At 41.1% G+C, this 121,896-nt stretch overlaps 3 protein-coding genes and 1 non-coding gene across 5 annotated transcripts; 3 read left to right on the top strand and 1 right to left on the bottom strand.

Moving 5' to 3' along the window:
• Positions 1-5,735: 5,735 nt before the first annotated feature.
• LOC118976950 (coiled-coil domain-containing protein 170-like) lies at positions 5,736-40,532 on the bottom strand. The gene is made up of 8 exons (XM_037031747.1): positions 40,457-40,532; positions 31,710-31,838; positions 24,400-24,656; positions 17,541-17,676; positions 15,766-16,080; positions 14,311-14,502; positions 7,995-8,213; positions 5,736-6,049 (listed from the first exon to the last, which is right to left on the bottom strand). The coding sequence occupies exons 2-8, from the start codon at positions 31,812-31,814 to the stop codon at positions 5,888-5,890; spliced, it is 1,386 nt and encodes a 461-aa protein (XP_036887642.1). The 5' UTR covers positions 31,815-31,838; positions 40,457-40,532; the 3' UTR covers positions 5,736-5,887.
• Positions 40,252-98,516, top strand: MTHFD1 (methylenetetrahydrofolate dehydrogenase, cyclohydrolase and formyltetrahydrofolate synthetase 1). Of its 2 annotated transcripts, XM_037031742.1 has the most exons (28): positions 40,252-40,718; positions 53,224-53,308; positions 62,292-62,351; positions 62,763-62,816; positions 63,670-63,806; positions 63,950-64,050; positions 65,874-66,010; positions 66,854-66,965; positions 71,846-71,973; positions 72,429-72,526; positions 72,700-72,873; positions 73,734-73,870; positions 75,403-75,449; positions 76,087-76,194; positions 76,336-76,410; positions 78,539-78,641; positions 80,398-80,474; positions 81,034-81,174; positions 82,871-82,939; positions 83,203-83,314; positions 83,413-83,552; positions 85,787-85,828; positions 88,586-88,686; positions 89,485-89,662; positions 91,908-92,015; positions 92,551-92,703; positions 96,245-96,338; positions 98,277-98,516. In XM_037031742.1, the coding sequence occupies exons 1-27, from the start codon at positions 40,678-40,680 to the stop codon at positions 96,332-96,334; spliced, it is 2,808 nt and encodes a 935-aa protein (XP_036887637.1). In that variant the 5' UTR covers positions 40,252-40,677; the 3' UTR covers positions 96,335-96,338; positions 98,277-98,516. The 2 variants fall into 2 exon arrangements, with proteins under 2 accessions (XP_036887637.1, XP_036887638.1); XM_037031743.1 differs by lacking the exon at positions 53,224-53,308 and having other exon boundaries at positions 40,430-40,718.
• On the top strand, positions 59,475-59,604 carry LOC118976988 (small nucleolar RNA SNORA65). The gene has a single exon (XR_005064400.1). It is a non-coding gene; the product is annotated as a small nucleolar RNA SNORA65 (small nucleolar RNA).
• A 5,100-nt stretch (positions 98,517-103,616) lies between the features above and the next one.
• AKAP5 (A-kinase anchoring protein 5) lies at positions 103,617-112,010 on the top strand. Its single transcript, XM_037031751.1, has 2 exons — positions 103,617-104,023; positions 106,716-112,010. Exon 2 carries the CDS (start codon positions 106,968-106,970, stop codon positions 108,252-108,254), a length of 1,287 nt encoding a protein of 428 aa, XP_036887646.1. The 5' UTR covers positions 103,617-104,023; positions 106,716-106,967; the 3' UTR covers positions 108,255-112,010.
• The last annotated feature ends 9,886 nt before the right edge of the window (positions 112,011-121,896 follow it).

Raw genomic sequence — 121,896 nt, 5'->3', positions numbered from 1 at the left:
TCATATGGTATTTGTCTTTCACTGCCTGGCTTATTTCACTCAGCATAATGCTTTCCAGTTCCATCCATGCTGTTGCAAAGGGTAGGAGCTCCTTCTTTCTTTCTGCTGCATAGAATTCCACTGTCAAGTCAGATTTCTATCTTGTTAAATCAGAAGACTTAGTATGGTTTATCTATATGATGTATGATATGTATAATATGTGTCAAAACGATATGTAGTGGCTTATTAAGGTAATTTCCAAGAGCAGCACACAAGTGTGCTTTTGCTTTTATTCCTTTAATATTTCATGCATTCAATTCTTACATTTACTTAACTGTGTTCCAGATGTTAAAGTATAAAGATATGGATAATACCATGCAATGACAAAAATGAATGTGAAAACTCACTTAATACTGAGATGGAAAGATTGACAAGATATACTAAGGGGGGAAAATCACAGTACAAAATGGTATAAATAACATTGTACCATTTGTTTATAAGGGGAGAAGAAAGAATACACGCACAAAACATTTCCAGAAAGACGCATACACAAATAGTTTGTTTTCTCCTAGAAGGGGAACAAATTATCTGGAAAACAGAGATAGGCAGGAGCTTTCACTGTATTTCTTTTATATATTTTGAATTTTGGAGATATTTCCTTATAAAAAAATGAATAGATGTTGAAAATTAGTAAGACAAAAGTGAAAGAGGCAGGTTCTGCATTTGGTTACCCTGAGGAAACACACACACACCCAGACAACACCGTGTGATCAGTGCTGGGATAGCACTGTGCGCAGCGTGTTAGCTGCTAGCAACACCAGGAGGAGGCTCCTACTGTAACCAGGGAGGGAGAGGGCGTGGGAGCAGGAAAGGTCATTAAGGCTGGGTCAGGGAGCACCTTCTATGCCTTTGTAAAGAGCTTTCACTTAATTCTGCAGGCAACAAGCCATTCAAAGACTTCAGCAGGAGAGTAACAAGCAGATTTGCCTCTAGTGAGGTATCACTCTGGCAACAGTGTTGGGGGAGGATTCGAGGAGGTCCAGACTAGAGTAAGGTAGAGTCAGGGCCCTTTTCTGTAATCTTCCTGTTTGGATGCCTTGTTTTCTAGGGTCAGAATGCCTCAGGCTAAGGCTGTTTGTCTTGTCCTTGCCAGGGCATTATAAGAAAATACCCTCCCTTTCAATATTAGTTCTTTCAATATGAATATATTTTACCTACTTTGCTTCTTTGTATGTAGTTTGCCTTGGGTTTATTGCACACAGTTTATTAGGTTTCCATGTATTATCAGGAGCATGTGAATTTTAATAAGAACATGTGAATAATCAGTGAGTCTTATAGCCAAAATGTACTAAACTATTTTCTAAAGTTAGTTGTGCACATTATAATTTTTTTCTATAGCTTTGACTTTTCTATGCTCTGAATTCCTAGCTGGGATTTGGCAAACAGTAGGTCTGTTGTCTTTGTTAAAACCTAAATTTGAAGAGAGAATAGCATAATTTAAAAATGGAAACACAACTGGAAAAAGAAAAGAACAGGAATAGGTTTGGCTGAGTCGAGGCTGAAGACGATTTATGGAGCCCTTATTCACAGATGATTCGTTCTTGGTCGGGGGAGGAGAGTAAATTATCCAAAACTGGAATTTACTTATAATGTGCTAGGCTCATTACCAAGACTTTGCGAATGACACCTCATTCATCCTCACAGTAATCCTATAAAATAGGTCATCTTATTCTGTTAATATTTACAGATGAGAAGACTGAGACTCAAGCAAGTTAATCAATTTGCCCAAGGTTGGATAGCTCAAAACTATCACATGGATTTGGGCCCATCTGTCTGATTCTGAAGCCCATCTTTAAATAGATTTTATTTATTTATTTTTAGACAGAGGGGAAGGGAAGGAGAAAGGGAGAGAAACATCAATGTGTGGTTGTCCCTCATGTGCCCCCTTACTAGGAACCTGGTCTGCAACCTAGGCATGTGCCCTAGACTGGGAATCGAACCAGCAACCCCTTGGTTTGTAGGCCAGGGCTCAATCCACTGAGCCACACTAGCCAGGGCTAAAGCCCATTTTTCAGGTTCAGCATACCCTCTAAATTGTCCAACAGAAACCTACCTCCTCCTAGGACTTCTGCCAAAACCTGCCTTCTAAAGTACTGCCCTTCCTTCCAACCACCTTAGTCAAAATAGCAAAAGGACGGGTGGACTTTCTCCTTATTATCTCCTCTCCCAAACCTATCCTGCTCCCCTCGGCTCCCTTTCTCCTCTCCTCGTCTCCATGTCATCTTCCTAATCTCCTTCCCAATTTCACTCATCTCTATTCCATTCCTTATGCTTTGTGGTTTTCTCCCCTGTTGCACTGAAGACCCAGGTCTTCTCGGTTTCCTTCCCTAAATCAAACCAATCTAGCCTCAGGAAGTACCAACACACCAAGATAAAGAAGGATTGAAACCATAAGATAAAGTTTTAAGGGTATAATTTTAGCAGTCTCTAAAAATGAGACTATGTCATAGTCCCCACCAGATAAGACAGTTGAAATGGTCAATGTCTATTTGGTATTAGAAGACAAGTTTCAATGCCTGCATCTTCTAAGGAAAATTTGCTTCAATTCTTTTAATTTCACCATCTCAGGTATACATTGTGAGTGTACATTTTCAGAGGCTCTTATGTCATGTCTTGAAAATGTCCATTTGCACAAACTTTGGGAATGTTAAAGGCAACCACCAGACAAAAATTTCTCCAAAGATTCTCCAATTCCTGTAAATAGGCTAAATCTCGTAAATTGAACATCTAAAACAGGTCAATTTATGGTATGTAAATTATGTGACAATAATACTTTTAATGGATCAAGTTCAACAGATGGGATTGGGGATCTGACAAAATCGAGTTTTGCAAAGCTGACGCCCCCCGCCCGGCCCTGCACCGGCCAATCCGGGATCAGTCCGGACACTGAAGAGTTCCAGCCCGGCCTAAAACAGCGGGCTGGGTTTCAACCGTGGCCAACCATCAGTCACCCTACATTTTAAAAGTTACGGGCGCCACCCAGACCCTCCGACTCAGAATTAGGGTGGGGATACCCCGACACCAATCTGACAGCCCGGTGGGCGAGAACGCCGAAAGCCGACCCCACTCCACAGGCTTCACTTCGGCGTGCAAGCCCGGTGCCGCACCAAGTTCTCCTGCGAGGGAGGCCGACCCGATCTCTACAGAGGAAGCCCCGTGCCCTAGGCCCACGGGAGGAACCCATCCCACGTCTGGGCCCTCCTAGACGGCGCCTGGCTCTCACGAAACTGCCCCCACCCCCAAACCGCCGGATATGCCGGAATCGAGGCCCGACCCCTCCTTCAGCGGGTTCTCCGCCCCACACAAAAGCAACTCCTTCCACCAGCCAATCGTTACCACTAGCCACTCCTCACCGAGTTACCTGCGTCATCTACGCCCTCCTCCTTCTGCAGGGTCGCAGAGCCACAGCCCTGCTTGAAACGCTCTCCAGTCACCTCCCGCGTAGGTTGCGCAGACGCAGCAGCGGGAGGAGCGCGCAGGCGCAGTAGCGTGTGCGAGCCTGCCTGTCGCAGCAGTGCAGAGTCGCATCTATGGTCTGGTCGTCCACGTGAAATCCTGAATGGGAGTCCAGCACGTGAGGTTGTCTCCATATAAGCAGCTGCACTTGTTATGCCACAAAGGTCCTATCTTGCTGAAGTGGACACCGCCAGAAATGGAGGAATATTTATTTTTTCAGCCACAAGATGTGTGATAGTTACAGAAGGAGCAGGAAACTTATACACCGCCAAACTGATCTCCAAAGTAATTTTTTATTAATTGATACACATATGGAGCTTCTAAAAAACATGCATACTTTAGCCCCACACCACGCTAACTGAACTGTGATCTCTGGACAGGCCCGGGGGTGGGGGGAATTAAGTTTGTTATGTGATTCTGACACATCTTAAACGTTGAGAACCGCTTTTTAAAATCTAAATCCAGTTCTCATCATTGAAGAACAGTGTGGCAGTGATTTGGTCACAGGACTGAAAGCAGTTCTAGTAAAGATTGTTCCGGATGTTGGAAGGGTGCCTCTCCCATCTCTGTTCAGAGTTAACATAACTTACCTTTTATACTGGTCCGTAGTTGAACAATCAGTTCCCTGTAACACAGTTCATAACGGAGCATTAAGACTAAACCTCTTTGTGCTTACAGAATGTTTTCCTTTAATGTGCTAATAAAGTAGCTCTTTCAGAAACTACAGCACCTTGGCACCTTGACCTTCATGGAGAGCTTCTAGGAGCTGGTTGTACTTGCAGTTCCTTAGAGAAGAGGAGCTCTGGAAAAGACGGGGTGGGGGAACAGCTGCCTGGCTCATGGGATAGTGCAGTCCTTGCAGCTCCTTGTGCTGAGGCTGCAGCAGGCAGCTGGCCCTGGTGAATCCTGAACAAGAAGGTGGTTGAGCAGGCTGGGCTACAGGTGGAGGCTCTGGGCAGGGTCTCCACTTTTGCCATCCAAGGATATTCTTGAAAGGAGCATAAGTGACCTTCTTTCATTGCAGCCAGAGGTCCTGGGATTCCCCTGTAGTGACACCACCATTTGTTGACACCTCCATTTGTCAACAAATCTACAAGTCCCGAGAAGCCCTGGGCAGTTTCAGTCCAGAAATATCATGAAAATGAATGAACAGCAACCCAATGTTCAAACCATAAACTACTTGGAGCTAATAGTGGAAGTATTCTGCAAACAAATGACAAGTATTGCTGTTTGACTTTAAAATTTGAAATACTGCACGGCATGCTGTAATCCCTACAGTATACCAGAGTACCTTGGCACTCAGTTTGAGAACCATACTGTGCTGACCAAGTAGCTCAGTTAGTTAGGGCACCATCCTGATATGCAAGGTTGCAAGTTCCACCCCTAGTCAAGGCACATACAAGGAGCAACCGATAAATGCATAAATAACTGGAACAACAAAATCAATGTTTCTCTCTTTCCCTCCCTTTTTTCTAAAATCAACAAACACATTCTCAGATGAAGATTAAAAAAACATGGCTATAATGATTTAAAAGTAAGTGATTCTCATTTTTTCCTTGAATGAGTACTCAAGATAATTTCTTCCTAAGTGCTACTACTGTAGGGTCCAATGTAACCTGACTCCTGCCACCCTGAAGACCCCCCTAAAACTAAGCCCCATAGGAGATCCTTTTAAATGGCCACAGCGCTGCACTGAGTCTCCACAGGCCTGTCCAGATTCTGACCTGTTCCTACAGAGGACATCTTGGATAAATCTAAAACTCCCTTGGAAGAAGAGCAGTTAACTATTTCAAATGAAATAAATTAGAAATTATACTATTTAAAAAGCAGCCCATTAACTTAGAAATTGGCCTCTTATTAGGCAAACAGCAGCAGACACTATTAAATACTAAGAAAATAAAAACCACAATACAATCTATTGCACCTTTATAAGAATTCTTGATGACTTTCCTACCCCTCTGTATTTCACACCTGATTTTCACACTCAGTTGTCAACGAGATAAAATAGATTGAAATTATACAACACAATTTTACCTGGATTTGTAAGTGGGTATACTCATATACTGTTTATTGTAGAAATAGGCTGTTAACTATAGATTTAAATATTCCAACTAAGAACACAAGTTCTGATTAATATCCTGCTTAAAATGCAGTTAATAATAAGTATAATTGGATATTATATATCACAAGTAACATTCTAGACTAGACCATCAGTAAATGTATAGAATATTTATGACTATGACAAAGAAAAGTTAAAAGCCAAAATCAAAGGAGGAAACGAAGTAAAAGTTTTCCGAAGCTTTTTATTCACCATGCAGTCATACTCGAGGTGCTGGTGGAAACGGCCATATCTGCTAAGTTCTTGCTGGCAGCAATGGGGAGGCAGAACTGTTTACGCATTATTCCGTCCAGTCTCACAGTTGGAAGCAACCTTCGATTTGTCAGATGCTTCGTAAGCTTGGATAATAAGCCTCAGGTGAGTGATTATCTTTTTGTCAGCTGTTTTCACATTAAATCCCAACATCCTCATTATCGTTTCTCGAAAGTCGACACGCTACAAAGGGCCACCACAAAAAACACGACGTGTCATTAGTTGTGGTCACCTACTTATTGTGTATAATGAAAGTGGGATGAGAAATTTAGTCTTGTTAGGCATTTATTTGTGAAATGTAGCATCCTGTATTTAAATATTTTAAGCTAGAAAAATGATCTCTTCTATTACAAGAAGTCTTCATTTACATTTTTCTTATTTTTACACTTTATAAACTAAACCTAATTTATTGCTGCTTGTTCTTCATCTATAAGGTAATTTCTTTGTTAAACTTCTGATTTGCTATGTGATAATAGTCTCCTAAATACATATCTCTTCACCCATCCTTCTAAAACCATAGTGATCAGCAAGGAAAGCAGACAAAAACATCCATAAATCATGCCTCAAACATAACTAGAAAATACCAGACTTCAGTACGCATGTAAGTGGAGAAATAAACACCCTACGCCAGCAGAGGTAGCCCCAGAGCGCATGCTGAGGGATGCAGCTGGTTTCCGCTGGTGGCCCAGAAATGGGACAATGCCTAAAGGGGGAGACACAGCAGGAAGAACAAGCCTGAGACCTGGTAGATCAGTACACTGGAAAATGGGGAAGGAAAAGAAAGGGGCATAGAAGAAAACAGAAATGCAGTATCACCCAAAGTGTTTCAGTGATGAAAATACACTCCCCAAACCACAGCCATGCACAGGGGAAACATGTTTGACATAACTCCTGATGTGAATTAAATATCCATTGGACAAGGGTTTGCAGACATGGGGCAAAAAAACCCCACCTTTCTAAATGTAGTATTTCAGAATAGAAACGGACAAAAAAAAAAAGATGTCTAAGATGCCTCATGGATAAGGAGGATGTGATGATTCAACTCAAAAAAGAATTAGACAAAACCTTCTCAGAAATGAAGACTAAACCACAGAGTGCCCAAAGGAGAAGAGATCTAACTAAAAACATAAGGGGCACTAAGAAGAATAAAAACAATCAGGAATGTGAATATGCAGAAGTTAAAAAAGAGAAAGAGTGATATCATGACCTGATTTTTTAAGACTCACGATAATTGGTTAAAGTTACATATTTCTCCCTCTCTGGTGTGGCCCAGTGGATTGAGTGCCAGCCTGCAAACCAAAGGGTTGCTGGTTCCATCCCCAGTCAGGGCACATGCCTGGGTTGCGGGCCAGGTTCCCAGCAGAGGGCATGTGAGAGGCAATCACACATTGATGTATTTCTTTTTCTCCCTTTCCCTTCCTCTAAAAATAAATAAATAAAATCTTTTAAAAATGTTACATATTTCTTAAGCAACTAATATATGGAGGTATGACATATAACCCCACAATAGCACAAAATTATCAGGCCTTTAAGAATTCTCTTAAAAATACCTGCTTTATGAATACAGTGAAAAATCTAAGCAAGTTTAGAAGCACTACCCCACAGAAAGCGACCCAGCCCTATACACATGGTTTCTTTTGAACTTCCATTCTCTCAGATCCTTGCCTTCCCTGTCTTTGGTTAGTCAGAGGACGTGTACACAAACCTAAGCTAAGGTAATCAGAGGATGTGTACACAAACCTGTGCTAAGATAACCATGCATCCCATCCCTCATTGCTGTGAACCAAGGATAGGCATTTGATCTAAGCTGAGCTTATATGGACCCTTTCTTGGGATCCTCTCTCTTGTCACAGAAGCAGTGACTATAAAACACTGTGGTTTTCTGTCAGAGAGACAGGCTGTCACACCAAGAGGTGCCAAGAAGAGATGGTGAGAAAGGCCTTACAAGTTCCATCTGCGCAACCTAGGGCTCAGGTGCATCCCTACCCACCCCGAGCTCCGGCTGTTTAACTCCCTTTGACTCCATAAGCCAATAAATCCCCTTTTGCCTAAGTTGCAGTCTTTATCACTTCAACTTAAAGAATTTTAATATAGTAATGATAATGGTAGTAATAATGTGTTTAAAAACCTCTTGTGGTCGTCCTGATACATCTTCAAGTGTGCTCTTCGCTGTGCAGAGCCCGGGAGTCACAGCACCTACCATCTGATGGGCCCTATCTTTGTCCCAGCTTGCCTCTTGCTCGGCCGAGTCCAGCGGAGTTTTCAAGTTACCCATTTTCACAACTGCCTTCCCTCTCATTGCTTCAACTTTTATTAAAGATTGCCTGAGCTTCTGGATTGTTTTGTCCTGGGAGGGTAGAAGGTTAAGGTTGGGAGAGAGAAAGATGACTGATTAGGTCTCTTAATAACAGACAGACATGATGAGTGATAACTCATGCTTCTATTTTTTTAAAGAGGTAGATACATGGAAAAGAAAGAAAATTCCAATTTACGAATTGAGGTCATTTCTCCACCGCCATATTCATCAATAACCAACAGTCATCAGACTCTTTTATAAACTAGGCACTTGTGTTTACAGAGGTTTAACAAGTGTTCCGCACCCTTGAAAGGCTTACAATCTGTGCTAATTAAATTCAGAAATAGAGGGAAAAAGTGGTTCTTCAATAAGAGAAATATTGCTGATAAAAAAATTGATCGATAAATAGTTAGTGCACCTGTGGTTTAAGACAAAAAAAATGTATGTCTGAAATATTACAACTGAAGCTTGAAATAGTGAAGGTCAAAGAGGAGCCTGGCAAAATCACTAAACCATTTAACTCTTACCCCAATAAGCAAAACGAAAACAAGACTAAAACAAAAAGCAAGGGATCTAGAAGTTACCTTCGAGGAGTGGCAGGGGCATCCATGGGGTTGATAATAGTCTCTTTTTTAAGATTAATGGTAGATTTGCGGGCATCAAATTTTATCATTATATATGTTTTAATGGTATATATATTCTTTTGTATGTATGTAAAATAATTTTAATGTTATTTTTTTAAGGTTCAATGAGAAACATGTAGCTAAAACAATAACAAACTAAACCTTAAACAAATTTTTGAAAGCCTAACTTCTTTTACTTACTTTAAGGATATTTACTCTCGTTAGCTGGGTTTTCATATTTTTATTTGACCATTTCAAATCACTGAGCTGTTTCTGAAGTTCCTGAATTTCTCCCTCTAGTCTTTTAGTGGTTGCAATCTGCAAATTCTGCTTAATATTCAATAACGTTTGTTGCTTGTTGTCTTTCTCTGGCTGTTTAAACATCTTGCTGTTACCACTTATAGGCCTGGAGTTTTCCTTTGAAGAAATCAACAGTATTGAACCGAAGAAGTTGTGTTTTATGATGGTGTTCTACATTAGCATACCAAATCTACCCTCATCTGATAAATTGCAGACTTAACAATGCTTACGTAGGTAAAATATTTTTTCAACATAAATATGCAGCATTAAAATTATCTGGAAAATAAAATATGATGACAAAAGTGCTAGCTCAGGGCTAGCAAGGGTACAGTTAAGTAGACAACTTAATTAACACCGGGTGGTAGCATAGACTAACTTAACTTTTCTAGGAATGAATTAGAAAGAAATAACCCAATATTTAGATAAAGATTCATGCATCGAGATATTTACATTACTCATAACATGAAAAAATAATGCAAACATCAAAAAAGAATAATTAAATAAATGACATAATTTCTTATAGATTCCCTAGAAATCAAGTTTTCAAAAATTTCTAAGAGAAAATATTAATGATATGGTGAAATGGAAGAAGATAAAAAAACTGTCTATAAGAATTATATTAAAATACATATGGAAAATAATCAGAAGGAAATATACCTATATGCTAAGAGTAGTTATCTCAAAGTGGTAGAATTACTGGTAATTTAAGTTGTATTCTTTCTACCCTTCATAATTTATAAAGTCACTACCAGAAAAAAATAGAAGAGGAAGGGGTGTGGATTTTTAAGAGATATCATATATTTTCATTATATATAAATAAAAACTAGTAAAATGTATATTTTTAAAAACCACTGTTTTTACAGAAAGATAAAATAGATGCCCCAGGAAAGCCTCATTAAAGAGGAAAGACAGAAAGTGAAAAAATGATATTAGGAAGGAAAAAACATACAGAATGCATGGATATAGAAAATACATAAAAAGTTCTAAAAGAATATTTTTAACTCAGTGACAATAGAGAATCTAAAAGAAATACATTTTTCTTAAGAAACAACATAATAATATACAATCCTGTCCAGAAACCCAAAAAGTTTACTGAAGAAAACTGTTGGACTTAAGTGACTTCAGTAAGGTAGTAAATATTTAATACAAATACAAGCATATCAAAGGCTTTCATCTATGTTAGTAAGAATGATTTCAAATAGAAATGGGAAAATACATTGTTCGCAATGAGCAGAAAACCTATAAGAGAACTAGGAACAAATTTTTCCACAAAGACGTATGAGGGACTTAAAGGACACATATGAAGAACATATAAAATCCTTCTGGAGGACATAAAATAATAGGTCATGTACCAAATTATCAAAAATCATCAGACTAAAACTATAAATACGTAAATTATAGATATCTGAAAAAGTTATATATAGGTAAATTAATAAACTCAATTTAAGCAGATATTTTGAAATAGAGAATCAAAAATATATTTTTAATTTGCCCAAAATCATACCATTACAAAGCCCAGTAAAATGCGAACAGTACTTACAAATTGTCACTTTGGCAAGTATCAAGTTTACATTGAATAGTTCAACACATAGTGTAATTATTGGTTTTATTTTTGACCTCTGTTGTTCCTTTAAATGTATTCTGTTGTAATAATTCTTTGTTTGCCACTAAATCAAATTTAGGGCAAGGCCATCTGTTTCCTGATCACTTTTAGTTAATGTAAAAATTATAACCTTACTTTTACTCAAAGTTATGGCTACTCAGGAGATTAGGAATGACATTAACAGATTAAGACATTATGAAGACAACTAAGTTGAAATACTGGATATGACAAAAATAATAATTGAAATAAACAACACAGATGAGATAAATAGAATGGCTAAAAACTCAACAAATTGAGTTGGAGCTCAAGTTAAGGAACTCTCAGAGAAGGCAGCAGGAAAGAGTAAAGATATATAAACTATTTTTTTTTAAAAAGCAAAGTGTATGTGGGTTCTCCAGATAGGCAGTACTAACAGGATGGTGTGTGTGTGTACATGCATGTGTTCATATGTGCATGTGTTGATATGTGTGTGACAGGGAGAGATTTGGCTGACAATCATGACACCTGGCAAGTGCAGAATTGGCAGGGCAGGCCCAGGGAACAGTTGATATTGTGGCTCAAACCCAACGGTAGTTTGTAGGTAGAACTTCTCTCTTCCTCAGGGATCCTTGGTCTTTTTAAAGCCTTCAACTGATTGGAGGAGGTCCACCCGCATTATGGAAGGTAATAAGCCTTACTCAGATCCTTCCTCAGGTGATAAGCCTTCCTCTGATGGAAATGTTAGTCTGATCTAAAATGCAACATCTAGACCGGTGTTTGAACAAATAGCTGGGCACCAAACCTGGCCAATTGGACACATGAAATTAACTGTTACATAAAAAAATAAAGGATAGAATTAGAATTCAACCTTCAGATATTAGTCATAGGAGTAAGAATAGAAAAGAAGAGTGGGGGGAAATAAATCAAAAGGAAATAAATGGATGGGAAAAACACTGAAATAAATGATGAAACTGACAGATGAAAGACTTAGATTAAAAACTTCATTAAGTGCCAAACAATAGAGTGCCATACATCTAAGCACATTATAACAAAATTTAAGAACATCGAAGCAAATGAGAAAACTCTAATAACTTCCCAAAAGACCATCTTGTAAATATATATATATATATATATATATATATATATATATATACACACACACACACACACACACACACACACACATACATACATAAAAGCTTCCTGAAAGAGTAGATCATCTACAAAGGAGTAAGAATCACATTGATTCAGACATCACAACAATAACACAGGATGCAAGGAGATAGTTTTGAAGAATTTAATGAGGGAACTTTGAGCCAAGAAGTTTATTTATGTCCAGCCAAACTGCCATTAAAATATGGGGGTATAATAAAAATGTCATCTGGCACATATGGTGTCTGACAAAGACCCAACTGTTAAAAAGTCTCGTAGAAATGCTCAAATAAGGAGAAATGTCCAGGAGGATGCTTCAAAAGTTATGCAACTGATGGTGATCAAACACCTTGTTCAAGTTCAGTGGCTATCTCAAAATAACTAGAATCAAGTAAAAGGAAACAGAGAGATATATTCAAACAACCCAGAAATTAAAAATTCAGAGAATAACAATATAATTGGGGGCTGAGGTCAGAGACCAAACAGGAATGACGTTCTTGTAAATATTAAGTAAATAAGAGTATTGTTCTTAATTAAAGAATGCTAGCATCATTGTGCTTGCTTCGGCAGCCCATATACTAAAAAACAAACAAACAAACAAAAAACGCCAGCATCAGAATAAAAATAGATTACATAACTTTAAAACCAGCAGGAAAAAATGAATCTGTATAAAAGAAACCTGGAAAATAGAGCCCCTCAAAAAACAGCAAAGTAAAGTATATGGAAATTATTAAGTAAGTTAACAAAAATATGTGCTAATATAATAATAATTGCAATTAGTGTGCATGCATTAAATTCACTAACTGTATATCCTCCAACTGGATTTTTAAAAAATACAACAGCCCTGGCTGGTGTGGCTCAGTGGACTGAGCACAGACCTGTGAACCAAAGGGTCACTGGTTTGGTTCCCGGTCAGGGCACATGCCTGGATTGCAGGCCTGGTCCCCAGTGAGAGTCTCATGAGAGGCAATCACACATTGATGTTTCTCTCCTTTTCTCTCTCCCTTCCTCTCTGTCTAAAAATAAATAAATAAAATCTTAAAAAAAATACAACCATTTACTGTGTTTTATCACAGAGAAAGAGAGAAAAATACAAAGATAAAAAGATATACCACATTCGGGCAAACATAAACCAAAATAAAATTGTGTTAGTAACCACAACTTCTGAAAATGGAGAATTTAAAGCAATATTTTATGAAAGACAAAAATGTTTTATAGTGCTATAAAAAGAACAAGGCAGCAAAGATCCCCATAAGTGCATATGCTCCAGTAGGACATGAAGCGGAAATGGACAGAACTGTAGGGACTAACGGATGGATCAAAAATTACCCTTGGAGAATGAAGCATACCTTTTCCAGAATCAAGGAAACAAAAATGATCAGAGATACCGACAATCTAAACCACATGGATAATATGCTTGAGCATTAGCTAACTATGGAAATTTATGCCCAGTAAACAGAGAACGCATTTTTAAACGGGCACACATGGAACAGTTACAAAAGTATACAGATGTTGAATTATAATGTTGTATACCTGGAAATTATATAATGTTATTAACCAGTTTTACCCAACAAAGTAATGTAAAAATATATTTAATATACACATAATGCTGAGTACAATGAGATTTTTAACACAATACCATTTACACAAATTTAAAATATATGAACAAAAACCACACTTAAAAGAACATCTATAAACAAAAAGATACATGTTAAATACATAAGATTGATTTTCCTTGGGGGGGGCATGGGGCAGAAACTAGCAGCAGTAGATGAATTCATGGTTGGTCTACGTGGAGGACACTGTTGATACCACTTCATTAAGTGTTGGAAGTTTTTTAAACTGAGCATTTAATGCATACTGAATAAATGGATGAATGAACAAATGAAATGAAAGACTAAATGAGTAAGCAGTGAGTGATTGAGATTACATTTTGGGCCATAGCAATTACAGAAATAATATAACATAGGTATGAGTATGACGAGCAATTCTGAGAAGTAGTGAAATAGAATAAAAATCTCCTGAAAATAAATTATATTGCATCCTACCTATTTTCATGCCAGGTTTAGGACTGGTTTCTTCCTTTCAGGTTTAAAGAAGCAGAAGGTAATGGCCTATAACATAATTACTGAGGATGTCACCAATGGCTCCTTTTAATATCCATCTTATCTAACTGACACGGTGCCTGCAATTCCACCTTTGGAGAGTCATTCCTTTGAGCTCATTTTCCTCTAACCCACCTTTTAAAAGTACATTAAGGAATACATTAATAAATGCCCTAACAATAACTCAAATATGTATAAAATGAGAAATGAAAGATATGACGTGAGGATAGGATTTTTGATCAACTCACAAGGGTTTTGAGCAAAGTTTCCTCTCTTTCCCAATATTAAAAGCTTTAAACATTAACAGCTTTAAACATTAGATAATATAACAAAACATGATCATTTTCATTGTCAAAGAGATGCCTTATACTTCACGAAATTCTTACTTTATTCCTGCCCAAGTCTAATCTCTCTTGAAAAAAGTCATTAATAGCAATTTTTCCTTCCAGACGTTTCAAGGGTCTTTTTCGTTCCCCACACTTCTCTTCAGTTTGGGACGATTCCTCACAATGATGAGGATGCACCTGCTCCAGCCGCTTAGTGAGCATCTGAATTTCCTGCTGAAGGCCTTCGGTTCTCTGTACAGGAAAAAACGAGGTGAAACCCTGACGGTCCACGATTTCTATTTCATCTCGATACTGCGTAAGTTCTACTATACTGATACTGTAGCGACATTACATCACTAAATAGATGCTGGTTTCAAAAAAGGTTTCATACATCAATACAGGACATTTTAGTTAGTACTGAGTAACAAAATTATATAATGAATTTAAGAAAACAGAGTGTAAAAAATTTGGAACTCTACAATAAACAGACTACTGTGTAGCAGGTTTTACTAAAACACTGAATTTAAGCAATATCTATCTTCCTCTGAATTGTAGGATAAAGACTCATGAAATTCTACTAAAGTGATCTGGACACAACAGAGAGATATAACCATTGANGCCTTCGGTTCTCTGTACAGGAAAAAACGAGGTGAAACCCTGACGGTCCAAGATTTCTATTTCATCTCAATACTGCGTAAGTTCTACTATACTGATACTGTAGCGACATTACATCACTAAATAGATGCTGGTTTCAAAAAAGGTTTCATACATAAATACAGGACATTTTAGTTAGTACTGAGTAACAAAATTATATAATGAATTTAAGAAAACAGTGTAAAAAATTTGGAACTCTACAATAAACAGACTACTGTGTAGCAGGTTTTACTAAAACACTGAATTTAAGCAATATCTATCTTCCTCTGAATTGTAGGATAAAGACTCATGAAATTCTACTAAAGTGATCTGGACACAACAGAGAGATATAACCATTGAAACCTGCTTGTTCAATCTTTTGATAAACTTGACCAGTAAATTCAAATAAATAACTGATTTGACAATTTATTTGCTGCACTGACTGAACTGTTTGCTCATGAGGGAAGCATTATCTTCACCCTACCACTATTTTTAAGCTAACATTAATTGAGCTTACATGTAACCATGCTAAGCATTTATCATGTATTAACCCACTTAATTCTTACAGCCACTCTGAGATGGTAGCTGTGCTCCCCAAACCCCCTCTTACACCCACGCCTGCCAAATTCTACAAGGGAAACTGAAGCAGAAAGTGGGTGAGTAACCTGCCAGTAGCATACGGCTGGCAACGGCAGAGCTGGGGTTCACACGGGAGCTCAGGGCTCTGCACTAATAAGGGACACCCTCCTCTCTTTCCTTACGGTAGTAATACAATCTATATTACTGTGTACAGCCACAGAGTTCACTGACTTTGCTAATATCACAGTCCACATCTTAAAAGAAAGAAATTTAAAGGAGTAACTTGTCTGTTAATACACTTACCAACTTCCAAGACTGCTCATGGGCACCAACTTCCCGAATCCTCTCCTTCACGACCTCCTCCGTGGCCAGGACAGGGGCAGCACTGTCACTCAGGGGAGGAGCCAACTGACCAAGGAATTCCTGAGAGTGGCATTGCGCAGTTTTAGCTTCCCAGCTGCACGAATATGGAGGTCTGTCTAAATTATATTCTTGTTTTTCTGTATGGATCAAATCCTGTTGACATTTATCCCAAATTTTCTGCCCATCGTTTGGTCCCTCAGAGTGAAAAATGTTGTCTCTCTCACAGTTCTTGGCCAGGATAGCTTTACCTTTATCCTAAATATGCCAACACAGGTGTTAAGCTTCCCATTTGGGATTCAGAATGGACATACATATTTCCTTTCTTTTGGAATATAGACATAGTCATAATATATAACTTCAGGAAAAGGCCCTCAAAAGAAAGTAAGAGTTATAGAGTCCTGAGAAAGACAAGGCTGAGCAAACTAGAACAACAAGAGGAATTAAAACGATGACATGGAGGGACTGTTTCCAGAACATGGGAAATTTAGCTTAAAGGAGCAGCTAACCAAACAGCCCCACTTTGTGAGGACACACCCTTTACAGAAATTTTTGAGCTGTAAAAGTATGTAATGTAAAAGTATGTAAAAATACGAATGAAGGAAGTTACACCCCAACCTTTCCCTTGTGCTCCCGTAGTCCTCCTGCTTCCACTGCAAATAGTCAGGAGGAAAACAGAAGGTCACGCTGCGCCCCGCCCCAGCCAACCTCCTGCAGGAAGACTCTCCCTTGGTAAGTTCCAGCCTTCTTGCCACTGTCAGCTCTGGAAGCTGAGTAAACAAGTGGAGTTTCTGGGCTTTTTGCCACGTGAAACTGGGAAATGGAAGACAGCTAGAATTGTTGAAATAATGATGACTCTGCCTCACTAAAAGCCTGGGGAAAAAAGAGGCAAAATAAAACAGGGAGAAAAGGTCAGAGCTGTAGGGACTCTGGCTTGGGAGAGTGTTCAGAGAGGTGGCAGATCGGTGAGAGCAGTGAAAGAGTGGAAAGTGTTCCTGTGCATTACTGAGGTCGGCAATTAGAAATTGAAATTATTTTAAAGTACTTTGAAAGCAGTTCTGATTTTTTAATGGAGCCCCTCACATTCATGGACTTTGCTTTACATCCAGATTTTATAACAAACTATTATAGTCTGAGAATTTCAAAATAAGCTTTCGCCAGTTCTTTGACAGTTGCCAGTCTCCCATCACCCTGCAACACTCTTGTAGAAGATCTTCGACCGGCCCTGTGGACTGAGCGACCTGGCTCCTCTCTTCCTGCTTAACCCGACCCGTCACAATTCTCCACTTCAGTGCCTGGTGTAGATGATCCAACAGTTTAGCTTTAAAATTACTTGCCTCTATTTCAATAATTTTCACCTATACCCCTCTCAAGTGAACCCTTACACCCAGATCTAAAAACCCAGATTTTGTCAGCTGCAGGAAGCAACCCAGACCAGATTTAAAACTTCAGTAGTTTACTCTCTAACTGCCACTTCTTCTCCCAGCTCCTCGCAGCTCTAGTCCCTCCAGCCTTTGCCTCAGAATCCCAGAGACCTTCAGACCCTCCTTGCACTGCCTCCCCCAGAAGGCCGTCCAGTCAACCACCCTGCACTGCTTCCTTGTACCCTCCTCAGGAAGAGGACCCACGAAGCACTCAAAGTTGCCAATTATCTCCTGGAGTAATACAAAGTAATAAAAACCCTGTTTCCTCCTAAAATAGTCAGAATTTATCCTCACCTTCATCATGAAACTGCTCAAGGTATCTTCTTGTCCTTTTGTATTCATATGAGGGGTGAGTTCATTAGCGCCTGCTAATTTTTTCTCCAAAAGTTTTGTTTTTTGCTCTGCCTTTTCTTTTTCAACCAGATGTACTCTGTGTAAGACAGCAGTAGGTAACAATATCATGAAACCAACTCAATATTCAAGCTTCAATTAAAAATAAGGAAATAAACATTCCCCATCTAAAATATACTGTGTTGGCCAAAAAGTTCATTTGTTGTTTTCCATAGGATGGTTCTAGTGGTGCTGCTCTGTCTTGAACTTTATTTGAAACCGTCTCGGGAAATTGATTGGGACAGCTTTCACATCAGCATGCATTAAAAAAAACACATCAAAATTGGTGATGTTTTGTGTAGCCATTTTAATACTGAAAATGGAAGAAAATATATAATACTCTCAGCATATTGTGCTTTATTATTTCAAGGAAGGTAAAAATGCAACTGAAATGCAAAAAAGATTTGTGCAGTGTATAGAGCAGGTGCTGTGACTGACTGAATGTGTCAAAAGTGGTTTGTGAAGTTTCCTGCTGGAGATTTCTCTCTGGATGATGCTCCACGGTCGGGTAGACCAGCTGAAGTTGCCAGTGATCAAATCGAAACATTAATTGAGAACAATCAACATTACACCATGCAGGAGACAGCCAACATACTCAAAATATGCAAACAATAAAGTTATTGGTGAAAATGAAAAAATGTGTCCTTTTATTTTACAGACAAAATGAAACTGACTTTTTGGCCAATCCAATATTAAACATGTATATCAAGTAAAAATGTAACTATTTCTAAGGGGAGACTAGAAATGGCAGAGAAAGGGAGAGAAAAACAAGCCAAGTTAAGCCCTATAGTAGTTACCCTGGGGGAGGTCAATTTGGAAACCACCCTCTTCCAGGGGGAATCTGAGTGTGAGTGTCTAACGGCCTCTATTGCTAAGAGCGTGACAACTGGGGGACTCCACAAGCACTCCTGCTTTGATAACACCCTAACTGGGATTCGAAGAGGGAAAGGAACTAGAAAGAATAATACAGCAACAGAGAATAGCCTGTGTGATAGCTTTATTTATTACCAAATATACAAACACCAAACTGTTTGGTTCTTGTTTTGATTGGAATATTTTATGGGCTTCTTAATTACTAGTAGTATTATAAGAGGGAAAATTAGTGACTTCATTTCTCTTCTTATCAACCAAGGGCTCACGATCAAACATCTCCTCTCTCTGTATACCAACTCAATAACAACATGTCAGAGAATAACAAACTGTATAAAGGACAAAACCACACAATTATTCCAATAGATGCAGAAAAAGCACTTTATAAAATCCAACACACCTTCAAGATAAAAACACTCAATAAACTAGAAATAAAAGAAAAATTCTTCAACCTGATAAAGGATCATTACGAAAGACTCAAAGCTACCATCATATTGTATTTAATGGAGAAAGACTGAAAGTTTCCCCCCTAAGATCAAGAACAAAAGAAGGATGTCTGTTTCTTACCTCTTCCACACAACATGGTGCTGGAGGTTTGAGCTAAGGCAATTGGTCAAGAAAAATAAACTGAAGCACCAAGATTAGAAAGCAAGAAGTAAATCTCTTTGCAAATGAGACGACCTTGTATAAAGAAATTCCTAAGGAATACACACAAACACACACATAACTATTAGAGCTAACAGGTACTGCACAGCTACAGGACATGGGATTAATATGCAAAAATCAATTACATTTCTATTCACTAAAGTGAATAATTTTAAATAAAATTAAGGAAGTAGTTCCATTTCCAATGCATAAAAAAGAATAACATACTTATCAATAAATTTAATAAAAGAAAGGTAAGACATGTACACTGAGAACTATAAAATGTTGTTGAAATTAAAGAGAACCCAAATAATAGAAAGATGACCCATGTTCATGGACTGAAAGACAATATTAAGATGGCAATACTCCTCAAATTGATCTATAAATTCAACAAATTCCTATCAAAATCCCAGTTGACTATTTTTGCAGAAACTGACAATTTTAAAATTCACATGTAAAAGTAGGAGGCCCAAATAGCTGAAACAAACTTGAAAAAGAGGAAAAAGTTGGAGGACTCACACTTCAAAACTTACTAAAAAGCTACAGTAATGAAGAGAGTATGGTGCTGGCATAGGGTAGATATAGAGAGCAATGGAACGGAACTGAGAACCTAGAATTAAACTCACAGCCCTGGCTGCTGCGTTCAGTGGATTGAGTGCCACCTGTGAACCAAAGAGTTGTCAGTTCGATTCCCAGTCAGGGCACATGCCTGGATTTCGGGGCAGGTCCGCAGTAGGGGACACATGAGAGGCAACCACACATTGATGTTTTTCTCCCTTTCTTTCTCCCTTTCCCCTTTCTCTAAAAATAAAAAAATAAAATCTTTTAAAAAATAAACCCACACATAGTCCATTGATTTATTTTGCAAGATTGTCAAGACAACTCAATGAAGGAAAAAATAGTCTTTTTAACAAGTGGGGCTGACAGAGCTAAATTAGTCAAGATGGGCCAAAGACATAAATTTAAGTACTGAAACTGTAACTCTTAAAAGAAAACATGTGTAAATATTCACAACCCTAGATTAGGCAGTTGTTTCTTAGGTATGACCTCAAAGACACAAGTGACAAAAAAAGATAAACTTAATCAAACTTTTAAAATTTTGTGCTTCAAAGGACACCATTAAGAAAATTAAAAAACAGACTTCCGCCAAGATGGAGGCATAGGTGGAAACACTGTGCCTTCTCCCACAACCAAGTTTGAATACAACAAAGGTTTAGTAAACAAAGACACAGCCAAAGAACAGAAAATTGAATTATACGGAAGTCCAACAACAACGAACCGTTCAACTGGGATGGTAAGAGGGGCGGAGCCAGCAGCGGAGCAGGGTCGGGCAGGAAAGATCCCCCGACCTAGGCGCGCAGGCAGCCTGGACCCAGTCAGGGTGCGGGGCAGACTGACTGCAGTCGCACATTCACGCACAGTGAGACGGACGGCACAGTGAGATGGACCGTGCAGGCCCCAGTGGCGAACCCAGTGGTGGAGGGCTGACAGTGGTGGCACATTCTCGAGCGGGGAGATGAAGCGCTCAGGCCCTGGTTGCGGTGGCAGCTACAGCACCTGTGGCAGCGGCGGCGGCGGGAGGCGGCAGATGGGATGCCATTGCTCCTCTTTGACCCCGCCCCCACATGCAGCGTCACAACCCAGAGAATGAGTTGCCCTGCTCTGGTGAACACCTAGGGCTCTGCCCCTCATACATAACAGGCACGAACAGACCAAAACATTATGGCTCAAGAAGAACTCAAAGTCCCAGAGCCCATAACTCTAAGCAACCAAGAGATTGCCAGCCTCTCAGAGGCACAGTTCAAAACACGTCATCAGGATGCTCACAGAACTGGTAGATTATAGTCACATATTAGAGGAACATATGAAGGCTAAACTAATTGAAATGAAGGGAGATGCACAGGAAACTAATAGTGATGGAAAGAAAACTGGGACTCAAATCAATGGAATGGACGATAAGGAAGAACAAAACATCCAACCAGAAAAGAATGAAGAAATGAGAATTCAAAAAAATGAGGAGAGGCTTAGGAACCTCCAGGACATTTTCAAATGTTCCAACATCCGGATTATAGGGGTACCAGAAGGGAGAAAGAAACAGCCACGAGTGGAAAACTTATTTGAACAAATAATAAAGGAGAACTTCCCCAGTCTGGCAAAGGAAATAGACTTCCAGGAAATCCAGGAAGCTCAGAGAGTCCCAAAGAAGTTGGACCCAAGAAGGAACACACCAAGGCACATCATAATTACATTAGCCAAGACTAAAATGAAGGAGAGAATCCTAGAAGCAGCAAGAGATAAGGGGACAGTCACCTACAAAGGAGTACCCATCAGACTGTCAGCGGATTTCTCAAAAGAGACCTTACAGGCAAGAAGGGGCTGGAAAGAAGTATTCCAAGTCATGAAATCCAAAGACCTACAGCCAAGATTGCTTTATCCAGCAAAACTTTCATTTAGAATGGAAGGACAGATAAAGTGCTTCTCAGATAAGGTCAAGTTCAAGGAGTTCATCATCACCAAGCCCTTATTATATGAAATGCTAAAGGGACTTATATAAGAAAAAGAAGATGAAAAATATGAACAGTGAAAGGACAGCAAACTCACAGTTATTAACAATCACACCTAAAACACAAGCAAACCAAGAGGACAGTTAAATCAGGAGAGGAACCATAGAAATGAAGAACACATGGAAGGTTAGCAACAGGGGAGTGGGAGGAGGAGAAAGGGGGGAGAAGGGGGGAGAAGATACAGAAAATAAGTAGCATAGACGGTAGGTAGAAAATAGATAGGGGGCAGGGCAAGAATAGTAGGGGAAATATAGAATCTAAAAAACTTGAGACACATGGTTATAAACTAAGGGGGGAGAATGGTGGGGGAGGGAGTTTGCAGGTGGAGGGGAATGAAGGGGGGAATAGAACAACTGTAATGGTATAATCAATAAAATATATTTTTTTAAAAAACAACCCACAGATGGGACAAAAATATGTGCAAATCATGTATCTGATAAAGTTATGGTATCCAGAATATATAAAGAACACTTACAACTCAATGATAAAAAGACAAAAAGCCCAATTTAAAAGTGAGCAAAGGCCTGCCTGGTGTGACTCAGTGCCAGCCTGAGAACCAAAGGGCTGCCAGGTTAGATTCCCAGTCAGGGCACATGCCTGGGTTGTGAGCAGAGTCCCCAGTAGGGGATGCTCAAGAAGCAACCACACATTGATGTTTCTCTCCCTCTCTCTCTCCCTCCTTTGCCCTCTCTAAAAATAAATAAAATCTTTTTAAAAGATAAAAATGGGCAAAGGATCTGAATAGATTTTCTCCGAAGAAGATACACAAGTGGTCAGGACACACATGAAAGGATGGTCAACATCTTTAGTCATTATATACATGCAAATTAAAAAGCACAATGAGATACGACTTCATATTCACTAGAATGGGTATAATGAAAAAAAATGAACAATAACATGGGTTGGTGAGAATATGGAAAAATTGAAATCTTCATACATTGCTGGTAGTAATTAAAAATGGTGCAGCTGCCCAAGGAAACAGCCTGGAAGTAAGTGACTTCAAAAAGTTAAATGTAGAATTACTTTATGATTCAGCAATTCTATTCCTAAGGCATATACCTAAGAGAAGTGAAACATATAGTCATGTAAAAACTCATACAAAGAGTGTTCATAACAGCATTATCCATAAAGCACCTGCTCCGAAAGGAAACGACCCAGTGTCCTCAACTGATGAATGGATAAACAAAATGTGGTGTATCCTTCTGGTGGAATATTATTATTCGGCAATGAAAAGAAAGAAGTACCAATTCACGCTGCAACATGAATGGATCTCGAGAACAATGTGCTAAGAGAAAGAAGTTGGATACAGAATCATATTACATAATTGAATTCATATGAGATGCTCAGAAAAGGCAAGTCCATAGAGAAAAAAAGTGGACTAGTGGTTGTCAGAGACTGGAGGGGATGGAATAGGGAGTAATTGGAATGGACACAGGGTTTATTTAGGGTGTAATAAAAATGTTCTGGAATTTGATAGTGGTGATGGTTGCATGACCTGTGAATATACTGAAAACTAATGAATTGTATATTTTAAAGGGGTGAGTTTTAATGGTATGTAAATATCTCAGTGGAAATGTTTTTTAAAATGTAATAATTTTGAGCCAGTTATTATGTGAAATTCTTCTATATTTAAATTCTCTGATCAACCAGGAACACAGACATCATACACTACTTGTAAGTTAAGACAAACGACATTGGAGAGCAAACTAGAAAACCCCTGGCCCTCGGAGCCCAGCACCACCACCTGGTCCTGCCCTCCGGCGGCTCAGGCTAGATGCCAGCATGGAGACAGGGCTGCATGCAGAACGCCTGCAAGGATGTCCTGCTAGTCAGTGGTCTGGCCAAAGCTTCTGGGAACTGGGATCCTGTGCTTTACTCTGAAGACTGAGGACCACCTTCAGGCACAAAGTGATGAGTGACTGCCTCCAAGTCTCAAGAAATTATTTTTCTCTAACCAAGTAACTTTTAGATATTTTAGACTTTTCCAAAATTCTATAGGAATTGATGGCATTTTTATTCAAATAAGGAAACTGGGTGAAGGAGTAGACTTTTAAATAATAATGGCCTGGTTTGTTTGAAGTGCTTTCCACTGAAGAGAAACAAAAATCTTACCACCAAATGGACCAAAATGCACCTCCTTCATAAGTAAATTACTATTGTTTCTATACCTGGAATATTATGTGTTTTATTCACTGGACACTTACATTTTGGGAAGGAAAATATTTTTGTTTATTAAAAAATTAATTTTTGTAATTTGTTGTTTCTAAGATTTTTATACAACAAAATCTGTTCTTTTCTCATGAATTTACAATTTCTAAATAAAGATAAGCCAGTGTAAACTTGGGGGAAGGGTAAGTTTTATTAATCAAATGATGTCTGGATTTTTCTCAGAGAAGACTGTTTTATTTTGAACATTAAACATTGAAGCTCTTAGCAAACTTATTTGATCGTGTGGTTCGCAGGCCTGTGCTCAATCCACTGAGCTACACCAGCCAGGGTTGTTTGAAAAGATTAATGTTGTGTTGTGAAGCAAAGTTTATCTCTGTCTTCTTAAGCTCCTCTACTTTATAGTTGTGGTTGTACCTAAGAAATTATTTTACGTCTTTAAAAATATGTTCAACATATGACTGACTAACAATGATTAAAAACAAAGTAACGTAGAGGAAAGAAAGAAAACTCCATACCTTAGACGGTTTTCTAGTTCTGTAATGCTTTCATTCAGATCCCAGTTGACTCTTTCAAGACTGTGAACATTGATGCTTTTCAAAGATTTAATTCTGGTTAGAGAGGCAATAAGCTCTTCTAGGTCCTTGATATCATTTTTCAGGGACATTATCTGGAACGACTGTTTCACATTATTTTCTTTGTAACTTTCTAGTTCACTCTTTATCTCTTGCACTGAAGTTTGTTTTACTAAAAGTTTGTTTTGAAGATTTCTTAGCTAAGGAAAAAGATAGTGTTACTTGAAATCATTTATAATTTTGGTTTTAGAAATTTCTTGATTTTAAATCATTATGGGTATTTAAGTTACACGTTATCATACAACAAAATGAAAGTTTTCAAACCTAACAGCACATTCCAATGTATTTAACATATATATATATAAAAATATAATTACATATATTTTAATTATGTATATATTAAAATTTATGTCATTAATATATATTAAAAATTATGTCAAATTGGCACATATGGCTTGGAATAAGTGATTTTATTCTCATCCACATTAAAGTGTTTAAATCTCATTACAAGAGTGAATTATACCAATAACAAATTTTAGAATTCCCAGCAGAAAAGAAGTACTCGATGCTTTGGCCATAGCTGTGTTGTTTTATGACGGGTGGCAAAGGGGTGTGTGCGCACACTCTGTACCTTAGATGGTTTTCTAGTTCCTGTGTGCACAGGGCCCTCTTCTAAAGAGCAAATGACGTTTTTATCACTTGGTTTCTGACTTATTCGTGCTGATCCAAGAAATAGGGAGAGGAGAGTCAGCAGAAAGAGTGAATCTTAAATTGATCATAAAGGAAATAAAACAACAAAGCAAAGAAGAGCTCATAAAGTTAGGAAGAGAAGCAAGAGTGATGACTTGTCAAAGTAGAAGCAAAACAGGCGAGCCACCAAAGACCACTGTTGGAAGGAAGGAATTAAAAAGGATCAAAGGGGCAGAGGGTGCGGCTGCTGCGAGGTGATTTTATTATATTTGGATAACATTTTTTAAAATTGTTTTTCTATCTGATAAGTGAAGGAAATTCACTAGATTAAAAAACTCAGATATTGTTAGCACTTTTCTCATGGCAGAATCTCAACAAATGTTGAGTTGTAACTCTGTTCCTATCAAATAGATCCCAACTTCTGGTAATCACAACAGTTGTTAAAACCCTTTAGCACTGTCTTCATTATTTTAACCAGTTAAGTAGGGAGTCTCTGAGCTGCAGTGGTTATCTTTCATCTAGGACACCATGAAAACAATGAACGCCCCCTGGAATTGCGCAGTGTAGTGGTCCTGTTCTGTACTACAACGTAAGTACTATAGTTTAGTTAGTTTTTAGTTTTCCTATTGTCAGGTTATTGTTAAGATAATATCTTGTGAAAAATACCTAAAGCAGCATAAGTCTCAAACTCACGCAATATTGATTTCTAGATCAGGTTTAGTTTTCTTTTAGTGACCAAACCTTGTCAACTAGTCTTCCGAAGCAATTGCCAGTTCTGTTTGTTACTCCCTCCATCTGAACAGTGATGTGCAAAATCTCAGATTTGAAGACACTGCTGTATTTTTCTATGCCAATAAACCCAAATTTCGAATAGTTGGGTTAGATTTGGATGTAATGAACCAGAAATATGTTCAGGACTTAGCTAAACCTAGAAACCCCCAAAATGAGGTATAGCCTGTTGAAAAAAATTGTCAACAAAGGACCTATCTAGAGCAAACAATTTCAAACTCTCAGAAAACATGCAGTTAAAAAATGGGCAAAAGACTTGAAAAGAGACTTTATCAGAAAGAATATATGGATGGCAAATAAGCACATAAAAATATGTTTATCATCATCAGCCAATAGGGATATGCAAATTAAAGCCACAATGACATATTACTACAAATGTATCCGCTATCTAAAATACAAAACAGTGCCCTGGCTGGTGTGGCTTAGTGGATTGAGTGCTAGCCTGTGAACAAAAGGGTTGCTGGTTCGATTCCCAGTCAGGGCACATGCCTGGGTTGCGGGCCAGGTCCCCAGTGGGGGGCGTGCAAAAGGCAACCACACATTGATGTTACTCTTCCTCTCTTTCTTTCTTCCTTCCATTCCCTCTGTCTAAAAGTGAATAATTAAAATCTTTTAAAAAAATAAAACACAAAATAGTGACAACACCAAATGCTGGCAAGAATGAGGAGAAACTGGGTCACTCACACATTCCTGATAAGAATGTAAAATGGTACAGCCGCTCTGCAAAATTCTTTAGCAGTTTCTTAAAAACTAAACATGCAATGGCCTTCTGACCCAGCTATGGCACTTTCAAGGACTTATTCCAGAGAAATGAAAAGCTATGTTCACAAAAGGCCTATACATGAATGTCCATAGAAGCTTTATCTGTAATAGCCAAAAAACTGGAAGCAACCCAGACATTTGTCAACAGGTGAATGGTTAAACGAACTGTGGTACTTACATACCACAGACTCAGCAATAAAAAGGACCAAACTATTAATATATGCAACAAATTGAATAAATCTCCAGGAAATTATGCTGAGTGAAAAAGCCAATCCCAAAAGATTACATATATATAATTCTATTTATGTAAGATTTTAACAACAGCTTTATTGAGATATAATTCATAAAGTTAACCATTTAAACTACACAGTTGCATGGTTTTTAGTATATTCATAGAGTTGTGTGGCCACACTAAACTGCTTTATTTTTCACTTTTAAAAATTGAGCTATAATTCACGTATTATAAAATTTACCCTTTAAAGCATACAATTCAGTAGTTTTTAGTGTATTCACAGGTTGTGCAGCCATCACCACGATCTAATTCCAGAACTTTTTCATTATCCCCCAAAGAAACCCGACCCCCATGAGCAGTTACTGTACTCCCTGTCATCCCTCTCCCCCTCAGCCCCTGGCAGCCTAGCTAGTCTCTGTCTCCATGGATTTGCTTATTCTAGATGTTTCAATGAGTAAAATACAGTATGTTGTGTTTATAATTGGTTTATTTTTATTCAACACAATGTTTTCTAGGTTCATTCATGTTGTAGCATGAATCACTACTTCATTCCTTTTTGTGGTTGATTAAAATGCTACTACAGACATATACACATTTACTTAGTCACTCATTAGTTCATGGACATTTGAGTTGTTTGCACTTTTTGGCTCTATGAATGAGACTACTATGAAGATTCATTTACAAGTTTCTATGTGAATATATGTTTCAATTCTCTTGTACTAACTACCTAGGAATGGGATTGTCAGGTCATATGGTAACATTATGTTTATATTTTCAAGTGTGCAACATTTGGAAATGACATTTTAGGACAAGAGGAGAAATGAGTGGTTGCCAGGGGTTAAGGTGGGAAGGAAGTGGATGTGGATATAAAATGGTAACAAGAGGATCTTAGTGGTGTTGAAATTAACTGTTCAGTGTCTTGCCTAATTGTTCAGAACATAACACACAGAGGAATACAAGTAACTGGGAAAATCTGAATAAAATTGGTGGATTATATTCTGTCAGTGTTAACATTCAGGCTGTTACATTATGCTATAGTTTTGCAAAATTTGACTATTGGAAGAAACTGGGCAAAGTATACAATGGATCTCTCATTTCTTATAGCCACAAGTGAATCTACAATTATCTCAATTAAAATTAATAATAACTAGTTTGGATATATATTTTCCTTTAGCTGCAAAATTTATATTGCATGCATTCATCCCCTCCAGAACTGGCTGTGTCTCCCAGGCTTCTACTATATCTGCCTTATTACTATATTAAGGAAAGAAAAACATCTCACCTCCATGAACACAGTCATACTGCCCTCGCAAAAGTTATTATGAAAATCAAATTTAGAAGTACTGGCAAAATACATTAAATTCATCTTAAATGTAAGACACCAGGCCTTTTTATACATACTATCAGTAATATTTTTACAAGTTGTTTAACTCATTTATTATTACAGCAACCCATCTAGCATTGTGCAAGGTTTTTAGCTCAGTATCATATTGCCTAAACTAGACAACACAATCACCAACTGAATACTTGAATATTTATCCTTCTATAGCTGGCTTTCCTTAGATATACCTCTCCTGCACCTGTTTCTCCATTACTGGGGAGAAACATGTGATAATTATTTTTGTATGTTCCACAAAGAAATAAAGTTAATTACAACAAAAAAAAATGTTCTATGCATGCAGTGAAGAGAAAAACTGCCTTATCAAGACAATTGTGTTTCCACAGGACTAAATAATAGGTTATTAGAAAAGAAAAAGATGGCTCATGCTGAAGGTATTGTGCTGAAATCACTAGTCTCCTTAAACTTTATTTTTATCCTCACCCGAGGACATATCCTTTTCCATTTCTTTTGGAGAGAGAGTAAGGGAGAGAGGGAAACAATGATGTTACAGAGAAACATCAATTGGTTGCCTCCCATGTGCACCCAGACCAGGGATCAAACCTACACCTAAGTATATGTCCCAATGGGGAATCGAACCCACAACCATTCAGTTATGGAACAAAGCTCCAACCAACTGAGCCACACCTGCCAGGCCACTGGTCTTAAAAACAAAAACAAACAAAAAAAACCCCTTCAACACAGGGAAACCTTGCAATAACTGTCACTAATTTTTATTAAATTCAGGGAACATCAATATGAACGATGGAATACTTTCTAATATATGTAGTAGTTAAAACCATGTCAAAATGAGAACTTCATAAAGGCTTTTTTAGATACCTGCTTTGACAAATAGATTTAAAATATTTATAATTACCGAATGATTTATGTACATGTAGAGAAGTGCTTTTAAAGATACTTTAAGCCTTGGATGGTGCAGCTCAGTCAGTAGGAACACTGTCCTACAAAGACATTTAAATTTAACCTCTACCTATTTCTCTATGCTAAAAGAGGGTAAATATTAGCATAAATAAAATTGAAATTATAGAAGGTCTGTCTGGAAAAAGTCCAGCCATTGTTAATATAACAAGAATGGTTTGAGCAACATCAATGTAACCTGGCAGCCAAGGAGAGTGGACTGGAATGCTCGCGTATGAACAATGACCACTTCACTGCACTAATCAGTGGGGGCAGTAGACGCCATTGAGTGAGCATGTGCACTGTGTGGCCTTCACATTCAAAATGACTGAGTGAGGAGAACAAAGAATCTGCATCAAATTCTGCAGTAAGCTTGCACATTCCTCCATGGAAACCATTCAGATGATTCAGAAGCCTTTTGGGGACGAAGCAATGAGTGCAGCAGATAAAAGCATGCCACAAGTGCTTCCAAGAGGGTGGAGAACCTGTTGAAAGCGATGCATGTTCTGGAAGGCCTGCAACAAGTGCAACACCTGAGAGTGCTGAGCTGAACCCCCAGAGCCCAGATTTGGTGCCCTGAAACTTCTGGCTTTTCCTGAAAGTAAAATCATCTTTGAAAGGGAAGAGATTTCAGACCATCAATGAGATTCAGGAAAATACAATGGGACAGCTGATAGTGATTCAACATAGGATTTTGCAGTGTTTTAAACAGTGGAAGAGATGCTGGGAGAACTGTGTGAGGTCCCAAGGTGCCTACTTTGAAAGGGACTAAGGCATCATTGTCCTATGTACAGTTTCTTGTATCTTGTAGTTTATTCAATAAATGTCTCTATTTTTCAATTGTGTGGTTGGATACTTTCCGGACAGGTCTCGTATATTTACCCATCTATCTACATCGATATTCATATCTGTTTAAATGAAACCTGAGATCAGACTATGTGTTGGTAGATGAGATAGCAGAAAAGAACTTTAATGAGGTCGTGGGCAGAAAAGAGGCCCCAAGGAATATAAGCCACTGTCACGGATTGAGTTATATCCCTTTCAAATTTGTATGTTTGAGTCCTAAGCCCCTGAACCTCAGAAAGTGACCGTGTTTGAGGGTAGTGCCTTTAAAGAGGTAGTTGAGCTACGAAATCTTTAGGGTGGGACCTAATTCAATATGATGATGTTTTCATAAGAACAGGAAGTTTGGCAACAGACAGTTTCAGAGGGAAGACCATGTTAAGACACAAGAAATAAATGGGCATCTAACATGCCAAGAAAAGAGGGCTCAGAAGAAACCAACCCTTTCAATACAGTAATTTTATGAGGTGATGGAAGTATTAATTAACCCTACTGTGGCAATCATAATATACACATATATCAACCCACGACATTGTATGCCTTAAGTTTATACAATGTTGTATGTCAATTATATGACAATAAAGTTGGAAAAAACATTTTTAAAAAAGAAGAAAGCAATCCTGTTGACAACTTGTCTTGGAGTTTTGGCCTTCAGAATTGAGAAAATAAATTCCCATTGTTTAAGCCACCCAGTCTGTGGTACTTTGTTATGTCAGCCCTAGAAAACTCATACAGATGTAACAGATAGCTCCTTATTCAATGAGTTGGTCAGTGACCCATGTGTAAACAAGCAGAAGACTTTACTTAAAGCTACCCACAGAGGCAGCACCTTTAGCACTGCCGGTGGCCTTCGGGCCTCCAACCGTGTTTACCTACAAAACTGTCTCCTGCAAAAAATATCCGGAGGTACGTGGGCTCAACTAAAGAAATTCTTACAAGCGCTCTCTAGTTCACCACAGGGAATAAAAGTCAAAGTATTTCCTACAAATGTGGTTTCTTTCTTTTTCATCCGTTGATGTTACTCAGATATTTCAAGTATTCAGTAAGATTAGTGGGTATTTGCCATTTGGTGCTATATTGAAAATGGGAGCTCATACTTTCCATTAAAAATGCTTCATATATGTAACTTATTTTTACATAAATTTTAAGTATGGCAGTTAATAAGCAATGTTCTAAAATCCTAGCATTTGGCTCTGGCTGGTGTAGCTCAGTGGATTGAATGTGGGCTGTGGACCGAAGGGTTGCTGGTTCAATTCCCAGTCAGGGCACATGCCTGGGTTGCAGGACAGGTTCCCAGTGGGGGCCATATGAGAGGCAACCACACATTGATGTTTCTCTCTCTCTCTTTCTTCCTTCCCCTCTCTCTAAAAATAAAATAAATAAAATCTTTTAAAAAAACAAATAAAATCTTAGTATTTTGCAGGCAACTTAAAAGCACTTAACTATGTACAATCTTCAAAGGGATTTCTCTGACAAAAGAGATTCAGGTATAAACACTCCTCAGTAAGAAAAGAATTTAATATTGAGAAAAAAGCAAAACTGAATTGAGATGATACTTTGAACCCTTTATCAAAATTTCCCCCCTACTTTTATAGAGGATATACTTTCCCATTGTGTTTTATTTTCCGATAACCCATATACCTCAGCTAAAAGATTCTTGTTTTTCACCAACAAACCATCAAGGTCAGGATGGACTGGGTCGGCTGCTCTTTTGTTGAACATAATTGGGTTCCTGGTGGAAACCATTTCAAGGGGTGGATCAAAACAAGCCTACAAAAGAGAAATTGCAAATAAACGAAACGTGTACTCCATAGATCAAGCCCCACAATGTTCTAGCCCACGCAAACACAAATAAGTAGCTCTAAATAGAATATGACTTTAAAACATTCATTTTAGGGTACTATCTTAACACAATAGGTCTCAGGAAAATAGCAAGTAACATGTTGAGTTAAAAGGCTATTTTACATCTTTTTAGAAGAATTCTTACTTGACAACTTATTTAGAACATGAGCCGTGAGTAAATGCAGCACATTTAAATAGACATTATTTCTGAAAATACAGATATCAGCAAGACAAACATAAATATCTGGGGAAAATTTAATTCACATATAATAAAACCTTTATAAAAACATGAACTATTGGGAGGTCATTGATGTAAGATTTACCACTAATTGATTTTTAGGTTACAAAGTAATTCCTACATATTATTATCATCAAATGAAATTGATTTTTTACAAAACCTGATTTCAGCCCTGGCCAGTATAGCTCAGTTGGTTGGAGTGTCATCCCAGAAGCTGAAAGGTTGTGGGTTTGATTCCTGGTCAGGGCACATGCCTAGGTTGTGAATTCAGTCCCAGTCAGAGCATGTAGGGTAAGGATAAAACAAACAAATAAACAAAAAAACCCGCCCCAATTTCAGTAAATCAAATTCAATTTGTTTCTTCCACACCTGAGGGTAAAATTAGGGGTATTTACCTATGTTACAGTATCTCCCCCATTGTCAAGAAGGTGTACGATGTTCTATTTTGTGATTAGTATAACTTTTTAAAAAATATTTATTTATTTCTAGAGAGGGGAAGGGAAGGAGAAAGAGTGGGAGAGAAACATCAATGTGTGGTTGCCTCTCATGTGTCCCCTATTGGGGACCTGGCCTGCAACCCAGGCATGTGCCCTGACTGGGAATCAAACCCACAACCCTTTGCTTCACAGGCCCACGCTCAATCTGCTGAGCTACACCAGTCAGGGCTTGACTAGTATAACTTTTGGCAAGAACAAAATGTACATGATTCAAATGAAACAAAAACAAAGTATTAAACTAAATCTCTAAGAAGCACATGAATGTATCACATGGTCCTCAATGGACTAGAGAAAAATACTTTTCTACAGTTACCAGGTTTTAGAATGTTATGCCTTCCAAGATAATAGGAACAAAGACTTGCACATGAGAATACAAATGACCACATAAATGTTTAAAGAAATAAAACAGAACATAAGTTCTGTTTTATGTTCTGACTTATATTTGAAAATATAAGTCACAGGAGACCAAAGAATGAACATATTAGAAAACCAAATAAGGCTTCTGGAAATAATAAGTGTAAACACTTTAATTTAAAAGTTAAATCAAAGTCTAAAGAATAAGTTAATCTTAAAGATAAGTATGAAGTCCTGGCAGGATACTCAGTTGGTTAGAGCATTGTCCCCAGGCACCAAGGTTACAGGTTTGATCCCCAGTCACGACACATACAAGAAGCGACCAAGGAATGCATAAAGTGCATTTATTCTCTCTCTCTCCTCCTTCCTTTAAAATCAGTAAATAAAAATTAAGAGATAAAGATAAATATGAAGAAATTATCAAGAAGACAACACTTGGAAAAAATAAATGACGAATGTGAGAGAGTTTAAGGCACGCAGACTAAAATAAGAAGTCTATCATATGTCTAATTGGAATCCAAGAAGGCTATAATTTAGACAATGGGGTGGAGGCAATATGTAAATAAAGAATGCCTGAGAACCAGACAGAATTGTTAAAGACACCAATATAAGTGGGCTAGCAAATCCCAAGAAGAGTAAAAAAAAGCATTATTTATGTACACACTTACAATGAAACTGCAGTTTAGACGTCTAAAAAGCAGACAATAAAAAGGACAGACAAAAGAATAGCTATTTGATTGCTGAATGACTTCTCGACAGTAACAAGCTAGAAAAAAACAGAATGATATCTATAATATTCTAAGAAAAATAGATCATATTTCATTGACTCTAAGGCCACAAATTTTCATGTCTCTGCCATGGGGGTACATCTAAAAGTTGATGATGCCACTTCATGTTGTGGATAGTTTAGCCAGAAACATTTAAATTTCATAATGGTGCATTAAAAAAATAGTGTTTCTTCAAATTGAGGAGATATGGTAGCTGTCAACTATAATTTTATACTGAATGAAATTATGGTTTTAGATTAAGAGTAGAATAAAGATATTATAGACAAACAAAAACTGAATTTACCACCAATATGCCCTCATTTAAGAAAATCCTAGTCCTGGCCAGGTAGCTCAGTTGTTTAGATTGTTAAAAACAAAATAAATAAAAAAAGAAAATTCTAAAGAATATATTTCTTATAGAAAGCAAATGAACTGACAAAGTCTGAAATATTAGGAAGAACAGACAACAAAATTAATAGTAAATATGTGGGTATATTTAATTAAGCATAACTTAATTTTAAGAACCTGATTCATAGGATTGAAAATAAGGGACAGAACCAATGCAGGATATAAACAAACAAACATAAACACTGAGGGGAGAAAAACAGTGTAAAGCACTATAAAATTTTCAGATTTCTCAGGAGTAATGAAGATCTCAGTTAAGTTAGTTTTTATTTTAAAATGATTGATATAACAACTAAACCAATAGCCATTTAGCATGTAACTTCTAAACTATTAGAAAAGGAAAATATGAAATGAGAAAGATAAAACAAATACAACACAACAAACCAAAAACATAATCAGTTTTTAGCATACTGGGGGGGAGGAAGGAAACAGAAAAAAAATGGGACAAATAGAATATGATGGAAGAAATACATACAATAACCAGTAACGCCAATACATACAAATGAATGAACCTTTCCAGTTAAAAGCAAGGATTATCATCATTATTTGAAAAAGAAAAAACTGAAAACAATGATATGGTATATTCATACAATAGAAATTGAAATAATAAAAATACAAAATAATAAAAATTATTAACACCAACACAAATATCACTAAGCAAAAAGCAGCAAGTCATAAAAGAATAAAAACAGTATAGTTCAAATTCATACAAACTTTTTTGTATTATGATCTTTTTTTATTCATATAAGCTTTTAAAACATAAATTAACATTGGTGATGGAAACATATATGGGTGATAGAACTAGGAAGAGAAGCAAGAGCATGATTAACACAAAACCCAAAGTATCTACTATTTCAGCCCTGGCTGGTGTGGCTCAGTGAATTGAGCACTGGCCTGCAAACCAAAGGGTTGCTGGGTTGATTCCCAGTCAGAACACATGCCTGGGTTGTGGGCCATGTCTCCAGTAGGGGGTGCATGAGAGGCAGCCACACATTGATGTTTCTTTCCCTCTCTTTCTCTTTCCCTTGCCCTCTCTCTAAAAATAAAATAAGTAAAATCTTTAAAAAATATCTACTATTTTGAAGTTTCGGTGGGAGGCAGTGTTCAGTCAGGAAGGGCCACACAGAAGACTTGTAAGGTACTGGCAATGTATGAAACTAGATGGGGGGGTTGGGTCACAGGTATTTGTTTTATTATTTAACCTGTATGTATATATTTTATAGTTCTTTTCTATTTATATTTTAAAAAATCATACATAAAACTACATATTTTTAGAAGATGTATATATATTCAAAGACATATATCAAAACAGCCTGAGGTAAAAGAGAATGGAGAAAATGGAGAAAAAATAAAGTGAGAGGGGCCTGCACAAAAGAATGATCATGTACAATGAACTAAGTATGATTAACTGGAGTTTGCCTGAGTTCTAAAACAATAATAAATTGACTAAAATGTGCTAAATATCTTATTTTGTATACACAATATTGCTAAGACTCCAAACACCAAAGTAAAAAGAAAAAATATAATTATAGCAAATGAGACATGTAATTTATAAAAATGAGAAATAATCAACCTGTAATTTATTTTTCTAGATAAGTTTTTTCAAATACAGCTTGAAAACTTTTCTTATTTCATAGTTCAGAAGATATGGACAAGGAGGCATGCTGAATAGACTTTATATAAGAATCTCACTTATATGAGAAAAATGAAAATGCATAAAACTGCAAAATTAAAATGTATAAAAATGGTGATATATTAATATAATTGTAATGGAATTCTATGTAGCAGTTAACATGCACAGACTCAATTTATGTGAATCAGAAAGAAGAACTCTCAGAAACATAAGACTGAATGCAAACGGAAAGGCAGAAAGTTATGTGTAGTAGAATATCATTTATGTAAATTTTTAAATGCCCAAAACAACAAGTGTTAAATATAAAGATGTAAAGCCTATACACTTAGTTCAGAACAGTTATTTCTTAAAAGGAAAAAGAATGGTCCGGGATGGTCAAATACTACTTTCCTGCAGGCTTATAAGAGCAGCTGCCTTAACACCCCCACCTCTCACCACACAGCCCAGTAACCAAAAAGGCTCCTGCTCAATAGCGGAGGCTCCAGGGCCTGTCCCAATGCCAGGATGACACGAGCAATTTTATGGTGCTGTATTCAACTCAATTCAATTCAACTTATAATTCAATTTGGGTTTTAATATATATTAGTCCCAATAAAAACTGGAGTTTTTACAGTTGATTGTTTTATAGTTGATTTAAAATAAAGTTCATAGTTAAATGAACACATGTTGAAAATAAGATTATAATTACTTTAATGTAAAATTTCTAATTTTATAGTGTACTAATATTACATTGTATTTTTATCATGTTCTTAGCATATAATGTGAAAAATGGCAAAATAACTTTAAAACTTTCTGGAGGTGTAAAAAAAAATTTCTGGAGGGATTCATGAGATTTATGTACTTGAAAGCAGTTCAACCACTAGAGATGGAGCACTGTCCCTTTGCATTGTATCATTTATTTTTTCCCCATGTTTACTGAGTATAATTAAAAATAAAAATTAAGCCCTGGCTGGTGTAGCTCAGTGGATTGAGCACGGGCCTGCGAACCAGAGGATCGCGGTTCGATTCCCAGTCAGGGCAGATGCCTGGGTTGCAGACTGGTTCCCTGCAGGCCAACTCCCAGCAGGGGATGCACGAAAGGCAACCATACATTGATGTTTCTCTCCCTCTCCTTCCCATCTAAAGATAAATAAATAAATAAATAAAATCTTTTTTAAAAAAATAAATAAATAAAAATAAAAATTACACATAAAGTGTGTGATGATGTTTATATATATATATATATATATATGATGAAATAATCCTCATAGCCAAGCTAATGAACATATCTATCACCTCACAGTTACCATTTTCTTTTATTCTTCCTGTCTTATTTGTGGTAACACTTAAAATCTATTCTCTTAGCAAATTTCAAGTATAAAATACGATATTGGTAACTACAGTCACATTGCTCCACATTAGATCTCCAGAACTTACTCACCTCGCACAACTAAAACTGCCCCCTTCTACCGACATCTCCCCATCTCTCTCCTTTCTGCCTCTGAAAACCGCCGTTCTGCTCTGTGCTTCTGCGAATCTGTCTTAATTTTTACGAGTGAGATCATGAAACATTTTTCTTTTTTTGTCTTGAAACACTATTTGAATCAAACACTTCTTGAATCAAAACACTATTTATATTGTAACTTGTTGAAACAGCCTAATATACATGCGTGCACTCATAATATCATACTTAAACACAACTTGTGAATCATATCTTTAGATACTTAACTTACAAGTTTCCTTCATTTTCAGTTTCTCAATTTATCTAATGCTAATTGAAGTCTAATGTGTTAAAGATGTAGCATGTGACAGCTCATAGTGCTTTTGCCTCAGAAGAAAATAAAATGGAATTGCACATTGTAATTTTTATAAATTCAATTTCCCAAGAACTTCAGTACTGCTTTAAATCCCTGTCCCATTCAATCCATATAATATCTTTTCTTTTTAAAGTGAAAATAAAAGCAATAGAAAAACCACATCTTCCAAATTCATACCCGTATGTTTTATTAAGCAGTTAGAGATTTTTTTTTAAGATCATGGAATGTGTTCTGGGTGGGGGAGGCAGCACTGATGTTTAGAAACTGTGTACCTGAGGGCCTGCATCTAGGTGGGGTATGTGTTTCCTTTGACAGGTGGTATCTCTCAGAAAATTGAACAGTCCCAGAATGAGAGGAATTTTCATAAGGGGAGGAAAAAATGAGGACAGTGTGACTTGACATGGAACAGAAAGCATGAAGGCCTTGTTTTCTTCACTCTAAAATCCATGTCAAGATTAATTCATTCTAGATTTATTAATATTTAAGGCAATTATTAAAGTGCAAATATTTCTAATGAGACTCTAGTCTCTTTTGATTCTTTTTCTAAGAAGAGAAAGAGCAACTTAAGTTTCAGTGAGTGAAAAGAGAAAATAAACTGGTCCTCAGTCCTGGAACAAGTATTGGAGACAAAGGTCTTAAGAATTCTATCCTTCACTTTTATTTCCTTACCATTTTATGAATCTTGTACTCAGTTAAATAGAGCTTAATGAGTCTCATCCATCCTACTTCTACAAAACAAGCTACTGTGTGGGCCCAAGCATATCCTCAGAAACATAAACATATAGAACCTGCAGTATCAGTTCGAGAACCACTTCCTTCCTGGTGGTGAACACACAGTACAACATCCAGATGATGTATTATTATAGAACTATATGTGTGAAACCTATATAATTTTATTAACCAATATTACTCCAATAAATTTAATAAATTTGAAAAACCGCCCCCTTCCTTGATTCCTGTAAGAATCTCTCCACCTAACTCTTAAAGTATATGATTTATACTTTTCTTTTGATTATTCATTATGTAAAAAATCTTATCTTTCCAGCTACATTAAAGGTACCTAAGGGCAGGATCTATTTCTGCTATCATCCTATACTAGGTGCAAAAATGACAGATTAAACAAAGAACCCAACAGGAAAAAAAAACTTCTTAATAACTTCTTAAGTTAACTTATACAGGTGATAGTACTGTTCTCCCAAACTAACCTTATAAAAATAGAATTAAAATGTATAAACTAAAGCAAAAATATAAAAATATGACATAATTAGTGATTTTTAGGTCTGTACACTTCTAGTCTTTTTTATGCACTCATAAGGTTTATCAATACTTGAAATTACAAAGATAAAGGTCTGCTATGCTTCATATAGTAGAAATAAATTTTTACCATATTAAGCACAAGAGATTTGGAAGCACAATTCCAAATCTAAGGTCAATTCCCAGACGAAACCTGAATTGTCCAAAACCATCGGCTTCCCTGCACGATTTGCGGTAGAATGTTTGCACATCAGAGACGCTGTTGCTAGGGGACTGCATCACAGAGGTCCACAGAAGGGAAAAAGGGGGCCTCTTGAAGTGATAGTGAGACCTGTGGTCTTTATTTCCCTAATTAACTAAATGAAAACACAAAGTGGTTTTATCAAGTATTAGTGAACTTAAGAACTCTTAAGAAAGTGATCCCACTTGAAAGTGTCCACTCTGGCAAACGTGAAACTCATATTTTGGGTCTGAAAAGCTAATATCCTATTTTAGGAAAATACTTCTATGGCAGAGAAAGCATGTCCCTATTATGCATTTCTAATACCAGAATCACTGGGATTATACTTCAGGAATCATCTAATCTAGTAGTTGTCAACTCTGCCTGCACGTGTTGAATACATCAGAATCCAAAAAATAGTGATACCCTGACCCTACCCCAAGGGGTAGGGTATCTGACTTAATTAGTCTTACAGTGGACCCTCGGCATAAATATTTTTTAAAAACTACACAGGCGTGACTTTAGGGTCGAGAACAACTGTCTCATTTTTATCACCTATTGAAACAGGCAGATATTAAGTGACCGTCATAAGACTGAAAGAACCTAAACCAGGAAAATAAGAAATATTTTTCCTCTAAAACTAGCTTTTCAAAACTACATCTACAAAGAGCAGGAATGCATATGAACAGAAGAGGAAGTTTCTTAGGCAGGTTCCATTCTGGTTTAAAAAAAAACACAAACCAGCCAACAAGTATTAAATAGATAAAAGCATTTTAGATAGTGTTAAGTGCTGTGAAGATAATGTGATAATAACGAGGCGGCAACTTTTCGTAAGAATTTTGTAATAAATTGTGATAGGATTTTGTAATAAATGTTATTTATTTATTTGCACGTGCACTCTGCACTTTCAACTTGCTTACAGGTCATTAAGTCAGAAAGCTGGGGGTGGGGGTGGGGGGTCATTAAGAGACCCGAACAATTTATCTCCAAACTGTATTGGATGACCGCAACCTAACTTGTAACACCCGGCCACTCCAAGAGCCAGTGCTCCCAAACACCCCCGCTGCCTGAGGTCCTCAAGCCCTGTTCCCAGTCTCCCGTACCGCACCCCCCACCCCCGCACACACCCTACGGGGAGGATCGGTCCGCCCGGCAGGTCCCTGGGCATCCAGTTTACGTTAGGTGTGGCCTACCCTGGGGCTCCCGCGCCCGCGAAACTGCCCCTCCGCCTCCGCGCCCGATAGGCTGGAACAGAGACCCAACCCCTCTTAAGCGGGTTCCCCGCCCCACAACGAAGCGCGGTCTGAAACGACGTCATCCACCACTGAGTCATTTTAGTCCACCACGGAGTTTAGCTTCAGGCCACATTTCAGAACCCCTACCTCTCAACCCGGCTCACTTTAAAGAGAATACCTTCTTCCGGACTGCGCACGCGCATCATTGTCCGCGGTGGGTGCGGGTGCGGAGGGGGCGCAGGCGCAGAAGCAAGCTCTCCACAAGCAGTCTCGGTAACCACGTGGGTCTAGCTGTCCCGCGCCACAGTAAAGGGAGGCGAACCTCGATTTTGGCGGTATCCAACGTGGGTAACGGACTAGTAAAGATCATGGCACCGGCGGAAATCTTGAACGGGAAGGAGGTCTCCACGTAAGCACCTGTAGTTGTTAGTGCGTGCTGGGCTGAAGGCCAGGGCTCTGTGCAGGTTATGCAGGTCGTCCATGGACCTTTTTTTTTTCTTTGAGGGAGGGAGACTTGTAGAGCAAAATCAGAACGGCCTGGTGGCTAGGGAGGACATTGTCCAGAGCCCTTCACATCTGAAGATCTGTAGCCGAAGAAAGGGGCTCTGGGCGCGAGCTGCATTTGCTGGTGGTGGTACCCTCTGTCTGCAGTGCTTCAGGGAAGTGATCTCTTACCAGGCCTGTGCTCCCGAAAGTGCAGCTGCTGGTGATTTTTGCCAGAAGAGAGAGTCAGAACTCAGTTTACATCCTTCCCCTATAATTTGGAGGCGAAGAGACAGATTAGCTGGGTGCCCGAGAGTCTCCTTTTCCCACTACAGAGTCATCATTTGCCAGGCGGGGCCCGATTCTCCCTTCATTTTAATGCTCCTCTAACAGCCATCTCCATGACCTGGTCCTAGAGTTACTTTCTCATTTGACAATATTTCCTATTCCATTTGACTTCTGCCTGTTTTACTCGTACAGGAAGTCTAAATGTCTAACTAGTGGATATGATTGTCAAACTTATTCCCAGGAAGTAATCCCCTTTGCTTTTTGGCTAGGAGGTGACTAGTGGGGAAAGATGAGAGTAGAAGGGGAGAATACACAGGGTAGAGCAAAGTATGTTTACAGCTCTTCCTATAAAAAGCAATACAATAAATAATAATACAGGAATAAGTAAGTGGTTGTGTACTTGCAACTGTAAACCTACTTTTGCCATACCCTTTGGCAGATTACTCTTGGGACCTTGAACCTCACCAGTTATTTTGTAACTGCTGTAGCTGGCAACAGTAATTATCTTATGAACTCCTAATTTTGTAAGAGGTTTTTGAGTGGATTATAGAGTCACTGGTTGTGCAAATGACTCTAAAACCCACCTTGGGGCAAAATAATTGTCCTGGAAGGAAAAGAAAGTGACATATAAATTAGATTGTGGTGACTTTCACAGTGGTGAGGAGAAACCTCAGGCTTTTACACTAGAACTCGCAATACTTACATCTAATTGCTTCCCAACATGTAGTTTCCTGAATGCCTTGTTTCTGTTTGACCTTCACTTAGTGTTTATGTTCAAACCTCCTCACCTTACTAGTGTTTTTTTTCTTTTTTTAGTTGTTGACACTATTACAAGATGTCCCTCATTTCCCCCTCTCTTTGCCCTCCTCCACCCAACCCATGCCCCAGTTCCCTGGCCTTTGCCATGTTGTTGTCCATGTCCATGGGCTACGTGTATACGTTTTTGGCTAACCTCTCCTGAGTGGATAACAAAGCTTTGGTACCCTTATACTACACGGCTGTGAGAAAGAACCTCACACCCTTCGCGACAGCATGCATGGATGGACATGGAGAGTATTATGCTACGTGAAATAAGCCAGGCAGAGAAAGACAAATACCATATGACCTCACTTATGTGTGGAATCTAATGAGTGAAACTAGTGGCTTTTTCTTGATGAAAGCTTCCTTTTAGAAAGACTGGTTTGTGAAGAGATAATTTAGTTTTACCTTTTGGCAGCCAACTGAAAATAGGTGCATATGTTTCGATTGAGTGGAAAGCAAGTTAAATATGTTTGTAAGCTCCATAAGGCAAATACCTGCATTGCTTTGTTTATGTCTATTCCTGTCAACAGCTGTAACCCTTCTTTCAGTACTTATTAGTTGTGGGGCTTAAAGCAAATTAACTTACATCCATTCCTGTGCACAGATTTCCTCAAATGTAAAATAAAGATATTACCTAGGCCATTGAGTTGTTTGGAGAATTAAATGAGTTATTAACTGAAGAGCATTTATAATGGTTCCTGGCACACAATAAGTGTTTGATATGCATGAGCTATGTTAATGATTTAGTAATCATAGCTGATCCTTGACCAACAAGGGTCAGGTCTACTTACCCTTGTGCAGGTCTACTTGTATATGTAGATTTTTGCCAATAAAGATATGGTCAGATCTCCGAGTTCCCCGGGTTTCGCATCCCCGGATTCAATCAGTTACAGATCGAAAATAGTATTTCTGATCTATGGCTGGAGATTGTAGATGCAGAGGTCCGACTGTCTGTGCCGTTCTACGCCATTACAAGTAAGGGACTTGAGCGTCCTCGGATTTTGAAAGCCACACGGGGAACGAGGGATCCTAGAACCAATTCCCCTCGGGTACTGGGAGACTACTGTAGTTAAATTTGGGGAGAGGCAGAAGTTTTGCTTGCATATATGACTGTGGGAGGCAGTACCCTGAGTCCTCATGTCGTACAAGGGCAACTATATTTAATGTATACATGGTTAATTGATTTATTATCTTTCGATAGTGATAACTGCCTTGAGACTTATTTCAATGGCTCTCAACTTTAGCTGCACATTAAAATCTGTTAGGGAGCTGTTCTTTGTTCATTCTTTTCCTTTTATTTTCACAAACCTGTGTAACTAGCACCAGATCAGCAATAACATTGACCCCCATCTCACTCTCACCCAGTCACCACCCCATAAAGGTGATCACTCTACTGACTTCTAGTGTCACCTGTTCTTCAACTTTATAGAAATGACATCACACAGTGTAAAGTCTTCTGTGGCAACACGGTGTTTCTGTGATGATTCCACGTTGCATGTAGTTGTAGTCAGTTTACTCTCATGGCTGCCCTGTGTTCTGCTGTATGGATGTGCCACTATTCACTCATCAGTGGATGTTTGGATGCCTAGTTTTTGGTGATTATGAACAGTCTTGCTGTGGGCATTCTTTTACATATCTCTTGGCTGAATGTATAATGCATATGTTTCTGTTAGTTCCGTATCTAAGAGTAGAATTGAGGAATAATAAGACACACAGTATGATTAGCTTTAGTAGAAATTGCGTCTTTTCGCATGTAGTTTTACTAACTTGCACTCATAAGGAGCTTTTGAAAAGTATTAATGCTTGGTGCCTACACCAGACTGATTTAATTAAAATAATTGGAATTGCTAGCAATAAGCCATTGGACTCAGTATTTTAAAAACCTTATGAAAGCTCATTCTGTGACTCTAATGCACCTTGAAGGTTGAGAAAGACTTATGTAAAGCCTTAACTATAAGTCCAGTACTCATCATTGAAGAACAATGTGGCAGTGACTTGGCCAAAGGTGTTGAAAGCATTTTCTGGACAAGACTGTTTCAGGTACTGGAAAGGCCTCTCTCAGAATGCTCAGTTAATTGACATAGCTAACCTTTTACTGTGCCCCGTGATTGAGCAATCAGTTCCTACTAACACAGTTTATAAAGGAGCATTTAGACTAAGGCCTCTTTTTACGTACAGAAGATTTTTCTTTAATGTACTTATAAAATGGCTCTTTCAGACACTGCCACAGCTGGGCACCTCAACTTTCATGGAGAGCTTGACTTAGGGAGCTGGTTGTGCTTACAGTTCCTCAGAGAGGGGGAGCTCTGCAGGGGGGAGACAGCCTGCCTGGCTTATGGGGTAGTGCAGTCAGTCCCCAGCTCCTTGTGCTGAGGCCGCAGCAGGCAGCTGACTCTAGGGGAAGCCCAAACAGGAATGTGGTTTTTACACCTTGAGTAGGTTGGGCACCTGTACAGGTGGAGGCTTCGGGCAGGGTGTCTCCACCTTTCCTCTTGCCAGGCCAAAGATATTCTTTTTTTTTTTTTTTTTTTTTTAGTTTAGGAGTATTTTATTTATTTTTTTAATTGTATATTTTCCATTGCCTTCTATACCTGCTCCAAGCATAGTCTTGAGGACAGGTAAGCGAACTTCGAAAATTGCAGCCAGGGACCCAGGAATCTGGGGAAGGAATCCCTCATTTCCAAGTTTGCAAGTCAGCTTCCTTGCTTGCCACCAGTTGTCGGGTCTTGGGGACAGATTTGCATGTATTCAAGTGCCCTGGGCAGTTGCTTCCCTGATACAGTGTTTGAATTGTAAAATCTCTTCCTTGGAGGGAGGAAAGGTAGGGAAAGTCAGGGGTTCCACAGGCAGAATTTCTCCAAAATCTGATCTACTCCCCACATCCCATCCTGCAGTTAAGGATAGTTGAGGAAAAAAATGTGATGGTATTTGGCCATAGGGGTTTCTAGGCTGGTTAATAATGGCAGAGGCTCAGCGAGGCCCAAGGTCTTCACAGGGTGCATGGTGTGTTTTACTTTGTTGGACACTTACCACTTTGCTACAATTGAAGGACGTTCATAAACTTATCTTTTTCCTTTACAGCATTCTTCTTACTGCCATGCTTCCCACTCTGCTGAGAAGGCCATCCTTAACTTTTGTTTACTTGCATTATTCTCCCTGGTAGCTAAGACTAGACAAAAAGTTCATCACTCTAGGGTCCGTGCCTGCCCATCCCACCCTATGAGAATGCTGTGTCCAGTTGTCAGATTATCCCTCTTTGGGAGAAAAATCCCTGTTCCTCCCTAACTCAGAGATCCAAGGTTGCAGCCTGAATTTGACCATTAAGGGAGGTCTGAGAATGAGAGACAAGTACAAGTGTGCATCTTTTTTGGATACTCACTGAACAAGTATCTGTGTTCCTCCTGCATTGCATGCTAGGCACTCTTCAAAGCCATGAGACTGTACCAGTGAACAAAACATCCCACATCCATACCCTCATGTAGTTTGCATACCGATGGGTAGAAATAGACAATAAAAAAGGTAAAAAAGAACGTGAGGGGGTAGGAAGTATGAAAGAGAAAATCAGAGTAGAGAAGAGGGACAGATTTCTGGGGCATTGGAGTTGCTATTTTTAAATATGGGAGTGAAGCTCATACTCATTACAAATAAGCGATTTGCAGGCAAGATTTGAAGGTTGGGCTGTGAGCCTGTCAATGTAGTGGGGAAGAGGATTCTTGACCCAAAATAGCCTGTGCCATGAACTGCGACCTCACTAATTATTAATCCACTGTCTTGGGGTCAACTGTGATGGCTCTGGGAAGCCGATTCTGAGTGGAGCGACTGAGTGAGGTGAACTGATGTGGATGGTGCAAGCCCACCCTGGCTTAAGGGGGGTGTCTCTAGAGAGATTATGCAAAGGCATATACATCGGACAGTGTTAGAAAAATGACTCTGATTCGGTTTTTAGACTAGAAACTGCAGTACTTATCTGTGTACGTTTCATAGTGAGTCCTGCTACATTTTGTGTGATTCGTTTTACCTTCCCTTCTCTTGGCTCTACTTGAGTCCGCTCTCTCCATTGATGACGTTTTTCTCCGGTCTTTTTTCTGGAAGGACCAGCTGTAAAGAAATAGGTGGTTTGCTGCGGGGAAGGCCACTGTACTCGGAGGTTTTGTGGGTTCAGCAGAGCAAGTTGGACCCGTTGTGAGCTTCCTGTGGATGGTATCCCCAGAGCTAGACGCAGTGCTGCTGCCTCCTCCATGGACCACTGGGTGACTTAGTTTACCTCTTGGCCCCTTAGTTTTCTCATGTGTGTTGGAGTAGTATGGCACCTAGTTCATAAGGTTGTTAAATTGAATGAGTTATTACTTGTAAAGCATTTAACACAGCCCATGGCACATAGAAGGTTTTCATAAACAGGTGCTTGGAAAATACGTGTTGAATAAACATGTGGTACTTATGTTTATCGCAGCCTGTATCTTTGGTAGCGGATTTATAACCTTGAGCCTTAGAATTGGAATTCATCCTACTGACATCCTATCTTTCATCCTAAAGATAAAAATGAAACCATGGCTATATGTTTTGCTGCAGGACCAGAACTATTTTCATGTAAAGAATTTGCTCATCAGTCCTGGCTGCTGTAGCTCAATGGATTGAGCGTGGGCCTGCAAACCAAAGGATCACGGTTCAGTTCCCAATCAGGGCACATGCCTGGGTTGCAGTCCAGTTCCCAGCGGGGAATGCACGAGAGGCAACCATACATTGATATTTCTCTCCCTCTCTCCTTCTCTTCCCCCTCTAAACATAAAAAAAAAATTGTCTTCCTATAAAAGAAAAAAGAATTTGCTCATCACAGTGAAGGGCTACTGAGTGTTGCTAAGCTTTTTACTTTGTCCTATAGGTGAAATACCTGTAGGCCTTTTTGTGCTTAAAAAGATTTGCCTGTGATGAACTCCAAAGTGCAGGCCCTTCAGAAGTGACATGGAACCTTGGATGTCAAAGCTGGCTTCACTCTGGGAACCTGTGCAGGAGAGCAGCTGGGAGTTCCTGAGAGGTGGGACCTTCTGTTAGGTCTTAGAAAGGCTGCCCAGCCAGGCTGTTGGGAGTGCTTTAGCTGGGGTGTGGCAGAGCCCAGAGCTGGGAGCCATCTACTGTGGCTTTGGCACCAGCCGAAATCCTAACTGAAAATATGGTCTGAGAATAAATGTCTTTGTCCATCAGGAGGGTGAGGATCAGGCAGTTTGTGATTTGGACAGTGGGCCTTTCAGCAAGGATGTGTGGTCCTCTGTGATATCCCCATTTGCATGAAGAATCCTCTGGAAGAAGGGAGGTCATGCTGGCCTGGCTTGGAGGAGCATCTCTGGAGTTTAGGGAAAAGTCTCCCCTTTCCCCCATTGGCTCTGGGCCTTATGTGGCCCTGGGCAGTTTAGTCAGCCTTCCTTTCCTCTTTTACAGTGTGCGGGTGATAGTAACAGTGTTGACCTGATGCTGCCAGGGGGATTAACTGTGTGTTAAGGCTCTGTGAATGAGCCTGTGTGTTCCTGTGTTTAGGACCGTATCCTCTGACATTGGGTCCATAGTGCAAAAAGCCCCCAGCGCCCCTGCACTGTGCAGTTGGCTCCCTTCGGCAATTTCCCAAAAGGGAGCTCCTGGCAGTCTGTAAATCTTTGATCTTACAGGAATGGGTGGTTAACAGTCAGGATGCCTCAGCCACGCAGACCACACCTCCCTCCGTTGTGCAGTTTACGAAACTGTGGCCAGAAGGAAAGTGACTTGAACGAGAATTACAAGGCTGGTGGTAAAAACCTGGCACTATAGTTTCCTTCCTCACAAGGGCTCGTCACTTCCTTGCTAAAGGTAATTTCAAAGTGTGACCCACTGACCTTGGCTCTCCCTGTCAGGAGATGAATGAACCAACCGGAAAGTCATTTTCGAGTTTACAGTCCAGTTTTGACTGGTTGGGGTCGGGTCGAACCTTCCTCCTTTGTTAGCTCAGCGTTTTTTTTTCCTTGATGAAAAAAGTTCTTCCCCTCACACCTGAGCAGGTGAGGTACAGCCTTGGGTTTGCCCGTGCTGGGTGAGTATCGGGAAACAGAGAACATTTTCGTGAAGGTTTTTTTCAGAGCCTGTCATGAATTTCTCTTCACTGTCTTGCATGACTTCACGTGATAAATGATCTTTCATTTGGATTTTGGTGCTGAAATACTAGTTCCTACTTATTTAGTAAGCAGCCTTTTAGACCGAAGCCCCCTCTACCCAAGATTTTCCTTACTTATTTCTGAAAGCAAGAAAGGCCAGGCCTTTGTGAGGCTTTTCTCAGGTAAGAAGAGCTCTTGGCCTGCTCTTTCTTTCCAGGTGGAGTTCCCCAGCCTTCCACATTCTTTCCCTGTTCCTCTTGGGTGATGATCAGGGACCTGCTCGGGGCCTGGGGCCGGAAGGCGCTCTGGTGGCCGAATCTGGGGTTAGGCAGTCCAGAAATGGTGAGGCTCATTCCGGTGTTGGGCCCTCGCTGGCAGATCCTCATCCTTGAGAAGACCTTGTCATGTTCATTTTCTTCCTGTCAGCTGAAGGGCATCAGATGATGGCCTGAGGCCATATCTACTTACATGTTTTGTTGGGTTTACAGATCTGTTTTTTTAAATCCTTACCTGAGGACGTATCCATTGATTTTAGAAAGAGAGGAAGGGGCAGAGGGAGAGAAGGAAACATCCATGTGACCGAGAAACATCCATCGGTTGCCTCCTGTGTGCGCCCTGACCAGGGACCAGTGATCAAACCCACAATCTTCTGGTGTATGGGGCAATGCCATAACCAACCTGGCCAGGGCAATTATAATAATCTTTTTTTTATTTTTTTAAAAAGATTTTATTTATTTATCTTTAGAGGGGAAAGGAAGGAGAGGAGAGAAATATCAATGTATGGTTGCTTCTTGTGAGTCCCCTGCTGGGAACTGGCCTGCAACCCAGGAATGTGCCCTGACTGGGAATCGAACCGCGATCGTCTGGTTCGCAGCAATTATAATAATTCTTATTTTACATATTTTATACTTAAACTTCAGGAAAGTACTGATATTAGTTTTGATTTTTCGTATACTGATATAGTAGCTTTTGCTATTATATTACGTTCAGTGAAAGTAATCCATTTCAACAGGAAAATAATTTAGTCTTTTAATTTGACTTTACTGAATAGGAATGTGAAATTCAGGTATTTCTTGGAACACCAGGTGACCTCAATTGTTTTTACAAGAAACTACACGTTAAGTTTTGCAGAAAATGTGAAATATTTTTAATAGTATAAAAGCTGTAATGAACAAATCAAAACAACAAATGAGCGAAATGAAAATAAAGCAAATAAAATAAGACCTTTCTGTTGTACTGCATTGTTAAAATCTTGTGACAATAATCTCCACCTTGGGGGTGGAAAACAAGAAATCTGTGTTCTTGTTGAAGGTGAATGTTCTTGGTCTTTCTCTGATCACTTCCCGAAGGCATGCCCCGTGGACCTCGTGAGAATCACTTGGGGATCACTCCAGCCTTCAGCGTTTGTTGACTCAGGCAGAGCTTTCTTTTCACGTAGATTTCTTAGCCATGTAGCTAAACATCCTTTACTGCCTTCTTCTACCTATAGCTTCTGTTCAGATGTCCTTGTTAAGTTATATTTTAGGAATGCTTTTTTTTCCTCTGTCACAGAATGTTCAGAATTTGAAAATGAGCCATTGTGTTAAACAGAATGAGTTGGAATTTGTACTGGACTTTCAGGAATAATTGTACAAGACTTTGGGCAAAAGAGATTTGGGCGGCCGTTGAGGAGGGTTCGGGGTCCTCTGACTAGGACTCTTTGGAGGAGCTGTGATTCCTCACAGATGGGCCCCTTTGACTTTTAATAACCAGGCTCTTTTCCTAAACAGCTGTGTTTAGGAAATGTGAACTTGGAGAAAACAGACAGTAATGGACTCTTGTCCAAATAGATTCCAACACATATTGACAGGTTGAGATAAAAGGTTTCCACTTTGACTTTTGCCCCTTAGAAAAGGTAACCCCCAAATTGTATTTTATGGGCCAGTAGCAGGGTTTCTCAACCTTGGGCACTATGAACATTTGGGCTGGAAAATTCTTTGTTGTGAGGGGGGTGTCCTGTGAACGAAAAGATACTGAGTTGCAGCCCTGCCATTTGGCCACTAGATGCCGGTAGTAACTTTGTTAAAACTGCATTGGTGTCTCTTCATATTGAATTGGCTGTGGCTATTTCACTGTCTGCCGGTCATGACCAGAGAAATTTTAATGATTTATTTGTCTTACTGCATTCATTGTCAGACACTCTGATACTGATGTCTCCCACATTGAGCCCAAGATATGTTGTCTTCCCTTAGGTTTTAGAGAATGTTGACGAAGACTGTATGATTTCAGCACCTGTACTTCTATTCAGGGATCAGGAGTGTTTCTCCAAGTGCCTCTTTCTGCCTCACTTTGTCCCCAGAATCTGTACCAAGATGGTGTGTAGCTCATGGGCTGTGGATAGAAATGGGAGACATCTGCAAGTCAAGGAAGTGTCTGTTCATTTAGGAGGTTTCAATGATTAGGAAGTTCTTTTATTATAGCATTTAAGTTTTCTTATAGTAATGAACTATAAAAATTAAGGCACTTTCCACCGCTTAATTTATCACAGCTCTGTGACCCCAACATAAAGACAGACGAGGGAGTGTTAACTTTTCTCTCCACAGTCCTATTTTCTAGTTTCTTCAGCCACACCTGAGACTTGGCTTTCTTCATTCCAATTTTCATTTTAAGATTCTATAGTTAGTGGCCCACCCAGAAAAGAAGGCAAGAGAGACTTTTTTTTAAGGGACTTATGGAGACCTAATTAACCACTGGCTTGTGTGTATGTGGTTGTTGTGTGTGTGTGTGCGCATGCGTGCACGTGTGTTCTCACCAGAGCTGAAAACTTTCCACTTGTTGCTCTAGAGTCCTGGGCTGTCGAGTTGGTTCTTGCTGATGGCGGTTTATGTGCATTTTTAAATGTCTCATTGCTATTCTGGTCATGTCTCGTCACAAGACCTAAATGTTAGCTTTCAAATAAATCTTTCTAGTTGGGAAACTATCCCTGCTAATGCAGCTTCGAAAACAGTCCTGCTTCTTAGGAAAAGTTTAAAGAAGTCCGTGTAACTGATCTCAAGCTTTAACCTTTTTTAGAAAAAGAAATTGCAAACTGAGACCCATTTAACTTTTTGCATACAAAATACAGAACATTTTGTTCTTTGATCTCCTACTGGGCTAATGCATTTTCCGCCTATACCACCTTGTAGTACCTGGTTCCCGTAGCTTGCTACCTGCTGGGTGTAAGTATTATTTTTAATTTTCCCTAGACTTTCTTCTTCAGTTCTCAAATTCTTAACTTATTCTAGAATCTGTGTAAGATTTGATAAATAAATGCACGTCTCAGCATGGAACCTGCTCTTTGCCTTAAAATATTTGTAGTCGTCAGTCTTTCTAGCTCCATCTCACCACCCCAACCCCTCAGAGTCATCAGTAGCTCTGGCGTTTTTCTCTGTGATTCAGGTCCCTATGTCTACAATCCAACCACTTCTTGCCAGCCCGCATTGATACCATAATCCACCCCACCATCACCCAGGCCTGGCTTTTTGTGATTGCAGTGACATCTGACTGGTGTCCCCGATTCTCACCTTTCTCTCTACAGTCTGCAGAATAATTACTCACCAGCCAGAATAACCCTTTAAAAATGTAAGTCTGATCACGTCAGCCCTGTTCAAAACCTTCTAATGGCTTCTCATCACTTTCAGGTGCAGACAGTCTGCCTGATCTGGTGATTGCTTCTTCCCCGTGGACCTCCTCCTCCCACTCAGAGCTGTTCTTTCCGCTACTAATTGAATTGGCCCTAGGAAAGCCACATCCCTGCTTAGAGCCTCTGTCTGCAACTGTGAACAAGAAGAAAGTTTCTTTTCCCTTGCCCACCTCTCAGGGTTATTGAGAGCCTCACATGTGTTCATCCGTTTTCACTGTTGGTTCTTGTTATTGTCCTAAGAATGGTTGGGGTTTGTTCTGTTTTTCCCTCATGAGTTTTGCTTGGGTCAGGGAGGGCTAAGGAGAACAGGTAGAAATCCTTGCCCAGGACTTTGTGTGAGTATAATGGTTGGAGGGAAGAGAGAGTGGAGTTGGAAACTTGGTCCCTGGGAGGGGCCTTCTGTGCTAGGCCACCACATATGATTGTCATGCAGGAGAACCAGTTGAAGCTGGAATTGCTGGTGAATTTCAGTATCAGCCTAGTGAAAACCTGGCAGCTCCCACTGTTTCCTGTTCTTTTGGGTCAAAGCAGAATTTTGTGGCCTCTGTTCAGGTCAAACCCCAGTGAAAGGACATCCAATGGCCTATTAAATCTTCTTTTGACCTCTATTATTGTATAGGGTATTGACTCGTAAAAAGGTCATTAGCTAGAAATAAAATTTTGAAGTCTTAGGTATGATTTCTTGTATCATCCAACATTCTTAACATTTACTCGGCTAATCCAAATAACCTATTTCTTGTGATTCCTATGTCTTTTTATGTCAGTTTGTAAAGTGTGGTGAATTGGAGAAGGGAGTAACCAAATGAATGAGTGAGGTCATGCTTGCAAGTGTCCATGTATGCAGTACTTGGTGAAGGTAAAGAAAAGCAAATGAAAAATTAATCCTTCAAGAGAGACAGATCCCATTCATGTTTGCGACTGCGCCATAACTGGACAAGGACTATTTTGAATATTTATTTATGGATATATTTAATAAACTTGATATCCTGTTGTTGAGAAGTTATAGTTAATAAGTTGATTTATCATTGTTTTTTTATGACAGCTTATACTTTTAACCTTGTGTTAAATTCTTTTTTAAGTTAGAATATAATTTGTAAATTTATATTGAATTTGGAGTGGGATTTATTATCATTCAGCCTTGTGTGGATACCCTGTGATTATCATACTGTGGTAGGTTGAGTGGGTGTGAGCTCAAGTTCCTTCCTGCAAAATGTTTTTTCATATAGTCCTTGGAGAGTGGAAATGATAAAAAAGATAAGGATTAGCAGCCTCCCAGAAGTGTGGGGCACAGTTTTCATTTGTTCGCTGTATGACTTCAAATGCTGTCAACTAATGGGTTTTAAAGTAACTACCCCCACCGGCACTGGCCCAGACAGGGTCGGTGGGAGTTAGAAAAGGCCCTTGTCTGCCTGAAGCTGGAATGTTGATGGGCAGTAGTACATATTATACCAGATAATGATTATTCAGTGAAGTTGTTTTTAATTTAAGAGAAATATATCTAATAATCCACATTACTTTTTGTACTTGAAACATTGTGTTAACCACAACTTTTCCATTTTCTCTAGGCAAATAAGGCAGCGACTGAAGAACCAGGTCACTCAGATAAAGGAACAAGTACCTGGTTTCACACCTGGCCTGGCAATATTACAGGTATTATGATGGCGTGTTTCCACTAACGCCTGCCTTCCCCGTCCTCAAGTAGCACTGGAGACAACAAGCAGTTCCGTCTCTTCCCGTTATTTATTTATTTTTTTTGGCTTCTGTGAAACCTCACACCTTTGCAGTTTCCCCTTGCAGGTTCCTCTTCGGCTCAGCTTCTGAATGTTGGCGTATCCTGGTCCTCTCCTATTCTCCGTGGGTGTTCTTCCCCTAGTCCAGCATCTCTTACAATTTTTGTCTTAGGGTCCATTCGTGCTTTAAAAAAATTTAAGGCCTTAAGGAGCTTTTGTTCGTATGGATTTATCCATTGATATTTACTGCATTAGAAATTAAAACTTAAGAAGTTTAAAAATATTTATGCATGTAAAAGTGCCAATAGTAAAATTATGTTAACATAAGTAACACTTTTATGAGAAAATAACTGTTAGTTAAGAAGATTGAGTGAGAAGAGGGGCGAAGGCAGCTGGATTTCCATCTGCATCTGCACTCAATCCCTTGCTGTGTGCTAGTGTGGTATAATATATGAAGAAAATCTGGCCTCATAAAGATGTATAGTTGTAAAAGGGAAGGCTTTTTAAACATTTTTTTTTTAATTTACTTATGGATTTGAGAGATAGAAAAACATCTATTCATTGTTCCATTTATTGATGCATTCATTGGTCCATTCTTGTATGTGCCCTGAACAGGTATCAAACCCGAAAACTTGGCTTATTGGGATGACACTCTTGTCAACAGAGCCACCCAGACAGGGCTTTTATTTTTGTATTTTTTAAATTTATTTTTTGATAGGGAAAAGGCAGGAATAAATGCTTTTCCTTTTTGTTCTTTTTTGTTTTTTTTTAATAATGTATTTTATCGATTATGCCATTACAGCAGTCCCATTTCCCCCCTTCATTCCCCTCCACCCTGCACACCCCTCCCCCATCATTTCCCCACCTTTAGTTTATGTCCATGTGTCACAAGTTCTTTAGATTCTGTATTTCCCATACTATTCTCTCCCTTCCCCCTGTCTACTTTCTACCTACCGTCTATGCTACTTATTCTCTGTACCTTCACCCCCCCATTCCTCCTCCCACTCCCCTGTTGCTAACCCTCCATATGCTCTCCATTTCTGTGGTTCTGCTCCCAATTTAGCTCTCCTCTTAGTTTTCTTTTGTTTTAGGCGTGGTTGTTAATAACTGTGAGTTTGCTGTCCTTTCACTATTCATATTTTTTATCTTCTTTTTCTTAGATAAGTCCCTTTAACATTTCATGTAATAAAGGCTTGGTGATGATGAATTCCTTGAACTTGACCTTATCTGAGAAGCACTTTGTCTAACCTTCCATTCTAAATGAAAGCTTTGCTGGATAGAGCAATCTTGGATGTAGGTCTTTGAATTTCATGACTTGGAATATTTTCCAGCCCCTTCTTGCCTGTAAGATCTCTTTTGAGAAATCAGCTGGTAGTCTGATGGGGGACTCCTTTGTAGGTGACTATCCCCTTATCTCTTGCTGATTCTAGGATTCTCTCCTTTGTTTTAATCTTGGCTAATGTAATTATGATGTGCCTTGGTGTGTTCCTTCTTGGGTCCAACTTCTTTGGCACTCTCTGAGCTTCCTGGACTTCCTGGAAGTCTATTTCCTTTGCCAGATTGGGGAAGTTCTCCTTTATTATTTGTTCAAATAAGTTTTCCACTTGTTGCTTTTCCTCTTCCCCTCTGGTATCCCTATAATTCAGATGTTGGAACATTTAAAGATGTCCTGGAGGTTCCTAAGCCTCTCCTCACTTTTTAAAATTCTTGTTTCTTCATTCTTTTCTGTTTGGTTGTTTCTTTCTTCCTTCTGGTCCACTCCCTTGATTTGAGTCCCAGTTTTCTTTCCATCACTTGGTTCCCTGTGCATTTTCCTTCATTTCACTTAGTGTAGCCTTCATTTTTTCATCTAATTTGCAACCAAAATCAACCAATTCTGTGAGGATCCTGATCACCAGTATTTTGAACTGTGCATCTGATAGTTTGGCTATCTCTTGGTCACTTAGAAGTATTGGCTCTGGGGCTTTGATTTCTTCTTCTGCTTGAACCATAATTTTTTGGTCAGGTTGCACCTGTTTCGCATTCAGCCAGGGCTTTTAAAAAGTCTTTCCTGCTCTGGTCTGCATGACTCAGTTGGTTGGAGTGTTGTCCTGTAGTCATAGGGCTGTGGGTTCGATTCCCAGTCAGGGCATGTGTGATCCCCAGTCCAGGTGTGTATGGGAGGCAGCCAGTTGGTGTGGTGCTTCTCTCTTGCATCAATGTTCCTCTCTCTTATTTCTTCTCTCCCGTCCTCTCTCTAAAAAAAAAGAAAAAGAAGATATGTCCTTGGGTGAGGATTAAAAAAAAAGTTTTTCCAGATAATTGTAAATATTTTTCTTGAATTCTATACCAGCACTCAGTGTAAGTTTTTAAAGGTTAGTTGCAGTGTGGAATCTAAAACTGTATCTTTGAACTTTCATGCTTTGTTGCATCAGAATCTTGCAGTTTGAAAGGATGTGTACCCACGCATGGTTTTTTATGTCCTTCATTCCTCATTTGGTTCATAATAATGGTTCACTGAATTGTGCAGATCTTCCAAATGTTAATGTATTTTATGATGTGGTATAAAAAAATAATAATCATTAATATTACCAACATACTTTTCAAAAAAGACTTTAATTTTTGAGAAGTTTTCAAGCACACAGGAGTGGATTAAAAATTCTGATTTTTGCTTAAAGACGCAAATTTTATTAGCGGCAGTAAATACAGTTAGTTATTTTACTTGAAGAGCCGGCTAACTTTCCACTGTTGAGAAAATATTGCCAGACAGTCACAGCTGAATAATACTGTTTGTCAGTTGTTCTTTCAAATAAAGATGGTGTTCCGCTTAAACATGCAGCCAGCTCAGCTTGCAAGGCAAAATAGCACAACTGCTTTTCCTGGGGACGACCAGCACACTTTTGCACGCGGCAGAAGCACTTCCCCATTCCTTACACACAGTATTAAAAAGGCACACACTCAGGGGTCGAGGTTTAATGACGCGAACGGTGTTCACTGCTTCCCCCAGGGCTCTTCCAAGTGAAACTGTCATCTGTTTTTGCTGAGCCTGTACCGCAGGGAAGGGTGCCCTCAGGAAGAGTGTAATTGGGTACCATTGTCTCGATTCCTGCTAAGTCACCAGCAGTCTTACTCATTCACTCTTACTTTTACATCCTAATATAAATGTGAATACAGTGAAAAAGGCAAATGACATAGTATTATTAGAAAAAGTTTGGCGCTTACAGTTCTTAAAGGGCCTTGATGTTCTCATAAGGCCATTGTCCTAGACCATTGATTTTTCAGCCTTTTTCGCTGTGGCACACGTCAACTACTAAAATTCTGTAGCATGCCAAAAAATATATTTTTTACTCATCTGACAAAAAAATAGGTATAATTTTGATTCATTCACACTGGATGGCTATTGTTTTGTTGGCTGTTGTCATTTTTTTAATTTGACAATCTAAGGGAAAACAGGTCAGTGCCCCTGACTAAATAGTCACGTGTTACATGTTTTGAAAATTCTTGTGGCTCTCCAGTTGAAAATCGCAGCCCTAGGCAATTTTATCTGGCCCCAAATATCGGCTGTAGGCCGGTAACTTATACACCCTGGATCTCCTCTGAGTTCTGGACTCTGTGTTTCTGGGACATCACTTATTTCCCTTCCTTCTCTAATTTTTCTGCCCGTTTCTCATCCGTGTGAGGAACAGGGATCTCCTGTTCCTTCTTCACCATACCCGAGATCTGAAGGCCTCCGGGCTCAGCCCTCGACTCGCCTTTTCAGCTTACTTTCGTTGAGTAAGCTCACTCAGTCTCACAGCTCCGTGGAAGAATACATCCTGATTTAGGCTTCTGTCCACATTTTCTCCCCTGAGCTCCAGACACATCCAGGAGGAGGCCTTCAATAAGTATCTGTTATATGGACAAATCTACAAAGAATGTTTTGAAGGGATGACAGGAAGCTGATTGCTTTTATTTGAAATTCCCTTCAGAAATACCTGTTTCCTCACTCCCCATTTCCCTCTGTATGTGTGTGTCTACTTAACCATTTAATGTCTCTACCATTTAACCCCTTGCTAAGTTTCTGTATAATGTTCATTAAGAATTTCAGAATGAATGGTACTTGAACATTTTCCCCCATTTTCGTAAATTATCTTGAGGCCTTGGCTGAGAAGAAAGACACAGAAGGCCTGTCATTCTGAGGGTGTGTCCCTTACTATGGTGGGTTTTCCTTTTTTTTTTTTTTTTGGCGAAGGTATGTGTTGTGGGTATACACTTGGTACGTGTTGGGGACCAGTCATTTCTCAGCTCCTGCTTGTGAACTGTTTGTTGTAGAAAGAGTGAATGTCAGACCAGAAATCTGAAACTTCAGCATTGGGAATTTTTCCCCGTTTCAGAGATTGATTTCTAAGCTTGTATTTTAAATGTATTGATTGCAGGTGTTTTTGTTTGCATAAACAGTGCTCTACAGCTTTGTGCCCTATGTCCTTGCCAACATAACAGTAGTACACTGAATTTTATCCTGCACTTTAGCACCAGAGTCAACATCTTTCTGCGACACAAGGCTTACACATGCTGTATTGTAGTTGTTGACCTTAAACAAACAGACAACTAGCTATTTCTCCAGCAAAATGGTTTTTTCCAGGAACAACAAACAGTTGTAATGCAGGGCACGCAGTCTAATGATGAACCATGGCAAGGTCCAGTGATGCAAAGGAGAGAGGAAGCTCTTTGGTGGACTTGGGAGGGGCTGTTGTAAAGGAAGAGTCCAGTGGAGGAAACTGGAAGTTCCGGGCATAGTGACTTTTCATTGGCTGAGCTGTTACTGGACGAGGGGGAATCTTCTTCCTGCTGAGGCAGTGAAGTAATGTGACGTCCAGTTGCAGTTGCAAAGCACTCTCTTTCTGTTGGGGTCAGTAGTGTGCTTTGAGTGACAGGCATGAGAGCCCTCTCTTCTAGCTTTCCAGCTCCATTTAAAATGAGGTTTCTGTTTATTTTCACATACCACGCCTCTGCTGCCTTGGACCTCTCATTTTTTCATCCTGTGACCTGGCACCACCATCTTCCCACCTGAGGTCAGCTCTAGGATCTCTCCCTCTCCACATCTGCTCAGGGACTCTGGTGCTGTTGAGTCTGCCTCCGTGAGCTCCTGGAATCTCTTCCCTCCTTTTGATTTGTGCTGCTCCCACCCCCTGAGGCTACTACAGTCTCATCCTTACGGTTTTGGGCATCTGATCTAAACGCTTCCAGTCTGTCCTTGTAACTGTTACTGTTGCCATTGTCAAAATGCAAATCTGATCACAGTCCATCCAGCTTCACCCTACCTGACAGTACTGCATATATAGAGTGTGTACTATAGTTCAAATGATTTGCATACATTTCTAGTTCTAATTTCTATACTACCTGCACAAGTTGGGACCTCTGCTTATCGTCATGGTAACAGATGCACAAAGCTCTTGGGTAGCTTATCCAAAGCCACGGTCAGGAAGGGACTAAGTCTGGCATATAAACTCAGGTCTTTCTCCAAAAACCGCTCCTTTTTTGCCTTTGTTTTTCTAATTTCTTGGCATTGCAGTCAAGGGTATTCATGATCTGGCTGGGGAAATACATAGCTAAAAGTTGGAATTTTTGAAGGACACGGTGGACTGTTAACTTCCCAAATAACTGAATATTTAAAAGAAATGAAGACTTTCTATTATAAGAGATAGAAATGAGGCTGTATTTCCATTCCCTTAGTATAGGAAATACTTTACTTATTAATAATATAATAACTAGCATTTGCTCCCTGCCCGGACCTAGTCCGAGTGCTTTGTGTATGGCGCCGCATTCAGTCCTCACAAAGAAACGGACAAAACAATGAAAGTCACCAAATCAATTGGCCTGAATATCTACAAAAGGCTCCTGATGCAGAGAGAATTAATGAATAAACCAATGCCCACATTATTTTATGCTATAAAATAGAGATTAATAAACTGTCCCATGTCCAAATGCCGCCCAGGTTGTAAAGGGTTAAAAAAGAAGCAAAATGTGTGACAGTATGTGGCCTGGAAATCTAAAATATATCCCATCTGGCTCCTTCCAGAAACAGTTTGCAGACTCCCAGTGTTAAAAAAAGTTGTTCCAAATAGCCACCCGCCACTGTACCTGACCAGTTTGCGGTTGGCCAGTGCAGTCCAGTGGTGAGCTGATACTAAACCCCAGCTTAGGAAACAGGGTTGCTCTTCATGTGGGTAACTCTGTGCCGAAAGCATGGGAACAGCCTTAGGGAAAAAAAAAAAAGTTGTTCCTGGCCTGGCTGGTGTGGCTTTGGAGTGAGCACCAGCCTACTAACCAGAGGATCGCCACTTCGATTCCCAGTCGGGGCACATGCCTGGGTTGTGGGCCGGGTCCTCAGTACCAGGNCAGCTTAGGAAACAGGGTTGCTCTTCATGTGGGTAACTCTGTGCCGAAAGCATGGGAACAGCCTTAGGGAAAAAAAAAAAGTTGTTCCTGGCCTGGCTGGTGTGGCTTTGGAGTGAGCACCAGCCTACTAACCAGAGGATCGCCACTTCGATTCCCAGTCGGGGCACATGCCTGGGTTGTGGGCCGGGTCCTCAGTACCAGGGGCATGAGAGGCAACAACACATTGATGTTTCTCTCCCTCTCTTTCTCCTTCCCTTCCCCTCTGTCTAAAAAAGTAAATAAATAAAATCTTTAAAAAAATTGTTTCTAACTTATTCTGGGAAAGGACCTCTTTTGGTTGATGCTATTCACCTCTTTCTAGAAAGAAATTTGCAGTCTGATAAAATGCTTAAGTGATTTTCTTGATAAATTCTAATGGATTTAAGATGTGTTCCCGGAATCCAGCCTTCCACCCACCTACTTGACTGTCAGTCAAGAATCTACTGTTCTTCTAAACATTCTTTTTGCATCTAGTCTAGCAATGATTGTATAACCATTTTCCTCTGTAAAATGCATATCCTGAGAGTGAATCTTTTTTTTAGATTTTATTTATTTATCTTTAGAGAGGAAGGAAAGGAGAAAGAGAGAGAAACATCAATGTATGGTTGCCTCTCATGCATCCCCTGCTGGGAACTGACCTGCAACCCAGGCATGTGCCGTGACTGGGAATCAAACCTCAATCCTCTGGTTCACAGGCCCGTACTCAATCCACTGAGCTATACCAGCCAGGGCTGAGAGTGAATCTTTGAATTGGTTTCTAAGAAGACCTTTCCTTTGCATTAGGATTATAATGAAACTTTGACATATGCTCATAACTATAACTGTTAAGCATTCTTTTTAAAACTGGTAGAAGTTTTGAAGTTTTGAAAAATTCTTCCCAAAATATATAGACAGAAAACAGTTTCTATAAAGGAACAACAGCAAAAGACTTCCAACTTCTATAACACTCGGTGCCAGCGACTGCGTCTCTGAAGGAAAATGCTGTGACTCCAGATCCAGCCAAGTGGATCCTTCAAGTGCATAGAAGCAGAAAAATATTTTCAGATACACAACAACTTAGAAAAAATGCCTACATGCCTATCATGGAAAGGTGACCTATTGTTGCATTTCAGCTACCTGAGAGATGAATGAAAACAAACTGTAGAAGAGAGAAGTTGTCATTTTAAAAAAACTGGCAGTGAGTGATAAAACCATTTAAACTCAGAGTTAAATCTGAATAACTAATTATAGTTATAAATAGGACCGTCTTTCCTACTTTGATCTGAAAGTCTCAGAGTGCCTTAAATCCGGTAACTGAATCGGTGAATGTTGGATGCTAGGGCCAACATTCATCCGTTGAATGTTGAAATTGGCCAAAGAAGAAGCATGGGGGGCGGGGGGGACACACTAAAATGCAGGGGAAAACCCCGCAGGAAGCAACTAATGTGATGCACTCAGGTTCAAATAATCCAGTAAAAAAATCCCTCAGTGGACTTGGACTTACCTTCCCAGAGATGAAATTCAAATTAACGTTGACAAGACAGATCTATATAAAGGATGGCTGAAGCTGAGAGGCCATGCTCCGTGGGCCAAGCAGGAGCTGCCAGTGATAGCATCAACATGACGTGGACTGGAAATACTCTGTTACTAAGGCCAGCTTTTGTCTCTGCCACTGTCCAGTTAAAGGCGCCAGGCATCAGTATCCAGGGACCTACCATTTTTCCCTCTGCAGTTTTGGGAGAAGCCAAATTTGCAAACATACAACCCTGGTCTGTTTCAACCTTGGGAAGGACAGGTGTCAACCACTGGAATATGGAGAACTATTTGTAAAATAAACTCTTACAGATAAATGCTTACAGTGAAAAACTATGCCTGTGTTTGTGAATAAATAAATAGAAGGGACATGATGAGATGAGGCACAGTTATTCAAAGGATTGGGCTTCCGCTCTGTCCTGAGGGCAGCAGACTGCCCTTTGCTTGCATAGGTGTCTGCTCTGTGTTAGCTGGAAGGAGGTCCACCCCAGCTGGTTTCTCTTCTCTGTGTGTTAGGGAGCGCCTTCCGCTGCCCCTGGGAGTGGGGGAGAGGGGTCAGAACGTGCCCTCTGGGTGTTCTTGTCCCAGCTGCATTGTTTCTCCTGTGTTCTCTCTCTTGCCTGATGGCGGTTCCTCGGGCCTGTTGGTCTGGCGTGGCAGCTCAGTGGCACGCAGAATCTCCACATGTTTCCAGCAGGCCTGCGGCACACTTGCCTGATTTCCAAGGCAGATACAGGCAGTCCCCTGCTTTTTCTTTTCTTTTGGCTTTTTCAGTGGGAACCAGGTGGGACTTGTTTGGGGAGGTGTCCCTAATACCACCTGTGTGCCCATCTCCGTCCAGTCTGCCCGGACTTTCTCCTCATTCTCCTGTTAGAGTTCTCTGCCACAAGAATATCATGACTAAACCTTTCCTTTATCAAAATAAAATTTTAGAAACTTTTCTGCACACCTTGCCTTTCCCTAATCATCTGATTTGCATGTATTTATTATTCTAGGTTGGCGACAGAGATGATTCCAATCTTTATATAAATGTGAAGCTGAAGGCTGCAGAGGAGGTAAAGGGGGGAACAGCCGTGTTGTCGGCCCCGCCCCACCCCAGCTCCTGTCTGTTACCTGTCGCCCCTTATTCCCTTCCCATAAGGAATTTTGTCACCGCAGTGGACTTCAATTTCACAAGTCAGAACCGAGTGACTTAGAGCTTCGGCCTCTGGTTTGCCCTTGAATGTTTCTAATCAGCGATCTGCCTACTTCCCAAAGAGCAGGAATCGTGGACAGGAAATTGCTTGTGCAGTGATGACAGTTAACAAGCAGATGATGAGTGGGTCAGAATGAGACGAGGCCTTGAGAATGTGGGGCGAAGTGGTTACTAACACCCTGTGGGTGGTTTTAGTCATGGCTATGAAAGAAAGGGGCCCGTGTCTCAGGTTCTCTTGCCAAACACCTGTTTTAAATGTTCATTTTTGCAGATTGGGATCAAGGCCACTCACATTAAGTTACCAAGAACTGCCACAGAATCTGAGGTGAGCTTATAGGAACTGAGTGCTGAGGGGGCCGCTGAAGGCTTTCCTCTCTGGTTTTTGATTTAGTGGGACTTGAGGGATTGATACATTCAGCATACACATCCCTCCCAGTAGTTGTTTCTTCACAGACTCTGCCTGCAGAAAGTCTTCGAAAATACCTACAGAGTAAATGGTGCGGCGCTGGGGCCTGAGTGTTTGCTACTCACAGTGCGACTGCAGCGTCATTTGTTTGCACACCGCCTGCAGGGTTCATGGAAAAGTGATCCTCGGCCTGTAGTGACATGCATGTTATAACCCAAACGTGTATTCCGTTTAGATGATGCGAAAGCAGAGGCAGGATCAGCGTCTGTGATTAAAGTCAGAACGGTGGTTCTTGTAGGGGGGGTTAACTGAAGGGATAAGGAGCTTTCTAAGGTCATGGAAATGTTCCCCATCTAACTACTAGTCCATCTGCAATGGCCGACAGGGTGGCCACTAGCCCCATGTGGCCATTGAATTAAAGTGAAATAAAATTTAAAATTCAGTTCCTTGGTTATATTGGCCATGTTTCAAGTATTCAGTAGCGACTATTATATTCTACGTTGTAAATTCTAGAGCATTTCTGTCATCACAGAAATCTCGATTTGGATGATGGCAACATGGATATTACTGCTGAAGTTCTTACTTCTTCCATGGGTTCCTGACCAGCCCCCTGAAGATGACATTCCAGTCAAAGGAGAGTTGCTCTCATGAGGGCCCAGGGGACCTGCGTTCTGAGGGGACGGCAGTTACACTCTGGGAGGGAAACGGGACAGCCTCTCTTTGACTCAGGAAGTGTTTGTGGCATACAGACTGCATGTGGTACTGTTTTCAGGTGTTAAGGTACATCACATCTTTGAATGAAGACATCACCGTACATGGGTTCATAGTGCAGCTACCTTTAGATTCAGAAAATCCCATTAACACCGAAGCAGTGCTCAATGCTATCGCACCGGAGAAGGACGTGGACGGGTGAGTGTGGCTTGACTCTATGTCACGAGGCCCGACTCCAGTGATAATTTATTGCTGTGTCCGGAACACACCGTATTTGCTTCTGAAGAATAAAGACACCTAATTTACCTTTACCTCTCCCTTCATTGCTTTTACTGTTTTAGATTGACTAACATCAGTGCTGGAAAACTTGCCAGAGGCGACCTGAATGGCTGTTTCATCCCTTGTACACCTAAAGGATGCTTGGAACTCATCAAAGGGACAGGTGAAAACGAGAACCAAAACCAAAGCACCGTTTCATAGAGCCCGACCTTGGCACGCACAGGAGCAGAGGGGCTGCACTGTGGGCCTGCGCGGTTGGACCTGATTGGCACAGTGACCTATCTGCCAGGGGCTGTACCTAAATTCTCACTGAATTTTCTCAACCAGCCTGTGAAATAGTGCTCTAAGTATCCAAAAGGCTCCAAACGACTGAGGAATTTGTCCACGAGGCAGCAGAGCTCCAAGTTATTTGAGTTCAAAGCAAAATTTTGTGTGTGTGAAAGAATAGCCTGCATGGTAGTGCGAATTGAGATGGTATGTAAGGATGCAAAGTGAAAAGTCCCCTGCTCCCCATTGGGCACCTAGAACCGCTGTGGAAACAGTAGTTCTAGAACTAGACAGATGGCTGGGAACAGTCTCTTAACAATTAATTGGCTGCATTATAGCTTATTACCTAGTCAGCATCTTGGTATTTTAATTTCATCACAGAAGCTTTTAGCAGAGCTTTTTTTTAACAAGGAAGTTTGTCCTGTTTAGAGGAAGCAGATCAGAAGTTTCAAGTGGAAAATGTTGGCCATTGCAAAAGATTTTCTGTGGTTGGCAAGAAAAGGTCAAGCTACAAGCCTCAGGACAGCTATCAGTCCCTTAACTAAATTTATGTTCCACAGCATATGTAACAGTTTGTTGCAACTGGATAAAAACAAAGCCCACGAGCCTCAGCAGCTGCAGGTCCCCACTTCCTTTTACTGATGGTGAAGCTGTCATTTGCTCTAATGCAGTGTCAAGTCATTTGCTGAATTCTAAAAAGGACAGTAAGGTGCCCTTTAAACACTTCAGACTCTGAGGGCTTTGCTTCTAGGTGTTTATGATGTTAACATTACACAGAAGCTTGTCTTTGGGGGATAAAATTAATGGTTTGTAAGAAGCATACTTTAAGCACCAATTGCCTTACACAGGAGTCTACTTCAGCCATGACTAGGAAGAGGGGCTCAGGCAGAGCCCTCAAGACTTTATTTCTGCTTTTTCTGGTGGCTCATTCTTCTACTACACTTGATGGTCCCAAGCAGCGCCAGCCTTGTTCCATCCTTGTGCCTCACAGTCATGGGATTGGGTCTCATTGGCCAGGATGAGAGATGATCACTTGTCCGCTATTGGGTGCTTACCCAGACCATCTCTATTAGATAGAATATGTCTGTCACAAAAACGTTGGTATAGTGCCACAAGAATGGGTGCTGAGTAGGCAAAAAGAAAGCCTTCTACTACGGTTAAAATTCCCTTTTATCACTTCCCAGCAGAGGACCCTATGGTCAGGCCCTAAGCCAAACACGAAGTTTTAAGTGAGGAACTAAATAAGTGCGGTGCATAAATAAGTTTAGCAAAGTTGGAAAGAATCACCAGTAGTAACCTAATTCCCCTCACTTCCCCCCACCCCATTACAAGCCCCCTATTTGTTACAACTTTTCAACTTTTTTCCCATGGAATTTAATCCGGCGTCTTCTTCCACATGGCTGTTTATTAGCTGTTATGTCAGGATTTCTTTTTTTTCTTTGAGTGTAGGTTTTCTTCCCACTCCTCTGTCACTGACTCAGTGGTTCTTGGCTTAAGCTGCTCTCAGAAACCCACAGCAAGAAGGATACATGTACAAGTACCAGTTTGTAGCTAAAACTCTAGAGCTGAGAGCATTATTTCCCAAGAAAGAGTGTTTTTAGGAAGACTTTATGATGCTCAGAATATGTTTCTGTGCGCTTGTTCCGAATTGCCCCACTTGGGTGTCATGTGAAGGGGGGCAGCCCCCCCAGTCTTCTGATGCACTGGCTTTTCTCTCAGGGGTGCAGATTGCCGGGAGGCACGCTGTGGTGGTCGGGCGCAGCAAAATAGTCGGTGCCCCCATGCACGACCTGCTCCTGTGGAACCATGCCACGGTGACCACCTGCCACTCCAAGACTGCCAACCTGGACGAGGAGGTAGGGGGTCCACAGTGGAGCGGAAGACCATCTGTGTGTGTGCGCGTGCGTGCACGTGTGTGGTGGGTTCTCACTCAATGGGAATAGCTAACATTTTAAGTGCCAGAAACTGCTAATGCCCTTTATTTCATTATCTCATTTAACTGCGGTAATAATTCTGTGATTCTTGGTTCATTTCACAAGACGAAGGAACAAATTTACATAAAAAACTTGTCCAAAGTTATACAGATTTTGTTCTGACTATATTCTTCCTACACCAGTCCCCAATATGGTAGAGAGATTAGCAGAATAAGCACTGGGATTGACCCCTGGCCGCCAGATTCCAAAGTGATAACAGTGGTGACCTCAGATAAAGGTGCTCCACAGGCAGATGTGGACAGAGGTCCTACGACATGTGTCACAGCTTGTTCTCGTATATACACATCCCCATTGACAGTGCAGTCCGTTAAAAGTGGGGAGAGAGCTGGAGAGAGGCCCAGCACCTTCTCTTGTAATCGTCCCAAGCAGTGCCCTGCGGAAGTCAGTAGTTCCCACGCTCCATAGGAGAGGGAGCAGTCTCGGGGTGTTTTGCCATTCAGGGGCATCTCCCCAGGCCGAGGCTCCAAGCCTGCACTCCTCCCTGTCCCGCATGTTCTCAAGTTCCTATTCGGTAAAATACCTTGTGGAAGGGGAGCTTTCATACAGGAGTGAGCATAGCATATGAAGGGCTGTCAGTGAGTGGCCTGCAGGAAATAGCTGCTGACAGTGAAAAGTTCATGCAGCGATGAAAGGGGTGTCCTTCCCATGTTTAGATTTTGTACGTGTCACTGTTTAGTTTCTGAAGTCAGAACCCTGTTTCCATAGGTAAGTAAAGGGGACATCCTGGTGGTCGCAACTGGTCAGCCCGAGATGGTGAAAGGGGAGTGGATCAAACCTGGAGCAATTGTCATCGACTGTGGAATCAATTACGTTTCAGGTGGGTGTCGCCGGGGGAGGAAGGTGGTTTGTGGCGGAGGGCTGGGCAGAGGAGGATGTCTGGGTCATCAGCTGAAGCCTAAGTGAGAACCCTTGTGCAGTTGTCAGCGTGAGGGGCTCAGGTGCCAGCCTGTGACTGGCCTGCCTGTGGGTGCAGTTAGTAGGCCCCATAGCCACCACTGAGCTTTGTCCTCCCAAGATGACGTTGTCCGAGGAGAGGACCAGAGAGGGGGCAAGAGGGAGGCCTCCGTCTGTCTTTATGTACAGATTACCCCTTATTTTAACACAGGATGGACAGGTTTGAAATACAGTGTCATCTTTGCAAAGTGCTGCGAGACTTCAGGAGAAGGGGCTAATTCTGCTGAGAGTCCACTCGAGGGCTTTGCAGAGAGAGCACTGGACTTGCTCTTTTTCTAGGCGGAGAGGATCAAGCCGGCCTTACAGCCTTGTCCACAGCTGTCCTTGGCCTCTTCCCCCCGGTTCATGCCTCACTCTGTTTTTGATTTTGGTATCGCCAGTCTGCCTTCCCATGGTCTGGAACCTTTTAGTTTCCCTCCCAATTTATTCCCTCTATTGGGTTTATTTTTAAATATTAGGATTTTTCTTCTCTCCTGTGTCCTCAGTCAGTGTCACCATTGAGTGTCGACCCCCTTAGCCGGATGAACTGCCGTGAGTTCCTCCCTGGTCTGACCCCCAGTCAGATCCAGCTGCCTGCCTTTGCTGTATTCACCTTGGCCCGGGCCGGTGAGCTTCTCCTCCCATGTCACTTGTCTCATTCCTTCACCCTGCACTACTTTCAGCCACCCCTGCAGCCCTCTTTCTCAGTGTGCACTTTGGAAGTGCCCGTCTTAAATCGTTGTGAACGGACCACGTGCCTTCCCACACACGCCTGGTCTGTCTGTCCTCTGCAGCATGTATGACTGCATCTTTAGCGGAGCAGTCTGTTCTTTCTTCATGACGTTTTCAGGCACAGATTTGGAAGGACAGTACCGGGAATACCGGTATACACATTTCATAGCCTCACGAAAGAAGCATCTTTAGTTGAAGGACTGTCTCTGTGCATCAGAAATCACCCCAGGCCTCAGGCTACACAAAATTCCATTCCTTCAGCTGTGATTTTCACTTTCCACCACTTCCTCCCCACCTCCTCTCTGTCTGAAATGCCCCTTCTTCTTTTCAAACCTTGTCTAATTCCCGCTTAACAAGGGGTGATCTCTCCTTTTGAAAATCCTCTCCCTCCTTCCATGTCCCTGTCCCATCCCCATCCTGTAGACTTGGTGTTTCTTTTATCCTGTGAGTCTTCATGTGAGTCGTATACTTCGTGGACATGGACATACTTCACGTTCTCGTCCCCCAAGGTTCATCAGCCTTGGGGTGCCATGTCTGGTGGAAGCAGCCTTCTAACTGCTTGCACTCATGTCTGTTCAGTCGTTGAAGAGAGTTATAGCAAGAATAATCTTTTTTCTCCCTTCCCATCTCAAGTTTGAAATACAGACACTGAGCTGCCAGGAATGTTAGTCACTGTCAAGCCTTCACTGTTTTTAACGTGCCTCCTACTCTCCCTACCGTGCTTTTAAGACAGTAGCGCATAATTGAGCACTCGGTTTTTTTGTAGTGTAATTATCTGATGGATGATTAAAAAGAAGTGCTCACCTACAACTCCTTACTTTTGAGTACTTGCAGTATGACACTCAAGCTCATTCTGTTTAAAACCTTGTATCCTCTGTATAATACTTCTACTCTGGGCATTTGTTGCGGGGGTGGGGGGGACCGGATTTGAGGGAGATGACACTTGGAAGAGACACTTGGGTGGGGAGCTTAAGCCTTACAGATAGGTATGAAATGTTGACTTAAATATGAAACTTGTCATCCTGTTCACATTTATTCCTCGTGGAGATGGTAAAATGTGAGTAAGGTCAATGTAGTATCTTCCTCTCTGGTCAGCTGTATTCCTGGGCATGTAAGTGAATAAATGTCAGTAAGGCAGGATTTCGTTGTTCCCCCGAATGGCACAGTCACTGAGCTGCAGGCCGCAGGTGGGCTCGAGGATCTAAGGCCTGTTCTCTTCCTTTTCGAAGGACCGTGTTCCAACAGCTGGGCCACTGCTTGGTGCATATTTTGGTTGGTTAAATCATTTGCATGGTCCACTCAGGGAAAACATTGTAAGTCACTTGCCAAAAAAGAATGAATTAAAGTGTGCACTTTTATTTTTTCCAAAAAAGGAGTATTTTTCAGGTTCAAGTGCAGAGCAGAAAGAATTGGCCAGAGAAGCATGTCAAAGTGTTCTTTCTGCTTGGGTTAGTAAGATAGTTTGAGAAGGGCTAGATTAATGTACGTTTTATGTGGAGGGGTAGTAAAAAGAGGGGATAGATTCCCCACCCTATCCCAGTCCAGTCTCAACTTCTCCAGCACACTGGCCTTTATACTGGGCTCTGTTATGAGGGGTCCCCAAATTAAATGCGAAGGAGTCAAGTCTCAGCTGGATCTTCAATTGAATCTTGCACCTATAATTCCCGATGAAAGAGGAATTCTAGGCCTGAGGTGTTTAACCAGGATGTTTGTCGGTTACTAAAGCCGTACACTTCCTTAGATTGGGATGTGGTCACTTTTTCCACTGACCACATCATACTTTCCACGAAACACCGCACATCCGTCAGAGAGCACCCCAGGCAGCCCTGGCGGTGTCTGGTGACGCAGCACGTTGCACCCATCCAGTGCAGCATTTATGTGCAGTCAGTTGCTGTGTCTCCCACATACTGAGAAACGTGGCGAAAGTGACCAGCGTTAAAACAGAGAATGAGGGTCCTGGGATATTTGAAGCTAACTTCAGCGTTAGGCTATTAAAACCTGAATGAAAGACAAACCCTTAACGGTATTTCCCTGGTGTTTTGAAACGACTTCAGTGGTTATGAGAGGAAATGTTCTGCCTGAGCTGCTGCTTTATAATCTTCTGGGAACCTGAAAACTATGTGAGGAGTTTTTGTTTGTCAGCTCCTTACAGTACGTGTAGAAAATATTTTGTTTACTGTGGGAAGAGAAGCTCTTAAGTTTGGAGAGTGCTTTTTCAGTTTCAAGAATATGCACGTTTTCTCACTTGGTTCTCAGCAAGTGTGTGAAATAGGTAGCATTGATCCATTTTTGCGTCTTTAGAGTCCGCATCAGAAGACGCTCACAGGGGCTGAGGACTAGTAGTTAGTGGAAGAGCCGATCCTACAGCCTAGGTCTCTTAATTCTGGCCTTTTGGCTACAGTCAGCCCTCAGTTAATATTGGCTGTAGGATCTTAGAAACTGGTTTTTAAGTGAAACAACGTATAAAGAAACCAGTTTTACTCCAGGCTAATTGATATAAGTAAGAATTAAATTTTTATGGCATACTTACGGTTACAAAAAAATCACCAAACTTCTAAATAAAGACTGAAACACGTTCAATATTAAACACCAAAATAAATGTGAGCTATATGTACATTTAAGAAAGATGAATAAAAACGAGCGGGATCGTTATTTTCCAACCCGCTTCTTCCAGTTCAGGGGCATGGGTGGCGGGAGCCTAGTCCTGCAGCTTGGGGTACAAGCAGGGAACCAGTCCTAGCCAGGACCCTTTCCATCGCAGGGCGTATCACGCACACCCACACTCAGAGGGGGACGATTTAGACACACCAGTCCACCTCATCTGCACATCTTTGGGATGGGGGAGGAAACCAGAGCAAATCGACACAGACCTAGGGAGAATGTGCAGACCCGCCCCCAAACAGTGGCCCAGCAAGGAATCAGGTTGTTGTTGTTTTTTCATCCATGTTATAACAAAATGACATTGAATGAGATGATGTTGTTTGGGGACCTGCTGTACTCTGATGCATCCTCTCTTGGTTGTGGAGATGTGATCAGAGAGGATGGAGAAGTGTCCTAAGGTCCTATGAGATCCTGCCTCGGAAGCCTTACAGCTGCCAGGCCCAGCCCTGTCTCCCCCAGCCCCTGCCGGGAATGCTCTGAAGCCCAGTGGAGATGATTTTTGTGTGAGTGAGCAATGATGCATCACTGGGTTTTGTTCCCTTGAATAGCTCTTCTTTGCTTGTAGGAATTGTGGTTATTCTTGTATCTTTTTTAGGGAAGTGTAATTATATTCTTTGCCTTTCACATACATTTAAGTAGCTGCTCCTCTTTGGAAATGGATGTTGAATTGTTCCACCATCTCATGCATGGAGCTTACAAAATGCTGGTAGTTGCTGTAGAAACGGTGTCTGGCAGCTGTGACATAGTTGAAGCTCTGTGTGCCCAAAAAATTCCTTTGTAGGCTTCGGCAAATTAACATTTTAAAAGGAGCTCATTATAAATTGGGTAGTTGGCTTTAAGAGTAAAAGAGAGCCCTGGCTGGTGTGGCTCCGTGGATTGAGCACCAGCCTGTGAAGCAAAGGGTCGCCGGTTCCTCGCCGGTTCGATTCCCAGTCAGAGCGCAAGCCTGGGGTGCAGGCCCAGTAGGGGACACGTGAGAGGCAACCACACATTGATGTTTCTCTCCCACTCTTTCTCCCTCCCTTCCCCTCTTTCTAAAAATAAATAAATAAAGTATCTTTTTTTAAAAGAGTAAAAGAGAGTTGGTATTTTGTTTGCCACCTGACATAGGAAAGGATTTTTCTAGTTCTGAAAAAACACTGAAACACCTTGTGAATTTTTGCAGGTGAGATAAATTTATCCCTAGGAAACAGCTAACACCTGTCATCCCATAGCTTCTAAGTAAAGCAGGCACTTGAGCCAGATGGGGCTACACATCCTAAACTTAGTTTTTGGAACAAGAGGTTGTAGTTAATCACTTAATTTAGAAATAAACACCAGGATTACAATTCTGAGACTTTGTTTTGATTTTTCCCCCCTTGCCCTGACCAGACAATACCAAACCGAATGGGAAGAAGATTGTGGGCGATGTGGCATACAGTGAGGCAAAGGAGAGGGCGGGCTTCATCACTCCCGTTCCTGGTGGCGTTGGGCCCATGACCGTGGCCATGCTCATGCAGGTGCGTTTGAATAAAAGTTTCTTATTAGTTCTAGGAAGCTGATGGAATTCAAGTTACTGCTTTTCTCCCCAAGTAGAAATGTCATAAAACCTCTTCAGAAGCTAAGTAAGGATATGTATCCGTTGAAGGAAAAAAAAGGTAGTGGAAGAAGAGAGAAATAGAATCCGTCATATTAGCAGAGGAAAGTGGGGAAGGCACGATTCTCATTTACTTTGGAATATAACTCCAGGAAAGGAAAAGTGCAGACACTTTTTAACCCGCACTAGCTGATACGGGGAAAGGCAAGCAGCCCAGGGCATTTTAGGTGCCTATAGACACTTGCTTAGAATTGAAGCACATTCATAGGTGGATCACAAAGCTGTTCATTTTGTGATTGAACTTGAGTGACCTGGGATTCAGAGTTAAGGTGGAGGTTGAAATAATCACCTACATTCCATTTCTGTCATTTTGTTTAGAGCACAGTAGAGAGTGCAAAGTGTTTCCTGGAGAAATTTAAGCCAGGAAAGTGGCCCATTCAGTACACCAAGCTTAACCTCAAGACACCTGTTCCTAGGTAAAAATAAAATTTTATAGGTTCCAAACTTTGTGGGTTGTTGGTTTGTAGCCGCGGCGACACATACACCCCTTCTGAAAGTACCGTCAGTGGTTGGGGTGGTGCATTACTAGGGTTGGATTAATTCATTCTGTGAATAAAGATTGATTCAACTTCTCTACATTTCTATTAAGTGACATTGACATATCACGATCTCACAAGCCCAAGCCCATTGGTAACCTGGCTCGAGAAATCGGTCTGTTCTCTGAAGAGGTGGAACTGTACGGGGAAACAAAGGCCAAAGTTCTGCTGTCGGTGCTGAAACGCCTGAAGTCGCAACCCGATGGGAAATACGTGGTGGTGACTGGGTGTGTTTTGTGTTCATTTGCCAATCAGATCTTAATATTAATCTTGATTATTATTAGAAGGGCTTGCTTTCACACTTAGCATGTATATGTGAAGGTTCCTTTACTTTGGCTTTAGCATTTTCATGGGTATTTTTATCTGCTTTGATCCTTACAGCCACTCTGTGAGGTCAGAGTAGAATATAATCTTCAGAGATGAGAACATTTTTCAAGTTAGTGGAAGAGTTGGGTCCTAAAACCTGGTCTTCATGTGGAATTGCTATTTTTTTAAACCCCAAGTTCATTAATCCTTCAGCTCTATTGAGCATTCTTTTTTTTAAAGATTTTATTTATCTGTTTTTAGAGAGAGGGGAGGAAGGGAGAAAGACAGGGAGAGAAATGATGTGAGAGAGAAACATCAGTCAGCTGCCTCTCTCACATGCCCTAACCAGGACAGAACGTGCAAGGTAGGCATGTGCCCTAAAGAGGAATTGAACTAGTGACCTTGCACTTGCTGGATGACGTTCAACCGAGTCACCAGTCAGGGCAAGCATTCATTTTTATTGCTTGGCCTGACTTACATATAAAAGCTAGTTTTTGAGACTGAATAGAGACATTTAAATCATAGCATTGTCTTTCTGTAGTCTACAAGATAAAGTATATTTGCTCCTTACAGTGGGAAGTGCTAAAGCACAGCAAGGTTTTTTAATTTAAAACTGGGAGGAAATTACAATTAAGACTCCAGAGATCCTTTTCAGGTCTTTTGTCTTTCTTATTATTCAAATGAAGAAGCATTCTCTAGGATCTGTGAGGTCTGACTTAGTGATTCACATCAATTTAATTCCCCTGAATGTAATTTTGCCTCTTTTGCTTTCATCTTGAAGAATAACTCCCACTCCCCTGGGAGAAGGGAAGAGCACGACCACAATTGGGCTGGTACAAGCCCTTGGAGCCCACCTCCATCAGAACGTCTTTGCGTGTGTACGCCAGCCTTCTCAGGGCCCCACCTTTGGAATAAAAGGTATCGGTGGGATCGGACCTTGGGTGGCCAGAATACGCCTGCCTCTCCTTCAGACTTCCCCAGGCTTTCTTGACCCATGAATGCTTATGGGGTCTTCAGCTCATTTAGGCACTAGGAATGTCTTCCTCACACCCCGTCACGGTGCTTTTGGTAAAGGCTTTCCTCGAGTCACCCCAGCTCCTGCTGTCACTGTTTGATGCTGCTCAGGATTCCTGCAATGGGTACTCTGTAGGCAGAGGCACTTTCATATGACTAATAGCCAGCTGTCTTGGTAACAACAAAGGTAATCATAGCTACCAGTCACCGTACTGACTTTCTAGAGACACAGGAAAACCCTACAGATACTGTACCTACGGGAATAGGACAAGCCTCCCCTTGTTGAGTATGTGCCTTATGCCAGGTGTTGTGCTAAGCAGTTGATGCATATAATTCTATTTTCTAAGATAAGATAGTATCTTTTACAATAGCAGCACCTGGGACTTTAGAGACGGCTAGGTCCAAGGCACTGTTCTTTAAGTACCAGAGTGGGCCCCATGTCTGTTCCAAGCTCTGGAACAGCATCATCAATGCAGGGTTTCACCTGGTGCATGGAAATGCGAGGTCAGTAATGGAACTTCGCCCTCAGTGTTTGATAGCTGCAGTACTGCAGGTGTTCTTTTAACTAAAATTATTTTTTATTCATCGTAATAGCTTCCCAGAATTCGCTTTCTCAATTGCCTAGTGGTAGGGTATCTCATATTTTGCTTATTCTGATGATGGTTGTGAAAGTTAACTCAGGTACACCTTTGCTCTTCGGCCTATCATTTTGATCTGTTTCGTAAAGATGCTTAGTTCTGCTTTTGAGCTTAAATCCCTTTTAGTATCAGAGTGAACCATGTTTCCTTGTTCTGCTTATTGAACCCAATATTCTCCTTTTCTTCACATCACGAATTGCCCTATTTTTTCATTGTGTGGTCCCTGCCTCATCAAACATTTAAAAATCTGTATCTCCAGAACCTGGATTTTTTTTACTGGCTTTTGGTTAATAATCCAAATACGCCACCAAAAGTGTAGCGATTAATCTTTTTCCTAACCTATGTCTCCTATTTAGGAAGAATTATAGTCCCTGTGTTTGTGTTTGGTGTGTGTGTTTTAAATATTGCTTTTTGTGTGTGCATTTTAAATACTGCTTTTTTTAAATGCCAGAGCAATGTTTATGAGAGTGGAAAATCGAACAGGTTTGCCTTTATGTAACCATCGCCTGGGTCTTTTCACAGATGTCAGGCCTCATGGGGAACCTGTCTCCAAAGATAGTCAGTGTGTGCATGTTCATCGTAGTTTGTCAGTTAGCTCAGATTTCAGCCGAGGGACTGTTCAGCACAAGATCCAGTGTTTTAGCCTGGTAGAAAAAAAATGAAGACACTGATCAAATCTGTCCAAATAGGTGTAAAAAGGAAATAAATAATATGCATAGCAGTTACAAAAATCGATTCGATTTCCTCTTTGTGGAGAAACATGCTTAACATGAGCCTCACCCTTGACCTGTCCTCTAGGTGGCGCTGCTGGTGGTGGCTACTCCCAGGTCATTCCTATGGAAGAGGTAAATGTGCCGGGATTTGATTGAGTCAGACCCTTTGTTATAGTTTGTGCTCCAAGAAATTAATCTTTTTGTAGAGGTCTAAATAGACAAATGACTCATTTTCCAACAGAAGCAACACTTAAGGGGAAAAATCTTAATTTTCAAAGTTTTAAGAAAGCTTAATTTTTTTGTTTTTTGATGAAAAAGACTTCAAAGTCTAGTTCTCAGGGGGAAATTAATAATTTTAAACAAGCGATCAAATGAAGCATGAGATTGGGAAAAAACAATATGGAGTAAATTCAGAGTAATAACTGTAGAAATGTGAGCAAAGTACAGACATAGAGCTGGGTTGCTCCTCTCTACCCCTTGCTTACTGTTTAAGGGACATTAGTGTGTCCTTAGTGACTCAGTGTTGCTGAAGATCCCTGTGGTATGGTGTTTGTGGTTACTGGGCTGTCACTTAGGGAAAACCACAATTTATTCTGAAGACAGTAGTTTGTGTTTTCAAGACCTGCCTGTATTGGCCGTTTGTCCATTAGCCGTGCTGTCAGCTGGGCGTCAGCTGTCCATCAGCTTTAACACAGGGATTGACTTGGTTGCAATAGATTGAATGTGGGAAAGTTAGAGGACTGATGTGTTGTCTTCTGCTCTTTTGTAGTTTAATCTGCACCTCACTGGTGACATCCACGCCATCACTGCAGCTAATAACCTCGTGGCCGCTGCCATTGATGCCCGGATATTCCATGAACTGACCCAGACTGACAAGGTATGGCACTAAGGCCCCATGGGCGCTTTTGAAAGGGTTCGAGCACCTGAATTAATGTTGCTCCCTTGGGTGCTGCTGGTGCAAGGAGCAAGGCAGAGGGGTTCCTTTCATTTAAAAGCCCTTCTGTTCCTTTTCTTTAAGGCTCTCTTTAATCGTTTGGTACCAGCAATAAATGGAGTGAGAAAGTTCTCTGATATCCAGATCCGAAGGTTACAGGTAAGCTTCCCACATCTTCATTTTTTTTTAGATTTTATTTATTTATCCTTAGAGGGGAAGGGACAGAGAGAGGGAGAGAAATATCAATGTATGCCTCTTGTGCATCCCCTTCTGGGAACTGGCCTGCAACCCAGGCATGTGCCCAGATTGGTCATCGAACCGCAGTTATTTGGTTCACAGGCCCATGCTAATCCACAGAGCTATACCAGCCAGGGCCCCTCTTCATTTTTGATATGGTATGCAACTGAGTAATTGATAAGAGGTAGAGTTCTCCATGGCGTAGCCTATTTTGGATAAAGTTACATCCATAACCAAAGCCTTAAGGTCATGATATACATAAGAAGGACTGGTGGTAGACGTTATTTCTCACTTATATGTAAATTATCACTGGTTAGTCTTGAAATAAACAAAGCACTGACCACCTGCCCTCAGCTGCGAAGATGCCACTTCCTCCGTAGCACAGACAGAAGTCAGGGTATCAGCACCACAGCCGAGTGGTTTGGAGTTTGCATCTCTGCTTTCCCCAGCACCAGCACCTTAAGCAAGAATGGTTACTTTTCTGTTTAGTCTGAGTTTCTACTAAAAATATATAGTCATTAAACATACACTATTCCAATCATATAGCCAGAAATCCCACTCCTAGGTTCATTTGTCCAAGAGAAATGTGAACTTGTGTTCATACAAAAACATGAAAGGTTTTAGAGGCTCTTTCAATTCCCCAAATCGAGAAACAACCCAAAGGTCCTTTCTCAGTGGGTGAATGGATAAACAACTGGCATGTCCGTAAAATAAAAAGGAGTGAACTGTTACATCCCTTGTGTATGTATCAACAACTGCTCGTCTCACTTTAGTTTTAGTTTCTACAGCTTGATATTTTGATGCTGTAAGAATAATGCGTGAAGCTCCCCTTCACCCAAATGTATTGTTTACAGTTTGGTCCAGCTGCTTTACAATTCTGTCACTATTTATGTATGTGCATTTTTTCTAGACTTGAGAAAAAGTGACTTTTACACAATGTGATATCCCTTAGCTTATTTTGTTTTTGCACCCCTCCCCCAGTCCTGTGCACCAGGCAAGGCAACTATTACCCTATTTATAAAAGAGCTGTGTTCGGTGAGGCAGCAAAGTCCCAAGGGAAGAGCCAGCAACTTCTAATCTTGCCTTTATTGATGGTACTTCCTGCTGAACTAAATATTAAATAGTTCTTTGAAAAGCTCTAGGATTGGAAATCCAGGAATCTGTGTAAGCCCACAGGACCCCTCACCGGGTTGCACCTGTATTCGCAGTCTCCTGGGTCCTGGGTCCCCAAGCATCCTCTGTTGCGCAGTGTTACTGCAGTCTGCCCCCGGGTGCTCAGGCAAGAGTGGGTTGTCAACAGCAGATTCTCAGCCTAGTGACTTCCATAAACAATGTCCTATGCTAGGAATGTGAGGCTATTTGACAAGCCAGTGAGCTCCGGCCCTGAAAACATGTCTGAGGTTTTAAAACGAAGTCCTCATAGCACAGGGACAGAACTATGGAAGGAGGAGGGCTTGCCAGAACCCACTCAGACCTACCAGGAGTTAGAAGGAGATTACATTTGATAAGCAATTTCCATTTCAGGGTGTGACCCAATGTACACACTGTAAATAGAGAAAATCGCCAAGTTCTATGAAGAGGAAGAGACAAACCCTTTTTGTGCCCTTTGAAATAGTAAGAGGGCTGTAAAAATATAGTGCTACATAAAAAACATGTTCAAGTGAGATTTGTATTGATACGTACTTATTTTTGCCCTTCCTAATATTTCATTTGAATCAGGCTTCTCAATTGTCTGATGGAAAAGGCTTTGTACCTTGTGCTTCCTTTCAATATGTTTGCTTTGGTGAATTAGGTACAGCACTTCCAGGCTTAGGGAAATGGGTCTAAACAGCTATGGGGACAAACGTGTGATAATACCTTCGTACATGTGTGAGAAACAAGTAAAGGCCTCACAAAAAGGATCATAGATTTTCCCTTCTGAATTAAACGTGGTTTCTATTGTCTATGGAGGGAGCCCTTGCCAGAGCTAGGGAATCAAAACATTTTTAAAATTTATTATGCTTTTGTTTGTATTGTCTTGTTTTATATTCTGATTTTACTACCTCTTCAGAGACTAGGCATTGAAAAGACTGACCCTACCACACTGACAGATGAAGAGATAAACAGATTTGCTAGACTGGATATTGATCCGGAATCCATAACCTGGCAAAGAGGTACCAGAGCCATATACATGTCCCATTTGTCTTGGCTGTCCTGCGCTCCACGCCCTCTGTGAGAGTGGTTAAAATGTGGGGTCCGGAAGCTGTGTATTGGTAATTTCATGGGGAAGACATGACCAGAATGGTGACTTAGTCATATTTCTCGCCACTTCCATCAGCTCTCTCCTTATTAGCTGTAATCAAACAACCTTTTGTTGGGTTGGTTGGGCATTTGCTGGCTATTCTCTGTTGATTGGAGTGAGGGTGGTTTCATAGAAGCTCATGAATATGCCAAAAATAACATTTTGCAAGTTTTCTGTTTAATCGCTTTCTGATTCGTGTTGCCCTTTATTCTCAGAACTCTTGTCTGGCATAAGTGACTTGATTTTTCTTGTAGCTCTCCAGCCTGCCTACTCATTTTTACCTCATTTTATTAAACTCTCCTGTAATAAAGCAGGTAGTCTTCTAGGTTTAAACCCTTGGCAGTTTAGTGTGTGAGCTGCTGGGCTTCACTGCCATGTGTTGCTTTCCTCTACACACAACCAGCCCAGCTCAGAGTTTCGTTTCGTATCAGGCACATCCATCTATCCTGCGTCACTGCTGAGAAGGAATTTTCATCGGGTCATGCAGAATGCAGCTAGTGGCCAGTTTGTTGACTGTATTTGTGGTTTTCATTGGCTCAGTAACTCTTGCTGGCTAATGGCATTTTTAAGAAGACTCTCTTAATATATAAAACCATAATGATAATTCTCTTCCTCTGCTTCAGTGGTGTTAGGCAGATGGTATGATGTTTTATGAGGGATAAGCTAAAGATCTATTTTGAAAATTTAGTATCTCATTCACTTTTCTTTCACTTTAATGTCCAATTTATGTTTTTTTAAGAAAGCAAAAGCAGACTAGAGGGAAAATGGATCATACCCATTGACTGGCTGTTTTATACAGAGATATGAGGTACAAGGAACTTGATGTATATTTTTTGAAAAATAAGGGTAGGTTTCAGCAGCACAGTATGTCCTTCATTTATCAAGTGGAGTGTGTGAGGGTCTGAGTGCTAAATAAGACACTGCTTTGGGTATTTCTTCATCTTCATGGAAAATAACTTGGCATGTTATCAAGTGTGTTAAGAATGCCTCTTCTCTTTGACCCATTTAGAGTCTTACCAATGTATTGTTCATTTTGTATTTTGTTATTCTTGGCACTTCATGCAAAAAAACAAAATTGAAAATACACTAACATGTCAACAGTGATTAGTCCTGGGAGGTAGAAGTAAGATTGGTTGATCTTTGCTGCGTTTCCAAGGGATAGTTGGGTAGATATTCTGTCACTGGGATGGAAACGATTTCTTCTCAGTGTGCTGAAGGAAACAGCAGGTCTGTCTCCCAGCACACTTCGAAAGGCCCTGCGTTTCTCAGGACGGGTAAGGTCAGCGAGCCATCCCGCAGAACGACCTCTGCCTTTGACAAAGGGCATGCCGTTTTCCTGTGAGATCCAATGTGCTTTCAGAGAGGTTCTGGATTTCTAGCTGTGTGAATTCTCCAGACAGAATAAAACCAAGCCAGTCCAAATTTCTTTCAAAATAATTCCTGTACATGCATGATATGTGAACATCATTTCTTAATTTGAACTCACAGTCTAGGTTTGCCATCAGTTTTGAAATCAAGTTTAATAGATGGACATTCGGTTAGACTTGTTGCCTTAAGAGTGGGCTGGTTCCTTTAACTTTATGGCCCTTTTACTGAACATTGTTCTGCCTGCTCCCTTTCTGCTCTAGTGTTGGATACCAACGATCGATTCCTGAGGAAGATCACAATTGGACAGGCTCCGACAGAGAAAGGGCACACACGGATGGTAACGACTTGTTCCTTTTTAAATAAATTAGCTCAGATGAACCAAATCCTTGCTCCTTCTGTCCTCCTCCTTTGGCTCCCACCCGACTGATCTGCCAGGTGTTGTTCTGCCTTCTCCCTTTTAAAATGGAAGTGTGTGGGTGTATGGTATTGAGCACTCCTGACAGCTTTTGCAATAAATCCCATGTGTCACCTGTGTGTTTTTCCCTCGGCACTTTTTCCTGGAGGTGGAGAGCCCCGAGTGAATACCTTTGCACACAATTGAAATTGCTTCTTTCTTGTGGCCTTTTTGTAGTGTGACTCTTCAGTGTAAGGGCTTCCATTTGTTGCCCTATGTTAGGGAACCTTCACTACAGGATTACAAGCTGCTTTCACTGGGGTTGTTGGCCCACTAGAATACTTATTTTTTAAATTGGACTACTCAAGGTGTTGGAATAGTTAATCACAAATTATTTTCCCTAAGCTCATTGCATACTACTGTTATTTTATCCATTTCACTTTTGCAATACACTGTTCTTGTTTAACGAAGCCTGCCCTGTGTGTTTTTCTCCTTCCAACAGGCCCAGTTTGATATCTCCGTGGCCAGTGAAATCATGGCTGTCCTGGCTCTGACCAGTTCCCTAGAAGACATGAGAGAGAGGCTGAGCAAAATGGTGGTGGCGTCCAGCAGGAAAGGGGAGCCCATCAGCACCGAAGATCTGGTGGGTGCCCGGTGCTGTGGGCCTGTGACACACCTGTGTCTGTTGTCCTAGGGTCTCGGCAGTTCCTAGTCACACAAATTATGCTACAGTTAACTAATAAATGCAATATGATTTCATTGCTGACAGGGTAATTATGAAACTTATAAAATGTACTTCACAGTGAGTAATAGGTAGTGTGCTCCACTAATAGACCACTGGTTTCTGATGGTTTAAACAACATCTTCAACCTGTGAATATTCCTGAAAGTGGGTATTATGACTTCAGTTTGCAGAGGACACCAAGAGTCTCAGTGAGGCCCTCAGTGCCTGAGCTTGAAGTCACACCCCGGCCTCTCCCCAGGACCAGCCTCCCTGCACAGAGGCCTCTAGTCATGAGGTTTGTTGGCCACCACCTATCCACACGGGTAACCACATTGGGAATAACTCATTATCTAGTTATCTGGTGGTCCCACTAGGTTAGTTCTCTACCTGTCTGCATGGTAACATGAGGTTTGAAGTAAGATGATCTTATAGATTAATTAATTAATTAATTAATTTAAAGATTTTATTTTTATGTTCAGAGAGAAGGGAAGGGAAGGAGAAAGAGAGGGGGAGAAACATCATTTGCTTGCCTCTCTCACACCCCCAACGCCCCCGACTGGGGACCTGGCCCGCAACCCAGGCATGTGCCCTGACTGGGAATCAAACCAGCAACCTTTCAGTTCATAGGCCAGCGCTCAATCCACTGAGCCACACCAGCAGGGCTAGATTAATTTTTAATGGTCTGTTTATGTTGGTACACCCTATAATGGTTGACCTGTAATTCAGCGAGCAGTATATCAGGTGAATTCAGAAAAGGGGGAAAACAATATCCTGTTTGGACAGTTGATATGTGTAAAAAAGGAAATTATTTTAAATTTTCACAACCAAAGCAGAAACTTTTTAAAACTGAATGTAACTGGCCCTAGACCAGTGTTGCTCAGTTGGCTGGGCATCAGCCCTTAAAGCAAAGGGTCGCCAGTTCGATTCCTGGTCAAGGACACATACCTGGGTTGTGGGTTGGGTCCCTAGTCAGGGTGCATGCACGAGGCAACCAGTCCATGTTTCTTTCTCATATCAGTGTTTCTCTCCCTTTCTCCCTCCCTTCCCCTTTCACTAAAAATAAATAAATAAAATCTTTCCTAAAAATCTAATATAATTGGGATCCGTAGTTTTATTGTACTGTGTTACCAGTTTGTTCAGTTGTGGTTGCAGGGCTTTGAAAAGGGACCTGCATTTAAGACTTGGTATTGAATTCCTGGGTAAATTTTTAGTTTCTGCTTTGGGAAACATACTGAATTTGGTTTGTGGCCATTTCTGTGCAGACACCAAATTTACACAGAATTTAGCACTCAACGAACTAGCAGTTCTGCACAGTAAACTAGTCCAAAATGGATTATCCTCATCCATGCATGTTCCCAGAGTTACGTGTTTTTCCAAAAATTACATGTGAATGTTGTTTTATTCTAGCTGTTCTTTCTACTTAGAATAACTGGTAACTTCAGAGTATATCCAGAAAAAAATAAATAGAGGAATAAATGCATAGTCTATTTCAGATGAAAGTACTAATTGGTTAGAGATGGCTAAAAAAGGAAGATCTAAGGGTGTTGTTGAATGTTTGTTTCAAAAGGCTGGTTTTTTGCTGGTAGGAACCGACACTTCATGCCTTTGTCTTACAGGGGGTGAGTGGCGCACTGACCGTGCTCATGAAAGATGCAGTCAAGCCCAACCTCATGCAGACATTAGAGGTGAGCCGAGTGGCTCCTGCCTTTCTGGATCAGTTTTCTGTGTTCACACTCTTTTGGGGGGAGTCGAGCCTTTTCTATTTGCTCATCTCTCTCTTCTCATTCTTTCTCACAGTTGCAATTAGGACATTACTGTCATAAAAGAGGCAGCTTCATATTTAACCCTTTGGGATAGCTTTTTGGTTTTTACTTTTGGATGCCATCTGACAATGATCCCATTCTGAAGCGGACTGGCAGGTTCGCTCACACTGCCTTGTTTCCCACAGGGCACGCCAGTGTTTGTTCACGCTGGGCCGTTTGCCAATATCGCGCATGGCAATTCCTCCATCATTGCGGACCGGATTGCACTCAAGCTTGTTGGGCCCGAAGGATTTGTAGGTGAGTGCTTTTGCACCATCATTGAATAGATAGTATGTTTTTTAACATCAAAGGAGTGGGGGTGGCATTTTTACCATTGCTTGTCTCCTCACTTACAGTGACTGAAGCAGGATTTGGAGCCGACATCGGAATGGAAAAGTTTTTCAACATCAAATGCCGGTATTCTGGTCTCCGCCCTCACGTGGTGGTGCTCGTTGCCACTGTCAGGGCTCTTAAAATGCACGGAGGCGGCCCCACGGTGAGCGGCAGGAGGAGGAAGAGTCTGATCAGCAGGAATGTTCTAAAGGCTAAAGGGAAGCTGGATGACTTGCGCCTGCTTCTTCATTAAGTGGCTGTTGTCCTCAGGATTAATACGGTGCCTTTGGCCAGGGATGTTCAGGAAGCCCTTGTGCTAGCTGCCTTTTCACGCATAGGCACTCCCCACTCTCGGCATTTCAAGAGGGCTGAAATTAGCTTCGTGGCCTGCCTTGCTGAGGAAAGCATCCGATAATATCTAAATCCCTCCAAGGACATGTGCTTGCTATACCCACAAAAAACTCCGTATGTTCAGACTGTTCTTGTGAAATCTCAGTCCCATTTTCCCTCTGAGCCGTGACACTGGCAGCCAGCCAACCAAACCACTGAGCTGAGACAGAGGCCAGTCCCTTGGGGAGAGGTGCATGCTGGGTGGGACCACTGACATCCTGGAGCAGGAGCGCTGCCTGTGGGTACAGTTCAGGCTGGTTGTTTTCAGCTCTGACCTGAACTTTGTGTTTCCCTGAAACCCTATTGGAATTTCTCTGTTATACTTTTATCTTAGCACCTTTTCTTCAGTGCCCACATGTGAAGACGTGGTGCCAGTCAGTGTTCAGAAATTACCTGAAGAAGTACTCAATTCCTGCCCTGTAGGAGCTGGTCCTATAGCTTGGGAAATCAGACCTCGCTCACCTGCAGAACAGATCACTGTTCTTAGTATGGTGATTGGTATAGTAGTTCTCAAGTATTCTGGTCTCAGACCTCCTTTATGCTCTTAAAAATTACTGAGGGCCAGAAAGAACTTTTATTTAGGTGGGTTCTCTCTTTTGACATTTATTATGTTAGGGATTAAAACTGAACTACATATTAACATAGATAAAACCTTTGTTAGTGAAAAGTTACTATATTTTTCAAAACAAAATTTAGGCATTGTACATTTTTCAGATCTCTTCAGTACCTGGCTTAATTGAAGACTGCTGGGTTCTCATCTGCATTTGGTCCTTTGTAATAGGCAATGTCACATAATCTTTGGAAAACTCCATTGTATACTCAATGAGAGAGTAAGAATGAAAAGGGTTGTAATATGTTAGAATTACTATGGTAATAGTCTTGATCTTGTGGGCCCTAGGAAAGGATTGGGTCCCCAGGCCTTGCTGTGAGAACCACTGCCATAACACACCCCCAGCACACCTCTCCAGTCTTCCTATCCTCCTGAGGTACCAAAAGCACTCTTAACCTGGACACACCACCAACACCCCCCACCCCGCATAACAGTGCCGGAGGACTCCCTTTTTTTCCCCAGTCACAGTCAGCACTTTTCTGTCTTGCACCCCCTCACTCTCACAGCTTTGCACCTCCTTTTCTCCTGACCTCATGGTCTAAAAAGTAATGCCAGGCACTGAACCTGGGCAGCACCAAGAGGAGATTATGCACGAACATCTCTCTGCCAAGGAGCCAGACCTGCTGCTCATTACCTTGTGGAGCTACATGCAAGGCCCAGAACAGGGTGGCTCCGGTCACCTCATGGCCCCTTTTGGAGTTGGAACACCATAGTCTCTCTGGGAGCAGACCAAGCTGAAAAACCGAAGCCTTCTTGCTCACTGTCCATTGCCCACAATAGGGTTTCTGGCATCAGCACCTCTGCCCCCATGCTCATTCCTGTGAGTGCCGCAGGGCCAAGCCACCAGGTCCCTCTGTAAAAGTAACTTCACTGCTGAAGTATTTTGACCTTTAAATACGCTGTGATAGAGGAAGAGAATCCTGGTGGTGTTTCCCTGCTCTTTGTGGTGCTCATGCACCACAGTTCGGCTCCACCAGGGCCTGGGTAGGCTCCGCAGACCACCATGATCCTGTTGCAGAGCTTGCCACAGACCCCACTGGCAGACAGGTCAAGGTGGCCTTTGCAGAGCTGACAGAGATGGCTTTTTCCCTACGCTCACCTTTACTTCCACCCCCACTGCTGTGCACATCACTCAGCACGGTTATTGCCCCTGCCCCCATCTTCATAGATCTGTCCTTTCACCACAGAGGTCCCCACTCTCCCCAAAGCAGTCATTTTCATTCTGTGCTGTAGGGTAATTCATAACGCCCTAAATCCTTATGGCAGGAAATGACCTTTACTGCTGTATATCCCCCAAGCATGCCACTTCCAGCCTTTGAACTATGGCAGATGCCATTTGAAGCTGGTATCTAATTGTAAATAGAAAATGCCTCTGACTTTGTTTCCTCTCCTTCCAGGTAACTGCCGGACTACCTCTTCCCAAGGCTTACATAGAGGAGGTAACTTCAGTCATTTCTCATAACTTGACCTAGAAAGTACCGCACTCTGAGTCAGCGTATCTCAGCCCAGCTCATTTGGAGACGAGTGAGGGCACCCCTGTGACGCAGGGTTGCTTTGAGAACAGGGGATGCTTGAAAGGCCTGACGGTGCTGAACACGGGAATTAAATGAAATAGGGAAGAAGTGCCTCCCAAGACAGGATTGCCCATGTCGGGTATCAGTAAAACCATTGCCCTAGAAACCATTGAGAAGCCATTGCAGCAGTGGTTTCTCAACTGGGAGCTATTTTACCCCCCAGGGGACATTTGACAGTGACATTTTTTACCATTATAACTCATGGGGAATGCTACTGGAATTTAGTGGGGAAAGACTAGGATGCTGCTGAACATCCTACAGTGCACAGGATAACCCCCCACCACCACTACAAGCGATTATTTGGCCCAATTTTTGTAGTGCTGAGGTTGAGAAACCCTGCTCCAGACTAATGGAAGTTTCCTTGTCTTCCCTGTATTAGCTGGTTGATTCCCAAAGGCCATTCAAGTCAGAAGCAAATATGGGGACCTTTTAAAAAATGTTGTTAAAGTTGATATTTAGAGAGAGAAGAAGGGAGACAAAGAGACACCGATTTGTTCCATTTACACATTCATTGGTTGATTCTTATGCATGCCCCGACTGGGGATTGAACCTGCATCTTTGGTGTATTGGGACCTTTTTTTGAAATGTCTTTTCCTCTACAGGTTTAAATCCAGATTAAAGGGCCAAGATATAGTTAGTGCTCTTATTATTTTTCTAGGGAAAGTTTCTATAAGCTGATTTGGTTTTTGGCATCAGGCAGGAGCTCAAAGAATTCTGAGCTTGAACTTTTCATATTTATATTATTTACCGTCAAAGAAACATCTCTACAGCCAGTTTGGGGTGGTTATGATAGAGGCCCTCAAATGAGATAGTAAGGTCAGTTGCTATCACTAATTCAATTTTTCTGCCTTTTTTTGGAACCTTTTCCATTGTCAAGCAATACAGAGTCACTGTTTAGGCCTCAAATGAAGTATTTCAAAAGCAGCTAGAAAGGAATTGTCGGTGCCTTGAGGCTGCCCATCATCTGAGTTCTGATCTGCCTTTTATGGTCATTTGTCTGATCCATGCGGAGGAGAGGAATGCAGTTCTGGCCCTGCTGCCGCCCGCCGCCTGCCTGTGTCTGCTGAGAATGACAGCCTCTAACTGGCCCAGCTGGCAGCTTCATTTAAGAAACCCTAACTTATTTAAAACTGTTCTCAATCAGCCTTACCTATTCATTGGGTTTCATGTGACTAGAGGTAAAGAATTAGCAGTGCTTTTTAGAATACCAGCTAAATCCTAATCTCAGTTTTCAATTATCAAAGGAAAAAAAGCATAAATCGTGTTTATAAGGATCTCCGATGTTTTCTACCTTTAACAAACATAATTTTTTCTGCTTTTTCATGGAATTCACAAACCAAGAGCTATGACTACTTGGTTTTGCTCATGATCCAGTGTATATAATTTGATATATAGCTATATTTTTATATTTTCAATATTTAATGTATTTTTCCTCTCCACGGAAATCTTTAGTAAAAGGCGAAAGATTTAAAATATTTAATGCATTTTTAAGCTTATATTAGTTACACACCCTTTGTTTAAAATTTTATTCTTTTTTTAATTTTTGTTTATTTATTTATTTATTTATTTATCTTTAGAGGGGAAGGAGAGAGGGAGAGAAACATCAGTGTATGGTTGCTTTTTGTGCGTCCCCTGCTGGGAGTTGGCCTGCAGGGAACTGGACTACAACCCAGGCATATGCCCTGATAAAATTTTATTCTTAATAGTATGAGTCTTTTTAACAGTATGGTGCCTATTTCTCAACATTTAAGAAAACCTTATGCATTTATACATGTATTTCTGTATTTGTCCAAAAATGGAATTAAGTTCTCCTTAGCTTTGCTACTGAATACATCTTTGACAGGTTCCATGTAATACAGATTCTTTCCCTTTTGATAACATCTGCAGGACATATATTCACTGAGTGTGTATATCATAAATCTTCTATGGAAGGATGTCTGGTGTTTTCAGTTTTTCAGTGCTGTAAGCAATGCTGCATTAAACATTTAAAAGTATGTTTCCTTAATTTCTTTCTTTAAAGTACATACTACTTGGTTCTTACAGAGGGCATCTACCTTGTTTTCTGTTGTCCCCAGTAAAGGTTCGTGGTCAAATTCATTAAAACCTCGGAGGCAGCAGTGATTACTTCATGGTTTCTGACAATACCTATAGCAGTTGTGCAATGAATGCCAGGCACTGAGCTAGCCTCCTTCTTCTGATGGAAGGGTCTGTGCACGGCTGAGTTAGCTTGTACCATTGTATCATATGAGTACCTAAAGTCTCAAACACAGGGGTTATACCTATAATTTATTTAAGGCCATCCGATTCCCTTTAAACAGCAAGTATGCTGTGACGATCTGGTGTGATGACAGCAAAGATGCCAGTTCTCATGTGTTCAGGACTCAGGCACAGTCCACTCCAATGTCATACATGGGGAGGCTGGCACCGGGTTGCAGGCTCCGCAGCGCACTCACTGGTGGGAGGGCACGGTCGATCTGCTCCCTCTCATCTCAGCTCGTCCTGGTAGTGAGCAGCTCTGGCTTGAGGAGACAGGTCTCCTTTTAAGAAGAACCTGGAACTGTTTGCAGCTGTGCTCCCTCCGACCTCACAGAGGGACCAACACTGGCACTATTGTTTTTACAGAATCTGGAGCTGGTTGAAAAAGGCTTCAGTAACTTGAAGAAACAAATTGAAAATGCCAGAATGTTTGGAGTTCCAGTAGTGGTGGCCGTGAATGCATTCAAGTAAGTGCCAAGTGTCAGTCGGGGGGGACTGTGGAAATGGTCAGAAAACATCTCCTGGAGTTTTTAGCTTTATTTGGATTCAGTTACTCCTGCTAGTTGTAAGTCTGTGTTTGGGGGCCATTCAGGGAGCCTGTGACGTGGTGGACACCACAGACAGCACAGGGAATGCGTCACCTTACCTGCTGAGGGTCCACCGTCAGGTTTGGCTCCCGTAGATCTCCACCAGGTGAAGTGGGTCACATATAGACCTACAGTTAAATGTTCTTTTTTGGTCTGTAGAGGCCTTTTGAGCTGACAGGGTCAAGCCCTACAAAGTTTCTTTATTTCATTGGGCTTGGTAGGTTGTTGTCTTGACAAAGAGTCAAACGTATTGAGCTGGAAGTGTTCCTGCAAGAGAGAACTTGCGTGGGTTGTTTACATATTGTAATGCTGATTTTGGTCTTGTTATAATGGCCTAATCACAGCAGAATGGGAAGCAAAATTGTTTAAAAAACGAGTATTTATTGATTCCCATGATGTGCCTTTAATGTTCTGAGTACTTTGCATGTATTCACCATCTAAGCCTCATGATATTCCAAGTGAAAGAAGTGCTGTGATTATTCCCATTTTACCCACGTGGAAATCCAGGCCGAAAGTCACCTTGCTAATAAATTGTGGAGCTGGGATTCAAACCCAAGCAATGTTACTTCATTAGTGTCCATTTATCAGCAGGTAATTCACATGGGTTTTAATGGCAAAAAGAGATTCTGTCCTCTCCAGGCATTGTCTGTGCTTTAACATGAATTGCTGCCTTTACAGAACAGATACAGAGACAGAGCTGGACCTCGTCAGCCACCTTGCCAAAGAACATGGGGCTTTTGACGCTGTAAAATGTACTCACTGGGCAGAAGGGGGCAAGGGTGCCCTAGCCCTGGCTCAGGCTGTCCAGAGAGCCGCTCAGGCACCCAGCAGCTTCCGGCTGCTCTATGACCTCAAGGTGGGTTCTTTGCTGTATGCAGAAGAACGGTGAAAGTGCAGTGAGGTTTCTGTGCGGCGCCTCATGTTTAACAGCTTCAGCCCCGTGGGTCTGATTCCCATGGAGGTGAATTATGTGACTACCGCCTGGGCCCTCAACTCCAGACGGCTTTCTTACCAACGCGTGTTGCTGCCTATTTGCTGAGTCAGGGCCCAGGCAAGACTACCCCAGGAGGTTGACTCACATCCTGACACTTGGAGAGTCTCACAGTATAGTTTCTTTGCCGGCAAGAGAAAGGGGTTGTTTATAGAACCAAGGGTGTAACTCACTACAGCTCTAACGCAAGGCACCACCCATATTAGGGCAAATTGGCAAGGGGCTACATCGTGCTCAGATATCTAAGTTTTCCAGCTGCTTCCCAGTAAGAGGGGGAGCAGTGTGCTCCTGAGCTCACTTCTCGGTATAGGGCTGCCTCAAGTTCAGAGAAGCCCTCAGGTGCAAAACCACGCACCCCAGTGGGTTTTAGCACCTTTTCCATCTTTGAGTAGCTACATGAGGTTTGGTCCTAGCAGAAGCCCTGCTTATTCTGCATACAATCAAGTATAAAGTTAGTTCAGAGAAGGGTTGTTTCGCTTTCAGGGTTGTGTTTTGTTTTCATTTCTTTGTCTGTAGTTCAGGATGTGATTGGGCATGACGTGGTGTGCCCACAGCTGGGGGCTTCTTTAGGGACATGGGATGGATGTGGTAGCTAATGCTGCCTGTATTCTCTAGGCTGGTTCTAGGCTTGGTTTCACAGACTTTCAAAAATAACCATGGAAAGGTAGAAGGAAGAAACCCTATTACTCTTGACTTTTAACGTGCTTTGGTTTCTCTTTGCCCCTCACAGATACAACACTGACAGTTAGTTGACACTTGCCCATTTACACGGACGTTTTCCTAGGGAGCTTTAGTTTTACAGACTGGTTTGAAAATTTGTTTGCCAGTGATCTTTTAGGAAAGGCCGTGAACACAGATTTGCACACAGATGCAAAGCGATTATAGGCGCCCTCTCGAAGCCCCCACCCCTGGTGCTTACTGTTAAGGAACCCCAGGCCTTGCAGGTGAGCAAGAGACCTGGTCAAAGTAGGGTAACGGGGACTTTCTTTACAAGCCATTTCTGCTTGGAGCTTTGCTCTGCTCGGACAGACAGGAAGCTTTTTGTCTTATTCAGCATCTTTTGGTCTCAAATCACCCTTCAATCAAGCACTTTTGCTTCAGAAGTTCAGAACGTTCGTTGGCATTTACAGAGCCCAATTATAAGGTGTATGTGAAAGAAATCTCTGGTGCATCTTTATAAGCCATAATGGAATAGTCGCTTTATTCCTTTGCATCCTTGATGCAAAGCCCTTTCATAAACTATCACTGTTTAGTTCAAAAGGGAATTTTATTCTTATAGATTATTATTCTTTTCAAAAAACCAAAACTCACCCAATGTATTCCCTTAGTCCTAGTTGCTAGGGAGTATAGAGTCAGATACATTGTTTATTTTTAGGAATTGGCTCATCTGAGTCATCTGTGAGCAGCTCTCCTTCCCACTTCCTTCAGGCAGTTTTTCCCTCTGCTGTCTGCTGTGAGCCTGGGCTCAGCAGCACTTGGGAGCTAGGAGGTCGCTCCCTGTGGGGCGGAGTCGCCGCTCCCCCCACCCCCCCCGGCCCCGCCCCGTGGTGGACCTCTGGCCTGTGTCCACTGCACTGTTTGCTTCAGGTGCCACAGGAGGCATGTCCTTTCACACCATTCCTAACACATGTTGATCATAGAAGTCACTGGATTGGGTTTTTTTTCCTAATTAACAGCAATTAGCAATCAGTATGTTGTGTTAAGGACAGCATCTGCCTCTCATGTACAAACCGGGAGTTATGTGGATGGATATTGCTTGTCCTATTTCATAACAGTATCCCAGGTCTGCTTCGATAAGAGACTGCTCTCCAGTCCTAGAACATTACTTTCTACTTAGGAAGGGATAATTATTTGTGAGTAATCAGCAGTATTGTTTGTGATGTATCTAGTGAGATCTTAAATACATTCATAGTAACTTTACCTCTGTGGGACATTTTCCAGTTATAAAATCTGGCGCTTGGTATTTTAAAAAAGTTTCTAACCCAATAAACCTCAAGCTATTTGCATATCTGTATATGTATATAAGAACATCTTCTGGGCCTTTTGGAGACTCGACCTGTAATACAACCGAGTCCCAGTCAAGGTCTCCTGCTCTCTTCCTGCCATTTAGCTTCCAGTTGAGGATAAAATCAGGATAATTGCACAGAAGATCTACGGGGCAGACGACATTGAGTTGCTCCCTGAAGCTCAGCACAAGGCGGAAGTCTACACAAAGCAGGTAGATGTCTGCTGGCTTTGTTCTTTCAGCTATTGGTAAAGCAGGCCCTGGAGTCAGGGATCCCAGTGTTCTCCCAGCCCAGCCAAGCACCCACTGCTTTGCTTCCTTTGGGTAGCAGCCCTTTTCTCCTGAAATAGTGAGTTTGGAGTAGGTGGTCCACTCCCAAGTTCTTTATTCCTGTGGGTGGTATATCAGTGTGTGGAAAAGCAATGAGGAAATACGGAATGTCTCACTAAAATATTGAGAATCTGTCTTGGGTTGTATTGTCATGTCTGCTCCAAACCATCACTTTTAATTGGTTATATAGATAAAAATAACACATTTACTTTTGGAATTGGTGTGAGTATTCCCTCATCGAACAGATTTTTTTTTAATCTACAGTAACTAAGCCAGAGGGCATGGGGGTGCAGGTGGCCATAACAGGAGTGTAGATGTTTCAAACAAGTTGAAGATCGCTCACCATCATAATGCCCAGATGTTCTGTGTTGCAGTGGTAGCTTCTCATGGATCCGCTTCTGTTCCCTCCTCTCTCCAGGGCTTTGGGAATCTGCCCATCTGCATGGCCAAGACGCACCTGTCCTTGTCTCATAATCCAGAGCAAAAAGGTGTGCCCACCGGCTTCGTCCTGCCCATTCGTGACATCCGAGCCAGTGTTGGGGCAGGTTTTCTGTACCCTCTAGTGGGAACGGTGAGTGAGTGCTGCAAGCAGAAAGGGGTGCTTCTCGTCCTTAACTTAATGTGAAGGCATCAAGCAGATGTCAAATGAGCAGAGTTCATTGCTGAGGAGAGAGCTGGAGTTGGGCCTGTTAGGATTAATCCTCTTGTGTGGACTATCTTGGTGTCAGTTCAAGGATGACACCATGATTGCTTGTACTGAAAACCAGTTCTTACAGCACAGCCTTGATGGAACCCAGGATGGGCCTAATCAATAGTCTGTGATAGTGCTTCTATAGAATGACAACTGACATTTATTGGGAACATTTCACAGGTTAAGCTGGTGGTCCTAACAGCCTGGTGAGATAAGGAACAAGAAGGCCTCCTGGGTCTTCTTGCTGAGCCTGGAGCTTATGCCTGAAATTCAGGCAATTCAGTTTTTGAGTAAAGATTTCCCCCTTAAAATGTTCATGAGCCCTGTAGACATGAAAGGTGAGGTTACTTATTTACACTTCAAGATGAATTATCAAATGCTTTTTAATCTTGTGGATTCTACACAGATTAAAGGAGGGAAACTGTAAATAGGGAGGTAGAGGGAACGCTTAAGGACATAACTGCAGGTTGAATCTACTGTGTCGCAGGGTTAGCGTTGACCCTGCGCCCAGGTTTCCCCCTTAGTCCACCTGTATCCTTTATCTGCAGATTGCACTTACCTGCAGGCAAGATTGGAATACTAAGCTAACTTAATCTGCAATGAAAAAGAAACCAACAGATCTCCTTTTGGAGCTATATAATTCTCTTTTTTTTTCCAATTTTTTTATTTAATTATTTTTCAAGTACAGTTTTCTGTCTATTACTCCCACCCCATCCCACCCCCCATCCTCCCCCCTCCCTCCCATTTCCACCCTTTATATAATTCTTTTAACATAGTAAGAACGCGGTCGGAGGTGGCATTGTGGAGTCGGAAGTATGCAACATCAAAACCAAATCCTGTTTTCACCTCCGCTGATGTTGGCCGTGGGCTCCTTCTTAAAGATGTGACCCACTTCCTCTCAGCTGTCAGTGTGAGGCCACATCGTCACTTACCGGGGTGGTCAGACAAGTGCCTGCAGACCGGTGCTCCCTCAGCCTCTGCAGAGAGCAGGAGGTCTGGCTTCGTTATGATGCCCATCAGTCCTTGGGGTTTGTAGAAATTCCCATTCAATGGGGACAATAAAGCATTTACCCAGCCCCTTGAATGTTGCAGGCACGTGTTCTTTCTGGAGAAATTGTTAGCAGCTGCCAGCTGAAAGAGCAGTAGCTGCAGTCTGAATTGTCACGTGTGACTCGACCTGTGAAAGCCACACTGAAAGTGGTCAGGCCTGTAGTCAGGAGAGAAGCACACCCTGCCCAGCTCAAGACTCTGTCCTCTAGAACAAACTCCCGCATTAGAAGCCCACTTGAACCAAGACATTTCTGCACATAACCTAAACAGCTTAACAGTCACTATTCTCTTTTTTTAACCCTCACCTGATGAGGATATGTTTATTTTATTTTTTTAATATTTTATTTTTAGAGAGGGGAGGGGAAGGAGAAAGAGAGGAAGAGAAACATCAGCGTGTGGTTACCTCTCACATGCCCCCTGCTGGGGACTTGGCCTGCAACCCAGGCATGTGCCCTGACCAGGAATCAAACCGGCAGCCTTTTGATTTGCAAGCCAGTGCTCAATCCACTGAGCCACACCAGCCAAGGCAGGATATGTTTATTGATTTTTAGAAAGAGAGGAAAGGAGAGAGGGGGTGGACATCAGTATAAGAAAACATCAATCGGCTGCCTCCTATATGCACCTCAACTGGAGATCGAGCCTGCAGCCTAGGTATGCACCCTGACCTGGGATTGAATGCACAACCTTTTGGTGTATAGGACAGTGCTCCAGCCAACTTAGCCACCTGGCCAGTAAAAATGGTCACTATTCTTTTTTTCATGTAGGAGACAGGGGAAGGGAGGTGGGGGGACATCAATATGTGATAGAAACACCAATCAGTTGCCTCTTGCTCACCCCAAACCGTGTGCTTGGCCTGCAACCCAGGCATGCGCCCTGACTGGATAGCAAACCAGTGACCTTTTGGTTCTCAGGATGACACCCAACCCACGAAGCCACAACTGTCAGGGCAGCAGTCACTATCCTTAACACCTCCTAATTGCAGTTGCAGCCTGAATGGGACTCAGGATATGAGTGTTTTATGTATTAATTCAAGGTGTGAAGGCTTTAAATATTATTTTAAATTTTTCTAATTATTGCTCTGGCTGGTGTAGCTCAGTGGATTGAGCACAGGCCTGTGAACCAAAGTATCGTGGTTTTATTCCCAGTCAGGGCACATGCCTAGGTTGTGCAGGCCAGTTCCCAGCAGGGGACGCATGAGAGGCAACCATACATTGATATTTCCCTCCCTCTCTCCTTCCTTCCCCTCTAAAGATAAATAAAAATATTTAAATTTTTTTTTCTGATTATCAACATGACTGATGTTGGGGGGAAATCCTCTTTGGATAAGAATGTAAATATTGAGAATCCTAATGACTATTTTGAGGACTGAAGTTGGCATCTTCTGCCAGTGTGCTCCTGTATGCATGTCTGTGTCACTGGACATGTGTCCTTTGTCTTTGTAATGTCCCCTTCAGGCTTTCTACTAGTGCTGAGGACTCATCCTCTCCTTCCCCTCCTTTCCCCACACCCAGCAGTGGCTTATTTCCTACAGAATTTGAGAATAGAGACTAATGTCACATCCTTAGTGTCTTCTGGGGAGTGTAGACTGGCACTCACAGGTCAGAAGATGTTTCGTGTTACAGAAAGCAACTCATCCTCTTCTATGACATTTTTATAGTTAAGTTGTAGAAGTTCAGCTTGAACTTTTTCCTATCTAGATCTGATTTGGAACTTGTATATATTTATTATATAGGACATTGTTACAGATAAAAATGTACTGAATTTTCACACATAAACCTTAGGAATTCGCATCTAAGCAGATATTTGTCAAAGCCAACTCTTTAGAAAAGAAGCAAGTGAAGATATAAGCCATAAGCACTACAGGTTCAGTTTTAGGAGGCCAGTTTGGACCAGTAAGAATAATAATTGTAAAACCATCTGCATTATGTAGGAAATGTCTTGGCCTAAGTTGAAGGATACGAATTTCTAGTGTTGTATTGTGTTGAAGCAAAAGTAACGTGGGTGTCTCTGCCAGACTAATTAAACAGTAGTGAACAGCGGACAAGCCCTGGGCCTCTGTCCGCTCTTGGGAAGTGAGGGCTGTGGAAGTAAGCAACTGTCTCCTTTTCCTCCTCAGCACCTGCTCCTTTTTGTTGCAAATGTCAGTGCGGAAGGTGACAGTGAAGCTTGGCATTTGATTTGCTGACGGGTATGAGGGTTTCTCTTTGAGTTCATAATAGGAGCAGTTGACTTTGCTTTTAATGCGTGAACAAGAGGAGTGCCGTTTCACAACTTTAAAATTATACTCTATCTCCGTGCCTCGGGCTTTCTACCTGAGGGAAGCATGGGAAACAAGATCACTTTATTCTTAGTGCCGCTTCACATCTTCCAGATGAGCACGATGCCTGGACTCCCTACCCGGCCCTGTTTCTATGACATTGACTTGGACCCTAAAACCGAACAGGTGAATGGCCTCTTCTAAACAGGTGAGTTGTTTCTGGTGAGAGTTTTGCCTTTTTCTTTATGAAGTGTATTTGTGAATGATTGGACTCCAGCTAAAGTGATGCCTTATTAGACATCACTGAGGGGAGAGGGGCAGTGATGAAAGTTGGCGGTAACCAATGAATAAAGCATTTGTATTTCAACACATTTTTGGTGGAAGACCAGCTCATCACAGGCTGGCAGTGAGGGGAGAATGCTGCCGCCTCGTGAACTCAGGAGGGACCGCGGCAGCTCGGTCCCTGAGCTACACCGGCCTCCCCACTGGAGCCCAGGAGGCTCTGGGTTCCACCTTAATGGCACCTGGGAGGGGCAGAGGTCGGTGTACTCCGAATAGATTGTCTGTGGGTGGGGGTTGAGTAAATGTCCTAGAAAGTAGAAAAGAGAAGGAAACGGCCAGAACAGAAGTTCTTAGGTCTTACATGAAGGCCCCAAGTACTTGTCACAATGGTGAGCCATTTCTAGACACATCCAGTTGAAATTTCAAAAACATCAGTGATGAAAATCCTCAAAATCCTTCTCCAGAGAATTGCTTGTCTAAGAAAAAACAAGAATTAGAACTGAACCAACCTGTCTAATCAGCAATAAGAGGCTTTTTAGACAATGAAGGAATACCCTCTGAGTTCACAGGGAAAGATGACTCGCCACCTGTATTTACACCCTGCCAAGTCAGTCCAGGTGCTTTCAGACACATATGGGTTCCTCGCATCTCTTCCTAGGAAGGGAGTTCGTGGTGTTCACTTCAGCGAAATGGGGGATAAACCAAGAAAAAGGAAGACGTGGCTGCATGATTTCACTTGTATGTGGAATCTGATGAACAAAATAAGCTGACAGAAACAGATTCATGGAGAGAGGACAGACTGACAGCTAGCTGTCAGAGCGGAGGGCATTTGTAGGGCTGGGTGAAGATGGTGAAGGATTAAGCGAAAACAGAAAAACAACTCAGACACAGACAACAGTGTGGTGGTTTCCAGAGGGAAGGGAGGGTAGGTGGGGCAGATGAAGGAACAGGGAGGATGTGTGGCGGGGGGTGGGGGGAGCTTGACATGGGGTGGTGAACATACAGTGCGATATACGGGTGATGTGTTGTAGAAGAGTACTCCCGAAATCTATAACATAATTTTATTGACCAGTGTCACCCCCATACATTCAATTAAAAAAATAATGAAAACTGGGACACACAATAAGTCTCAATAAATTTAAGAAGATTGAAATCATATCAAGCATCTTCTCTGACCACGATGTTATGAAACCAGAAGTCAATCACAAGAACACTGGAAAACACACCAAGACATGGAAGCTAAATAACATGTTACTTTAAAAAATAATAAACACTGAAAAAAGAGGCTGTGATTCCCAGGAGCTCGAACCCTGATCTAGACTGATGGAGGGGAGCCCCAACAGCTGCGAGTGACCTGGGGTCACAAGTCCGTGTGGAGCAGGAGGAAGGAGGACTGGGAAAAACTAGAAAGAGCTAGAAAAGACAAGGGTATCAAAGGGTAACAGTGCCACACACAAAAAAAGCTCTCACGTTGTTGAAGAAAGTAAAGGTCCAGGTGGCCGCAGACTAGTCATCGTCTAAGCAGCTGAGAGGACGGCTGCCCCCAGAAGCAACTCTGCTTACGTAGAAGACAGACTGTGTGCTTGGTGCCGGGGGCAGGACGCTGTTCCTTACAAAGGGCAGGTGTGATGCTGGAAAGGTCATCCCGGCCCATGCCTGGCCTGCCCTGGAACAGTAGGTCACACTGCCACAATGTCAATGCCGTGCACTGTTTCCAAGTCTGTGGGCCAGCCCTGGGAGAGTTGTGGGGAAGGATGTAGATGTTAACAGCTTTGGCAATGTGAGGGGTTGACGGTGTGGCACGGAAGGCAAGAGGAAACGTTGCAGCCAGTAGAGAAAACATTCCTGTTTCTTTTCCTTTCAGATTGTCCATCTTTAAGAAACTAACTTGAAAGCTAGGCCAGTGTGTATTCAGCCTACTGTCAGGGGTGTCGGGAAGTCAAGAGAAATCAGCCTCTGCCTTGAAGATCTTCTGAAAGTAGTGGGAGCTTCCCCAGAAGTCTCTCCTTTGGTCTTCGTTCCCCTCGTGTCCAAAGTAACACAAATCATGCACAAACCTACTTAACTGAAATCTCACAGAATAAAAGAAAGTAATTTTGCTGTCTTGGTGTTTAAATACGAACTATAGTATTAACAGGCTGCTGCAGTATCTTCCATCCTGTGTGAGCCCCTTTGCCCAGCGTACCCCTGGGACTAAGGAAGCAAGTCGCAGTGTATGCTCCACGGTACTGTTTTGTTCAAACGGGGAAACGGTGCACACTCTGGAGGGCACATCAGGAGAAGCAGGGGGTGGAGGGTGTACCTTTTTACCATAACCTTTCTAGTCTTGTGGGGTTTAACCCTGGTAAAATATTGCTCATACAGTGACATTTTCCTAAACTTCCCTGGGATTCCCGTTTCCATCACAGCTTTTAGAGTCCTCAAGGAAGGCGGGCATGAAGCACTAACTGTAGGTTAGCCCTTTTTGCTCTATTGGTTCAGCAAATATTTATTGAACTTTTCCATGTGCCTGGGCACTACTGTTCCCCACAGAATATTTTTTTGCTCCAATGGTTTCCCTTTTCATCTTACTTTTTATCCTGTATCTCTTCTCCCACTTTTCCCTCGCTTTCCCCCTTATCTTCCTACATTGGATCCTTCCAGTGGGTGTTGCATCTTCACTGGTGCTGGCAGAGCCGTATTTTTCCTGGGGTCCTTGGTTTTATTATTTTCAGTCCCCTCAGTTCACATCAGTGTTGTAACACAATGTGTTACAATACAAATAAACACTGGTGGTACTTTGGGGGCATGTGGCGGCGGGGCCCGGGGTGCGGAGCCCCAGCCCTCTGCACGGTGTCTGCACTGCCTGGCACAGTGCACTCGGGGGGGTGTCAGTTCCTGTTCCAAGGCATTGCTCAGGCCCTGTCTGCACAGGACTCTCTGTTTCTGATTTCCTTTTTTAAAAAATGTCTTATAAAACCTCATTTGGGATGGGACTTGCTGAGAATTCAGTTTGTAAACTGTCTGTTGTCAGACATGATGACTTAAAGATCATCTTAGCCCTGGTTGCTGTGGCTTGGTGGATTGTGTGCCAGCCTGTAAACCAAAGGGTCACTGGTTCAATTCCCAGTTGGAGCACATGCCTGGCTTACAGGCCAGGTACCCAGTAGGGGATGTGGAAGAGGCAACCACACACTGATGTTTCATCCCTCCTTTCCCCTCTCTCTAAAACAAACAAAAAAAAAATTAAGGAAGTTCATCTTAAAGGTTTTAAGCTTCCTCGTAGCACCAAAAGCCATGTGGTTTTAAATCCTTAATGTTGATAGGAATGATAAACAATTTATGAGGGGGGAGATTTATAAGCCAAAGATTATAAACAAAGCTCTAATGCAATAAATAATGCAAATGTTTTTACCAGGTATTGCTTGGAATGAATAGACCATTACTAGTGCAAGAAACTCCTAAGTAGAAGTGCAATATGCTTTCAGTAAAAATTCAAATGTTACAACTTGCTGTTTTCTTAAAGATTTTCATTTGTTTTTGGAGAGTGGGAAAGGGAGAGAAATATCAGTGTGAGAAACATTGATTGGTTTCCTCTCACACATGCCCCAACTGGGGACTGAACCTGCAACCTGGGCATGTGTCCTGACCAGGAATTGAACCAGTGACCTTTTGCTTTGGGGGACAATGCTTAATCAAATAAGCCACACTGGTCAGGCACAACTTTTTTTTTTTTTTTTTTTTTNTTCATTTGTTTTTGGAGAGTGGGAAAGGGAGAGAAATATCAGTGTGAGAAACATTGATTGGTTTCCTCTCACACATGCCCCAACTGGGGACTGAACCTGCAACCTGGGCATGTGTCCATGTGTCCTGACCAGGAATTGAACCAGTGACCTTTTGCTTTGGGGGACAGTGCTTAATCAAATAAGCCACACTGGTCAGGCACAACTTGTTTTTTTTTTTTTTTTACTGGGCAATATATCTTAGAGCTCTTACAGTACCAGCAGTTTGAGATTCATCTTGTTTCTTGTGGCTGTGTAGTATTTAAATAATCTTGGCCCTGGCTGCTGTAGCTCAGTGGATTGAGCACGGGCCTGTGAAGCAAAGGATCGAGGTTCGATTCCCAGTCAGGGTACATGCCTGGGTTGCAGGCCAGTTCCCAGTGGGGGACACATGAAAGGCAACCATACATTGATATTTCTTTCCCTCTCCCCTTCCCCTCTCTTTGAAAATAAATTTAAAAAAACACACAGTCCTGTCAATGGACACTTCCCTTTGTTTGATGGTTTTTGCTATTCTAAATGATGTAGCAGTGAATATTCCCATACCATATGTATCTTTGCAACTTGTGTCAAACCATCTATAGGATAAATTCCTAGAGATCGAATTGCTCAAAGAACGACTTCTAGCTTCAAAGTGAGAGCTGACCTTTGGTTTGAAATGTATGGGGATAAATTATAGTAGAAAAAGTCTGTAAATCAGGTAATATTTCCATTTTTAAAAAGGGTAAATTTCACTGCTGCTGCTGCCTGCCATATGAACTTACGGCCGTCTGCCTCCAAAGGCTTTTCTCCTTTCCATCATTCTGCCTGTCAGAGCTCTCCTAGAAGACAGCCCGGCCAGCTTGTGCAGAAGTGGACGGATGGAAAGCTGTGCCCATTTCACATCCCTCTGAAGGACAGGATAATGAAAAGTGGAAGAAGCCGAGGGAAGAAATAAAGAGGCTAGGAAGGCTGCCAAACAATTGGTGGCATAGGTTTGTGGAATTGGTTCTTTAATCCATGATAAAGAAGAGCTGTGATAAAAAGCATAAAGAACAAAAAATAACTGCTGGCTAATTGAAGACCTGCATTCAAAACCTACAGCAGAATTAGTGCATGGTATGTGACAACATGTTAGTGTGTGTTGCCAGAGAAGGTCTAGTGCCTTCGCCTGGGGGCTCAGGGTCCTTGTAGATCACTGGCCTCCCTGTGCCCATTCTTACCCTTCTCTGGATTGCTAATGCCTTCCCTCCCCGTGTTTGTAATATTGCTGACACACAGATGGCACCTCTGATCCGCACCTCAGAAGCTGTTGCTATGCACTGAAGGTGTGTATACACTCACTTTTAAGAGAGACAGCACTCATGTGCTGTTAAGTGAAGCAGAATACAGCAGAATTACTGTTTGTCTTGGCTGGTGCGGCCCCGGTGGTGCCTAGGAACAGATCCAACTGCCAGAGAACTGGAGCCACAGGTTCACTGAACGGTGTACCAAGGAAGAAAGGTGGAGACTTTTTCGCGAAAGATCTCTAAAATGGGAGAATTGTCACCAAAGAGTTGTAAACTATTTTGGGTAGCTATAGATCCAGGCTGTAGGTGGATAGGAACAGGATGGGAGAAATGGTATGATCAGTAGAGATCAGATAAATGTGTAAGCTCCTTGGCACACTGTACCTGGTGATGTTAACAAGATAAGCCGTAGGTAGGATGGTTTCTCATCAGATTGGAGAGATATTTATAGCCCATTTCTCATTATATAATGAAAAGCTACCAGTGGAGTAACAGACAACTATAAGGGTAATAGCTCCTTGTTACTTAAGTGAGTTTGGAGATGACGGATTTCTCTCCTGCATGAGGTACGTAACATTTTTCAAACCCAAAATATGGCATCGATTCCAGTCATCTAAAGAAAAACCACAGTGGTATTTTATTTATAGTGCCATATAGTGTGTGTGTGTGTGTGTGTGTGTGTGTGTGGTAGAAGTCAGGGATGAGTTATCTGTTATATACCTTAAAGAAGTCTGCCCTTCAAATACAAAATTCACCTCTTCCCTCAAATCATCCTTCAGTTCCCTTTCATTAATCTTTTTTCTTTAAAAAAAAAAGTGGAGTGAGATCTACAAGTCATCAAGGTGACGTTTATTGTTTTAACCTGTCCCTCATTTCATTTCCAACTGTTTTCTAATAAGACAGCTGGGCTGCCCTGTCTCACCCTACTTTTCCCTGCAATTGTTGCAGACTCCCAGAGCTAGTAGGTCTGAGAAAACTTGCTCCTCATTGGGTAATAGCATCTCAATTGATTATGGCTGGTGTAGATTCCTTTAGGTTTGTTTAAAGTTCAAAACTGGAAGTAAGCAGGGTTAGCAACCCATCTGGGGATATAAAAGACATTTCCACAGACTGGTGTCCTCTGAATGAATGAAGAAATTAAATTCTTAATTGCAACTACGCTAGATGCTTGTGGGTTTTCTTGTTTTACACTTCTTGACTCTCTTATCTGTGAATTTAAGATCTTGACAACTTGGATTCAACTTTGCTATTGTGTCCTAATAGTTCTTCCCTTAAAAATCTCAGTTAAAGCTATAGTATAGAATCTTATGAAGGGAAAATATATTGCCAGGAAAACCATCCCAAACTGGATAACAGATTTACTCTCCCACAGATCATGATCCTGTGGAAAGGAGTCATTCTTCCCCCACCGTAATAGGCTCTCCGTCTGGGTGTGCCTGGGAGGGGCAGAAAGAGGAGGCAGGGCCTGGCAGCTGGAGTTGCCCTAAGCTCTTACAGCAACACCTTTCATAGGTGTTAATGAAAGCAATGTGTACAAATAAATGCTTGTGGTGCTTTACACTACGTTTTGCAACTTGTTTAAAGATTCAGAGATTTCAATGTATGAAAATACACAACCCAGCCAGTCAGGCAGGAAGTAGATGCTGCCTGTGCCCTGTGCTCCCGCTGGAACTGTAAGGAAACCCTCTGCACACTCCCTCCCCCCATCCTCCCACCCTGCACCCCACCCCGCTGGAGAAGGACAAGGTTAAAGCAGGCACCGGAATATCCGGAAGGAAAACATGGGTAACTTGTAAACTACCTTATTCTTGGAAGTATGTAAGGTATAAAGCATGAGTGGGCCCGGGTCCTGTCCTCTTCTGATGTGCGCACAGGTCGCATCATCTCTACCCGCCCCCTAGAGCAGGGAGACCAGGGTCTGGCGCCTGGGCTCTGATAGCCTGTTTGACGAGCCATGACGACCTCATCACACCCAACCTCACTCCTGGGAAAGTTTTTGGTGGTTTCAATTCATACATGTCATTTTCTCTCCAAACAAATGAGATCCCACGCTGCAGTTTTGAATCCTACTTTTAAAATATGGTATCTGCTGGGCCTTTAAATAGTCAGTTTGGGGTGGGGGTGGGGTTATGGTGGGAGTCCCTATAATTTAAAACAGGATTTTGCTTCCTCGCTTCTCAGAAAATGGGCTCACCACCCAGATTGCCTTCCCATCTGCTGGCTCTCTCTGTGGACCCCACATCCTTGCCCGGTTGTGGTGGCGTCCAGGCTAGGTGCTGCGAGGTCCGCTCGCACGTGGCTGGGTCGACAGCCCGCAGTGACCAGGTGGACCTGCGGGTGCCCGCCCCTAACCCAGCCGCCCCCAGCCCGCAGCCCTGGCTCCGCCCCAGCCCGCCGCTCAGCGCGCATTGGTGCTGCTGGCTGTCAGTCCCTGCGCTCTGGGGAGGGGGCGCCGCCAGGCTGCGGTCCCTCTGCAGAGGTCTTCTCGCTTACGGTGCGACGGTGGCTTCCCTGCGGCCTGGGCGCCCAGCCCCGCCAGCGCCCCCCTTCCCTACTGGGCAGCAAGGACCCCAGCACCCTCGGTAAGTGAAAGAGGGCGAGGAGGTTGCGGGAGAAGAGAGTGCGGACCAGTGTCTGGTCCGCTGACTGCGCGGCTGAGTGGGCAAGAGGCGCCCCCCGGACCCCCGGAATCTGCGCCACCCCCCCACCCCAGAGATGGCCGATACAAGAATCAGAAGGTCATTTGTCCGTGGGAATCTCCAGCCGGCGCGACCCCCATCAGCTCTACCTGCCCTCTTAGCCTTACAGTTCATCCTAGAAGCATGGATTGCAGTAGATTTCCCCCCTTCTTTGCCCTTTACTTGTGGGAAATGTGGTTTGGGGTCCCTGGCATTATAATTGTGCAGATAGCTTGAAGCTGGGTTATCTGTTGCACGCCCCCGGCACTTTCCTTTTTGAGTAGTTTATCCTGCACTCTAGCTCCTGCCATAAGGCGCGTCCAGCCCGAATGCGAGACGCCTTCCTCCCGGAGGAAGCTTCGTGGTCCACATCCGATGCTGGAGAGAACCACTGCTTTCCCGAGAAAGCGGTGGCTCTTTGCCTCGGCGCTTCTCTGCTCACAGGGAAATGGGAAGGGGTATTTCCTGTAGCATTAGACTAGCAGTTCTATCAGGAAACGACAACAGGGACTTTGACTCCTGATAAAACTGCACCTGCAGTTTAAGGACGAATCATTTGCAATCTAACATTCTGCAAAGTTTTAATGTTTAGAGACTGCATGTTCCCCACCGCAATTAGGTTTTTTGTTTGGATTTTTTTTTCTACAGTGTGATAAGTCATTCAAATAGGTTTTTCAAGCAGCTCTCCATGTTAGTTTCAAATGATACATTCCTACACACAATCTAATTTCAATATTTCTGCTAGTTATACATCCCCTGGTTAATAAAAGTTTTCAGGAGCTGAGCACTCACAAGAGGTGAGAGGACTTAAAGGTGTAATCAGCAGTAATTCAAGTACTTATGGAAGCATTATGTGAGGAGGGACACTATAAAATGTTCATATTTTAGCTCCATTATTGTTATAGGATGACTTGTCTTTCTGTCAGAGGCATGGAATATGTAACACCCAACCTAAGGGAATACTTAGATCGTAGAAAATCATAACTGATTTTCAGAATTTCAGTGTCATACGTGGTTCATAGAATCAAGAGCTACCCAAATAAACCTTCAACAGTGAAGGATTTACATGAAAACAGTCCAAGGAATGAGTCCCTTTGCTTATTTAAGGTTTTCATCAACTAAAATTCATAGGGTTTTTGTTAGAGGATTGCCCCCCATCTCTCTTCACTGGTACCATCATGCCCTTTTATGGATTAATTTTAAAATATGCCTTTATATATAACTAATCGGTTCACTGGTTGGACAGCTTACCATTTACATTTGGTTTTTAAATTAGCTCTAGAACCAAGAAAACACAGTAGAAGAAATTTCAAAAGCTTAATTTTAAAATAGCAAGAAACTCAGTCTAATCTTAATTCAGTTATGAGTTGATGGGCTATATAATGGTTAAATAACCATTAAACTTTTATTTTAATTTTGGCTAGTGGATCTAGTACAGATTAACATCTGTAAACAACCCATTTTTTTGATGAAACTCTTTCAGAGCATGGGCTTCAGAAACAACCTTGGGCCGAATCAGCTGTTACCCACCAGTGGAGTGACCTCTGGCCAGTTGCTTGGCCTCCCTCTTCCTGTTTCTTCCTCTTTCGAGGGTGACGCCACCACCTACTCATCCTGTACTGTGGGCAGGATCAGAGGCGTATGTAAATGTGCTTAGCACTTCCTAATACACAAAAGTTGTTCAATAAATGTCAGCTATTACTATCTTTCACTCTTACCTTCATTATGGAAAATGTTTGAAGAGCAAATACTTAGAAAAATGTCAACATTACACAACTAAATTTAAGGTCGGAAAATTACAAGTGATGTCAAACTTCCCCAGTGTATGTATGGAAAGTAGCACCTCCCTGAGGGAATGACCATGTTTAGAACAGAAACCTTATGGCTCAATGGAAAGGACACTGGAGAGTCGAAGTCTTCAGTTCTAACTCTGGCTATGGCCTTATCTAACTGTGTGGTTTTCAACAGGCTAACTGCCCATTCTCGTGCTCAATTTCTTCATAAGACTGGACTTGATTAATCTCAACTATTCTTTAAGATACTCTGCAGCTTCAGAATTCTTTATTGTGCATAATAAAAGTCACACTACTTTATACTTACACTTCACTGATTGACTGATTTTAGAGGAAGAGGAAGGAAGAGAGAGAGAAACATTGACTTGTTGTTCCACTCACTTATACATTAATTGGTTGATTTTTGTATGTGCTCTGACTGAGTATCGAACCTGCAACCTTAGTGTTTCAGGAGGAAATGTTGGCCAGGGTTACGCTTCACTGTTTTTTGTTGTTGTTTGCTAACTTGCACTTTGGTCATAAATAATTTGTAAAGACAGCACAAGTAAAGAATTGATAAAATTGTCAGATTTGCACAAATACTCCAAAATGAAGTTTTAACAACGCACTAGAGCAAAATATATTCACAGTGAAATATTTTTGATGAGGCAAAAGTTAACTCCAATTTTTATTCTCCAGTCATTTCCAGCAAGTTTTCCTATGGGAAATGCCTGGTAGAGTCATTTACATTGAACTGAAATCATCTCTGTAGAAAACAGTAGGCTGACAGTGAAATGAAACACCACTCTCTTTTCTCTTATCAGGTTGCTCTTCAAATAAAACAAGTCTCTCAAGGGCTTTCATGAAGAAATTAGAGAGAAATTACAATTAATGGAGAAACGAGGCATTTGCATACTGAAGAAACCACCTCAAACACCTGTATGCAATAAAACGAAAGGAGTAAATACATCTAGAAGAAATTTTGCTTCGTATGATATTTTTGCCCAGCTTTTTGTCCTAAACGGCTGCTAAAGAAGAGAGAATATCATTTACTAGTGAAAGAGTGTAATGTAAAAATGGAGACCCGAGTTTCTGAGATTCAAGTAGAAAGCAAGGAAGAGAAGAGATCAGCAGAAGTTAGTCCTCAGGATGAGAAGCAGGAGGAAAAATCATCAACACTTTGCTTCAAGAGAAGAAAGAAATCAGCCAAAGCAATGAAACCCAAAGCGAGCTCTGAAGCTGGTGATGTGGCAACAAAATGTCCCTCAGAAGCAGGAGCTCCTGATCCACCACAGACCCCAGGGGGGACCTGGGCCTCGATCAAACGCCTTGTAACACGCAGGAAACGGTCCGAATCTTCAAAGCAGCAAAAGCCCTGTGAGGCCAAAATACAACCTGAAATCAATACTGAGGATGCTGCTATTTCTAAGAAAAAGGCAAAATCCAGACTTAAGATTCCCTGCATAAAATTCTCAAAAGGGGAAAAAAGAAGCAATCATTCCAAAGTTATAGAAGATGCAGACTGCAGCATCAAAGTTCAGGAAGAGGCTGAAAGACTGGATACAAAATCCCCAACCCAATCAGATGCCCAGGCAACAAAGACCCAGCTGACCCAGGACGTATGTGGAGATGTCTCACAGAAAGAAGGTGGTGAGGTCTGTGAATCACATGTGAGCAACAGCAGAACTTCTCCTGGAGAGGAGGTGATTTCAGTAGAACTTGGATTAGATGCAGGGCATCTGGCTATTCAAACAGGAACTCAAATCCTTGGAAAAGATACTGAAACGACTGAGGAAAAAGAAAGTATCCAGTCCCAGCAAAAAAGCCCACTTGAAATTTCAGAAACAGAACATCAGCTACCAGTGGTTTCTGATGCTCCCCCCTCACCTGCAATCCCAGATCAACAAATTGAGGAAGAAGCCAGAAACAGTCCCCTAGAAAGTGGACCAAACTGGAAAGACCATGAAAGTGGAGAGGTTGTAGCTGAAGAGATTAAGCCAAAGGATACTGAATTGAGCCAGGAATCAGATGTTAAAGAAATCGAGATCAGCGCAGAGAGACCCAAAAGAGAAGAAAGCAAAAGAATGGAGCCGATTGCTATTATTATTACAGACACTGAAATTAGTGAATTTGATGTTAAGAAATCTAAAAATGTCCCTAAGCAATTCTTAATTTCAACTGAAAATGAGGAAGTAGGGGATTTTGCTGAGTGTGGTTTTGAGGGTAGAACTTCAGAACAATATGAAACACTCTTAATAGAAACAGCTTCTTCTCTCGTCAAGAATGCCATCCAGTTGTCAATAGAACAACTGGTTAATGAAATGGCCTCCGATGGTAATAAAATAAACAATCTTCTACAGTGACTCAATTTCCAAATCATGGGAAGGGGAAAAAGGTTTAATGATGAATTGTTTTACATATCTGTGGCATTTCTTATTAAGTAACAAACGAGAGGTTTTCATCTGTGGGATTTAAAGGTATAATCTCAGCCCAGAAGTGCGGAAGAATTAACCAAGTTTATAAAACCCTGCCTACCACTAAAATGCAGTCACTTTTGGATGGAGAAGGTCAGTACATTTGCAAGGCCAAGTGAGTAGCTAAATACAAGGAGTTGCTAAAATGGCATGTGGAGATGGGGGTGCCTGAGGGAAGGAAGATGTGTTTGTTGAACACTTACAAAATGACATAGTCTCTTCAATGTCCTTTGATGTCACAAAGCCTGGTTTCCTTTTGATAATTCAACTCTGTGTATAGGTTAACACTGCATTCAGTTTTCAAAAACATTTTAGTTACAGCGCACATTTATGTTGTTTAAAGTGGTGAGTAAAGGCGAGCTTTTTGGTGTGAATGTGTGCACAGTATGTCTAGTTGAATTAAACATGAGTGGTTTTTTTAGTCTTGCTCAAGGCCCTTTAAAAAAAACTGTTCACAAATTACTCCAAACGGGCAAATAATTACAAAGCCATGGGAACAGGGAGTACCTTTTTGCTCTCCATCTTCTGCCCCAAACAGACTTGCACAAATCTATTTCTGCATGGGACCATCTGATGAAAAGGTAAAAACAAAACAACAGCAACAACAAAACAAAAAGTGGAATAGTATTTTCCTCCCTGGAGAAGGCAAACTTCCCACGTAACGAGCTCTCATGATCAGTGTGGATTTGTGCTTCGGGGTCACTTCTCTGAAGACCAGGCTCATCAACTCTCCTCAGAGTGGGGAGAGGGTTCGGAGCCAGCCTGGCAGGAAAAGTCCTAGGGAATCACCATAATTTAGTAAAGAAAAGTATTCATTCTTGACCAAGAGTGAGCCAAGTGAATAGAAAGTAAAAAGTTACTGCTTAAGCACATCATTTTAAATGTCAGTGTTCTCTCATTGTGCCTATTCTATGGTTTTGAGAGACACCAGTAAAAAAAATTTGACATGGATATTGAAATTTTTTCACCAGTTTTCTTTCATTATAGCTGATCCCTTAACAACAGCAAAACTTATAAGAAAGAGAAGGGCTTATTTGCATTTTATTTAACTATTTAAATCATTGATCTCATGAATGAATGCCATATTTTTAAAAAAGTGATTCTATTTCAATCTTTTCTTGTGGCCATAGTACTGTAAATATCCTTCCTTACCTCCCAGGATGGGCTTCAGATTGTACAGTCCCACACTGTCTAAACTGAGTGATGGTGTTATTCTGAAAGCAGATAAATAATGAGGAGCTTTCACCGGAGTTGTAAGGTATTTGGTAAGAGTATTTGTATATTAGAGAAAAGAATGTGACATTAGATGACTTTAAATGATCTGGTGACTTCTTGAATTACTTCTGGGTTGCACATAGAAAGTATGTGCTAATTTGTCCTGTAGCATCTTTGTTTCTTTCTGTAAGTACATATTGAGAGCTCTCGTAGAAAAATCTCATCTGACTTTGGAACTGAACAATGGATATTATTAGCAAGATTCTCTGCTGAAGTGCAAAAGTATTCCCCTACCTTCACGCTTATAAACTTGGGAGGGGGAGCCCACCAAAATCCTTCAATTTGGCAGGATAAAAAGCAAATCTTTCAAAATACATGACCTCCCCCCTGCAATTTTTTACTTGTATAACTTTAAACATTAAAAAAAAAAAAGACTGCTTAGTCAGCCTCCCTAACAATCTTTTAAATTCACTATATGGTGCTAATGAACTTGGATAGCTACCAGCAAATATATATTTAAAAGTGAACAATTTAAAAAACCTGATTGAAGTTGGTGCATTTTACAGTGTTCCAAGAACCCTTCCTTCATTAACTGCAAGGAGGGCTCAAGCCAATATGCTTGCATTGTAAGTTTTTAGTCTCTCATGAATGAGCAAAAAGTACAGCACTTACCAGTTATTGAAAATATTTTGAAAGGTTTAGGTGTATTTGTTTGGCAGTTTTAAAGACAGATACTAGGTTAATATGTGTAATAATTTTTTTGTTAAAAAAGTAACATTTTATCTCTTCCCATATCTCTACACACACACCCCCACCACACACACACTGGTTTGATATATATTTTTGATTAGAATGTATTATACATAGTGGATTGTTTTTGTAATGAGAATACTCTATTTGCATTAATTCTTAAATGGTTTCTTCTCAGTCTTTTCTACTGAAAATATCTGGTGAATTAAATAAGTAGGATTCCTTATTTACCAGACATTAATTGGTTTCAATCTGATTAGGTGTATCTTCCATGTAGATTAAAACCTACTACAGTGAATTCCGAGATGACCCAAATTGTTCTGCTTTTATAGAAATAACTAGGAATCAGATAATTTAGAAATCATTCTTAAGATTTTTTATTATGGCATTTTAAGCAGTTTGATTTTATATGTAAGATATTAAATGAATTAAATATGTTCTTATTCAATTCACAACCCTTTGACAATATTAAGTCGATCATTTAGAAGGGAACTTAATAACAGCACATTGATTTTCATTTAAATGCGCTGTGGTATAAACATTGCCTTTAGTAAACATTAACTGGTGGGGGATGCAGTTTCTCTTTGAACCTAGAAGTTTACAAGGCTGGTTGGTTTATCAGACACTTGGTCTGTTTTTCAGCATATTGTCTTCCTCCTGTCAAGAATCAAGTATCATTCAGTTTGCTTTACAACCCAGAGAATATGAAAATCCTCCTCTATTTTATGTAATACTATTCACTTAACATTTTCTCAAAGTGCTTTATAGGATATAAAAACAGTACCTGGTAACATTTAGGCAAAGGCAGCGGAAAACAAAAGAACTTTCAAACAGAAGGTGCGCCACCTCCTCTCCTTCAAACAACACGATAATAAGCATGCGGCCCGAATGGAGCTCTTTAGGAAAATCTCTGCATAATTTTCCTTCAAGGTAATCTATTTGACAATACAAAGTCTGTGATGATCTTAATTGGACTACTATTCAATGGCGTCTTAGAAACTCTGATTTACTTCTAAGAGATTGGGTTTCTTCATATGCACGTGTGAGCAGCCTTCCTGCTCACGGCTTCTACAGACGTGGATTATAGCAGGGCATGCAGTCCTGAGTTGGCTTCATAAATGTATGACTTCGAGTTGCCTTATTTTTTACAAGTAAGAGCTATTTTTTCTCAGGATTAATAACAGAGTTTTAAAAATAATTGTTAAACTTTCAGATCCCATTGTTGGAAAAGATCCTTTTTGTGTCAGCCTTATTCAGTTAGGTAAAGTCTTTCTAATTTCATCTGACACTTAATACATCAAGGGTTGACTTTTCTGCCCATCATTTAAGGGTTAGAATTCTTTAGGTTCAAATTCTGGTGATATTTTATTATATAACATGAAGTTTCTTATTTTACAGAATTTAAAATTTCAATGTATAGTACACTTTTGAAAAGAATTTTTTGTAATAATCCCTATTTAGTTATAAATATGTAACAGAAGGAAGCTGCGTAAAATGTGGATGTCCTGATTAAGTTCAGTTTGATTCAACATGTGTCGGGTGTAACATAGCCAAACACTCTGACACAGGGACAGGCTCCCTGCCCTCCAAGAGCTCAACCTAGAGAGAGCACCGACAGGCTCGGGGACTGGGTGAAGGCACAGGGCCACGGGCAATGCAGTATCTCAAATGCTAGGAAAGGATCAATAAAGAAAAAACAATTTTATCTGGTATGGGGAGGTAGTCATATAAATATAGGCACAGTTTGAAAGCATTCAGTTTCTAACTAGTTAAATGGTATACTCTGGTTTGTGAAGAAAAAGCTTGCATAATGTTATATATATTTATAGTAGTTCTTTGTGCAGTGTTAAGTGGATGAGCTGTTATGAAAAGTAAAAATTCCATTTTGTATTTCTCTATTACTGTGGGTCAGATGCTAATAATATTCAAGAAATACTCTAGAAAAAAGGCTTCAACCTGAACACATGTATTGCCTATTAATACAGACTTAATGTTATACTGGCTCATGTTTATTTTATTTATCCAAATCTTTTCACAGAAATGTGATACATTACTTTTATTTTTTAAAACTGTAAAGAACACACTGATGAACTACTGAGGCAACACCACAGAAAAGTTCTCCTGCTGATTGGGTGTGGGGCTGACTTCACCACCATGGGCCTCAAAGAGCGCGCCTTCAGCAAAGGGAAACACAAACACCTAGACTTTGAATTCAATTTCACTAAACTGATTCCATGTAAAGGGTGATTCTGACTTTGATGCCTTCTATGAACTGGACAGAAGTGCACCTGTTTCCATCATCTCTTGCTATATTCGTTGTTTCTACAGTGTATTAAATGATAAATTATTAATAACTTTTATGGTTTTCTAAATAACCAATCTTGATGTGAAAATGCTTAAATTATTCAGATGATGCCTGCTAAAGCTGAGTGTTTCCAAAGTACTGTTTATTAAGACACTGACTTTATTCCCCTCATGTTGACAGCCCAGTTTTTTCTTAAGCACCGCCCAATGATGACAATTGGACTATATGAAATAGTGTACTTTCCAGTCTCTGGACCAATTGAAAGTTGATAGAGTCTTAAATGTGCTAAAACTAAACCTCATTCCAAAGCAGAATGTTTTATTAATGTACAAACACTGTACATAAGGTATTTAATATTTCACATTTAGTAGAATTTTTAATTAAAATTAAAATTTTTAATTTTTAATTAAAATTAAAAAATCACTTTTTTTTCTAGTATAAAAGATGCAATATCTTTTGTAAAACTTGTCCTTGCAGGCAATTCTAACTTCTTTTTATATCTGCCTTTAATGCCAGCGTCTGGAGTCCTCAGCCCCTTTGTGGGTATCCACTTCTTTTTCTCGCTGAAAGCTTGAGACCTCCAGGGTGTCAAGTTCCTGAGCTTAGGAAAGAGAGTGATTGTATGTGTGTTTGTATCTGAGCCCACAACACATCCAAGAAAACCCTGAGCAAAGCTGGGCTTAGCACCATGACCCAGTTTTAAAAATCTAGGTGAGGGGAGGATGGTGCTGTGGCCCCTAGCCTGGAAACTGCTAAACTTAACATTGTCTCTGTAAATCCCAAGCTATCCTAACAGCAACAGTGTCCAGCCATTTCTGTACATTTGCAAGACAAGATACATTTCTCCATGACTCATCTGGTGACTAGGCTCAAACAGGACATTCGGTCTGGATCTTTCTGGTAGGAGTTAAACCTGTCATGTACTTTTCACAGCTGTACTTGTGGCTGTAAAGCTCAGGCTTCCCACTTCTGCATTCCTGGGAGATGGGAGCACAGGGTGACGTAAAAGCAGATGCAGTCATTTGTACACTTGTACTCAAACCTTTCATTCCCAAATCTCTACTTTGATATCTGTACCTTTAGGTCACAGGAGGCCTGGTCAGTATGGCTACAGGTGGGTCTCTGGACCACATCTGTGACCCATTACAATCATAACACAGCTACAGGCATGCAAGTTCAAATCAAATATCCTCATGTATAAATTACAATGAGGATGTTTCATTTGCAGCATAAAAACTTAGAATATTCTGTTTACATGGGTTATCCAAAACCAGAGGATTTCCATCCTCCTGGTCGGAAAGCTTGGACATGTCCTGGCACTCTGTGTAAGGCTGTGGTGCTGCACACAACAGGTCGTATGATCGGTCACTACTTAATTTAGGTGAAAAAATCAACCTGTTTTTCTGATCTTTTATTGAGATGTACCACAGTTTCATCAATAATTTTGTTGATTTCAGAGTGAAATTGCTTAGAATTATTTTCAGTTTTATGGATTTACTCTATACTCTTAATGCCTGGCCAATGTGCTTTTTCTGATCAAGTACAGTATGATTCATTAAGCTCTAAGGCCTTTCCATATTTATCTGGGCAGTCTTTTTCTCCATTTAAGATATAATTTACATACATATAAAATCTACCCTTTTTAGTGCAGAGGTCTAAGTTTTGACAAACTATATCAGTTGTGTCACCTAGGGAGTATTAACTTTTTATTCTGATTTCATTGTTCTTTATATGCCTATGTATTTTGGCTTAATATTTCCTGGATACATCAGTGAAAGTTACTACTTCCTGCAGAAATTCAAAATAAGGGCTTCTTAAACCCAACACTTAAACCAGGGTAAGGAAAAGCAGTGCTTCTGTGCACAGCTCTGCAAATTCTGCCCCACCCAACTCCAGGAGAGGCGTTCGTTTCATAGTGGTGCCCCCTAGCGTTAATTGTGCATAATAGGCTTGGCCATACATGGTAGCTCTGAACACAACTATCAATTAATTTTGAGAGATCTGCAAAAACTGTAGTGTTAACACCGACACGGGAAATGTTTTAAAAAAAAGAGAAGTTCTCCATTTATATACCTTTCCTCCCACACTTTAAAATATTGTGATAGTCCTGACTGATGTTGCTCAGTGGGTTGAGCGCCTGCCTACAAACCGAAGGTTGACAGTTCAATTCCCGATCAGGGCACACGCCTGGGTTGCCAGCCAGGTCCCTGGTTGGGGGCATGTGGAAGGTAACTGATCCATGTTTCTCTTGCACATTGATGTTTCTCTCCCTTGCTTTCTCCCTCCCTTCTCTAAAAAATAAAATCTTTAAAAAATGTATTGTGATAAAGAGAGAGGATAGGATCCCTGACTGCTACAGCTCACCTGGTTGGACGTCATCCTGCCAAGGGAAAGGTCACTCATTTCCTGTCAGGGCACATGCCTGAACTGCAGTTTGGCCCCAGCCAGAGTGTGTGGGAGAGGCAACCACGTATTGATGTTTCTCACCCTGTCTTTCTCCCTCCCTTCCCCTCTCTAAAAATTAAATTAAAGTCTTTTTAAAAAGAGGACAGGAACAACTGTGCTCACAGCACCACACTTTGCACGTGCAAAAAGGCCAACATGAGAGATGCAAACTGGTCCAGTAAAGACTGTTGAGACTCACTCCACTAGAACCTTTGGCTTGCATTTTGAAACCCTTCTTACCTTTGCAAATTTTTACCTTTTTTTCTAAAGAACTACCATATATTCTTTAAATTTTCCTCCCTACAAGGCACTTACTACCCATTACCCAAACAAAAAATTATTAATACTTTCCCTAGCTATGGTTTGAACTAAGCACTATATTGCTTCCACTACAGAAAAATGTGGCAGAGCTAAATTCACAAGATCTTGTTCCTTAAAGGTGTCCTTGACCCACACAGATCTTACACGGGCCTTCCTCAAGCTCAGTAACGACGTCGCCAGACCAGGGCTGCCAGCTACAGCTGGCGAAGGAGGACTCCTTCGCAGGATCCCTTCCTGCAGACGCCCTTCCCCCGGTCCCAGGAGAGCAAGGACCAGTTCAGGTGTGCAGAGAACCCCTCCCCAGCACTGCTATTCCTTCAGATTTCTGATATGAAAGGACACAATAATTTTTAATAGCTTTAGGGAAGAAGGTACTTTATTTTCATTATTTCAGTACAATATTACCAAGCTGTTTCACTAAAAAAGTTTTGCCATGGATGGTGTAGCTCAGTGGATTGAGCATGGGCCTGCCAACCAAAGTGTTGCCGGTTCTATTCCCAGTCAGGGCACATGCCTTTGTTGCAGGCCAGGTCCCCAGAATGGAGTGCAACCACACATTGATGTTTCTCTCCCTCTCTTTCTCCTTCCCTTCTCCTCTCTCTAAAAAGTAATAAAATGTTTTTTTTTTAAAGTTTCAACATTGTATAAATGCTGGAAGAGAATTTATCTGAGAGGAAGTGGGTTTATTCTCCAAGTTGGCTAATCAGCTGTAAACTAAATTTAACGAAAGTCTTTGGTGATTAGGTACAAAATCCTAGGATGATGATAATACTGCGGGTAGAAATGATGTGGACGGACAAAAGAGGGCAGAGTACATCCGTTCAGAATGGGAAGGCCCAGAGAATTGGAGGCCAAAGAACTCTATTAACGTCTCGCCTTACTCAGAGATTGGAACTGATTGAAAGGAAGTGAGGGAAGAAAGGAATAAAGAAAACCTGTGTAGAAAGTCAGTTGTTGAACTGTAGCTGAAAAAGTAAACTCCATAAAATAATATACAGATTAGTAAAATAACTCGAAGGTTATGGGTGTGAAGAAATGAGATAATCTTTCAGTTGGAACCACCATCTTCCATTAATTCGCCAGCAATTAATGGAAGAATTACTTCCATTCTTCCATTAAGACAAAGGGAAAGAGAGGCACCCGCTGTATGTACTTCAGGCCTTTTAGAAAACATGGTTCCTTTGCCTCATATGTGAGAATCTACAAGCAAGATGATACTGCAGGCATCCAGGGAACGGGCACCGTTCCAAAGGGAATGGCCACAAATGTCACCAGCGCTACACTGCAAGAGTCTACAATGTCACCCAGCATGCAGTGGGCACTGCTGTACACAAACAAGTCAAGGGCAAGATTCTTGACGAGAGTTAATGTCCATACGGAGCATATTGAGCACTCTAAGAGCCGAGAGAGCCTCCTGAACCAAGTAGAAGAAAATGATCAGAAAAAGAAGGAAGCCAAAGAGAAAGGTACCTGGGTTCAATGAAGCACCAGCCTGCTCCACCCAGAAAGGCGCACTGTGGGAACCAACGGAAAGGAGCCCATTCCCTGTGAGTTCATGGTGCGACAAGTGTAAAAATTAAAAATTAAAAAAGATATCTCTACTGGAAGAGGGAGCAGGAAAGAGAAAGAGGAGGAAGGAGGAAACGGAAAGAGGAAAGGAGGAAGAAGTTGAAGAAAGAGGAAGAAGGGAGGAAGGAGAAAGGAGGATGAGAAGGGAGAAGGCAGTAGGAAGAGGAATAAGAAAAGAAAGAGAAGGAAAAGGAAGAAGAGGAGAAGGAAGAGGAAGACAGAAGGTAAAGAAAAGGAAAGGAAAGAAAAGAAAAAGAAGCAAGCAAGCCAAGAAATAAGGGAGTATTTACTCGAATGGACCTGGACTTCTTTCTTGATCAGGTACAGCACTAAAAAATCTATCAGTCTGAGGCCTGATGAGAAAAGCAAATGTGATTGGGACTAGAATTCCAAGGTCTAACTGTTAAAGCTCACAAGAATCCTCAGAATGCTCAATATAACAGTCACAATAAGTGTGATATTTTTAAAAAGGTATCTGCTGCATCTCAATCAAAGAGGAATGTCAAGATATTGTAGCATCTAATGTACCATGGAATTCTAGGAAAACCCTCTGACTCTACAAAGTAAAGCAAGATCCAGGCATAGCTGAGTACTAAATAAACAGTGAAATAGTGATGCCAAATTTGAAAATAAGGTAAAATAGATTCTTAAAAAGTACATTAGTGCCACCTTTTGGCCAGATTAAAATTTACACAAATTACAACCTACAATCATTTTAATTTCACAGAGACCTTGTTAGAGACACAATTGTTTAATTCAAACATTACACGAATATATTTAAAACTGTCTTGCCCTGGCCCATGTGGATCAGTTGGTTGAAGTGTCATCCTGTACACCAAAAGATTGGGGGTTTGATTCTTGGTCAGGGCACATACCTAGGTAGTGGATTCAATTCCCGGGTTGGGGCACGTTTGGGAGGCAACCAATTGATGTCTCTCTCTCTAAAATCAATAAACATATTTTTTAAACTGTATTTTTTAAAAATTTTATTTCAATTGCTGTTCAAGTAGTTTTCTGTCTTTTACTCCCATCCCAGCCCACCCCCACAGTGCTCCCCACCTCCTTCCCATTTCCACCCTCCTTAGTTTTTGTCCATGTGTCCTTTATACTTGTTCCTGTAAACCCTTCCCCTTTTCCCCTGAAATTCCCTCCCTTCTCCCCTCTGTACACTGTCAGCCTGTTCTCTATTTCAGTGTCTTTGGTTATATTTTGCTTGTTTGTTTGTTTTGTTATTTAGGTTCTTGTTAAAGGTTAGATCATATGGTATTTGTCTTTTACTGCCTGGCTTATTTCACTGAGCATAATGCTCTCCAGTTCCATCCATGCTGTCACAAAGGGTAGGAGCTCCTCTCTTTCTGCTGCATAGAATTCCATTGTGCAAATGTACCATAGTTTTTTGATCCATTCAATTACTCATGGGTATCTAGGTTGCTTCCAACACTTGGCTATTGTAAATTGTGCTGCTATGAACACTGGGGTGTATAAAACTGTCTTGTTTCTTAGCACATCCTTGACTTTTAATAGTCACACTTAAAAAAATGTTTTAAAGGCTAGGATAAAGGATAATATTTACAAGCAGAATTTAATTCCAATCTAATATGTCTCATACACAGTAAGAACTGTATTAACTTCAAAGATGACTGAGACAGAAATCCCAGAATTTCTCTTGGCAACCATCACAAAACTTATTTTAAGTTTTTAGACCAGGATTAGTCAGCTGCAACACTACAGACATTTTGGACTGGGCACTTCTTTGTTGTGGGGGTTATCCTCTGCATTGTGAGATGTTTATCAGCAAACTTGGCCTCTACTCACAAGATGCCAGTAGCAACCTTGCCCCCACCCCAACCCAGTCTGACAACCAAAAACATCTCCACACTGCTAGATGTCCCCATGGTGAGGGGGACCACCCTTGTTATGGTTAAGATTTGTGTTAACTTGACCACGCAGTATACACATGCACTGACTCGCATCCTGTCTGGTGTCTCTCTGGAGAACCTTAACACATCCTGGTTGAGAAACACTGTTGCAGATTATGTTACCAGAGGAGAAACAGCAGGGAATAGGGGAGGAAAAAAGCAAAGAAAGAAATTTCTGGGGAATGACTAGGTATTACCTTTCTTTCCAGAGACAGTAGTTGGATTGTGGTTGATAAGAACTGGGCTCACTAGTACAGTGCACATCCAACATGTTACCTGGCACAGAGATTACTTACCTCGACACTGAGAAGGCATTTGGCAGACACTACTGTAAAGTAAGAACACATTCTATAAGCTGAGCTAATAAAATGCTTATGGTCAAATCGCATTAATTTATTTGTCATGATAAAATACATGAAATCCACTATTTTCATTGCATACAAAACTTTCTAAAAGAATGTTTCTGAAGCAAATTCACAGTACATTAGGTGAAAGAGTTTAACCATACAATATGTTATTGATTTCAGTCTCCTATATTTTGGTATGTGTTACTTGTAGTTTGAAGATTTCTTCAGTGGGCCTTTTTTATCATACAAGTTTTTGAAATCCAAGTTTCTTTGAAAGTATTTTAAGTCAATATGTAATCTAACCTGACTAAATGATTTTATTTGGCACAAAAGAAAAGAGATGATGACAGTTCATATCTATTGCACTGGAGCAACATCTAAGTAATCACGTGTAGCAAGGATACATACAGAAGCGCAATGGATTCTTCGAGGTCTTGAAGACAAAAGTCACAGTGTGTGATTCCTTGTATTTTAGACGTCCAGTCTGAGGCTGTGTAATGGCACCACTTTTCAAAATGTCCAACCACACAAGCACAGAATTACAGCAGAGAGTAATCATTTACAGATTTCACTCTAGGACTTTAAAAATTAATTATAATAAAATTCCATAGAGATACATTTAGTTTAAAACATACGAAGTCACAGATACATTATGAAAACTTCTCATTTGGCCTATTCTTACCTCAATTACTACAGAAAATCAGTATATGAGTTACAACATCAAGAATATGCCTGTGCAAATAAACATTACACATTTTTTCAGGTTCTTTTTCCATGATTTATATGTATTTCCTTCAGTTTTAAATGAAGCCCTTCCATTACTATTTAAACAGAGCATAATGAATTACTATGTTATAATCCCCACTCCATTTCTTTTCTCCGTCTACTTTTTAGATGACCTTTAGATGACCTATCAAAGAAATAAAAATATTTCTACCATTCCTTTTCTTCCTTTTCCTAGGTATAAATAATACGTTGGGAAGAACTTTCAGTAAAGCTATAATTAGCAAGGTTTTATTCCCTAAAATGCAAAAGAACTAATGGTGAAGTCTAAAGAAAAATTCTAATGACCAAACTATAGTAGAATAAGAATTCTGTCAACACTGTTTTTTTCTAGAGTATTTGTAAAAAAATAAGAATTTTATCAATCATTGAGTATTAAATAGCATATGACTGCTTCTGGGTTGGAATACTGAAGTTAATAGGTTTAGCTATAGAATACATGTAGTTTTCTTTATATGATTGATTTTTACCAATAACACTAATAGATTAATATGATTTTAATACAAATCCTCACAACACCCCTGTGAGGTAGGGATTGCTTATACCCACTTTACAGATGGGAAATCAGAAAATCAGAGGAAGAAATAATAATCTCAAGAGATAACTACAAATCAGGACATTTTGGTTTTCTCATAAGGTAGATTGAACTTATCAGATACTGATATGCAAATAAAGACAAATACTGAAATCGTCTGTTTTTCTCCAGGAAGCAGCTACGTGGAGGATCTGCAAAGAAGGGAAAGTTCCAAGCTAATCCAAGGGGAAAATATCTGTATACTATTTGACTGATACACTGATTAAGGGGCATATAGCATTTCCAGTTTTTATTTATTTTTTTAAAAATTTTATTTATTTATCTTTAGAGAGGAAGGGAAGGAGAGAAGGAGAGAAATATCAATGTATGGTTGCTTCTCGTGAATCCCCTGCTGGGAACTGGCCTGCAACCCAGGCTTATGCCCTCACTGGGAATCGAACCAGGATCATGTGGTTTGCAGGCCCGTGTTCAATCCACTGAGCTACACCAGCCAGGGCTTGCATTTCCAGTTTTTAGAGTTTGGTAATAATTATTCAAACTATTCTGCATGGCTAAGGTAATTAGTTCCATCTTAAAAGCAGATGATTAGTCAAAACTAAAGAGTTAAGCTGGGAGAACATTTTTTATACAAAGCATATTTAGTAAAAAATCGTATCTTAAAAAATATATACTTAGGGCACAGTGTTAGTCATAACAGTTATTTTTCAAATATGCCTGCTGAATGAATGGAAAAAGATAAACTAGGTCAGTCCCTACACCACTATTCACCGGTTCTCCAGAACCCAGCTTTGGGGATTTTTTTTTATATTGATATAAAATGGAGTTAACATTTTACCACTTCATAAAACAGAGAGAATATCATGAAGACTAAGGAAAGAACATTTGTTTTAAATTCCTAATATTAAAAACAAGACTAAAAGTACAGTTAACCACTATTTTATCAACACCCAACAAATGTAGATATATTTCTGCTTTAAATTAACATTATTGGCCCTGGCTGGTATAGCTCAGAGCACGGGCCTGCGAACCACACAATTGCAGTTCGACTCCCAGTCAGGGCACATGCCTGGGTTGCAGGCCAGTTCCCAGCAGGGGACTCATGAGAGGCAACGATACATTGATATTTCTCTCCTTCTCTCATTTCCTTCCTCTCTAAAAGATAAATAAATAAAATCTTTTTTAAAAAAATTAACATTATCGGTCATGGCAAACTAGCCACAGGGAAACTTCTGCCATTTACCGAGACCAGACCCCCAACCCCTGTCCTACCCCACAACTCCTATGTACCCGTATTCACATCCTTTAGCTACAAACTTCTGTGTCAAGGACCGATGACTGAGCA

Source organism: Sturnira hondurensis, unplaced genomic scaffold (genome assembly GCF_014824575.4).
Source record: "Sturnira hondurensis isolate 20B ecotype Veracruz unplaced genomic scaffold, ASM1482457v3 Scaffold0021143, whole genome shotgun sequence".
Taxonomy (NCBI): Eukaryota; Metazoa; Chordata; class Mammalia; order Chiroptera; family Phyllostomidae; genus Sturnira; species Sturnira hondurensis.
This window is presented reverse-complemented; position numbering and strand designations above follow the sequence as displayed.

Bases quoted from the DNA above. Each gene is read 5' to 3' on its own strand.
- MTHFD1 (XM_037031742.1), top strand. From the start codon at position 40,678: ATGGCACCGGCGGAAATCTTGAACGGGAAGGAGGTCTCCAC. The intron at 89,663-91,907 runs GTGGGTTCTTTG...CCTGCCATTTAG, and splicing joins GGCTGCTCTATGACCTCAAG to CTTCCAGTTGAGGATAAAAT. The intron at 92,704-96,244 runs GTGAGTGAGTGC...CACATCTTCCAG, and splicing joins TGTACCCTCTAGTGGGAACG to ATGAGCACGATGCCTGGACT.
- LOC118976950 (XM_037031747.1), bottom strand. From the start codon at position 31,814: ATGGTTTCCACCAGGAACCCAATTATGTTCAACAAAAGAGCAGCCGAC. The intron at 24,657-31,709 runs GTATATGGGTTA...CTTTTTCCTTAG, and splicing joins ACAAGAATCTTTTAGCTGAG to CTAAGAAATCTTCAAAACAA. The intron at 8,214-14,310 runs GTAAGAATTTCG...CTACCCTCCCAG, and splicing joins TAGACTTGGGCAGGAATAAA to GACAAAACAATCCAGAAGCT.
- AKAP5 (XM_037031751.1), top strand. From the start codon at position 106,968: ATGGAGACCCGAGTTTCTGAGATTCAAGTAGAAAGCAAGGAAGAGAAG.